At 38.5% G+C, this 144,179-nt stretch overlaps 5 protein-coding genes across 8 annotated transcripts in view; 1 reads left to right on the top strand and 4 right to left on the bottom strand.

Moving 5' to 3' along the window:
- The window catches only part of LOC103048622 (embryonic pepsinogen-like), an 11,438-nt gene extending 8,546 nt beyond the window's left edge, over positions 1–2,892 (top strand). Inside the window, exons 8-9 of the mRNA XM_007431060.3 lie at positions 489–587; positions 2,541–2,892. Coding sequence (XP_007431122.1) covers positions 489–587; positions 2,541–2,678 — 237 coding nt within the window. The 3' untranslated portion in view covers positions 2,679–2,892. The remainder of the gene's footprint in view (positions 1–488; positions 588–2,540) is intronic.
- A 5,372-nt stretch (positions 2,893–8,264) lies between these two features.
- On the bottom strand, positions 8,265–31,570 carry LOC103049097 (adhesion G protein-coupled receptor E3-like). The gene is made up of 17 exons (XM_088153939.1): positions 31,521–31,570; positions 26,898–26,933; positions 25,021–25,071; positions 23,164–23,217; positions 20,230–20,306; positions 19,095–19,175; positions 18,142–18,319; positions 17,462–17,578; positions 16,909–17,105; positions 16,273–16,431; positions 15,712–15,906; positions 14,756–14,991; positions 14,525–14,585; positions 13,885–13,976; positions 12,419–12,587; positions 10,457–10,546; positions 8,265–9,077 (listed from the first exon to the last, which is right to left on the bottom strand). The coding sequence occupies exons 1-17, from the start codon at positions 31,549–31,551 to the stop codon at positions 9,015–9,017; spliced, it is 1,887 nt and encodes a 628-aa protein (XP_088010065.1). The 5' UTR covers positions 31,552–31,570; the 3' UTR covers positions 8,265–9,014.
- Positions 31,571–44,925: 13,355 nt separating this feature from the next.
- Positions 44,926–74,804, bottom strand: LOC112541889 (adhesion G protein-coupled receptor E3-like). Of its 2 annotated transcripts, XM_088154079.1 has the most exons (18): positions 74,763–74,804; positions 70,525–70,560; positions 70,355–70,396; positions 67,138–67,194; positions 65,972–66,130; positions 64,859–64,935; positions 60,832–60,924; positions 59,092–59,269; positions 57,694–57,816; positions 57,255–57,451; positions 56,603–56,761; positions 55,698–55,892; positions 54,751–54,986; positions 54,520–54,580; positions 53,950–54,041; positions 53,616–53,784; positions 47,987–48,079; positions 44,926–46,989 (listed from the first exon to the last, which is right to left on the bottom strand). In XM_088154079.1, the coding sequence occupies exons 1-18, from the start codon at positions 74,791–74,793 to the stop codon at positions 46,927–46,929; spliced, it is 2,061 nt and encodes a 686-aa protein (XP_088010205.1). In that variant the 5' UTR covers positions 74,794–74,804; the 3' UTR covers positions 44,926–46,926. The 2 variants fall into 2 exon arrangements, with proteins under 2 accessions (XP_088010205.1, XP_088010206.1); XM_088154080.1 differs by lacking the exon at positions 56,603–56,761.
- Positions 74,805–80,540: 5,736 nt separating this feature from the next.
- Positions 80,541–106,329, bottom strand: LOC103061846 (adhesion G protein-coupled receptor E3-like). Of its 3 annotated transcripts, XM_088153859.1 has the most exons (22): positions 106,251–106,329; positions 105,245–105,280; positions 103,239–103,289; positions 102,003–102,053; positions 100,004–100,054; positions 98,813–98,863; positions 98,304–98,354; positions 97,795–97,845; positions 97,228–97,386; positions 96,104–96,177; positions 95,127–95,219; positions 92,989–93,166; positions 92,095–92,217; positions 91,656–91,852; positions 91,003–91,161; positions 90,101–90,295; positions 89,226–89,461; positions 88,996–89,056; positions 88,415–88,506; positions 85,971–86,139; positions 84,492–84,584; positions 80,541–83,511 (listed from the first exon to the last, which is right to left on the bottom strand). In XM_088153859.1, exons 1-22 carry the CDS (start codon positions 106,279–106,281, stop codon positions 83,449–83,451), a joined length of 2,265 nt encoding a protein of 754 aa, XP_088009985.1. In that variant the 5' UTR covers positions 106,282–106,329; the 3' UTR covers positions 80,541–83,448. The 3 variants fall into 3 exon arrangements, with proteins under 3 accessions (XP_088009985.1, XP_088009986.1, XP_088009987.1); XM_088153860.1 differs by lacking the exon at positions 98,304–98,354; XM_088153861.1 differs by lacking the exon at positions 98,813–98,863.
- A 14,746-nt stretch (positions 106,330–121,075) lies between these two features.
- KCNA10 (potassium voltage-gated channel subfamily A member 10) lies at positions 121,076–122,617 on the bottom strand. Its single transcript, XM_007438280.2, has one exon. The coding sequence runs from the start codon at positions 122,615–122,617 to the stop codon at positions 121,076–121,078; it is 1,542 nt and encodes a 513-aa protein (XP_007438342.2).
- Between the last annotated feature and the right edge of the window lie 21,562 nt (positions 122,618–144,179).

Genomic DNA, 144,179 nt, shown 5'->3' with positions numbered 1-144,179 from the left:
TAGCAAAATTCTGGTTTCATTATTATTTTCAGTCTGTTCTAGACATATCCCCAAGTACCGCTTAGTTTTGAGCATTATAGGGGATACAGGACCACTGCTATTGTTGGGCAAGTGTGGCAGCTGCATCAGGCACCTAATTTAGAAGTCATAAAATATCAGTTAGTTAATTATTTTACAACTGTAATTTTACTTCCAAGAAGAGGGAGAGGCACTTGAAGGAATTTCTTCCTCTTTGGTTAACTGCCAAAATAACGGGCACTATCTTGATTTGCAAGGTAGAGTTCACCTTAAGCATAAACTTTTTCAAGTGGCCCAGGAAAGTTATTTGAATTAAAAAAATAATTAGATAATGAGTTACTACTTAAGATTGCAATTTTACCTTCTTGAGATTTCATACGTGGAGCAAAAGTGCTGCATTTTGTGATTTTTTAATTTATTATCTGTTCTGATCAGAATAATTCAAGAACACTCTTCCTTATTTCCTGTAGTATACAATCAACTGCAACAATCTCTCCAATATGCCTGATGTTGTTTTTGTGATCCACGGAGTCCACTATCCACTGAAGCCATCAGCCTATACTCTGCAGGTATGTAATAGATATGGATTTGTACTCCGTGCATGGTTACAGGTTCAACTGGTTCTATGCAGATGAGAAGTGCATAACTTTTTCCAAAGACAAGGGCTGAAAATGGAAAGATGGAAGCAATCTTTTGGAAGAAATATTTTTAGTAATGCAGATCGGGTCATAATGGTTGGAGATGCTCTTTTGAAGAGCATCTCAAATTCAAGGATGGAGATGCTGTTTGGAGAAGCAACCATACCTGCACTCACATAGTATTACATCAGCACAGACTTGATTCTTGGATAAGGTTTTTGATTTTTAGTAATTTTCTCCTGTCAGATACATGCTTATCACCATCAAGACTTTTTGACCCAAAGGTTGACATATGATGTCAGGTGTTCCAAATGTTTGTTTAGCTGTTGCAGGAAAGGCAAAATGTGGAAGAAAATAATTACTGTTTTCCCTTCAGTTCCTCTTTGCGAGAAAATTGCAAAATCTCACTTTCTGCATTTTCTTTTTAAGACCACACTGTATTTTTGCAATAGCAATGAAAAAAAATGCCCACTCACTGTTCTAATTTTTACCACTTGAAGTCAGAGGATTATGCTAAAGAAAAGGGAAGGATGTATAATCTAGATACGTCATGATATATTTTATGTGGACAAAAATGAGACATAAAGCTATAGTCTGGGAAATGTTATTATTCCCTTATTCCAGATACTGCTGTGCCCAGCTATGCTAGACCAGCATTGTTATGTTCCCACAGCAAAATGAAAAGCACAAGAATAGCAGTAAAACAAAGGCCCAAATGTAACACTCTTGGAAGACCCTTCCTAGCATCCTGACCTCTCTGTAATAGACCCACCAAATATTGATGCTTGCTGATAATATACTAGGACATCTTATCCAATTCAACTTTCCAAATGTGTTGAGATTGTAATTCCAAGAATACTAAAATAGTATGGGCCCTAATTTTAACTATGCTGTCTGGGAATTCTAGGCATTGTCCCAACACATCTGAGTAACATAGGTTGAGGGCCCTGCCTATATTATCTATGCACAGAGGATACTGATCAGTGCATACTTTCTATGCAACCAGTGCACCAAAATGATAACATAGAACCATCCATCACCCTGTGCAACAATAGGCTTCCAAGGAGTCTTCTCCATTATAGCATCTCATGGATGAAGGGATATGTGGAACAGACAACCTACCTCCAAGCTTGAATCTCTTTAGAGTATTTATATATGTGCTTAGTGAATTAGTCCATTTTTCTGTTCACACAACACTTAAACTATAAACAAATGGAACACACTGGTTTGTGCAACATGCTAAGCTGCAAAGAATCAAATCAAAGTTACACTAACCAAGCTTATCCATTTGTTTGGATGCATCTGTAAAATTTTTAACTGACCTTTCAGCAGTGTTGCTCTCCTCAAAATGTATACTCTTGATGTTTCTTATGTTATTAATGACCTCCTGGATTAAAAGTAATATCAAAACAACAGTATTACAATGTCCACATAAATTCACTGGCAATTTTTTTCCTGTACTAGCAGAAAGAGTTTTAATACTATCCTGTCCCACTGTATATCCACTGGCATGGTTCAAAGATAGGATAATATTGCAGTTCAATGGTTTTCTCAATGGAGAAGTACACAAAACATTTGGCAAGTCTGGAATCTCCATGCAGCTTTTAAAGAGCTCTTTTACTTGAACAGTTGGATTTTTATTCCTTTGGATATCATTTTGTTAATTGTCTACATACCATACACCAGTGTTTACTTTATTATTTTATTTAGTTCATTCTTTCCTTTATATTTTTTCTAGGGAACACTTGCTTATCTTCTTGTGTTTGAATGTTGTCTGGTAAAATTGACTAAAATTAGTTCACTGAGCAATCCATGAACAGACTCAATCTTACGGCTGTTTCTTTATTTTTATTTTTTAATTTCTGTTTTCTTCCTTCCCTCTAGCTGGGATCAGGCTATTGCAGCAGCGGATTCCAACCAATGGGTGGGAATCTCTGGATCCTAGGAGATGTGTTCATAAGAGAATACTATAGCATTTTTGACAGAGGCAACAATCGAGTTGGGCTGGCAAAGGCAATCTAGAAAAATGCTACTCTTTACAACAGTGAATACTGTATCTGTTTAATCAACACATCCAGTTGTGCTTTAACTTCACAGCAATGTACTGAGCTATCTCTAGTTGTGTCCTTTTAAGCATAATAGCTGATATATTTCAAGATACCTTGCAAATGATAGCATTATTTGGGTATGTCTGACCACCACTGCATGCAAAAAATAAATAATATCTTGTTCCAAAGTTGTGTTGTTTGCATATATTCATGTCAGCTTGCATGAATTGTAATAGAAATATAGTAGATTCCTAGACTGGCAGAAGACAGTCTCCAGATAGAGATTATATCTTCATATTGGTCATAACTACCTCCCTACTGACTCTTTGAAAGGATTATATATGTTCCTTGTTAGATAGAAGAGACTGGTCTTTGAAATAAAAAATTTCCTTACTAAGTTCCCATACGCTGCTATGGCATTGCCAGATATTTAAAATATGTGGGACTCAGAATCATGAGGCACAGACCAGTAGAAAAGGTGCATATGCTTATTTATATCTATAAATGTTGAAATCAAACCTTTATTATGGCCTATGGGCCAGAAAGCACAACAATATAAATACATAGACCTGTAATCATTAATAAAACTTTAAAAAATGCAATAAAATGACATAAAATACATTATTATAGTAGCTGTAGTACAAATAGCAGTGGCAATCACCAAAACCTGAGCTAAACTTCAACCATAGGTAAGATGGATACAACAAATGATTGCACAGAATTGGGCAACCTGGCCAGATAAAAGCAGTGACACTGTGCTCTCTACCAGGATGGTTCTTTAAAATAGGATAAATATATCTATATATTTATAAATGCACATTTAAGGTTCTTCCTCACATCTGCAGAAATGTGTTTTCCTTCCACCCTTGAGTTGGGAGGAAAGTACGTTGGCCTAAAAAGTACTGCCCCCCACAGTCTACTTTACAGCACCTTAACAGCCGAGCTAGTGTCGCTGCTCACACATATTGTAACTTGTAACTTCAGGGCAGCAGCTGGCAGAATCTCTGATGTCCATCCCTGTCTCATCAGGGCCATTTATGGATAGGAAAATGAATTGCCAATCACTCTCCTGAAAGTGTGGCAAGCCAGAGTCGGGGAACTTCGAACATGGTCTGCAGTTCTTCCTCTGCAGTTAGCTAGAATATTAGCCGGGGTTGGTTTGTTTTTGGTAGTTCACAGCCAACCTTTAGTTCTTGCCTGTTTGTTTGTCATGGAAATAGCTGTTCCTCAGTCTCCTGAATGATTGAAAGGCTGATATTCCCATAGCAAAGTAGCCTGTATTTTTCAAAGCTGCTGCATTGGAAAATACGGGCTAAGCCACCCCATGGCTTCATTGCTTCTTCTTTGCTTTCATGTTGAATTGCCTGACTCAGCAGCCCCTTGATCTGGCTTCACTGCCACTCCTTTAGCCATCACCCAATTACTCCTTCAGCACAGTGGTCACCTGCTGGCCTCCTATCTATAATCTGGCACCAATCCACCTGGCCTCCTTGAACCATCCGGCTACTGTGCCTTATGGGACCAGCCCCTAAAGCAACTTAGCCAGGGCCCTGCTCTACCATTGAATCTCTGCTCCAGCTGGCCTTGGTGCTTTGCTAAAGGAGCTTCTTGGGAAGCCCTTTTTCAATGAGCATAACATTTTGTGTGGTGTTGGATATTCAGCACCCTAAATTGCAGTCCTTCAATCCTGAGCCAGAAGCTGAAAATAGGATAATTGGCATCTGATTAGTCTCATGGAGAGAATTAAAAAGAAAATAATAATAATAATAATAATAATAATAATAATAATAATAATAATAATAATAATGTGAGGTGTCCATCTCTCTGACAGCTGCAACAAAAATCGTCATGGAACACAAAGACCTAGAATGGGCCTTTTGGAGCCTAGCAGACCTTTGTCAGCTCCTCTTCCATGCAGCCCAGAAACTCATGAAAAATCCACAAAAAGTAGAAAACACTTTTTTTGTGTTAAAACACCTTAGACACCTTAGCCTGCCTCACTGGCAGGCTAGTAACAAGATGAAGGCTCCTTTATGAGGAATGTCCTTGGCAAATAATAAGTGGGGTATCTTCATGCCACAGCAAGCATCTTTTGAAGGATAAATCTTTTGAAAAACTATGTTTCATTGAAGACAAAGCCAATTCATTTCCTACTCAAATCTCTCAGAACAAAATAAACTTACATGACATACATCACGTGAAAGGAGTGATAGGTCAGTATATATATATGGCAACCTGGACCTGTAGAGATGGTTTTAGGTTGTGTAAAGCTCAGAAAGTTTGAAGTTCTCAGTTGATGCTATTGATGGAGGCTTTCTCCCATACACCTTTAATTGCCAGAACCTGGGGAGTAGGTTTGGTCCCTGACCTCTTTCAACATTGGGAGACAGCATTTGTGAGGTTCGCCCTGGGGCCTGGAATGCTCTATGTCAGTGTTGTCCAAGCTTGGCCACTTTAAGATGAGTGGACTTCAACTCCCAGAATTCCCCAGCCAGCATGGCTGGCTGGGGAATTCTGGGAGTTGAAGTCCACTCATCTTAAAGTAGCCAAGTTTGGACAACACTGCTCTATGTACTGTTCAGAAGCATTGGTTAGCCCTTATGAGAAACAAAATGCTGAACTAAGATGGCCGTCGACCTGATTCAACAGGGCTGTTCTTATGTTCTTAAGTGATTCAGGAGACTGGCAACTAAGTGCTAGGAGAGACTGAGGGAACTGACTAAGTTAAAGAAAAAGAAGCAAAAGTCAGAGAAAAGAGGGCAAGGAAGGAAAGAAGAAAGGAAAGGCACCTCTGGGAAAGGGGATTTGGGACAGGAAGGGGAGAGCAGTAACTGGGTCCTGTGGAAGAGGATAGCAATCTCCATCTCTGAATTAAGAAGAGAGGAGGAGGAGAGATTTGCCATACAGCCAACTTTTCTCTTTCCAGTTCTGCCTTACCATCAATTAGGACACCTAATTTGTACGGCAATTACTTTTTCCTGGGTAGCAGGGGATCATCTTTTGACATTAATTGCAGGAATTATTTACTTCCGGGCAAGGAGAGTAGATATGATTTTCACAGGAGAGATTGCACCAAGTGAAAGGAGAAGGTCACTTCTTCTTTCTCCATCTTCAACTCCCATGAACTCAATCTGCATAGAAACTAATTGGGGGATATGGGGAAGGAGGGACACTTTTATTGACATCAGTGGAAATTTAGAGCTCAGGAAAAATAGATCCAGAGCTATGGTCCCAGGCTTAGCAACAACATAATCCACCACCTAATTTGTTTTTTAAAAATATAGGCAGGAAACCATCAAGGCATGAGGTTGTGGGTCTATTTCATGTAAAGCAGGGTTCCTCAACCTCAGCAACTTTAAGATGAGTGGACTTCAACTCCCAGAGTTGCTGGCTGGGGAATTCTGGGAGTTGAAGTCCACCCATCTTAAAGTTGCTGAGGCTGAGGAACCCTGATGAAAAGTATCTCTTTATTGTGAAACAATATTTGTACAAAAAGAAGGAGGGAATGAAGTAAACAATAAATAAATAAAGCATCAGCTAGTGAAATTATTAGCTAAGTTCAACTAATTAATACATTTAAAATACTTTTTTTTATTACAGAACAAAACAAACATCCCTCCCTCCAAATAAAAAAGCAGAGTTAAAAAGAAAAATGAATCATGGACAAAAATCAAGAACAATCTTGAAAAAGAATAAAATGGTGAGTTCAAATCTCAGAACATCCTCTCAGAGTGTTTGAAATATTACGAGAGCCAGTACGATGTATTGCTTAAGGCATTGGGCCAGGAGCAGGGAGATCCAGGCCAAATACCATCTACAGCAATGAAACTCAATAGCTGACTTTTTCTCAGACCAATTTACCTCACAGCATTATTGTTTTGGAATAAAATAAATCCTCAGGGAAGCTGCATTCAGCTCCTGGAGAAATATTTAACTGGATTTTGATCAACAATTAAGTCTAAATAAAATGATCTGTCTTACTACTCCTTGCATTAAACAAATTTATCCTCATACTTAAAAAGAGAATAACCATGTTGAAATGCTCAGATTTACAGTATAAGATCTTGCAACAGGAGTTGATTACAAACCCAGTGTAAGTGCAGTACTTGCATATTGCAAGCGCGTATTGCAACCCAGTGCAATATGGCTGTTCCAAGGAAATGCAGATTTAGGGCTTTGGGGCTAGCTATGGGGCTGATGGGAACTGCTTAAAACAAAAATAACATTGTAGGAAGAATTTATTCTTGCAAGCCATGATAATGAAAGAAGTAGCTGAAGGGCATTGTTTTGATACACAATTTTACTCTCTCTCATAATGTGTGGGCATGCATGTGATAGTGCACTCTATCTTATTTACAAAGGATTAACTTGCTTTGTAAAGAGCACAGTGTTTCTTTTCCCCACCTTATCCCTTTGTTGAATGCCTGATTGCCTTCTAAGAGAGCACAGCAGTCCCCCACCCCATTTCCTTAGAAGCAATTAGCCATATGCCTGAAGCCATAAATTAGACCGGTACCAGGCAAAGAAGTTGCAACAAGAGAGGCCCTAAATTCCAAAGAAGTTAGGTATTTAAACTTAGATTCACCTCTTTAGGCCCACCTTTACTTTTCCCTGGGTCATCCCAAAATTCCCTTGTATGGATATGAGGGGATGTACTATCTGAAATATCTGAATATGCCTATAAAATCTTTGTTGCTTGCTTTGCAAGGTGTGGTTCTGGGCAACACTCCTTGAGCCATCCAGAAGGTTTCCTTGGCCAATAAAACCTCTGTTAAAAGCCTCAGCTCAAGTCTTCTTATTTGGCTTTACTGAAACTTGGGAAATAAAAGGTGCCATACATTGCTATGACTTAAATTCCATTTTTACTTATAAAGATGTATAAAGAACATCTTTTACTTATAAAGAAAGGGATCTTGATTGCATTTTTAAATCAACATCAACCTTTTATAAACTATTCATAAATATACAAATCCATCTGGATTGACATAGTCCTCAAGTTGTTTTTCCCTAATGAATTGCAATTTTTTCTGGCATGGTTGTAGAACCTTCCAATCTTTACCACAACGTAAATCTGTTAGGGATCAGTCTTGAGTCTTCAGGCTCAGAAGCTGAACAGCTTGACTCATCTGAGCCTCAGCCTCAACCACAGGAATTGGCTGAAGACAGAATAGTTGAGGAGATACAGTAAAGTGCAGGCTGAGTCAGCTGATACAGAATCTGAGCTAGGCAACTCTCAAACCCAGGAAGGCGCCACATGTTGAGAAGAGAAAAGCAAAGGAAACTAAGTCATCCGCTTGAAAGAAAGAAGTGTGACTCCGCAAATTAGTCATACTAATTAGTCTATACCAGTGTTTTTCAACCTTGAGAACTTTAAGATGTGTGGACGTCAACTCCCAGAATTCTCCAGCCAGCAAGGCCGGCTGAGGAATTCTGGGAGTTGACGTCCACACATCTTAAAGTTCCCAAGGTTGAAAAACACTGGTCTATACTGTATAAGTATGTTCTGTATAAAGGAAACTGCACTTTGACTGGCTCTTTGTGGCAATCAACATTACACACCCCCACCCACACACCCACCGCCTACCTCCTAGCCTAACTGTATGGCCTGTCTTGGATAACCTGGCTGAATTTTGGCCTGGAAACTGACCACTCTTGCATTGTTTCTAAACTGGTGTTTTGTCTCTCTGGACTATCTCAGTTGTGTTTTCCTTCTCAAAGCTGAAAAGTCTGTAGTTTGCAATGTGTTTATGCTACCACAGTTAAGGATTTATAATTGCAATAAATACCTGGAGTTTTGGCAGCACCAAAAATAATCTATTGATCTGTTTTATTTAAAGTACATTGTTACTATGGGGCGGAATGCTGCTGTCAAGATACTGTTATGCTGGCATCTCCTTTGCATTCCTCCAGCCTAGATTCAGCCTATCAGTACACACTATATTCCCTAAAAGAGCAATGTACAAAAAAAGAATGTTAGAAATGTACTATATCATGGCTGCATAAAACATTTTAAATATGTACCTTTGCAAAGTTGAAATATTCTGAATTTGAAACAACTGAATATTATCCTATCCTATCCTATCCTATCCTATCCTATCCTATCCTATCCTATCCTATCCTAGAGAACAGAAAGAAAATGGCAATGAAAATAGGGAATGAGCTGAAAGTAATGTTTCCAGTATGGGTCTGGATTTCAAGATGCATTAAAGGGCAGAGAGCCAACAAGAAAACAAAGGTTTAATACTGTATATTCAAATTTCCTTCAGTTTTGTTCAAACTGAACAGAAGAGTCCAAAAGAGAGTCAGTGAGCTATGCTGCTTGTCCCCATCCCATCTTCTGGTTTTCCACTGTAGTAGTACTTGGTACATCTGTCTGAAAAAAAGAAGAAAAAAACACCACAAGGTTTTCATTAGGTTATCAGCTAAATGTGGAAGCAACAGAACATAGAAAAACAAGGCTGGGCTTGGGTTTACGCAACAAACTGAAGTTAACAAAATGCAACTCCTATCTTTGCATATGTCCAAACAAATAAAGGGTTAAACCAATGTTTCTCAACCTTGGCAACTTGAAAATGTGTGGACTTCAACTCCCAGAATTCCCCAGCCAGCAAGGAGCCTTCTATAGCTTATTGTGATGGTCTGAATCACATAACACGTAGAGAAGGGCTGGGAACTAACCCTAGGAAAGGGAGCTTTGCTGTTGTTCACATATGTATTTTCCAGCAACAATCTCCACTCTTAACAACCTGATCAGATGCTTTTAGCATTTAAGTGAAGATCTACTGTTCATTTCAAAAAAGGACTTTGTAGAATCACACAGGCTTTCCATCTCCAAATATATGAATGAACAACCTACAGAACTCTCCATGAAATACCAGAGCTCTACAATATTTCAACCAAAGGCAGATAAATGAATAAACCTCAAGAGATTATTTTATAGAGAGACAGTGACCTAATTCAGCTCTTTTGTGCATTTCCTAGGCCTCTTGGTGAAAATAATGGTGAAACTAAATCTCAGCATTTGTATTTCTGGCACATTTATAGTAACATCAAAATAAACCAACCATTTTCCCCCTTCTGCCATCTTGGATACATGGTGTTTGCAGTGTGACAATAAAATCAGCTGGAAAAATCTAATCTCTGAAATCTGATACTTTATACATTTTTATCCTTGTAATATTGGGCTGTAGAAGCAGTTTACCCATTGTGATGGAAAAATAATAAAATAAAGCTGGAAACTCCCCCCTCCCCCTTCCTCTCCTGCAGCAAACTCTATACTCCCCCCTCCCCCTTGCCTCTTCTGCAATCTCTTTTCTCCACTTCCTTCTGCCATTCTTTGCTCATGCAAAACAGGACTGGCTCCAAGCTATTGCATGATTCAAGAATGAACATGTTCCGCTGCTAAAAATAGCCCTCTTAACACTATCATACTGAAACAATGGGAGGGCCATCACCTGTCTGCTTAAGGGTTTGCTGTGGTTCTTATCTCACAATAGAAAAACCAATTATCCCCCATTTAACACCTATCCAAATCTATCCTGGAATCAGATCCCTCAGATTTCCCACCTCTCAACCTCAAAAGTGTATAAATTCTATGCTTTTCTATTGTTCAGGATCCCTCTTTCTTGGAAAGCAGACACCCAATGATCATTGTAATAAACATGGTTCTTCTCCTCAGCTTTGTGCTGTCTTTGGCAAAAATTCCACAACACCATGCATTGCAAATTTAGTAAAAGCATGCATCTATCTTACCGGAGAATTGCTGATGTGAGAAGAGGTCACAGAAACAGGAGGTCTGATGTCTCTGATGCAACAGATCCAATGCCAGTATGCTTCTCTCACCTGAAGATCCAAAATACAAAGTCAGTAGGAAGAATGATCTCCTTTGCTGTTTCAGCTGCTCCTTTGCATCTACCTGAGGATATGTTTTAATGATGCAAAGTGGATTGAAATGTAATTAATACAGAAAAACAATACCTACATTTTCTTGAATATTTTAATAACTGCACTGATGATCATCAGATTCTTTTTTTCTGACTTTCTATTTAACAAATTCCATTTTCAGTCTACCCTATTCTGTCTATTTTTGATCCAAATCTTTGCAGGGAGCTGACCTTTTCATTATCTGAGTGTGCTTTCCCTATTGTCTCCATACTCAGTGGCTGTGTTTGCATGACAGTTGTGACCACGTCTCTTGTTATTTATACAAAAATGTTGTGGCAGATAACCAAAGTCCCAGTTACATCAGGAACAACCATCTTTGCCAATATCTTAGTCTCCTATTACTACAGGTAATCCTCGCTGAGCAATCACAATTGGTACCAGTAACTTGGTCTTTAAGTGAAGCAGTCGCTAAGTGAAACTGTGACTGTGCTTATGATCTTTCAGCTTTCCTTTGCTTTACAGGTCTGCAAAGGTCATAAATGTTAGGATTGTTCTTAAAGTTACTTTTTCATCACTGTTATAACTACAAATGGTCGCTAAAGGAGGTAATTGCTAAATGACTACATGTATGTGAAATACTCCAAAACAAGCAAACAAACTAAACCAGCTATGGTTTGGTTTGTTGGTTTGTTTGTTTCTGTGTATATTAGTAACCAAAATAATTAATCCACAGTGTTCCCATTGCAAATGAGCTGTTGAGATGCATTTTCTCTTTTACTTTCCTAGTCTGCCAAGCTTCTCTAAAGCAAAGTTAAAGATTATACACATTTTTTGCCACTTCTGAAACCTCCAGTAATGTCTGATTGTATAATGGTGGGCAGTCAGTTGAGAAGATACTGAAATAAAGGAAAGGGAATGTACTTTTTTGGACCACCTGTTTAGTGAACTTCCATCACTGGTCTGCCTGCAATCTCCACCAACCTTCACAGAGACTAGAGAATATCTGTACTGCTTGTAATGGCCAGCTAAATAGAGATGGATAATTGCACGTGAGTTATAGATGAATTCAGGAATAAAAACAAAATCTGCAGCCTGCAAAATCACTCTTGCAGCCCCCTGATATTTAGCAGCAGCCTCAAAAACCTGAATTGCAATATCCCACAAATTTTCAGTGAAAAATGAACGAAATTACTCTATAGGCATTACAAATAAGGCTTCAGATCCACAAGGGAAGCACACAGTTCCTCCATCCCATCCCACCCCATACCAATCAGTGGTACTGCTGCTAACGATAATGGCAAGGTTTTGTCCAAAGGGAAGCTCAGTTCACTTGCAGAGTGAATTTGAAGTAATATTTGTTAATACCACATCTTTATCTCTAGCATGAGAGAGAAACAGGGAGTGGGAGATGACCCTGATTATTTCTGTACTAGAAGCTCACAAAACCCTAAAGCCAGTCTGGAAAATTTGGAACATTAGGTTGTTTGTTTGTTTGTTAACCTACATTCCCAAAGTATTGTTTGGTCTTCTTCTCTACATCAGCAGTTCTCAACCAGGGGCCATGTGGATATTTCAAGGGAGCCACAGGTGAAGAACTTATAAAAGGAGGCCACCGCACATACTGAGGGGGCCACAGAAAAGCAAAGGGTATTATACTGCAAACACTGTCTTTATTACAAATAAAAGCATGTGTTCTCTTTGCAAGCCAAGTGTGTAAGTGGTAATCTTCTTCACTGGTAATGGGACCTGGACAGGGGGGCCACAGGTGAAAAACAAGGTTGGAAGGGAGCCGTGGGCAAAAAAAGGTTGAAAAACAATGCTGTACATCACCTTTTGGTTGAGTAAGCAGTGCACCAGGAAGATGAAGATTCCTTGCACACTGTTGGTGATGGTGAACAGATATGCCATAACGTCAGCCATAGGGCCATATTGAAAGAGGCCAAAACACCAAGTCACACCCAGGATGAACACATAGGCTATAGCCTTGAATATCAGTGACCTACAACAACGGCAAGAAATCAGCAGAGAAATGGCAGTGCTAAAAAGAGAGCATCTGAGTCAATCTGAGGTAATCCTTTCCCCTTCAACTGACTCTGTGGTGGAAGGAAACGAGAATTTTCATTTCACAGGGGAGGATGTAAATGAGGTATGTGGAGTAATGGGAAATGGCTAAAGCTGATTGTGACCATAATCAAAGGAAGGAGAGGAAGAATGTGAAACTAGTATAATAAGCTGTTAAATAGCAGCCTCTCTTCAACCGTTTGGAGTTTCCCCTTTATTGACATAGTTCTTCTAACATCTACTGCCAATTCCCAAGGCTAAAGTCACTAATGTGATATTCTGGTGACAAGATACATGATTTTAAGTCAATGGAAATTGAAATAGACTCCTACTTCATATTGCATCAATGCTTCAGTAAAGTCATTGTCTTCTGCATATGCCACAGCTTTGCAAAATGGAGGAACAGGCCAGATTCTACAGTCTTCAGCTCAGTAGTGAGAAAGATGCTGACCTCCATAATGAAAAGGACTCTTTTGTTACTGATCGTTTCTAATCAACCCCCCCCCCCCAATTTTGCAGACCACATGCATACAAAGACCTCAGCACTTTTCTCTACTGAAGGGGTCAAAAAATAAATTGGCAGTATCTAAATTGGCAATGTTAACTTCATAGCTTTAGAGCATGCGCGGAGTTCTCTATGGCCAAGCTTCAGTACTAACAGTATTTAGCAAAATTGCAAGAGGAAGCAACTAACCACAGACGAGCTAGCTCAGATAATAGGGAAAACTCCTCCTGAAGAGACTAAGTCTGAGGCCTGATAAGGAGGGAGGACACAGAACAAGGGTCTGCAGGGACTGACAAGGTATAAGAGTTAGGGGGAACTCCTTTAAATTAATGTAAGCAAACAAGGGTGGGGAATAGAGTTAATGTAAGCAAACAAGGGCGGGGAATAATGTATTCTGCTTAAGTTTCTTTGACTGGTTGTAAAACTCATCTTTATTATAATGGTACTAATATCTTCCTTTTAAAAATACTATAAAAGGCTGTGGTTTTGTCTCCAAGGGTGTGCCACCCTGCTCTCTCTTGGTGCCTGATTGATTTCAAGTTTTCTGGGTAGCCGTGAACCTTACACTACCACATGTCTTTCTACATTTGCTCACCAATGCCCTTCCTATATAACTACAAATTCCATATCTTCCGGTTTGTCATGAAAAAGAATTTTGCACAGAATTTTTTAACTTGCAATGATCATACTGAACTGAACTCCATGTTTCCTGCTTTGTGATAGATCTTACCTGGTATTTTTGACAGTAGATATCTCTGAATTGAGAGATGCCAGTTTTTTATGCAAATTCTTCAGAATAACACAGAAAAACACTAGGTTGACCTGGGGAGGGAGGAGGAACAAGTCTTCTGAGATAAATAGAGTCATAATAACAATAGCAAATAGATAATGTTCCAAGGCTACATAAGCTGAAGGAAAGAGAACAAAAGTTATTTATATCATATACATTGGTAGCTAATGGTTTTTAGAGAGTGGGTGTCTACCTCTATTTTAGTTACAGATTACAGAAAAAAATGTAATTTCTGCATCTTGATTCAAAAGGGGTTATTTTTTTCTCTCTCCAATTCATCCTTTCTCTCTCTCCGCAACACTTCCCCCTGCATAAAAGTGCAGCTCTTTTCCAAATGTTGGAATTGATGAATTCCCTCTGTATGGCAGAAAAAACAGATTTTTCTGCATTTTCTTAAACTGTGGTTTCTTATGAACATCTTCCAACACATTGTGAAGATAGAAAGATCAAGGAAGGATGCACCCATTTTAGCTACATTATATCAGGTTCTTATTTTCTCTTCTTTTTCATCTCAGAAAAACATGTTATGAAATTATTCCATTTTTCTACTGTTAAAGAATGAGAGACAATATTTGCTCACCACAATTATCACACAGACAGGTCCCATGAAGCTCCAGATAAAATCTGGGTTAAGCCAGCAGCTAAAGAGAAAGAAATATCACCAGGAGAACTTTAGACAAACATGCAAACACTTCAATGCAGAGTATAAAGTTGTGCTCCCTGAGTAATACTAGCAATGGTGTTCATGTAGCTTACATCTAGGTGGCACCAGACTAGGAGAAGCAGCTTTTAACCATATACTGACACTTACTGATAAAGTGTTCCAAAGGCTCCAGGATTAATTCCTGCAGAAATGGCTACGATCAGGACAGGAAGCCCATAACCACAAAGGTACATAGATATCTTCATATACTTGCTGGCCCCACTGTAATTTGCAACTTTCAGGTTTCTGACAATGAGGTAGAGATTGACAGCTTCCAAGAACATCCAGACAAAGCAGGCCAAGAAGAGATACTTCAGCATTCCAGCTATGACCGAACACAGAATCTGAATCAAAAATAAAATGCCATTTTATTTCCATATCAACATCTGATTCTTGAATTGCTGGCTTTGAATGAAAATTGAGAATGGGCTACAAAAAGCAGAGAAATGGAACAATTCATATCTTTCTAAGATTCATGCTTCCAACAACAGCTCTAATAGGAAAAATCTGTGCAGAGTAACCCCTCTTTCATTTTAGATATGGAAACATTATAAAAGCTAACTGCTGTGCAATCAAACCAGACTTGCTAGAAATCCCTAACTTTGCCTTTTGCTATTATCAGAAGTTGGGACAGGACTGATAATGGTCTTTTAGGTAGTATAAAGGATTTTGGCACTGATATGTCCTGTAGACCTCTACTGTTCCTTGAATGATCAGAATAGAGAGCTGCAGTAATTTACCTTCTTCTCAGATGTACCCATACAGTAATTATGACTCCCACAAATGTGCTGTTTAGACAACTCATTTCAGGTATAGATGTAAGGTAGAAAGAAATGTGCATTCCGTTCTTTTTAGCTAGGTGTATATCATGATCAAATCTAAGAAATTCTGTAGAATTTCCTCAAGAGAATTTGGGAAAGAATTGGGCTTGCAAAGAAAATTGAAAATTCAGTCAATCTAAAAGAAAATGAAGGCTTCAGTCTAAACTGAGTAGGAAGCATACTCAGATGTGGTTATCTCTCTGGTGAGCAGAATATCACACATTCTTCCATGTTCTGAAATACCTTGTTGTATGTTTTATCTATTCCAGCTATGAAGAGGAGGTCAGCAAAAAACAGGCAGAAGCTCAGTTGTAGGTGGATGAAGGTGCTGCTGTTGTGACTGGAGCGGCAGAAGAGAAATGTGGCAATACACAGGAAGAGACAGATGACTGAGATGGACAACCCAAGGTAGCTAATGGTGGTGAGGATTAGATCTCCCTGTAAACAGAAGACATCTGTCCTCAGCATCATATGAATTGCCTTTTGATGAAGAAGTTATCTTTACATTTCATCTAGACAATAGATCTGACTTATATATAAAAACTATCTATTAACTGACTGCTTTCATTGTGTTGTGATTGGAAATGAAGTGTTCAGTATCTTTAAATCTTGAGGGATACAAGCATTTCTTAGTTTACTTTTCTATGTTTGAGAGGAAGGGGCCATGAATAATTATGGAAAACTGCAGCATTTCAAGTAGAGAACTGCTACATTATCACAGATTCAATGATGAAAAATGTTATTTGGTGTGACAACAGCAGGACAAAACAATACAGTTCTGAAATGTTTTCAGATCATACATACTTGTTTATGAGTTGTGGCCATCAGCAGAGCAAAGTTGGACAGATACTGACAGCTGCATTCTGAATGAGTGGTGTTAGAAAAGAGCTGTTGGCAACCATGACGGGACAAGGCACCAGAGTTCCAGTGGACACAGAGAACTCTTTCCTGGGCAACTTTATTCTGCAAGAGAGAAGTAGGGTTGACAGGAGGCATGGAGAAAGTCTACATATTTTTGTTATCCTCTACTGCACAGATCCAGGGTTACTGAACATTAAGAAGTTAACCACTGTAATATAAGCAAAAGTATACATCATAGAACTTATAGGCCAGGAGACATTGTAGGAGGTGACTCATGTTAGTCTATGGTGGCAAAAAATCAAAATTCTGGAAGGACTTTTTTCCAACTAACAAATATTATTGAAAGGCATAAGCTTTCATAAGCTGCAGCTCACAGAAACATATGCTTTTTTATACAAGTCATTAGGGTGAAAAGGTGCTATCAGACTCCTGATTTATATTGCTTGGATAACAGGTCTGCTGAGGACATTTCTTCAGCTCTAAATTTTTCTTGGTATTCTGCTTTTTTTCTTACTATGCATTCATAAGATGGATAGAAAAAGAGGCTTGATGTTTTCCAGGGAGACTTCGTTTACATACCTTGAGGTGCTGAAAAGTGAGGTTGACTGGGATAGAAATGTTCCTTGGCTTGCTACTGGCGGAAGCGCTTACCAGCCTAGAATTCACATGAACATTCATCAGCATTTCATTCTCCAGTAAAGTTTCATTCTGCAGTACAGCTTCTTCTAGGAGTGATTCCAACCCACTGTATGATGTAAAAGCCACAGCAACTGGTTCTGCAACAGGCACATGGAAAATCAGGGAGAAAAAAACAGCCAAAGAAAGTATATATTGTTTTCCCAACTCTGGCAAAATCTTGATAATGAAAGGATCAGTGTAAATACATACATTTATTTCTTGCTAAAATAGATGCTACAAAGTACCCTCTATTCCCATCTTTCCCAATTTAGTGCTTTCTAGATGTGTTAGACTGCAACTTCCCTACAGTAATCCAAAGCAGCAGGATCAAAAGCTCTGCAAACTCAAAAATCCTGGGGTTGCAGCTGACAAGGAGGGAGCGATAAAGTAGACTGTAAAAGTAGTTTTGGATCTACTCTTTAGAAAAACCAAGCAAGATAAGAAAGAGAAATACTTGTGATCATGGCAGTCACTGCTCTGGGGTGAATGATGATTTGGTCTCCTTGAGCTTCTAACTTGAGCGTTTCATTCTTTGGAAAGGATTCTGGATGGATCACATATGTTTGGATCACTGGAATGACAAAGAAATGCTAAGTTATTGCATGGGTCTAATGAATGCTAGTCATTTTTGTTTTTTTATCAGAAACTCATCAGAACCACGTTAGAATAGAGTCAAACAAAATTCCTAATGATAGCACTTGCTTTGAGTAGATGCAGATGCTTTGAGTAGAGCTTTTACCAGCTGATGGTTTATTCATGAAAAAGGGCATTCTAATTAACTGAATTGATTGCAATGATACTGGTCTTATTTCTACATATAATTTTAATTCTATTGTATTTGTCTCCATTTTTTATTAGCTGTTTGATCAATTGTGACAGCTGCTTTGAATGTTTCATAGAAAGGTGGGAATCAAATGTAATTGATAAATAAAATACTGTAAATAAATTCAAAATATATCTGATCACTTATATCCAGGCTGGTACTAAAGAAGTCAGAATTATGAGTTGCCATATGCATCACAAGCTGACGAATGAAAGGAGGCTCAGGACAAGATATTTGACTTGTGCAACATACAGGCAAATGCCTTTCTTTTTTTCTTCAAAGAGAAAGAAGATCCTTTTTCTTTTCCTTACCCATGGAGTTTCGAACCACCGTTTGGGTTTTATTTCCTGAAGGTGCAAGAGCTGTTAATAGTGCAACTGAGCGTACTGTCTCCATAACCCAGGGCAGAACTGTGACAAAATCCTTCTTTAAGTTGATATCCCAGAGGGAACGATTGTCAAAAAGCTTTTCAAAGGAATCCACCAAGTCCTGCAGCATCACAAGAAGCAAATAGATGTCTAAACTATTCAAATCTCACTTAGTTTTTCCCAAGCATTTCATTAAGGAAGCTCTTATCAGGATATTGTAGAAGACACACAATACTTGTAACTTGGATCTTACACTATTATATGGCCATATGGCTGACTTCACATACTGTGCATAGCCAAAAGTTGGTTTTATGACCACAGCCATTGTGACTCATTTCAGAAATCAGTGTCCAAGCAATTTGACTCACAAAAGCTTATGCTATAGAGCATCTCTCAGTATTGAAGATTACGGAAGTCTCTTGTTTTTGATCAAAAGACTTACATGGTTCTCCAATGGAAATGAATCCATGGGTCATGGGTTCTTAATTATTTGTTAATTCTAATTAACAAAATTATATATAAAACTTTATTTTGCTTACCAAAATTAAAAAAAAATATTTACAAAATTTAAAAAACAGACAATGGGATCTAATGAAGTATGGAACTGATGTTTACCTTCACCCTATTTCCCAGAATTTAGTTTCCCTATCTCATTTCCACTAAACATTGAAAAAGTCCCCTTCCCTTCCCTCCACAATACAAATCACATATTGGAACACAGATACAAGCTGAGTTTGGAACTTCATTTGAAAAACGTATTTAATTCCTAGAATAATTGCCCAATTTTTCATCTACCCACTCGCCACTAAGGTACACAATAGGAAACCATACAGTCTTGCTTCTCAAGAAAGAGAAACTATGGTCAACTGTTGTCTGCAGTTCTCAATAAATCTTACATTCAAGGAGGTTTCAGTACCACCAAGATGTTTCAAGAATGTCAAGGTAGGATTCATCACTGAGCAGTATAAACTGTTTTCCTAAAAGAAAAATGAGAAAGGAATCATGTGTTCTTCTCAGAGCTCAGTTGGCAAGTGAAGAAAGAATCTCCCCATAGTTGTTCAGGACAGGATGGTTCACAAGAAACCATCTGGGCCACATATGCAGGCTCAATTCACCAGACTCTCACAGCCATATCAGTTTAATTTTTTTTCCTGGACATATTGATCCAGGGCTCTCTTTTAATTCAGAAACAATGTTCTGAACAAATCTATCAGGGACTGGCAAATCTTCGGGGAGGGAGGAGGGAGGGGGGTTATCGCACATTTCTTTTGAATGCTTTGGTCAGCAACAGGAACTGTAGGAATGATATCATGGGGGGGTTAGTGGCAGGGTTTTCAACACCTGTTTAAAACAAATTTTAAAGTGATTTAAAAAAAAATAATAGAGCTTCTTAGAAAATTAATTAACCTACAGTATTTGACTTTTTTTTTTTTAAAAAAGGATAATATTACTGCCATAATTTGCCATTGTGATCTGGAGAGGCTTCAAAGCCACATGTGAGGAGGAGTGTTGGAGGGCACATATATCCTAAAGGATGCCCATTCTTTGATTTCTCTGTACATAAATAAGTAGGAATAGGGATATAGCTAGACAACTCAGCAGCATGGCCTTGTGGTCAATGGTAGAGTCAGCATCAAAATGAGAAGGGGAAGGATTTGGGAGGTGGGGTCAGACAAGACTTCATGACAATGGGGAAACCAGCAATCCCATTGCACCGTAGAGCTGCAGCACCAAGAGAAAAGAACAGCTTTGTCATCATTCACATAACCCAAGTGAAACCAGCAATAAATTGACTCAGCTCCCCCCACTCCCAGCTGATAGTATGAGATCAAACAGGTCACAATTGATTGTGAACTGCTACAAAGACCACATACAGAAGTTCCTTGGGGTTAATAGCTTGTAATTGTTCAAATTAGTCCTTTAGCCAATATACGTTTCACATCAGCTACTCTCAGTGCTTCATTCTATAGTATTGGCAGTATAAACACCTTGATTTAAAAATTATACAAATTTAACATATAATACACTTACTGGTTTTATTTCATTTGAGCACTTAGTTGAATTGATCTTTTTTATCACTTTTTCTAATTGGGAGTTATGGGGAATTTCTGTGAAGGAAAATATAAAATTGTAAGTACAATGTGTATTGTCTAGTTAAAAAGTAAAAATACTCTGATGGATGACATCTCTCAAACTCAGGGGGGAAAAAAGAAAAATCCTGGCCCTTCCCTGGTGTATGAGACAACCCCCTCCTCCAAATTTCATGGTGCCCCATCCCTTGTGTAGACCCACTGGAGCAAAACAATAATTTTGTTACTGTTGAGAGACAAAATAATCTATTTAAGATTCTTTTGTGGGCTTCTTACAATTTGACCTTATGAGACTTTACTCAGAAATAATTCCTATTCCCTCTTTTAAAAAGACAACACTTGATCTAGGCAGTTATAACGAAATTTATAATCAACAATTAGACATTTCCAATCTTTCCATTTTACAATAAGTTCTGGAGAAGGTGATGGAACTTCATTTGCAGAGGGTTCTAGAAGAAACATATTTTCTGGACTCTTTTCAACCAGGGCTCAGGCTGGGCATGGGACAGAAACAACACTGATTGTCCTGGTAGATGACCTTTTTTGGGAACCTGGATGGAGTGTACCCCTCATGGTCCTCTTAGATCTTTCAGCAGCATTCAACACTCTTGACCATGTTATGCTTCTGGAGCACATGCGAGGGTGGTGTTGGAAATTATATCATCTCTTTGCACCTATGAGCTGTTTTGATCATTAGAGCAAATGTTGAGAGATAGATAAGGGCAACATGTTGTTTACAAGTTGTCCTTGGTCTATTTGGCACCAGGCCTACTGTTATTAAATGATTCTTTGTTTAAGAGACAACAGGGAACTACCTCTCCTTCTCTTTTTCTCTTCTGCTTCCCTCTTTTCAAGATAGCTACAGTAAATAAATGTGAGGCTTTTCTATCCTCATTTGTTTCTGTTTATGTTCAGGTCATGAGTATATCCTTTAACAAAGTATATCCTTTAACAAAGGCTCCTGCTGAATTCAAATTCCTATGGTTGAGGATTGGGGGAACTCTGCAGTGATTCCACTCCTTCCTTACTGGACAACTTCAGCTGCTGTTTGTGAGAAAAGCCCTTGAGACAGTGGTTGCTCCAATGTGGGGTACTATGGGGTTCAATCCCCCCCCCCGCTATTTAATATCACCATGAAACTTCTGGGAGAGATCATCTGTCAGTTTTGGATGAGATATCATCAATATGATGATGATACTTATCTATACATCACCACTCCAGGCTGAGCCAGGTACACTGTGGAAATCCTGACCTGGAGTCTGGAGGCTGTGAGTGTCTAGATGGGACAAAACAACTTCAGATTAAATCCCTGCAAATTGAGAGAGTTCTGTTTGTTGGTGATAGTTCTGGCTTTATCCTAATCCCAGTTTTAAGCCTTGATGGAGTTGCCTCCCCCATAAGCAGCAACTCTGCAATTTAGGGTCCTTTTGGACCTGCTGTTCCCGCTGAAGCAGCAAAGAAAAGCTGTGGCCAGGGGGCTTTGCCTCTCTCTGGCTGGTGTACCAATTTCAGACCTACCTAGATAGGGATGGTCTGACTACAGCAACTCATGCCCTTATCACCTCTCAGACTGTTGCCACACAATCTACAGTACTTGGGGTTGCCTTCAAAATGACCTGAAGTGCATCACCTCATCAGCTTACCTGAGTTAGAGTACTCATCCATGTTATATCTTTGTTACCATTGCTGCGTTGGGTATGATTTGATTCTGAGTCCGATTCAAAGTGCTGGTTGTCACCTTTACAACTCTACATAGCTTGGCTCCCAGATAACTACAGGACTGCCTCTCCTTTAAAGATACAGTCTGCCTGAAGCAGGAAGGAATTTTAGAGGATCCCCACTCCTACTTCTTTGTATGGGCCTAGGCTGCGGAACAACTTTTCTCGTAAGCTATAGAACCTCCTTGCCTTTCATAAATTGCTTAAGACCAGGCTGCTCTGCTGATCGTTTTTGTGAGCTGTTTTTTTTAGAGAGATTGTTAGATGCTTCTTGCTGCCATTTTATTATATGTATCTTTTGTAAACCACCTTGCACCATTTGGAAATAGGTAGTATATAAAACCATATAATAAACAAATAAACAAAAAAGTACTTGAAGTCATTCAGTGACATTGATCGGAAGGACGGTTGGAATAGAAAATGCACTTCTTTTGACAGTGCATAATTAACCTGAGGAATTCATTACCACAAAATCTGGTACTGGTCAGTAACTTGGATGGCTTTAAAAGGTGATTAGATAAATTCCCACAGGATAGGTTTATCATATTGGGTTTGAGTTTCATCTGCGGATTATGAAAACTACAGGGCATCTGGTTGGCTGATGTGAGAAACAAAATGCTGAATGAAATGGAGCTTGGCCTAATTCATTGGGGTACTCTTTGTATTAATTTGTAAGAAAAATATTTATGTGCAAAAACCAAGAAGCCAAATAATCCCATTTTATTTATTTTATTTCTGTGCTAGAGAGAATGTACTGTCCATGCAAAACTCAAGATGAAATGTCTCTTCCCCATCCCATTTTTAAAAAACCTTCTGTATCCTTTGATGTCTACAGTGGATGAAAACAGTAAGCCAATTAGCTGCTTTTAAATGTTAATAATTGCCAGAAGTTCTAACTTTTTATCTTTTGAGAAGAATGCCATCAGTGAAGCCTTGCAGCCCTTTGTTCTCAAACCCAAATTTATGCCATAGTCCTTTACTAGTCTGTATCTATTTTAAAATCCTTACCATCTACCCATAATAGAATGTTGTCATTGATCAAGACATTTGTAATGGCTGAAAATCACTATTCTATTTGTTTCATTCAGTTAAGCTCAAGAAGATGTAATTGAAAAGAGTTGAGGAATGAATACACTTACTCCCAGAAATAGTATTACCTGATCCTATCCTGTTCCATTCATCATCATTATGACAATTATTGTAATTTCTGCCTGGAAAAATAAACAGGACATTTTCAATGACCATATTCATTTTAAGCAAAATTAAACACAGGAATGTGCCTTCCTTTAACCACAGTTATTCAGCATAAAATAACTGAAGATTTTAGGAAGATATAGATGACTGGCAGGTGGGGTATGGTCTTGATTTATTATACACAGTAGTACCTAATGCATCTTGTTATAAAAAAGGCAAGATATGTTAGGAATATAACATACTTAAATTCTTTGCATTTTACCGTGGTTGGATTCTGTCTTAACATATGCCCAGTTTTCATTAAGAAATAGCCAGTGATATGGAGCAAAGGAAGCGGGTAAGTGTCATCAATGGAAGGGGACAGGCCCTAAATCAATTTATCAGCAAGCATTCAAGGGTGGCATTGGGTGGAAGAGGCAGTTGAGTCAGACAGCCAACTATGTCCAGAGTGAGGTAAGATATCAAAGGGCCAGACCCGCACTTGGTATATGTCAAGCTTTTGAGGTAGCCTAGACAAGAAGCACCAACCATGAGTATTGATACTACCTTTACTGTGAGGTTACATAACAGAATCTTGCAAGTCTGAAAGTACCTCTCCCCTCCTTTACTTTTACTCTCCCAAAAACTAGGGAGGGTCTCTTCTGAGACTCTTTCTTCACTCCCACACCTCCTTTGGACTCAGATTTTCTTTATCAGACCATTGCCTAGGCTGCAGCTCTTCCTCCTGTCTCCCAAGGTCACTCCCACATACCATTGTATCACTACCCCTGTCAGCCTTAGTCCCCCCTCCCGAGTTCCCAGGGAAATCAGAGTGTAGGCTATAAGAATGAAGTGCAGCTGTGTCCTTCCCCATTTCTGCTGAAAACAAGATCACATGAGATGAATTGCAACACAGCTATATCTGGAGACATGACTTCCTCCTGTCTTCCAGGGTCATTCTCACATACCATTACAGTATGGTAGCCAGTGTGCGATAATAATACCTCAATACATTGAATGCCTGGTAGATATACCTTAGCTATTTTTAAATATCTAGTAAATTGTTGCAATAGCAATACAAATTGTGATCCTATCTTGGTTTTGGCATGATTTAAGTATTTCAAGAATTGCTTAATACCAGGGCTAGAAGCTAGAGTGGGAAGCTGAAAACAAAAGAAGGCAGTGGCAAATATTTTCTGTCCTACGACCAAGAAAACTAGATGGATGTGTCTATGAAGTCACCAGAAACTGATATTCACTCAAAGGAAATGTTTCATGGTCTATGCCAAAAGAGGAATCTACTTTACTGGGGTTCAGAGATGAGAAGCTGAGTGTGGCCCATTGGCTGCCCACTCTTAGCTTAGCAAGTTTTTGAATCCAGTTTGTATTTTATGTGTCAGAGAGATAATAGGGGTGGCCATTATAGGATGGCTAAACTGATTTTAACCTTGGCTTTCCCCTCATTTTGAAGGGGGTACTCATTTCAGCAAGACCAGTGGTGTCCATGAGAGGGGCATGGGGGGGGGAGTGGGCAGAATGACAAAAGCCCTATTGCAATATAAGCCCCATCCTTTTTTTTATGCACTATGACACCACATGAATGTATAAAAGGGCTAGAACTTGCAATGTGACAGTGCAATGCTACTTTCATCATTTTGAAAATAGCAGCAAGATCCTGCAGGTGGCCATGGTGAACACTCAGCAGGCAATGCAGTATCACTGAATTAAATAATTCTGTCTGGACTACATTGGGTGCAACATGTAATGTGATTACATTTCACTTCACTTTATGCATTTGGAGATTACATGTGATAAGGAGGCAGACTTGGTGTAAAACTTACCCATCAGAAGTGAGACAAGCCGCATGAACCACCCTTCTGCAGCACATGTTTCTACAGAAGAAAGCAATTTCTGTCAATTTTAAGCCAAATCCAGCTGAGCAAGACTGCTAGAGCTTCCTTATGACATAAGGATATAAGCAACATTAGATAACTGCAAGTTATATGGACATTATGGAATATTTAGCAGAAAGGAAAAAGGAAAGGAAAACCAGAAAGGAAAAAGAAACCAAAAGGAATGGAAATGTGTCCAAAGACTTAAGTGATGCCTACACTATGAGACAGGTCTATGCAATTTTTGGCAACATTTTCAGAAGGGGTTTGCCACTGGCTCCTTCCTAGGGCTGAGAGAGAACCAGCTGGATGACTTTGGGCTAGTCATTCTCTCTCTCTCCCTCCCTCTCCATGCTCCATGTAGTCTCCGGAACTCAGATTGATTCAAAGGGACCAAAGAAAGAAAGGGGTGGGGGGAGGATTGGTACAGATGTTCTGAAAACGATCACCGCCTCATTTCTGCATTAGGAGTTTATCAAGTTCCTACTATTCTATTTCTCAATCTGATAAAGAGTGTCACAAACATAGAGCTTGTCACAGGTTTCATGTTGTTAATCTTGCTGATATATCTCTTCCCACAAAATGTAGCTAGATACAATCATACACCTAATAATTCTTTTTGTGATCTTTTCAGTGCAGTAGTTTCCTTACATGCATGTATTATATAGAACTGCCAGTGATAAAAAGGGAAGCTGGCAAGAGAGAAGCGTCTCTCAATTATCACAGTTGCCTGCTTTTTTTTTTGCAGAGCGGGAGGGGGATAGTAGCCACATCATCAATAGGTACAGAAAAACTACCACTCCCATCGGAAGCTTCGTCCCAATTGCTGAAGTAGCCCTAATTGGGCCAGTTGCAAAAAGATGTATTGACTCCCTCCAAGTTAGCTAGCAACTCCTCAGTGTTGCTAACAGAAGCTTTTTTTTCCACCTCAATGTCTCTGAGTTGAGGCACATGCATGGTGCATAGAAAAGTAAATAAAGCTGAAGATGGAACAGAAATGTGCGCCAAATGCAAATGTTCTGAATTAACTCAAGTTTTTTCCTACAAGCTGGAGATTAGAAGGATTGGAATGCAAGTGGGTTGAACCCACAGAAGGCTAAAAGCATGGCATGCAGGTTAATTTTGCAAATAGTTGAAAACTGAGATTGTCCATTTGTATTTAGTTTTAACTCTATAAATCCATAATGTATAATCTTCACTAGAGAATTAGATAAATACCAATATATTCCATAATTTGGACAGGGTTCTCCTACATTGAGTTCTAATTTTTATATCTGCCATAGATTTATTTTATCAGGAAAAATAACAATCTGTCAATAAAGATTCCATCATGACATGAACATAAGCAGGCATAATACTTGGCAGTCTTGGTGCAAAGATGCTGCCTAAAACTGGACATGCGAGGAAAGATGTATACAAAAAGCACCTATTTCTCTGCCAAAGAAAAAGAGCATTTATTATGAGTACCTACATTTTAAAATGTTTTTATTTCAGAAGAGTTATACTTGCCTATACTTATTGGAGATGACTCTCAGGTTGTGCACATGTGAGGCTACCACACAAAGGGAAAGTAACCTCACCTGAGCATCTATGCATACAAGGACACATTCAGTTTCCCTAATTTTTCCATCTTTCCCTCCTGACCTTTCTTCTGCACCACTTGTTTTGCACAGATCTGTAGGTCACACATGTAATTTCTATTGCACATGGAAACTGCAGCTCATTGCAAAGAATATATATATAAAAGCTGACATTCAAACTATAAGCTCAACCAGTGTTTAGCATCACCTCTTTATACTATTGCTGAGAAGATAAATAAGTTTTACCTTTCTTATCTGCACAGACCATTACCAATCCAAGACCTAAAATAAATGAAATACAATTATAATATTATAATATATATAATATATATTAAAGACAATTTACTAATATATATATATATATATATATATATATATATATATATAACAACATAATATAACTGTCTTTAAAGAGGCAATTAAGAGAGCCAGTATGGTCTAGTGGTTAAGGCTCCAGGCTAGAAACCAGGAGACTGTGAGTAATAGTCCCACCTTAGGCATGAAAGCCAGCTGAGTGACTTTCGGCCAGTCACTCTCTTTCAGCCCATGATGGCAGGCTCAGGTGACAAGCTGGTTGGTCAATTCCTGTCACAACCAATGGATCACCATTTGGTTGATCCAAAAGAAAAAAAGTGGACCCTGCACCTGCAGGAAAAACTCTAGGGAGAAAAAAAAAAGTCTTTAAAATACAAGATAGTCCCTCTCCTTTTTTAGCTGAAATAGATTTGAACTGTTAAATGTCAGTTGCTTTGGCATAAACTTGGGTTTGCAATTCCTCTTGTATCATGGCTTATTTAAAGCTTTTATTATTATTACAATATACCAATAAAACCTACCATCCATTGGAAACTGGAGTGCTAATATCTTAGGCTGAATGATTCATGGAGCAGATAATTGTGTCAAAATGAGGAGATTCTGATTGACCTGGATGATCTTAGGCCAGTCACTCTCTCAGCCCTAGGAAGGAGGCAATGGCAAACCACTTTTGAAATCTTGCCAGAAAACTGGAGGGACTGGTCCAGGCAGTCGCCAGGAGTCAGCACTGACTTGGAGAAAAATAAAAGAGACCAGATACAAGAGACTAGCTAGAAGACTTCCATCTTTAAAAAAGCTCTCTGTTTTCTCCATTACCCCTGCTGATGCCTGGGAAGTCTTGGTGTGAGTATGAGAGTATGTGTGTATGTGCATGCTTGTGTATTGTATATTGCACAAGCAAATAAATTTGCAATATTGCTTTGAGACAAGTACTTCTTGTGCCGTGTGTTTCTTTTGTCTGAGAGTAAAATGGACCCTTTCAAATTTAATATCTTTGTTGAAAAAGTCCTCTTTAAGACTTATTTCCTTATGAAAGATTATGAAAAATGTAAAGTACCAAGCCACTACAGGTTGATAACTTGTATTCCAACAACATTTAAACGTTTCCTGGCATAATAGCAGATGCCATACCAGATCATTTAAAAAACAACAATCTGTCACCAGCTCAACAGAACAGAAATAGATAAAATAATAGATGATTTTGGAAAATTACAAAAGAAGAAGGATAAATCTGCATGTTGGTTGGATTGATTATGAAAAGGCATTTGACTTATTGTCACACAATTGACTTTTAAAGTGCTTGGAAATGACAAGAGTAAGTGATAACTTCAAAAACAATTGTTAAAAAGATGATAAGCTTGTGGGAAAACACAGCTGATAATGAATGGTGAACAACTTGGCCAAATTAACATCAAAAGATGAACATTTCAGGAAGATCCTGTCTCACCATTACTATTCATAACACTGTTGATTCAATTATTAATAATGTTGAATAAAATGTGCCATGGATATCAGACATCAGATCAGCTAAGCTTTCCCACTTCCTCTATATGTATGACCTGAAACTATACAGTAAGTCACAATTAGAAATTGAATCACTACTTCATATAGTCTAAATTTATAGTAATTACATGGATTTTTGGCTATGTAAGTGTGTATCATTAGTGGTAAACAAAGGAAAATTGATTAAAAGTAATGGAACTGAAATGCCAGATAGAAACAAATTAAGAAGTTTTACACTTAATAGAGATAGTTATAAATATCTGGGCATTCTACAAACAAATAATATTCTGCTTGCATAATTACTAATGAGATTACTTCCCCTTTTATTAAAATGTAATCAAGGTTGTTCCTTATTGCCTTCAATTTTTAATTTGGGGTTGACGTCTCTGGCATGCCAAATAAATCAAACTTCTGAAATCAAGAGAATTTGTTTAGCTGAATTTGAATAGAAGATGTCATATGCAGACAGTATTTTTTTTTTTCCAAATAACTGCCAACCATTTTTACCAAAATCTGTAGAGGTTATACAATTAAAGGGTAAATATTTTGGGTATACAATAAACTGGGGTCAGTCATATATTATGCCAATTGGGAAGAAGGTTCCAAAGGTCATGGAAAAAAGATTAGATTTTCTATGTTGTCTAGAAGTTATTAAATATCTGGTGTGGTCATTGAGAACATTTAAAAATGTATCCCTGAAATGAAAAGGGATATTAAGACATGGATGAAAATAGCATTATGATTGGGGGGAAGAATTAATATTGTAAAACTGAATTGTGCATCTAAACATTTGAAGAGCAGTACCAATATTGATTCTTCTTAAATATTTTAAACAGATTGATACATTATGGTTACATTTTTTTAGGGATTAGTTGGAAATTGTTGAAATCAGACTGTTTGGGTCTAAGACAATTTAATGTCTTCAAAATCAATAAAACTGACCCTACTTAACCCCTACTCCACCCCACCCCACACACGAACACAACATTTTCCTAACAAATATTGTCTTCATTGGACTTTTCTAAGGAATCTCCCTGGTCTTCTATGACCTCAGAACTTCTTTCAGGAGTTTTTTGGCTGGATTTATGAAATACTGGACTAAAGCTTCTGATAATTATCATTTTGGCTTATGATACAACAGAAGTTGGGTAGAAATACTTGAGCTTTAATATAATTTTACTGTCTAGGATGTCTGGTAGGGCTGAGAGATGGACAGTTTAGGTCTTAGCATTGGAGACCCAAGGTGTGAATGCTCATTCCTCCATTCTCACCAATTGCAATGGGCTGTAGGGTCTTAAAGGAACAATGCCATCCAACTGATATATCTTGTCTCAGCAGAAATCTTTCCCATTATATGGGACCTTCCACCTGGAATATACAGTGGGGCAAAAAAGTATTTAGTCAGCCATCAATTGTGCATGTTCTCCCACTTAAAAAGATGAGAGAGGCCTGTAATTTTCATCATAGGTATACCTCAACTATGAGAGACAAAATGGGGGAAAAATCCAGAAAATCACATTGTCTGATTTTTAAAGAATTTATTTGCAAATCATGGTGGAAAATAAGTATTTGGTCAATATCAAAAGTTCATCTCCATACTTTGTTATATATCCTTTGTTGGCAATTACAGAGGTCAAACGTTTTCTGTAAGTCTTCACAAGGTTTTCACACACTGTTGCTGGTATTTTGGCCCATTCCTCCATGCAGATCTCCTCTAGAGCAGTGACGTTTTGGGGCTGTCGCTGGGCAACACGGACTTTCAACTCCCTCCAAAGCTTTTCCATGGGGTTGAGATCTGGAGACTGGCTAGGCCACTCCAGGACCTTGAAATGCTTCTTACAAAGCCACTCCTTCGTTGCCCGGGCAGTGTGTTTGGGATCATTGTCATGCTGAAAGACCCAGCCACGTTTCATCTTCAATGCCCTTGCGGATGGAAGGAGGTGTTCACTCAAAATCTCAAGCTACATGGCCCCATTCATTCTTTCCTTTACACGGATCAGTCGTCCTGGTCCCTTTGCAGAAAAACAGCCCCAAAGCATGATGTTTCCACCCCCATGCTTCACAGTAGGTATGGTGTTCTTTGGATGCAACTCAGCATTCTCTCTCCTCCAAACACGACGAGTTGAGTTTAGACCAAAACATTCTACTTTGGTTTCATCTGACCATATGACATTCTCCCAATCCTCTTCTGGATCATCCAAATGCTCTCTAGCAAACTTCAGACGGGCCTGGACATGTACTGGCTTAAGCAGGGGGACACATCTGGCACTGCAGGATTTGAGTCCCTGGCACCATAGTGTGTTACTGATGGTAGCCTTTCTAACTTTGGTCCCAGCTCTCTGCAGGTCATTCACTAGGTCCCCCCGTGTGGTTCTGGGATTTTTGCTCACCGTTCTTGTGATCATTTTGATCCCACGGGGTGAGATCTTGCGTGGAGCCCCAGATCAAGGGAGATTATCAGTGGTCTTGTATGTCTTCCATTTTCTAATTATTGCTCCCACAGTTGATTTCTTCACACCAAGCTGCTTGCCTATTGCAGATTCAGTCTTCCCAGCCTGGTGCAGGTCTACAATTTTGTTTCTGGTGTCCTTCAACAGCTCTTTGATCTTGGCCATAGTGGAGTTTGGAGTGTGACTGTTTGAGGTTGTGGACAGGTGTCTTTTATACTGATAACAAGGTCAAACAGGTGCCATTACTACAGGTAACGAGTGGAGGACAGAGGAGCCTCTTAAAGAAGTAGTTAAAGGTCTGTGAGAGCTAGACATCTTGCTTGTTTGTAGGTGACCAAATACTTATTTTCCACCATGATTTGCAAATAAATTCTTTAAAAATCAGACAATGTGATTTTCTGAATTTTTTCCCCCATTTTGTCTCTCATAGTTGAGGTATACCTATGATGAAAATTACAGGCCTCTCTCATCTTTTTAAGTGGGAGAACTTGCACAATTGGTGGCTGACTAAATACTTTTTTGCCCCACTGTATCTGCTCTACCACTGAGTTATTATCTCTTATCTACCTTGATTATCTTGAACCAGGAATTGTCTACTCACCCAGAAAGATGCAAGTGACAGTGTTCCTCATTGCCTTCTTGTGCGAGTGAGTGAATAAATGACTGTTTTTTGCCTGTCTTTCAGAGTTAAAGCATAAAGGAACTTAAAAGGGCTATTAATACCACAGTGCATTAGTACATACTTCCTAGAATCTGGGGGAGGGATATTGTTATTCACCAAAAAATGTTACTGTCTTTTGACCTCAGAAAGTTTATCAGCCTTGCTCATAAACCTATGAATTATTTTTATCATAATATCCAGTCTTTCTAGACTGTACAGTATAGTGGTAACAAACACTAGTCTTTCCTAGTATTTCTACCTAACGTTCTTTCTACTCAATCTATGTACATACTTCACATGAAAAAAAAAGTCTGTTTCAAGACATTTCTTTTGTTGCCTAAGTAGATCCTGCACTTCTTTCTTCTAAAAATGACCTCACATATATTAATTTACAAAGAGAGAGGAGGATTATATTCTACAAACTGAAGCATAGCCTCCAGCTTCATTGTTATTTTCAAGAGTGCCTCTGGACCACATAGGTGCCCTAACAAACAAATATGTCAAGGGAATGCAGTGTTTGGAAGCATAACCACCTATCTATCTGCCAAATGTCATGGATTGGCTGAACAATTATGATTTGGAGGATATGTCTGCTAGCAAAAGTCACTCTGGGAAATCCTGGATTGTTAGCTCCAAATGTGGGGGAACAACTAGGGAGGAATTCTATGCAGTGACAGTGGAAGCTCCTCCTTTCCTGTTAAAATGGCACAAAAACAGGCTGGTGCACAAGATTAAACCAAGTCTTATACATGCAAAGGCTGGCCATTTGGGAAAAGGAGACAGGGTACAAGAGAATACACACTGGCCAGCTGGGTGAGCTCTGCTCCCCATGGACACACTGCAAATGGGTGTGTTTTACTTCAGTGGGAGGCTTTTTACTCCATGACTTCTCAAGATGGAGCTGTTGGGATTAAGCTGTACATGAGATACCCCAACGTTCAGTGCAGTCTGAAGGTTGGATTTGGATGGTTTTTTATTAACAGAAACTTTTGGGGGAGTCTGAGAGTGATTAAAGCTAATGGGTTAATTTACTGATTACTCCTATAATTTAAAAAAATAGATGAAGGAGCTTTTCTTCATACAAAAAGAAAAAAAAAAGAATTTTCAAAAACTAGTTAGTGAAGGGTTTTCTTATCCAAAAGAGTATCTTATATTTAAGACTTGCTTCAGAGCTGAAATAAAGGTCTTTTCTTATCCAAAAAAATATTTTCTTTTCAACATCTCATTCAAGAAATTCAAGCCAAATAAACTGTGGCAAATCATTGAGACTAAATGCAAAAAGAGTGAACAATTAAGAACATCTTGGAATAACCCAGGGAGAAAAAAGTATAAGCATAAGGAAGATAAAGAAAATCAGATATCACAAAACAAAGAACTGGAAGAGCAAACAATTAACCCCACCCAATTAGAAGCAGATAGTAAATGTACTCAATTTGACAAACCTAACCTGAGTATCTGTGCAAAGAAGTATATGCACAGAAGTATTCTGTCTCCCTGAGTTCTCTTTCCACTGTCAGACTTGACTGTCTGACTAGAGGTAGACAGCTCTACCTGTTATGAACAGATTCCTGGTCAAAGCATGTGCAATTTCATGGGCCCTTTCTGTTCCCAGCCTTTGTAAGCTTTGTCCTTAAGACAATTTTCTGAACTGGCCTCTGCCTCTAATTTTAACAAAGGCCTTCACAGCTGTCCAGTCTGAGCCCTATAGGTAGACAACATGACAGAAACTGTAGTTCATTGCAAAAAATGAACTTAACTGACATGCAAAATATAGGGCAGCCAGTGTTTAGTATCATCTCTTTATACTATTTCTGAGAAGATAAATAAATTCTACCTTTTTTGTCTGCATAGACCATTGCCAATCTAATACCTAGAATAAATGAAATGGAATTATAATAGTATACTCAATACTATAATTGTCTTTAAAGTACAATATATTTCTTGCTGAAATAACTTCTCAAAAACCTAGATTGCTTTGTCATAAACCAGGGCTTGTAATTTGTCTGGTATCATGGCTGATTTGGAGCATTTGTTATCATCATTACAATAAATAAAAATCTACCACTTACATTGAAAATAGGGATTGTTGAAATCTTAGGCTAAATGATTCATGAAGCAGATTACCATTTCACAATTGGAAAACTAACTTGTATACTATGATCACTATATTAAAATGTCATACTGATTTCATATATGCATGGAAAAGTCTTTCTTACCCCAAAATTGAATGTGAATATAACCTGAATTTCATATAAAACATATTCTAAACTTGTATAACAACAACAACAATGGAAATATTTCACTGTGCTGAGAGAACATAATAAAGATAATAATAATAGTAATATAGTCAGAATATTTTGGTAGAACATAACACTATAACATCTGAAAATAGTGAATCAGATTTTAAAATATTAAGTTGTACTATCATATTACAGATTAAAATTAACAAAACAGAGGTGCAGTATGAGAGATTGACTTGGTCAGAGTGGCAATATAAAACATCTCTTTCTTCCTCCTTTTCTCCCTCTGGCTACAGTTTGTGGGCATCAATAAATAACTGATTTTATGTCTGTCAGATTTAAAGAATAAAAGAACTAAAAAGTGCTGTAAACATTACATTGAATTAATATACACTTCCTAAAATCAGGGGGAGATATATAAACACTCACTAAAAAAAACCCTGCTTTTTTATTCAGCATATGTTTGTTTGTTTGTTTGTTTATACACACACACACACACACATATATATATATGGTATAAATTTATCAAACAATAATAAATGCAATACAGCTGATGATGATACTATCTATCTATCTATCATAAATAAAACTTATAAAAAGATATTAATATACATGTAGTTCAGTCCTTTGACATATTATTAAACCTACACCATAAAGAAACATACTGTTCTACATTCTCATGTCTACAGTATATACAGATTTCAAAAACTAACAAAGGACCATGTCTTGAATCCAGACTTTTTGACATCTGGAGTATTGTTTTCTTTCGACCTATATGGAATTATTCTTTTAGCCAATCCCAGGATTCAACAGAGCCAAAGTTCTTCATGAAATGTCAAATTCCACATTTCTGGAGTATAGTTCAGCATCATCTTTACCTTTTTAACAATTAAATTTTCCCCCAAACTTGTGTTAACATATGTAATTACTTGAAACAAAAAACAAACCACAAAGGAACATGACCAAATCTTGTGAATTGAATGGCCCTCAACTCAAGAAAAAAAAAATCCAGTATCTATTTTTTAAAAAAACATTCCTTGGGAAGTTCTCATGAAACAACATTTCTGATGACTGAACTTCATCCCTAAATCATAGGGGTACTTGGTCTTAAGTCCCCGCTCAGAAATAAATGAGTCAAACTGCTCCATGTTATTCAAAGTTGTACGTATGTAGCAGTGATTCTCTAAGGTAAAGAAACACTGAGTTGTTCGTAATATTCCTACTTAATGCTTTTGAAATAGAGAAACTAGAGAGGGAATCTGCACTATGTACACTATGTATGTAATTTTAGTAGGTGTACTAAGCTTGTGTGTTACATGAGAAGATACCAGTGTGTTTCAGGATCGCACAGACTGACTACAAACAATGGCATGACAAATAGCAACAATAGTGCATAAGAATAGCTGCAAGAAATGCCATTTGTCTGCAAGCAAGAACTGGTGGGACCACAAAACAAAGTAATAGAAAATTAAGAAGCTAAAGTGCTCTGAGACTTTAGAATTCAAAAAGACAAGCACCCTACCACATAACGCCCCAGACTTAACAATTGTGGATAAGAAAGACAAAAAAGTCTGGATAGTGAACATTGCAATACTGGAGACAACAATCTCTCCAGCAAAACAGACAAAGTAATAGTCTGTGAAAATCACAAAATACAAGAACCTGCAAAGAAGTAGAATGACTGTGGCAAAAGAAAGCAAAGATAGTACCAACAGTAATAGGTGCCTTGGGTGCAATTCCAAAACATCTGGAGCACCATGTGAATACCATCGGCATTGACAAAAATCACCATCAGTCAATTGCAAAAGGCAGCTTTACTTGGAACAGCTTACATCCTGCAACAATACCTTTAACACTATCAAATAACAACATCTGCCTACCCCAGGTCCTTGGGAAGGCTTGATAGGTGGATAAAAATGCCAAATCCAGTCTAAACATCTTGCTGACTGTGCGACCAACCATAATAATAATAGAGGTTGGAAGTTCCTTATGGAACTCAGCATATGCCCTAGCCAGATTGTATGCCAATTACAAAGAACAATCTCTGTGTGGTAATAGCATCCACCATCAATATACAGTATTCAAGAAATACAACTGTACTGAATAATCCATAAAGCAAAATTGCTTCATATAGACATTTGCAGTCAAGGATAGAAGTTTCTTTAGAGTTGAGTTTGCTGGTCAAAGATAAGTTACCCCACATTGTCTAGGCATATTTCTTGGTTGGGGCTTAGGGGACGATGGCTTCCGCAGTGGAAATACTGCTGCGCCCCATAATAGGTTTTGTAGTATTTATACCTTTATGGTGTTATGGTTGAAATAAAAAGAGGATTTATTTTTAGGACATCTCCCTTTGCCCCTGTGGATGTGGCAGAGACCAGGTCCAGTTCCCCCATTTACATAATCCCAACATACCTAAGGAAACTATTACCTTCCCAGAACAAAGCCTTACCAGAAGGAAAGAAAAACTATAGTGGTACCTCAGGTCACGAACACTTCTGTTCACGACCAATTCGGGTCACGAACAGCACTGTTCGCAAAATTTTGCTTCCGTTTGCGAACGCCGGATCGGGTGACGAACAGGATCCGCGGCCATTTTCCCTCCCGTGACACATGGTCGTGGCTTCCTGTAGGGAGGGGGACTCTCCCTCCAAGCAATAACCGCCTCCCCACCCGCCTTCCTGTCCTCCACTCCAGAAGTCGTGTCGAGCAAGGTTAGCGTTCTCTCTCTTCGTACTGTATTTTGTTTCATATTTTTGTGGTTTAAAAAAAAAAATACATATGGCTCAGAACGGATTAACCGTATTTACATTGAACCTTATGGGAAAATTTGATTCGGGTTGCGACCAATTCAGGTTGCGACCAGAGTCGCAGAACAAATTAAGTTCGTGAACCGAGGTACCACTGTACTTGCTTTAACAAAGGCAGAATGAAATTGACTTGAGCTAACAGAGATCCAGTCCCTTATAACTAAGACAAACTTAATGAGGAAAAGGTCAGCAATGTAACCCTGTAAAGCTTTCCCTGAAGTGTGTTTTACTGGTTTTATTTTAATGTGTATGCATGTTAGATGGTTGCTTGCTTTAGAGTGAGATGTGTTTTGCAGCTGTGATTGGTGTGGATATTTGACGTTGTGTGTGTGTGTGTTGCACATACAGTACATTAGATGTGGGTGAGCTTTGTTTTGCTCTTTTTGTTGCATAAGTAATTTCTGCATTTTGCATGGGGCTGTACATGAGATACATATGTGCGTGTTTTGCCTGAAGTCTTGTGTCTATGTGTTTGTGTAAGTCCTCTGAGCATCACCATTTGCCTTCTGAGGAATGGGTGGGCAAAAGTATGCAGTCAGGCACCATTACTTCAGAAAAAAATGGTTTTGTTTTGTAACTCGGAAGCTCTCATCTGCATAGTAATTACTTGCTCAACTCTTGCCGAACTCTTGGGCAAGTTGTATTTCCTTTAGCCCTTCCAGTTTCTTTTCTAGGAAACGGGTTTGTGACTGGTCATGTCTACCATGGCAGCCATTTTATAGGATCATTCCATACTTTCCTCTGCTACAAAACTTCATACGCTTTTGTCATCTATCTGCAGATTTGAGAAGGAAATATAGCTTGAACACAGATCAGCTTCTATCACAGGAGGAAATGATCTGCAATTTAATGATGATGCTTTTATTTGGGGAGTGTGGTGAAGTACACCATGTCCCTCACTTTGGTTTTTATTGGCTCTTTAGCAAGTACATTAATTTTGAGATTTTCTAATGAAAGAACTACCGTCTGTATCTCTCCTTGCCTCTCTCTTTTCCAGATGTGTTCTTGACTCAGTGACAGAGGTGACTCTGAATTGTTATTCACTTTCATGTTTTGCTTGTCCCAGTAGCCCCTAAGACAACTGTAAATCTTTTGCACCTAGTTAAGTTTAATATAATTAACTCTGTGTGCCATTATCCTTGTATCCAGTGTCCAGGTTGTTACATAAGGTAGGTTTGGAGACTGTTATTCATGAAAAATGCACATTCCATCCAACTGTTGTTTTGCTTCCTACTTTTTTTTTGTCAGTTCTCTTCTGAGGAAGCAACCTAGAGAATTTGAAAGTGTCATTATTACTTTAAGAAACTCTAGTTTTTGTTGATGCTCCCTTTCATAATTATAGTAATTGTTCTTTACATTAGTAAACTGTATTGACTAAGATTATATTGGCCTCTAGTGGTCAGAGACAACATCTGCAGATGTATCCAATTGATGAAATGGTTAAGAATAAAAAAGGTTCTCATAGCAGACTTGTAAATTGAGGGAAAGCACACTACAAATCAAAAACTATCCAATGGTTTAACACATTCTACTAATTCTAAGAATCAAACATAATTATTTTTATACCAGAAACATCTATATAAGGTATTCACAGGTAGTCCTCAGCTTATGTCCATTCGTTCAGTGACTGTTCAGAGTTATGGTGGTGCTGAAAAAATGGACATACGACTGGTCCTCAAAGTTCCAGTTGTTACAGCATCCTTGCAGTCATGTGATCATAATCCAGGTGCCCGGGTTCCCAGCTCACGATTGTGACATCACAGCAAGCCATGGTCATGTGATTGCCATTTGCAAACTTCCCTACTGGCTTCCCACAAGCAAAGTCAATGGGGAAGCCAGTAGGGAAGGTTGCAAGTCACTTCAGTAAGTTGCTCCTGCCACTTTTTTCTCCCACCCACAGCACCTCCTTGCCTATATGTGGCCTCTACCAGCCCTCCCAAAGCCCCCCCGGAGCTACATGCAGCCTCTGTTGGCCTTCCCAAGGCCTCCCCCAGCCTCCCCACACCTGTGTGTGGCCCTCCCAAGGCATCCACTGGCCTCCCTCACCCCCCCCACAGCACCCCCACATTTCTTATCTGGGATTCCCACCTCTTCCCGCTTAATGACCCGCATATCCTGGGGTTACGATGTCAACCAGGACTGCTGGGATTGTTGACGCTAAGCAATGCAGTCACATGATGTTGCACTTTATGACTGCATCGCTTAGCGACAACAATCCCAGTCCCAATTGCCATCATAACCCAAGGGCTACCTGTAACCATGTAATTCCGACTTTCTCAGCACCGTATTTAAAAAATCACTTAGTTAACTTTGATACATTTGTATAGAAAGGAGCATCAGTTTAATTCTACAGGGGATGTGGTTGTAAAGTGCTAGTCCCATTACCACATCGCTTAGCAACAGGAATCCTGACAGTCCTGGTTGCCATCATAACCTTGGGACCACGCATGTTGTTAAGGGAGGATTTCACCTGATCGCGACATGGGAATAGGCAGGAATCCCGACAAGCAGACCAGTGGGTGAGAGCTATGGGCTGGGAGGTGTGTGCTGTAGACAGGTACTAGGCAGTGCGGGGCTTGCCACAGCACAGGGCTTGAGGCAGCATTCCTTGGCAGTGGCAGCCTTCAGCAGTCTCAGCCCACTGCTGCTTCCCCTGGTCTGCTACTTGAGACCCAGTGCAGGCTGAAGTGCCACCTCAAGTCTCGCACCACAGCAAGCCCTGCGCCAGTCAGCCTCAAGCCCCAGTGCTGCAGCAAGCTCCAGCAGAGGCAGCCAGCCTCAAACACCAGTGCCAGCCTCAAGCCTTGGCGCTGGCCTCAAGCCCCAGCAGCGCTGGCCAGCTGCAAACCCCAGCACCATGGCAAGCCCTACAGCATAGCAAGCCCTGTGTTGCCTCAAGCCTCACGCTTCCTAGGGCCTGCCCACAGCACCCACCACCCCAGCAGTAGTTCTCACCTGCCAGCCTCCTTGCCTTGGACTCCCGCCTCTACCCAGGCAAAGAAGAGAATGAAGGTTAGCTGGGGGTGGCAGCAGGGGGGCAGTGGCAGGGGGAGTGGTTGTAAATGCCTGAATTTTTATCATGTGACCGTGGGGTACAGCAACGGCCAGAACTTCGAGGACTAACCATAAGCCCATTTTTTCAGCATTGTCGTAACTTTGAACAGTCAATGAACAAAACAACATAATTCACAGACTACCTGTACCTTTTCATGAGACCAGAAAACTTAGAGTTAATCCCTATTGTGGAGTTAGAGGCCTTCAACACAACTTCCTACTTCTCTTGCTCTACTGTGTTTGAATCTGAGATTTAGTTTACAAGTTGCGTTAAATCATTTGACAAAACACAGTTGACCTAGTTCATATTACAACCCATAGATCATAGATTAAAGACTAGAAGAAATCTTGGAGGGCGGAGCTGGCGTCGCGGCGATATGGCGGGCGATCCTGGGCTCCCAGGATCGCAGCCGATATCTCCTCCCCCGGACGGTCCCGATGGACCTAAGCCGTCCCGTAGAGATGGCGATCGCAAAGGGCGCGTCCCGCGGATCTCAGGGACGCCGCAAGTCCCAGATTGATCCCGGGAGAAGCTCTTGAAGCCGGCGGAGGAGAGGCAGCCAAAATGGCTGCGAAAGCCGGGACAGCTCCAAAGGAAGAAGGAAGAGAGGGGTGTCAACTGGGTGAGATGGACTTTTACTATTCAACTATTCTTAGAGAACACCTTAAGTAACTTAAAGAGATTTTTAAAAGTGAAGAAAAGTGGATTAAGCGGCGAGATTGAGCCTTATAAAAAAGGGGGGGAAATTTTTTTTCTTTTCAACTTTCCCTTTTTAGTGGAACTGGCAAGATGTTTTTCTCTTAAAAATATATATTTTTAACTGGATTGGCTTTTTCTTTTTAATACTCAATAACTCTTTATCTTAAGCCTTTTTTTGACTAAGATTTCTTTATTGTTATAAGAAACTTATACTTTTTGATTTTGAAATGGGGAAAGTGGAGTTAAGAGAAAGTAAATGAAAGAAAGTTGCGCTGCCATCTAGAGGCTCGACATAGTGCTTTTTTTCTTCTATTGTGACGCATGCTCAAGGACCCTGGGCTTTCTAAAAAGATAGTGGGATGTGCATGTTTATACAGGTGCCATCCGTAACTATAAACAAGAAAGTGGAGTTGAAAGCGATTTTGAAAATATCAAGATGGAAAGTTTGAGCTAGTCACAAGAGCCCTGATTAGTGGCAGTAGCTCTTCTTTCTGCTAGAAGCTCTGCTTTGCTCTCCATTCCCCCCTCAGTTGGATTTTTTTTAAAGAGACTTAGTCTTTTCCCTCCTCTTCTTTTTTTTTTTTCTCCTCTTGCTTTTTTTTTTCTTATTTTTGGCAAGAACAAAGATAAAGAATCCTTTGACTCAATGAAGGTTTATCAAGATAATAAACTATACGAGAAACACAATGCAGAAAAAGATCTTTAAACTATTGAGGATGACTATAAAAAACTGGAAGAAGAGCTGCAGAAATTCCCGCAAAAAAAAGAAAAAAAGATATTAAAGCTAAAATGGACTTAATTAAACATAAAACGGGATCAATGGAAAAGGAAGAAATAGTACAAGAAATCAGAAACATTAAACAGAATTATTGTGAGGCTTATAAACTGAGAATTAAAAGGGTTAATCAACTGGTAAATGAAGAGGGACAGACTTGTTCTTGGCACTGAGGGTGAGAAAAAGATTATACAAGATTATAATGGAAAATCGTACTAAGAGAATGCACAAAAAGAAGAAGTAAAACAATATTGAAAGAAACTACTTCAGATGTTTAAAGAAAAAACGAGGGGAATACAACAATGATGGAACTGACAGAAGCTTCAAAAAGCAGAATGTTTGAAAGGACATTTATTATTGCTTTCTCTTATCCAATAATATAGAAAAAGGAATAAACAGCTAGATATTTTGGGATATTGAATGAAAAGGGTGAACTCAAAATTATGCAAGCGCTGGAATAAAGTATAAATCTGAGATATATAGTTAAAAATTGTATTTGTAAATGTTTCAAGAGATTAGACTAAAATTTATACATGGTTGAATATAGTAACATATAGATTTTAAACTAGAGACATTTTTGTTGAAACATGTAGTGAAGAATCTGGTTAGAACTGTAACCCGGTTAGAACTGTAACTGATATTGTAACTGATACTGGTTAGAACTGTAACTTTTAAGAATTGGAAAAATTAAAAAGTACTTATGCAGGAGGAAGTTATTGAAAATTATGGAATGTGCAGGGATGAGTTAAATTGAGATTTGAAATTAGAGTAAGAAGATAAGTAATTTTATATGACACAGAAAATATAGTAATGTAATGGATTAGGAAATTTTATAATAGAAATTTGATATTAATTATTATATATATACACATATAATCGATAGATGAAAATGTATTACTAATCCTATTGAAAGTTAAAATTTCTTGTAATAAATGATTCTATAGATTAGCTATGAATGATTAATAATTGTTAATTGATAAGTATACAAGTATATTTTGAATAGATGATATGAGAATTTAAGATTATGAAAGGGGCACCAACGAGTTGGTAACTGGTTGACACACGGTATAAAATGGAAGATGCTTTTTTTATGCCTTTCTATGTTTTTGTTTGTTCATGTATGTTTTGTGTTTGTTGTAAAAATAAAAAAATATTAAAAAAAAAAAAAGACTAGAAGAAATCTTTTTTAAAATTTGTGATTGGAACAGGTACTATAGCTGATCCAAACTGCAAAAGCGCTGTCTGGAAAGGGGATGTTGGTAAATTCTGCTAGTCGAAATCACTTCCTGCCACCAGAACAAAATACATATGACCAGGAAAGGCAAAAAATAAGGGAGAGAAGAGGCAAGAGAAGAACTAAGTTATACCACATTCAGGCCCCATTTACACTAGGAACAATGCAAGAAAAAAATAGAGTGGTTAGTGGTATTCAATGAATGCAAGACAACTCTAAAAAATACCTTTCACCTTGTCCAGGCTGGGAAATATTTGTATTTGGCATGAATTTAGCCTGCCCAAGATCAGTTTAGCCAGGCTTTGCACATTGGACGATTCAGCTACTTAGAGGCAAAATACTGAATTTATGCTGAATCCAAAGCTTCCCCATCCACAAAGGTGTTATGCTGGGTGAATTTGGAGCATCCATGGGAAGGAGGACAGGAAAGAAGCTACATATTTTGTTCCTTGCTGTTCTACTGTACTAACAAATCTTTCTGTCCAGCTCATGTATTTTTCTGCTTCCAAGTTGGATCTTCATTTTAAAACAACTCTAAATCAAAAGAGATTTCACCAAGCGGTGAGCACTGCCTATAAGTCATTTACTTTGTGAAAAATTGATCTCCTTAGATGAAAATATCTGAAACCCATTTAATTGGCAGCTTAACTCATATCATTCCAAAATCCCTTTTTGTCCAGAAAAGCAAGGACAAGTTAAAGGGATTCACTCACATACAATAGAAATGTAAATGAAGATCCTGGTTGCAGAATGATGAGGCATGATAAGAAATTGTGTTTTTCAGCTGCTGTAATAGCCTGCTGATGTCTGGAGATCACATGTTCCAATGGAGAATTCCCTAGATATCTGGTTTCTGAACGTTCCTGAGGTGGGATCTGTAGGTCCCAGGGATCTCTCTGGCTCAGGTTGCACTCGGGCTTGGTAAGCATCAGAGGTTATTAGAACATATGTGGCTGTGAGGTGAGTAGTTACAGCCATTATATGAATAGGGGGGTTGATACTAGGCGTGAAATAGATTAAAAGGGCTGGCGTGACATGGAGAACAATCCAAGGCACTCTGGACAGAACAGAATTACCTCATCAGAAACGTCAGCACTTGAATTGACTATGGTTTTTTTGAGAAAATTGTATGCCAGCAAAACTAATGTAGTTATGTATTAACTAGATGTATATGGCTGCCCAACTCAAACAATGTGATTCTGGGTGGCATACAACAACAAAAAAACAAACAATAAACAAACAAAAAAGGGGACTGGCTGTATTATATGTAATATTTCCCCTCTCATGGTCTTGTTTTATCTGTGTCCATTGTTTTAATTGGTTCTGTAGAATGTTTTAATTGCTGGTTTTATTGTATGCCACCCAGAGTTACTTTGTGTGAGATGGGTGGCCATATAAATTTGACAAATAAAATAAAATAAAATAAAACCATATCACATTAAAACATACAATATATAAATATATGATACAAAATATAAAAATATGATTAAGCACTATAACAAAATGACCAAAAGGGGACTCCACTCAGCTGGCCCCTGGGGAACACCCAGCTTAACAACTTTCCTAAGGGTTGGGGTCTGTTGAATATTGGGGAGAAATTAACACGATTCATATGAAACTCAAAAAGTACTTCTGGACACATTTTTTGAAAAATATATTCAAAAGGGTTTTAATCAACAATTAAGATTCTAACTGTATAAAATGTTCTGCCTTTCCATTTCTTGTACTTAACAATAAGCTGGGTCAGGTCTATGATTCTCATGGTGCCCATGAGCTCCTGTGCTGTCTCCAAGTCCTCCCCCAAGGATGGCAGATTGAAGTCCCCCTGAATCATAAGTCTGGGGAACTCCACCACCAGCCCAGAGACAGCCTTGAGCAGAGCAGGCAGGGAGCCTGCTGTGCAATAGCAGGAATCCAGTACAATAGCAGAATTCCCAACTGATCCTTCAAACCCAACTTTGCACAGGCTTCTCAGAACATGTAGCAAAGCTTCCTGGTCATCTCAGTGACTGACCAGATCTATAAATGTGAGGATATTCTGATAATAATCCTTTCCCTAAATTGTTTGGTATATCAAAACCAGAATCTCAAATCTCTCTCCCTAGCTAATTAGCAGCCAACTGGGATTTATATTAGCCTCAATCAATCCAAATTACTTTGGGCACCATGATCTTTCTATTTATTCCACAGCTGGCATTATAATTTGAGGCAGTTCTACAAAATGACTTGACAATAAAATCGAGTAATGTTTGCGGCTGATAAAGATAACCACAAATACCCAGTGAAGTATTTAAGTGTGACCAATATTTAAAATACCACAAATTCACATGGGTGATGCATTATGGTGTTAATGAGCTTGGGACCATAGCTTTTTTTTTTTTTTAGTTAACTGCTTGGAGTCCTTTTTGATTACAAAGTGATATACAAAGCAAATACACAAACACACAAATGTAAAAAAATCACCTTTTTTTATTGATCATTTATAAATGCCTTAAAAAGGAGAGGAATGAAGTAAATAATAAATATATTAAATATCAGCCAGTGAAAGTATTAATTAAGTTCAACTACTTAATACATTTTACATATTTATTCTTACTATAGAGCAAAACAAATATTAAAACAATTAGTTAAAAAAAGAAAATCAAGGACAAAACCCAGAGCAAAATTTTTAAATTTTACTTATGGAGAGTACAAATCACACAAAGAGGCACTTCATTTTTGACAATGCCTTAAGCAATGTAATGATCCTTGCAAAAACCAAGAAAATCATGGCATAAGAGTGTTCTGTGCATACCAATAACATGGGAAGGAGTCAAATCTTGAGGAAAATGTAGTCATCTTGATGGTTCAAGGAATGACACTGTGTTTACACTGTTTTCACAAGTGAAGTACCTCTTTGAATGATTTGCAGAACATAATTTATCTATTTATCTAGCTGAGAAGTAAAACCATTTTATTCAATATTCTATACACAATGATATTAATACACAAGAAGACAATCTATTAAAAAAAATACTGATAATATAGATGATATATGAAAAAGATCTAAATTCATCCTTCATTATAGAGTAATCAAAGCTCTTTGTTGTTAATTTTTTAGTCAAAGCAATTTCCCATACTTTTATATTCTACTAATTAGCTTAAATTCAATGCCAGGTAATGGATTTGGCAGTTAACAAATGGAGTTGAATCAGTTTATAATGATGCATCAACTTATATGCCTTAGGAAATATGGAAATAAACGGGATTCATTGTGAAAAATTATTGGATGATAGTACCAATTTTATCAAAAACTTCCTATGAAAATTAAAAGTAAAAAGTAATTTATAATGCATTTTAAGTAATGCAACATGTATTAACTTACTTACAACTCCACTGATACAATCTAGAAAAAAGATAACTTTTGCAGTGCAATTTTAGCAAAATGTAGTGATACCTATGGATGTTATTCAAGGTTAGTTCATGAAAACATGATAGATTACACAGGAAAGAAATTCTGTACTATAAATATTTCCAGTGAGATTTACTGAGGAATGTTTAACATGACTCATATGAAGCTAAGAAGATACTTGTGGACTTCCCCTTTGGAAAATATATTCAATAGGGTTTCAATCAACAATTAAGACTTTGATTGTATGAAATGTTGTCTTCACTTTTTTGTACTGAACGCATTTATTCGCATGTTTAAAAAGAGAATAATCAAGATGCATTTGAATGATCAAATGGGCAGAATAGGATGGAGGAGAGTGGCTTGGTAATGATACTTATGAAAAAGATCAATGTGATTTTGCAGTGTGAAATGGCTGCTGCATGAGACAAATGCAATTTTAAATTGCATCATGATTCTCAAATCACAGGAAGTAATCATTCCACTTTATTCTGCTTTGGTCAGACCCCACCTGAAACGCTGTGTCCAGTTTGGGGCACCACATTCAGGAATGATTCAAAATAAATGGAGCAGGGTCACAGAAGGGCAATGAGGATGATTATGAGTCAGGAACCAAAATCCTAAGAAGAGAGGTGGAAGGAACTGGGACTTTTTAGCAGTGAGAAGAGAAAACGGAGGGTTATTCTAGGACTCTTTAAATCCCTGCAAGGATTCCACAAAGAAGGAGGTGAAGACCTCTTCTCTCTTTTCCCAGAGCATGGAGAAAGGAATCATGCATCTATAAGTTACAGAAAGGCAAATTCCAGTGGAATGTTGTGAGAAAACTTCCTTCTTCTCATTAAGAGTAGTTGACCCAATTGCTTGGAAAGACGGTTGGCTCCCCACTGGATAGGTTCAAGTAGTCATATTCTAGCTAGTGGCAAGCAGGGGAGCTGCCCCCTGTATATTTTCTTTAACCACCACATTCCTGGTTAAGTGGGTTAGAACAGGGAGTGGGTTGAAAAAAAAGTGCCTTACTATATTCTGGAGCCAGTGGGGCTCCAGATATCAACAAGAAAAGAAAGAGTTAAAAAATGGCTGAATATATTCCAATTTTCTTCAGTTTTCTTCAAACTCAACAAAGAGTCCAAAGGAGAGACACTGTGCTAGGGTTCTTCTGCCCATCCCACCTTCTGGTTATCCACTGCATTAGCACTTGATGCATTTGCCTGGGGGGGGGGGGGGAGGGGAAGAAAGAAAACCCTCAAAGTTTGCTTTAGGCCATGAGCAAAATGTGGCAGCAGTACACAATAGTAAACAAAGACTGGGCTAAAGCTTACAGAGAAAATTAAAGTAAAGAAAACACAAATCCTATCTTTATATAACATAGTATACCCAAATAAAGACGGAGTATTAAGGTTGTGGGAACTCAGCCATAGAGGACGGGGGCCTTCTTGTTTTTAACATAATATTCTAGCAATGGTCTCCGCTTCTAACAACCTGCTTAGATGCTTTCAGCTTTTAAGTGAAATGACAGGATTTTGAGGGCAGACAGGAAAAAGATCAATTTTTACTTAAAAATTAGGACTTTGTAGAACTACGCAGGCTTTCATCTGCAAATATATGAATGCACCCCTTACAGGACTTTTCATGAAATACCAGCTCTCTAAAATATTTGGATCAAAGGCAGGAAATATTTTAGCTAATGGATTGGTTCAGTTCTTTCTTTTTTTCTATAGGTAGCCCTCATTTAGTGACTGCCTCCTTTTTGTGACTGTTTGAAAAAGTAACTTTGCAACTAATCCTTACATTTGCAACCTTTGCAGGTCTGTAAAGCAAAGAAGGGCTGAAGTAAGATCAAAAGCACAGTCGTGGTTTCCCTTAGTGACCTCTTTGCTTAAGGACTGAGTTGCTGTTACCAATTGTGATCGCTAAATGAGGACTGCCTGTATTTCTGAATTCTTCGGGCACAGCACCAAAAGTGGAAGAGAAGACCCAGAACTGGTATTTCAGGCATGTTTGTAGTCACTCCAAGATAACCCAGGTTTCTTCCATTGCCTGCTGTTTCTGGATAGATAGTGTTTGCATTGTGAGAATTGAATGGGTTGGAAAAATGAATCTACTGATGCCCCGGACATACATATGCTGCCCATATTGGGCTGCAGAGGCACGTTACCCATATCACGGCAAGTTTGATCAAATCTATCAGTTTCGCATCTGTCTTACCAAAGGATTACTGATGGAGGTCACAGTCATTTCAGAAACAGGAGGTTTGATGTCTTTGATACAGCAAATCCAACGCCAGTAAGCTTCTCTCACCTGAAGATCCAAAATACAAGGTCACTCAGAAGAATGATCTGCTATGCAATTGGACCTGCTTTGGGAATTGTTTTTAAGGATGAAAAGTGGGTTAACATTTAGCAGATGTTCTTATTCATTATTGAGTGTTTCAGTAAGTATACTGATCATCTTCAAATTTATTTTCCTTACTGCCTTTTTATAAAAACCTATTTTCAGTCTATCTTATTCTATCACTTTTTGGCTCAGTCTTTAGCCCTTCACCTCCTACTCATTATATGTACAAACTAGTAACCAAATTAATAAAATTAATCCACAGAGCTCTGGTTGGGATTAAGCTGCTGTGTATGGGTGCAGGGAGACATATTATACATTTTCTATTTCCTTTGCTCCTTTCCAAGCCTGAAAAATGTTCTAAAATAAATGTAAAGATCATCACAATTTTTGCTACTGAAACTCCAGTAATTTCTGATTGTATAATGGTGGGTAGTCAGTGGGGAAGATGCTAAACTAAAGAGGGGAAATGTTCATGTTAAAACCAACTTTATTTTGTTTAGTAAGCTTCCTTTCCTAGTTTATCTGCAATCTCTACCAGATTCCATAGACACTAGAGAATATTTGTACTACTTGTAATGATCAGCTAAATAGCATGTCAATTTACAACCACAACTGGGACCAGAATTTCCATCACTAAGCTAAAGTGAGGTGTCACATGACCGCATCGCTTAGCAACTGCAATTCTGGCACTCCCCGTTGCTGTTGTTAACTGAGAATTGAGGGTTGTTAAGCAAGTACCCACCCCAATCCAAGCTGTTCCAGGCATGGTCCCTCCCAGCCTCAATCCTGAGTAAAATAAGGGACTGCCTCCAATTCCCCCCACAGGCCTATCTCCCCTACATCTCTGCCCTTTTAGCCGTCCTCCACCTTGCCCTGTGGGGCAGCAAGCAGCCCCAGAACCGCATGGCTCTGGGGCTACTTGCCACACCCTGGGCTATCGCAGCCACCACAGGCCAGTCCCAGCCACAGTCGCCCTCGCGACTCTGCACTCCGAGACTCCTGCCACCCTGCGCTCTGCCACCCAGCTGACCTTCAGCGTCTTCTTGCTCCCGCTGCTGTTAAGGTGTGCCTGGCCTGGCTGCTGGGCCAGGCTGGGACTGGGCTTCATGCTGCAGAAAAGAACCAAAAAAAGCCAAAAGCAGCCCCTGAGCTGTGGCGTGCCAAAAAGCCCCTTTGCCTTTGGCTCTTTTGGCTGTTTTTTTGGGGGGGGGACAGTGAAGCCCCACCCTGCCCAGGAGCTCTTTACAAAGGAGCTGTTTTTGGCTTTTTTTTTTCCTTCGCAGTGTGAAGCCCTGCCCCAGCCCAGCCCAGCAGCCAGGCCGAACACACCTTGTCAGCAGCAGGAACGAGAATATGCTGAAAGTCAGCTGGGTCCGCGACTGCAGGGCAGCCAGTGGGCAAAAGGAGTGGATGTGGCCCTCCTCTCACCAGCTAGAGAGAGAGACCGGCTGAGAGAGGGAGTGTGGTAAGGAAAGGGGGATTTGGGGTGAATAAGCCCCTGTTGGCACTGAGACCAGGTAGCTGAAGTGCCACAGGGGCCCATACCCCCCCATTCCCCCTTGTGCTGAATGGCTTATGAGATGGCAGGCCCCTTAGGCTGGAGGCCAGGAGGGTGGGTGGAAGATCACCTTGGGCGATTCAGGTCGGGTAAGGGTATTCAAGCGGTGACAGGCATGGGATGTTATGATGGGAGCCAGAGGGCAGGCTGTTTCAGGGGAAGGCGCCCCCGATGTGTTATACCAGTGGTGTGTTCTGGCCCTCTGCACTCAAGCCCAAACCCTGGTCAGCAGACCTACAGAGGCCTGGGCTTTTGGCTGCTGCTGATCAATGCCAGGTCGGTTAACAATAAGGCCCCCCCTTATTCATGACCTTGCTGGGGAGGAGCAAGCTGACCTGGCATCCATTACCAAGACCTGGCTGACACCAGAAGGGGGTATCTCCCTTTCGGAAATGTGTCCAGCCAGATTTAAGGTTTGGCACCAGCCAAGTCCCCAGGGTAGGGGGTGTGGTAGTTGTCATCTGGGAATCTCTATTGGCTTTCAGGGGCTCTGCTCCACAAGTTGCTGGATGTGAGACCCTGTTCCTGAGGTTGGGCACACAAGATCAGTTGGGAGTGTTGCTTCTGTACCAGCCTCCCTGCTGTATAGCAACCTCCCTGCCTGAGCTGCTGGAGGCCATCTCAGGATTGGCACTGGAGTTCCCGAGGCTCATGGTCCTGGGGGACTTTAACCTGCTGTCCCTGGGGTTGGCTTTGGAAGTGGCTCAGGAGTTCATGGCCACCATGGCGGCTGTGGGCCTATCCCCAGTCATCCATGGCCTGACTCAGGACAGTCGTCACACTCTGGACATGGTTTTCTTGCCAGAGCAGTGGCAATGTAATCTGGTGGGGGATTTGGCATTGTCCCCTTTGTCATGATCAGACCACTCCCTGGTGGCCTTGAGATTCTCTTATGCTGCCCCCCACTGCAGGGAGGCAGGACCTATTTGAATGGTCCACCCCTGGAGACTGATGGACCTGCATGGGTTCCAAAGGGAGCTAGGGATTGTTCTTGAGGCCTTGCTGCGTGGTCCAGTGGAGGCCCTGGCTGCAGCCTGGAATAAGGAGGTGACTGGGGCCTTAGATAGGATCGTGCCTATGCATCTTCTCTTGGTCCATTGCCCCTGGCACTCCCCGTAGTTTACAGAGGAGTTAAGGGTGCTGAAAAGGGCCAGGAGATGTCTAGAACGCCACTGGTGGAAAACAAAGTTTTCCTGGTTGACTGAACACAGGTTAGACCCGCTATTAAGGCCTACCTTGTGGCGGTAAGGACGGCAAAATGCCATTATTTCTCTGCTCTTATTGCATCTGCATAATGTCACCTGGCAGCCCTGTTCAGGGTTACCCAGTCCCTCCTGGGTAAGGAGGGCTTGAAGGACCCACAGGGCAATGCAGAGGAATTTGCTGAACACCTGATGGATAAAATTGTTTGGATCTGTTCCAAGTTGGAGGCCAAGCATGATGCAGTCCAGTGGAGATGCCTGGGGAGCAGACTTACCTGGTTATCTGGGAATGGTTTGATCCTGTTGGACCTGAGCAAGTGGACAGGGTCCTCGGGGCTGTTAGTGTGGCTACCTGTACTTTAGATCCTTGTCCCTCCTGGTTGGTTAAAGCCACCAGGGAGGTGACATTGGGGTGGGTCCAGGCAGTGGTCAATTCATCCATGCAGGAGGGGGGTTCCCGAAGCCTTTTAAGGAGGCCTTGGTCCACCCGCTCCTCAAGAAACTGTTCCTAGATCCCACCGTTCTGGACAATTTTCATCCAGTTTCCCAACTTCCCTTTTAAGGAAAGCGGGTGGAAAAGGTGGTCGTGTGACAGTTTCAAAGGATCCTGGAGGAAATGGATTATCTGGACCCCTATCAGTCAGGTTTCAGGCCCGGTTATGGGACAGAAACATAATTGGTCGCACTTTTAGATGATCTCTGGCAAAAGCGGGATGGGGTAGTGTGCCCATCCTTGCTCTTCCTGACCTCTCGGCAGCTTTCAGTACTATTGATCGTGGTATCCTTTTGGGTCAGCTGTAGGAGTTGGGCCTGGGAGGTACAGTTCTATGCTGGTTCAGCTCCTTCCCAATCGGTGTTAATAGGGAGTGAGAGGTCCAACCCGCGGCCTCTACTTTGTCGGGTGTTCAGGGTTTGGTGCTCTTGCTGCTCCTATTTAACATCTACATGAAACCATGGGGTAGCTCATCCAGCACCATGGGATGAGGTATCATCAGTATGCTGATGATACTCAACTATATATCTCCATCCTAGGTGACTTAAGTGATTCTGTGGCTACCCTTTTGCTGTGCCTGGAGGCTGTAGGGGCCTGGATGGGGGACAACAGGCTTCAACTGAACCCTGGTAAGACAGAGTGGCTGTGGGTATGGGGAGCCTCAAGGTCTAGGAGCTTATCATCCTTGGTTCTGGATGGGGTTGCACTACCCCAGACAGACCCGGTGCATAATCTTAGACTCACCACTCCTGTTTGAAGAGCAGGTGGCAGTCATGGCTAGGAGGGCCTTTGCACAACTTTATGTTATGCATCAATTATGCCTCTTCCTGGATCGGGAGGCCCTCTGTGTGGTCATTCATGCCCTGGTCACCTCCCAGTTGGATTACTACAATATGCTCTACATGGGGCTACTCTTGAAGAGTATCCAGAAGCTATAGTTGGCACAAAATGCAGTGGTGTGGAGTTCTGAATGCCCCCAGGGGGCCACATATAACACCTCTGTTACATGAGCTGCATTGGTTGCCGGTTTGCTTCTGGGTCCAATTCAAAGTGTTGATTATTACCTTTAAAGCCCTTCATAGCACAGGACCAGGTTATCTGAGGAGCCGTCTTACCCTGGTTATATCAGTCTGCCCCACTCAGGGCAGAAGGGGCATGTTGCAGACCCCACCAGTCAAGGAATTTTGGCTGGCAGGATCTAGGAAGAGGGCCTTTTCTGCTGTGGCCCCCATCCTGTGGAATAACTTACCACCTGAAGTGTGGTCCATCCTGACTCTCATGGCCTTCCGGAAGAGTGTGAAATCTTGGTTATGCCAGATGGCCTGGGGGCCTGATGGAGGCTCGCATTGTTGGAATTGGCTGGTGGGATAATCGATTCTGCCCCCCCCCCATCGTCTTGAATTGCATATAGTCTTTTTATTTAGTATTATTTTTTTAGCTAATTTAATATAGATATTTATATTACTGTTTTTAATGTTTGATTTTAACTGTGAGCCACCCAAAGTCACCCTCTGGGGGAGATGGGTAGCATATAAATTTAATAAATAAATAAATAATAAATAAAAGGGCATAGATGGGGGATGAGATAGGTGGGTGGGGGAGAGTTGAAGCACCTCTATGGTTGTAATTGTGGGTGGGCTGCCAGGCACCCAAATTTTGATCACGAGACTGCAGGAACACTGCAACAACCATAATTTTGGGTACAAGTCATAAGTCCCTTTGTTCAGCACCATTGTAACTTGGAACAGTCGCTGAATAAATGGTTGTAAGTCGGGGACTACCTGTAGGAGTGTGTGTGTGTGTGTGTGTGTGTGTAGTTTACATGTTGCATTAAATCATTGAAAAGCCTGCAAAACCAATCTTGCAGCCTCTAAAGCCCCTTGATATTTAGCAGCAAATCTTCCATGAATTTTTCAGGTGAAAATGAATGAAATTACTCTATGGGCCTCAGATCCAAAAGGGAAGCAAACAGATCCTCCATCCCTCCCTGTATCAATCAGTGAATGATATTGCTGTTGCTTATTAAAGCCCCCCCACCTTGATTTTTTGTTTGTTTGTTTGTCTTATTTTGTTGTTGGCATAAGAGAGAAACTGGTGGAGAAGTACACAGATCATTTCTGTGCCAGAAACTCACAAAATCCTGAAGCCAGTCTTAAAAATTTGGACTATAAGAGTTCCTGTTGCAACCTAAATTCCCAGATCATCCTGTTGGCTCAAAGAGCAGAACTTTCTTTTTATATACATCACCTTTTGGTTGAGTAAGCAGTGTACCAGGAAGATGAAGATTCCTTGCACGCTGTTGGTGATGGTGAACAGGTATGCCATAACGTCCTGCAAAATGCCATGTTGAAAGAGGCCAAAACACCAAGTCACACCCAGGATGAACACATGGGCTATGGCCTTAAATATCAGTGACCTGCAACAACACCAAGAGGTTAACACAACTTGCCAATGCTCTTCCTATATCGTGTTAAATATATCATCTAGAATTTTTAAAAAAAATTTTGAAGAAGATTTTTTAAAATTACCAGCATCATACTGAACTGAACTCCTATATTTAATGCTGTGTGGTAGATCTTACCTGGTATTTCTGACTGAAGATATCTCTGAATTGAGAGAGGCCAGTTTTTCATGCAAATTCTTCAGAATAAGACAGAAAAACACTAGGTTGACCTTTGAGGGGGAGGAAACAAGTCTTCTCAGATAAATATTGTAACAACAACAACAAACAGATAATGTTCTAAGACTAGATAAGCTGAAGGAAAGAAAATGAAAGTTAGTTTTAGATCATATACATTGGTAGTTGATGGATTTAAGTGAGTAGATCTTTTAGTTACAGATGACAGCAAAAAATGAAATGTCTGCATCTTGATTCAAAATGTTTTTTCCCCCCTCTCTACTTCATTCTTTATTTCTCTCCCCCAACAGTTCTTCCTACACTATAAAATTCCAGCTGTTTGCAAAATATGGAAATTGATGAATTCCCTTTGTGTAGCAGAAAGAACTGATTTTTCTGCATTATTTTAAACTGATGTACGTATCCAATTTAGCGACATTGATATCAGGTTCTCATTTTCTCATCTCAGAAAAAAATGTTATAAAATTCTTTCATTTCTCTACTGTTAAAGAATCAGAGACAATATTTGCTCACCACAATTAGCGCACAGACAGGTCCCATGAAGCTCCAGATAAAATCTGGGTTAAGCCAGCAGCTAAAGAGAAAGAAATATCACCAGGAGAACTTTAGACAAACATTCAAACGCTTCAGTACAGGGTACAAAGTTGTGCTCCCTGAGCAGTACTAGCAATTATGTTCGTGTAGTTTATGTCTAGGTGGCACCAGACTGGGGGAAGTGGCTTTTAACCATATGCTGAGACTTACTGATATTGTGTCCCAAAGGCTCCAGGATTAATTCCTGCAGAAATGGCTACGATCAGGACAGGAAGCCCATAACCACAAAGGTACATAGATATCTTCATATACTTGCTGGCCCCACTGTAATTTGCAACTTTCAGGTTTCTGACAATGAGGTAGAGATTGACAGCTTCCAAGAACATCCAGACAAAGCAGGCCAAGAAGAGATACTTCAGCATTCCAGCTATGACCGAACACAGGATCTGAATCAAAAATAAAATGCCATTTTATTTCCATATCAACATCTGATTCTTGAATTGATGGCTTTGAATGAAAATCGAGAATGGGCTACAAAAAGCAGAGAAATAGAACAATTCATATCTCTCTGAGATTCAACAGCTCTAATAGGAAAAATCTGTGCAGAGTAACCCCTCTTTCATTTCAGATATGAAAACATTATAAAAGCTAACTGCTGTGCAATCAAACCAGACTTGCTAGAAATCCCTAACTTTGCCTTTTGCTATTATCAGAAGTTGGGACAGGACTGATAATGGTCTTTTAGGTAGTATCAAAGGTTTTGGCACTGATATGTCCGGTAGACCTCTACTGTTCCTTGAATGATCAGAATAGAGAGCTGCAGTAATTTACCTTCTCCTCAGATGTACGCATACAGTAATTATGACTCCCACAAATGTGCTGTTTAGACAACTCATTTCAGGTATAGATGAAAGGTAGAAAGAAATGTGCATTCCGTTCTTTTTAGCTAGGTGTATATCATGATCAAATCTAAGACATTCTGTAGAATTTCCTCAAGAGAATTTGGGAAGGAATTGGGCTTGCAAAGAAAACTGACTCAATTCAGTCAGTCTAAAGAAAAACGAAGGCTTCAGTCTAAACTGAGTAGGAAGCATACTCAGATGTGGTTATCTCTCTGGTGAGCAGAATATCACACATTCTTCCATGTTCTGAAATACCTTGTTGTATGTTTTATCTATTCCAGCTATGAAGAGGAGGTCAGCAAAAAACAGGCAGAAGCTCAGTTGTAGGTGGATGAAGGTGCTGCTGTTCTGACTGGAGCGGCAGAAGAGAAATGTGACAATACACAGGAAGAGACAGATGACTGAGATGGACAACCCAAGGTAGCTAATAATGGTGAGGATTAGATCTCCCTGTAAATAGAAGACAGCTGTTCTCAGCATCATATGAATTGCCTTTTGATTAAGAAGTTATCTTTACATTTCATCTAGACGATAGATCTGACTTATATATAAAAGCTATCTATCAACTGACTGCTTGCACTGTACCAATAGAAGAGGGTATATTAATTTAGGGTTGACCTGTGGAGTCCTTGGTCCTCTCTGAGTTTGGTTGTTTGATTGCAGATGCTTCCTTACCGAACTAGGTAACATCATCAGTGCTAGCACTGTGCTAGTGACTAAGTAGTGTGACTAGTTACTAGTGCTGTGCTAATGACTAGGTAACATCATTATCAAATAACAGTGATGATGTTACCTAGTTGGTTAATGAAATGTCTGCAATCAAGCAACCAAGCTCAGAGAGCACCAAGGACTCCACTGTTTTCATTGTGTTGGGATTGGAAATGAAGTGTTCAGTATCTTTAAATCTTGAGGGATACAAGCATTTCTTAGTTTACTTTCCTATGTTTGAGAAGAATGGGCCATGAACAATTATGGAAAACGCTGCAGTATTTCAAGTACAGGAATGTTTCTCGGTCTCAGCTTCAATGATGAAACGTTATTTGGTGTGACAACAGCAGGACAAAAGAGTGAACATTTGAGTAAGTAAGAAAAAATAACATTGATTTCAGGCATGTTATTTACTACACTGTGGTTCTGAGATGTTTTCAGATTTTACACACTTGTTTATGAGTTGTGGCCATCAGCAGAGCAAAGTTGGACAGATACTGACAGCTGCATTCTGAATGAGTGGTGTTAGAAAAGAGCTGTTGGCAACCATGACGGGACAAGGCACCAGAGTTCCAGCAGACACAGAGAACTTTTTCCTGGGCAAGTTTATTCTGCAAGAGAGAAGTAGGGTTGACAGGAGGTATGGAGAAAGTCTACATGTTTTCGTTATCCTCTACTGCACAGATCCAGGATTATTGAACATTAAGCAGCTAAGCACTGTAATGCAAGCAAAAGGAACATTGTATACATCATAGAACTTATAGGCCAGGAGACATTGTAGGAGGTGACTCATGTTAGTCTATGGTGGCAAAAAATCAAAAAGATTCTGGAAGGACTTTTTTCCAACTAACAAATATTATTGAAAGGATAAGCTTTCATGAGCTGCAGCTCACAGAAACATATTCCTTTTTATACAAGTTGTTAGTGTGAAAAGGTGCTATCAGACTCCTGATTTATATTGCTGGGATGACAATAAGAAGGTCTGCTGAGGACATTTCTTCAACTCTACATTTTTCTGGATATTCTGCTTTTTTTCTTACTATGCGTTCATAAGATGATAGAAAAAGAGGCTTGATGTTTTCCAGGTAGACTTCATGTACATACCTTGAGGTGCTGAAAAGTGAGGTTGACTGGGATAGAAATGTTCCTTGGCTTGCTACTGGCGGAAGCGCTTACCAGCCTAGAATTCACATGAACATTCATCAGCATTTCATTCTCCAGTAAAGTTTCATTCTGCAGTACAGCTTCTTCTAGGAGTGATTCCAGCCCACTGTATGATGTAAAAGCCACAGCAACTGGATCTGAAGAGGCAAAAGGAAGATCAGGGAGGAGAAAAAAAAAAGCTGGTGAAAGTATACAGTATATGGTTGCTTTCCAGATGTGTTGGATTGCAACTTCCCTACTCCAAACCAGTATGATCCAAGCCTCTGCAACTCAAAAATCTTGGGTTGCAGCTGACAGGGAGGGAGTAGTAAACCAGATTGTAAAAATAGATTTTGATCTACTCTTTCAATAAACCAAGCAAGATATGAAAGAGAAATACCTGTTATTTTTCTCGTGGCAATCAGTCCTCTGGGGTGAATGACCATTTGGTCTCCTTGAGCTTCTAACGTGAGGGTTTCATTGTTTGCAAAGGATTCTGGACTGATGAGATTTGTTTGGATCACTGGAATGACAAAGAAATGCTGAGTTCCTGGATGGGTCTAATGAATGCTAGTCATTTTTGTTTTTACCAGAAGGTCCTGTTAAACCAGAACCACATCTCATAATAGAGTGAAACAAAATTCTTAATAACAGCACTTTCTTTGAGTAAATGTTCTGTTCCTGAAAGCATTATTTTCCCAGCTCTACCAATAAAATGTGGTTTGTGGGATTTCATATACAGTACTTGTTCAATCAAACATTGATTCTGCTTTTCTGTCATAAAACAAAGCCAAACAAGAAATGATACTAACACTGAAGTAATGAAGAAAGAGTATTTAGTTTTTCTTTGTCAAGGCTTTCCACCGAAGTAACATCACACCTTTTCCTTAATAATAAATCACTTAACAAAAAGGTACATCTACCTGTGTTGATTACAACACTTGAATGCCCAGAATCGATCCATATACAAAAACTAGGATGGACCTGAAGTTCAGTTGCAACTTTGATCTGGTTATGAGCAGCTTAATTTGCAAACTGCTGTACCTCAAATAGTTGCATAAGTCTACAGATAAAGAATGAGACTATCATATCTCTGCTTTAATTTTATTTTTACATTACTGAATCCTCCATTATTTCTGTTCTGCTAGCTGATTGCTCAGTCCCTGGATAGAACGTGCTGTGTCATGGAAAAAGTATATGGGACTGCTTAACGAGCTTTTTTTTTTTTTTGGATCTTACCTGGCTATGATCCATGAGGTATTAATATCAAGGAATAATTTCTCCAAAGAGCATTAAATACCAAAAGAAGTGATCATCTGCCTTCCAACTTCTACTATTTTTCTGGGTCCCAGGCTGATACATATGTCATGGGAGTCTGAGCTTTTCCCATCCAATGGGTTTATTTGTGAAAAAGGGCATTCTCATTAACCATACTGATTGCAGTGATACTGATTTTAATTTTACTTCTGATTTTACTAGTATTCTTTTTGTTTTTATGTTTTGTAACTTATATCTTTAATCAGTGAAAACTACTTTGAATGTTTCATAGAAAGACGGGAGATCAATTTAATTAATAAATTAGATGAATAAATTGAAAATAGTCCTGATCGCTAATATCCAGGCTAAAGAAGTCAGAATTGTAACTTTCAATTTACAATGACATCACAACAGGAAGATATGCTAACAGGTTGATGAATGAAAGGAGACTCTGGGCAAGGAATTTCACTTATAAAACCTCAAGGCAGATGCCTTTCTCTTTTTCTTGAAAGAGAAAGAAGGCCCTCTTTCTTTTCCTTACCTATGGAGTTTTGAACCACAGTCTGGGGTTGCCTTTCTGGAGATGCAAGAGCTGTTGATAGTGCAACTGAACTTATATCCTCTATAACCAAGGGCAAATTTTTTAAAATTTGTTTCTTTTCTTCGATATCCCTTAGGGAATGGTTGTTAAAAATATTTTCAAAGGAATTCACCAAGCCCTGCAGTATTACAAGAAACAAATAGACCTCTAAAGCATGCAAATCTCACTGATTTATTTTATTTTATTTTATTTTATTATTTTTATGTTATTTAAAACATTTACATAACTTCCCATCTTGAACCAAACTCCGGGTGGCTCACAATCCAAAAATAAAACAATATCTATGTACAAAAAAATAAAATCATTAAAACCAGAAAGACCTGTTGCCACAGCTAAACTTTCCAATGCGAGCCAGAACACACTCCTCCCATGCCAATCTCACCCTATCCCAGCACTTGGGGGAAGAGTCAGGTCTTAAGTGCTTTTCAGAAGGTTACAAGGGCAGGGGTGCCATGGAAAAGGTATACTTCCTAGGTGGCAACATTTAAGGGAAGGGACTGGGAGTGTGCCCAGCCTATTCGATCGATGGGGCCATGTCTTTAGGGAGACATGGACCCACAAATAACTTGGTCCCATGCCATATAGGGCTTTAAAGGTTTTACCTAAGCATTTCATTAAGGAAGCTCTTCTCAGGCTGTTGTGGAAGACGCACAAAAAACTTCAACTTGGATCTTACACTGTTAGAGGGTCATATGGCTGAGTTCATGCACTGTTCATAGCCCAAAGGTAGTCTGAATGACTGCAGCCCCTGTGGCTCATTCCAAAAATCAAAGTTGAAATTAATCTTGGAACCCAGCCTGTGTTTATGTTTAGAGATATATATGTCTCACCTGTTCACTTTTTTAAGTGAAAAAATAACATAGTCATCACATCAGTTTCACAGCTGGTTTTAAAAAGGAAACTCCTAACTTCATTTTACACTGTTTCCCTGTATTTTTAATAACCCTCAGATATTGGAACACTGGCTCAAACTCTTCTCAATGTTTTAAATCTTTTTTGTGGATTCCTTATTATAGATATCAACTTTATGGATTTTTTTTGTCCTAATATTTCTTTTAATTCTAAAATAAAAATAGCTTTGTGACATCTTTAGGACTAAGAAAGTTATTAAGCACTTTATCAGAAGTGGATTTTGATCCATAAAGCCTTATGCTACAGAGCATCTCTTAATATTGAAGGTGACATAATTCTCTCTTGATGTCGATGCAAAAGACTAATTTGGCTCCCAAATGGAAATGTATTCATTGGTCTTGGATTCTTAATTATACAATTCTAGTTTCCAAACTCAGTACTTAACTTGATTTTTAAAGTTAAAATTAACTTAAAATTAAATAAAATTGTTTACAAAATTTAAATGACAAAGAATGGAATCAGTACCAACTTGAAATATTTCTTCATTTGCTCCTATGCTCTAGAATTTAGTTTCCTGATTTAATTTTCTCCATATATTGAAAAAAGAATCTCCTTTAGAGTTATTTTCCCTTTCCTTCCCTTATATTTATAATGGATTTCAAATATTGGAACATTGCTACAAATTATTATGAAACACCATTTGAGAAGCTTATTTAAATGTCCGATTTGTCATCCACCCACTTTTCATTAATGCCCAGAATAGGAAACCACACAGCTTCCTTTTCAGGAAACAGAACTATTGTTTCTCCAGTTCCCAATAAATCTCACTTTCAGGTAGGTTTCAGTAGGTGTATAATTCTCACAGAGAGATGTCAACAGCTTCAAGACAGGCCCCATCATCGAGCAATTGACACCGTTTTCCTAAAAGAGAAGAAAGGAATTGTGTCTTCTTCTCAAAGCTCAGTTGGCAAGTGGACAAAGAAGCCCCACCCCCTTTTTTAAAGTGGATAATCATGCTGCCATCTGAGGAGGCTTCATGGCCACAAGGAGGGTTCAGGGGCATGTATATCCCAAAGGATGCCGATTCCTGAGCCATTCCTAGAATGAATTCAAAGAGATCAGTGCTACTTAGTTCTATCTCCCCCTTCTATTCAGTCCTTGCAAAGCTGAAAATAGTAGCAAAGAAAAGGTCTGACTGAACTGACTTGTCAAACTCTGTTCATATTTAGAAGAATGCCATAGCCACCCAATTTTGCACATATTCTAATACAATGTATTAGTATGAAAAACAACATAACAGGGACCCCAGCAGCCCAGCCTGGTCTCCAAAGATGGTGTCAGCATTAGAATGAGAAGTAAAAAAAGGGGGAATTAAAAGAATACACAAGCAACATTTCCAGTATGACAAAGGCAAACAAGAGAAGCCACAGTCCACATATGAAATCCTTCCCCTACTCACACTTTCAGAATGATGTAAACAAGAGGTAGCACAACTTGTTTACAGATGGTTATCTGAACCATGATTTAATGGAGCCAATTTTTTTTCTTCACATACCAAACTAAACCATGAATTAACTACACAGGCTGCAAGCATACAACACATTAGGAAAGTTTGTGATTTGACAAACAACCTGTATTCCCTATCCTCCCAGAGGCTGTTCCTCTCCACAAAGCAATCTGTTTCAGATTCCCGCCCATCCCTTTTCTTCCAGTAAGTCTTCATTTAATCATATTTTCCTTCCCAACTCCCTCATCTCTAGTTCTAGGAAAACTCTTCAACAATCTGTTTTCAGTACTAAGGCAAATGCTGCAGTGTTTGAAGGAAACGTCATCTTCTGAGTATACCAAGAGTACCTTTTCCTCAGCTCAAAATAACTGCAGGTCCTACCTACTAACACAATTACAATTCATAAATTGTTCCCCAAGATATGCTTAACTTAGACAGCAAAAACAAGACCAGGAGCTGACTGTGGCTCAGATCATGAGCTTCTTACTGCAAAATTTAGGCTTAATTTGAAGAACGTAGGGAAAACCACTAGACCACTCAGGTATGACTTAGGTCATATTCCTTTGTGAGTACACAGTGAAGGTGATGAATAGATTTAGGGGATTAGATTTGGTAGACAGAGTGCCTGAAGAACTACGGACAGAGGTCTAACATTGTACAGGAGGCAGCAACTAAAACCATCCCAAAGAAAAAGAAATACAGGAAAGCAAAATGGCTGTCTGATAAGGCTTTACAAATAGCTGTGGAAAGAAGGAATGCGAAAAGCAAGGGTGAAAGGGAAAGATATAAGCAACTGAATGCAGATTTCCAGAGAATAGCAAGGAGAGATAAGAAGGCCTTCTTAAATGAACAATGCAAAGAAATCGAGGAAAACAATAAATGGGGAAGACTAGAGATCTCTTCAAGAAAATTGGAGATATCAGAGGAACGTTCAGTGCAAAGATGGGCATGATAAAGGACAAAAAAGGCAGGGACCTAACAGAAGCAGAAGAGATTAAGAAGAGGTGGCAAGAATACACAGAAGAGCTATGCAAGAAAGATCTTAATGTCCTTGATGTCCATGCTGGTGTGGTCACTGACCTTGAGCCGGACATCCTAGAGAGCAAAGTCAAGTGGGCCTTAGGAAGCATTACTAACAACAAAGCTAGCGGAGATGACAGTATTCCAGCTGAGATATTTAAAATACTAAAAGATGATGCTGTTAAAGTGCTGCACTCAATATGCCAACAAGTTTGGAAAACGGAACAGTGTCCACGGGATTGGAAAAGGTCAGTTTACGTTCCAACTCCAAAGAAGGGCAATGCCAAAGAATGCTCAACTACCACGCAATTGCACTCATTTCACATGCTAACAAGGTTATGCTCAAAATCCTACAAGCTAGGGTTCAGCAGTGTGTGAACCGAGAACTACCAGATGCAAAAGCTGGGGTTCGAAGAGGCAGAGGAACTAGAGATCAAATTGCCAGCATTTGCTGGATCATGAAGAAAGCACGAGAGTTCCAGAAAAACATCTACTTCTGCTTCATTGACTATGCAAAAGCCTTCGATTGTGTGGATCACAACAAACTGTGGCAAATTCTTAAAGAGATGGGGGTACCAGACCACCTTACTTGTCTCCTGAGAAATCTGTATGAGGGCCAAGAAGCAACAGTTAAAACCGGTCACGGAACAACTGATTGGTTCAAAATAGGGAAAGGAGTACGACAAGGCTATATACTGTCACCCTGCTTATTTAACTTCTATGCAGAGTACATCATGAGAAATGCCAGGCTGGAAGAATCACAAGCCGGAATTAAGATTGCAGGGAGGAACATCAACAACCCCAGATATGCAGATGATACCACCCTAATGGCAGAAACTGAAGAACAACTAAAGAGCCTCTTGAGGAGGGTGAAAGAGGAGAGTGCAAAAGCTGGCTTGAAACTCAGCATTAAAAAAACTAAGATCATGGCATCTGGACACATCAATTCCTGGCAAATAGAAGGGGTAGAAATGGAAGCAGTAACAGACTTCATTTATTTGGGCTCCAAGATCACCATAGATGGAGACTGCAGCCACGAAATTAAAAGACGCTTGCTCTTGGGAGGAAAGCTACGGTAAACCTAGACAGCATATTAAAAAGCAGAGACATCATCTTGCCGACAAAGATCCACATAATCAAAGCTATGGTTTTTCCAGTAGTAATGTATGGCTGTGAGAGCTGGACCATAAAGAAGGCTGAGCGCCGAAGAATTGATGCCTTTGAACTGTGGTGCTGGAGAAGACTCTTAAGACTTGGACTGCTTGGATCTCAAACCAGTCAATCTTAAAGGAAATCAACCCTGACTGCTGATTGGAAGGATTGATAATGAAGCTCAAGCTCAGATACTTTGGTCACCTACTGCAAAGAGAGGACTCTTTGGAATAGACCCTGATGCTGGGAAAGATTGAAGGCAAAAGGAGAAGGGGACGGCATAGGATGAGATGGTTAGATAGCATCACTGAAGCAATGAGCATGAAACTGAGCAAACTCAAGGAGGCAGTGAAGACAGGAAGGCCTGGCGCGATATGGTTCATGGGGTCACGAAGAGTCGGACATGACTTAACGAGTGAACAACAACCACCACAAACTTCACAAATAAATGAACTTGGATTCCTCTCCAGTTTCAGTTTCCCTTGTTTTCGTAACTCAGTTCACAAAAAAAATGTCCTTCTGCTTTTTAAAACAAACTTCCAGTATATGACAAAAAGGAGACTTTTTATAATGGAGATGTTGCAGGCAGAAAACCCATGCTCAGTCCTTGCCTTCTCCAGAAGGGGTCAGGAGAACAATCTGAAATCCTGGGGAATCACTGCAAGTCAACACTATTGGTCCAGTAGTCTAATTCAGTATAAAACAGTATCAGACATTTTTACTTTATCTATTAATTAAGGGAGTGAGTAATTTCTTCCCCTGTCACTATTCCTCCCTGCTTTTCATTGTTTCCAATTTCAATGATAGGAAAAGAATTGGTTATTAATTAAAACATCATGTATTGCAAAATTCAGATTAAAAATAAAAGCCTTTATATTATAAAATGCAATAATTGCCCTTAAAATCAACAACCCTCGGTTTCATGACTTCCTTCAGGAAAAAAAAGTGTTCTCTGAATTGCTGCAAAGATTAAATATGGAAATCCTTCAGGCTTAGATGCTTTCAAAATTTCAAATCATAGCAAATATCAAATTAATAACAAAGACCAAATATAATACAATACTCCAAACCAAGGTTTGCTTCAGCTACTTTCAGAGCTTCATTCTGAGTTCCCATCACCATAATCAAATGGATTCACACATTATACCAATTTAACCCATAGCACAACAGACTTACTGGTTTTGTTTCATTTTCACACATAGTTAAATTGACATTTTCTCTCACTGAATCTTTTTGGCAGTGAAAGGGCAACTCTGTGCAAGAAAACAGAAAATTGTTAAGTACAACACAAAACTGTCCACTTAAAAAGTATAAAATATATTAGTGGAAGGCTATACAAATAGGTAGATTGGGTTAAATAATGTTAGGAATTGAGCCAATCTAGGTTCAAGGTGGTTGAACTTTGGAGTTCATTATTCCTGAAAGTAGCGGATTGAGCATTTGCATTTGTAGTGCAAGCCCTAAAATAGAATTCACTCAATTATTTTTAAAAACTTCTCCTCTCCAAAAGCAGGAAAATGAAAAACATCTTTTCAGTGTGTATGAGACCCCTTTAGATAATTTTTATCAATGCACAACCCATTGCAAAACCCATCCCCATATTTCATGTGGCCCCAGCCATTCAGTTATCCACTGAAAACACTGAGACTTCAGTCAGTCATTACTAACTTGTTCATTTGATTTCATCTGTCTAAGTCCAATGAAGTCTGGATTGGGCATACTTTTTTTGAAATGTATTTTTTTTTAAATTTAAAGATATATTTCAGGGTTCATAAAAGAATAGTCATTTTGTTCATGTTGAGACACACAGCCCATTTCATGCTTATTTTCTAGTATTTGCATCTGCTTAAGATTCTTCTTTAGATTATTATAATGCAGGTTTATTTGGAATTAAATCCTATCCCCTCATAAGTTTGTTTTTAAAAACAGTCTTAATCACTGGGTTCAGGATCTAGAAAAGATAAAACAAGTGCTTCTTCACACAAGCAGGGCATAATTAACCTGTGGAATTTACTATCACAGAGAGTAAATTATACCCTATGAAGACTATTACCTTGGAAGGCTTTAAAGGAGATTGGATAAATTCATGGAGAATAGGTTTATCAAGGGCTATCAGAGGCATCTAGTTGGCCATTGTGAGAAACAAAATGCTGAACTAACCCATGATGGAATACTGTCAGTGATCAAGACATTAGTGAAGGCTGAAAATCACAGTTCTACTCTTTACACTCAATTACTGTAACCTCAAGAACATGCAGTTGAAATGAGATGAGGAATAATAATACTTACTCTCACAAATAGTGACATTTGATGTTGGCAAATGAACCATCCTGTATCCTTTTTCAAAGGGACAATCAGATGAAACATTAGAAGAAGCCTCTGATCCATTGTCTCTTCTCTCATTACTGCTATTACCATTATCACTATCATTGGTTAGCGTGTGAAGGTCTGAAAAAGAAATAAGATATTTTCATTGTGAAAAATTCAGGTCAGACAAAATTAAGCAACATAATATTATGCTCTCCTTCAACCAGAACCATTCAGCATAACAGGACTGAGGATTTTAGGAAAATATACAGATAATCAGGGGGAAAAATCTTGCATTATAAATGTTATTGATTTATTATAGAGGTTTAGTATTTAATTGGCTTGATTCTCTCTTAATATGCATCCACTTTTCATTAAGAAATAGCCAGCAATTATCATCTGCCAGTTGGGGAAGGAGGGGAAGTGACAAAATGGGGGTTGCAATGTCACAATGCAAGATTTGTCCCTTGCATCTTGGCATCAGATGTCACAACGCAGGTACAAAAGGGTGGCGCTTGCATCATGATGACACAACACATGTTACCTCATTCTGGCATAATTTAGTTAGGAGTGAACATCTAGTACATTAATGTAAGTGCCATAAAATTGTGATCCTACTATGATTTTGGATATGATTATGTTAATTAATGCCAAGACTGGAAAGTTAGAAAAAAAGGGGGGGGGAGGGAGTAAAGAAAAAAGTCAATGGCAATGGTAAACCAGTTCCATAGGGGGAAAAAAAGCACATGGAAGTCAAGCTTTATTCAGGGGAGACTTTACCTCTGAGTGTTGCTTGGCCAAAAGAGGAATCTAATGGCTTGACTTGGGTTCAGAGCTGGAAGCTAGTGGTGACCCATAGGCATCCAACTTGTGACTTAGCAAAATGTTTGAATTTGGATGGTATTTTACATGTGCAAAAGAAAGAAGGGAGGGCAATTTTACAAGGCACTATGCCAAATTTATCTTAGGCTTTGCCCACTTTTTGAAGGGAGTGATCATTTTTGTGGAGGCTCACCAGACAATGCAGTTCTCAACTGCTGAGTTAAATAATCCTGCCTATACTACTTTATGTGCACGATGTACTGTGGTTTTTCATCTCTTCAATTTATGCATTTTGGGATTATAGATACTAATGATATAAAATGTACCTGGGAATAGCCAGTGGAGTGCTGTGTCAGTCCATTTATCATCTTCTACAACTGCCCCTACAGAAAGGAGTAATTCTTAATAAACTGTGCAATCAAGCAAATCTTGTAGGTCCTTCCTTATACATATCTGGGTATTATCAGCATTAGAGATCTCCAGTTTACATAGAGATGGGGACAGAGGCAAAAGGAAATGTATGTTTTGTAAGAGTTATGTAGCAACTCCTCAGTGCTGCTGAGAGAGGTTTATTTTTCCACCTTAGTGTTTCCAAATTGGAGAGCATGCACGACACATAGAAATGTAAATAAAGCTGAAGATGGAACAGAAATGTTCAGAATTCTTCTGAAAACTAGAATTTAGAAGATTTGGAATGCAAGTGGGTTGAACCCATGAAAGAATAAAAGCATGGAAAAAGGGTTTATTTAGCAAGCTGAGAGTTTGCATTCCTATCCAAAAATAATATCTCACCTGAGTATTAGAATTGGGTGATGAAGTCAAGGCAACTGCATGCTTAGGAGATGTGATGAAGTTATCCTTGAGTTTATGATATCAAGGGTATAGGGAGGAATGAAGAAGAGTCACACTTGTCTAGGGATTTCAGAAGAGTGAGTCCTGATGAACTTACATGGAAACTAGATGAGATTCAATGTCTTAAAATCCTGAATGATATTTTTTTTTTCTGGGAAGTGTGGGAAATCCTGCAAAATGAGATACTGATGATGCAATTAGAAAAAAAATCCTACTAGAAGTTAAAAATAGGAAGCATGTAAAGAAACCAGTGTGCAGGTTTCTAAAATGTTGAAAAGAAAAAGGGATATACATAGAAAATGGAGGAGGGCTTTATAGCTTAAGATGAATGGAAGGCATTTGACAGAAACTGTAGGGATTGTGTCAGAAACACTCAGAATCATCTGAGGCTTGCAAAAAATACCCAAATAGTGAAAAATACTTTTCTGAGTACATCAGAAACAAAAGGAAAGACAAAGAGGTTATGGATCTGTTGCAAGGAGAAAGGGGTGAATTGATAACAGGGAAGGTAGAACATTTTAACTCATATTTTATGTCCATATTCTCTGAGAAGGGAAAGAAAGAAAGGGAAACAATGGCCATCATTGTTTCACTAATAAGAGGAAGGGACTGTGACTCATAATATGCAAACACAGATACAATACTAGGTAGCTAATTTGAATGAATCCAGGTTCATATTAATTCAATCTGAAGGTACTAAAGAAACCGGCAGAGGTGACTGCAGAACTGCTAACAATAGTCTTTGAAAACTCTTGGAGAACTGGTGAAATCCCAGAAGGCTGGGGAGAGTAAATATTTTCCCTGTGTTCAAAAATGGGAGGAAGGAAGACCCAGAAATTAGAGATCCATCAGCTTTATGTTTATACAGTACTGGGCAAGTATTTATACTGTGCCTTGTGCAGATTATTAAACAATACAGCATGTTTGTGAACAGTTGATAGAGATGCAACAATTAACATGGGTTTGTCACAAACTAGTCATGCCAGATAAACCTTATCTCCATTTTTGACAGAGTTATTAACTAAATACAGTGGAAGAAAGTCACTCACACTCTCTCATATATCTTCATTAATAAATGGGTAAATTATGGGCTAGATGATATAACTGTTAGATGGATTCATAATTGGCTGAATGACTACACCAAGGGTGTATTCATAAAGTCTCCACTTCAGCTTGGAGAATAATATTGAGTGAAGTGCCACAGGGCACTGTCCTGAACTCCTTGCTTTTCAACATTTTTATTAATGACCTAGATGTCAGTTTGTTCTAGTGGTTAAAGTACCAGGCTAGAAACCAGGAGACTGTGAGTTCTAGTCCCACCTTAGGCATCAAAGCCGGGTGGGTGACTTTGGGCCAGTCACTCTCTCTCAGCCCACAATGTCAGGCTTGGGTGACAAGCTGGTTGGTCAATTCCTGTCGCAACTGATGGATCAACATTCAGTTGATCCAAAAAAAAAAAAAAAGCAGACCCTGCACTTGCAGGAAAAATGCTTGGAAGAAGAAAAAAAAATGAGAGGGTTGAGTATATGATTATCATATTTGTAGATGACACAAAGCCATAATGAATAGCTAATGTTTTAGAAAGTAAAGAGAAGATTCAAACAGATCTAGACAGGCTTAAACAGTGGGCTGAAATGAATAGGAGCGATATTTAACAGGGAGAAATGTAAAGTATTTTGGAAGAAAAAATGAAAGGCACAAACATAGACCAGAAAACCTGGCTTGGCAGTAATACACGAGACAACACTGTTAAAAGGCAAATGCTATTTGGCAGTGTATTAACAGGAGTATAGAGTTGAGATCATAAGAAATAATTCTCACATTCTACTCTGCCTTGATCTGGCCCCACTTAGAATACTTGTCCAGTTCTGAGCAGTCTAAAAAAACAACAACAAAATTGGAGCTAATTCAGAGGAAAGCTAACAAATATGAGGAGACTAGAAACCAATCCCTATCAGGAATAGGTAACTGGAGCAAATCTGGAAAAGGACTACCAAGATGATGAGCAGTCTTCAGATATCAAAAGAGTCATGATATAGAAGAGGTGATGGACTTATTCTTCATTCTGTGGCTCAAAACCAATAGGTTGAAACTACAGGAAGCAGATTCAAGCTAGATATTAGGAAGAATTTCCTGACAATAAGCTCTGTCAACCAGAGGAATAGGATGACTTAAGAAGCCCTATGTCCCCCTCCACTGGAGCTCTTCAAAGAAAGGCTGGATAGACATCTGCACTGAGCAAAAGGTTAGATGAGATGATCTCTAAGGTCCCTTACAACTCTATCATTCAATGTCATATGAACTGAATGTTAGAATATTTCCACCACTATAGCCGTATCTCCACTTTTGAAGAAGTCTTCAAAACTTTTCTTCAAAACATTTCTTTTTTTATAGATGTATCTCACTACATTCATTGGAGATGGCTAATGAACCCAGGTGGGATGTGCATGCTGTTACTACACAAAGTATGTGTAATATCTCATCTGAATATCCATCCATACGTATATATAGTCATTCCCTAAATTCTCCTCTCTTTCCATCCTAATGTTTTTCTGTTCTAGCTCCACATACTAGCAAATACTTGGGACACACATCTAATTTCTATTATGTGCTGGAAACTATGTGCAATTTCATGGGCCGTTTCTATTCCCAGCCACATGCAAGCTCCCGAGGACGAATTTCTGAACTGACCTTTGCCTCCAGTATTAAGAAATGTCTTCATAGTGGTCCTGTCTGAGCAATATAGGTAGAAAACATGATAGAAAGAAAAAAGAAAAAAAAAGGTGACATTCAGAACACAGCTCAGCCAGTATTTAGTATCATCTCTTTATTCTATTCCCCAGAAGAAAAATAGGTTTTACCTTCTTCATATGCACAGACCATTGCCAATCCAAGACCTAAGATAAATAGAACATAAATGATGTTAAAATGTACTGTCATATAAATTCTTATTCATTTTTTGAATACATATTAGCAAGACAATAAATCCTGGAAATTAAGAAACAGTTTCTTAAACACAAAATCTTTACTTACAAAAATGCATTCATTTGTCATTTAAACACAAGATAGATTTCCCCCATTCTTTTCTTTTTTTCCTGAAATAGCCTTCCCGTAATAAATTATGATTGTTCAAGAGTGACATGAGTTTACACTTCCTCTTTTGTTACTGATTATTTGTAACATGTGTTATTACTACATTTGAGGGTTGAATGAAAAAGAATGTCTCCAATTCCAAATCTTTAGTTTAAATAGGATTATTTTAATAAATGAAACAGGAAAATAATCCTTGAAATGAGCTTTTTTTTTTTACATGCATTTACTTGTCCACATAATCACCAGTATTTCCTACTTACTTCTATCAAAAATGGACAAGCTTTTTAAAGCTGTCATGAAATCATTTTGTCTTTTCAACCAGGTCCTGACAGTTCCTTCCACCTCTTCATTTGAGCCAAACATAGGCCCACAAAGGTATTCCCTCAATTTTGGGAAAAGGTGGAAGTTGCATGGTGCCAAGTCTGGATTGTTCGGCAGATGAACTAAGATGGTGAGATCCAAGTTCACAATTGCCTCTTGGGTGGCTTGTGAGGTGGAGGTGTAGTGTTGTTATGTTGGAGCAAAATGTCCTTCTTTAAGGAACTTTGGGCTTCAAACAAACTTTTGAGTATTGCAATGTGGCGTTCTGAATTGATAGCAGTGCCTGATTCAAGAAAATCCATGTGAATAATACCATCTACATTCTCCCAAAAATATAACCCTGAGTTTTCATACTGAAACATGTCTTTTTTTTATTGTTTTCTCCTCAGGTGAAGTTTAGTGATGATATTTCATAGACTGATGCTTTCCTTTAGGGTCATAATGATAAGCCCATGTTTTGTTGGCTGGGAAGAGATTCCTCACCTTCATTCTCATAGTCTGACAATAATTGCTAGCAAAGTTCAGCTCTTGAAGCTTTCATCTCTGCCAATGGCATGCAAGAAACCCATCTTGTGCAAACCTTCTGATATTGAAGAAGTTCAGGAATATGACCCACACGTTCCTGTGAAATGCCAAACTTCAGCAATTTCCTTTTGAGTGAACTGTTGATTGGCTTTAATCAGGTCATCAACCTTTCTCTAATCAGTTCTCAACATGTTTAAACCGATGACTCATCTGGTGCTGCACAGGATTTCTCAACAACCATTCTTGAACACACAGCACTTCCTGGTTCACCATCTTAATATTTTTGGGTGAGGGACACACACAGCCATCACCATAAACAACCTGCATTTGGTAGTGAATTTCAGTAGGAGGGACTCCTTTGGTGGTCAGAAATTCAATCATGGCATGTTGCTTAAAATGTACTCACTGTTGGCTTTCATGAAGGAAAACAACACAACCTTTTCTCACAGCAACTTTTGGCCAACTGAAGTGAAAGAACAGATGCTAAAGAAAATACAGAGCTTCCAATGCATCAGTACTGCCACTTGTTGGTGACTTATAACAATGGAGGCATTACTTTTCATTCAATCCTCATAACCTCAATATATAAACACTTTCATTAGAAACAGGATTAATGGTCCTAACAAGATAAATGGTCCATTTGGAGCAGATTGCTAAGTCAAACTGAGGAGATTCTTAGTGAAAACTTCAATTTGTATGAGCAATGTGGTAAAATGTCATACCAATTTCATACATGCATGGGGACTGCTCCTTCCTTAAATGTTTCAAATAATAGGTGCAGAATGCTTTGACTGAATCCTTATTGTCTATTTTATTCATTCATTCATTCATTTTATTTTATTTCCTTATGATTCTCCTGGGATTTAGCAAAAGTACTCTTAACACATTGCTTGCTGAGGTCCAAATACAATTGTTGGCTGCATCTGTTTTACTCATTCCAAAGAAGAGTGAACAGTATCTTGAATTTTCATATGTTTATCAAAGTTTTAGAATTATTTCTAGCAGAAAAATGTATATTCTAAACTTAGATAATAGTACAACAATAACTGGGTCACCCATTATTCTGCATCTGATTTTCAAGGACTATCATATTACATATATCACCCGTGACAAACAAAACAAAGTATTACAATTTTACTTAGGAGTAGCATTCTTGGAGACTTTAAGAATAATCTGCATCTCCCTCCAGTCTCCCTCCACTCTTTGTTACTCCCTTTCTCTCTCCATCTTTCCTTCGATGCTCTCTGAAAAGAATAGATTTCCTAGGAGTCATTTAATTCTGCCATCAGAAGCCACACTATCATGGTCTATCAGCTCAAATTCTTTGCCTTTCTAAGAGCATCGTGTCTACTTCAGCAGCAATTCTCAAAAGTCTGAGGCAGAAAATCATTCTGCCATTTGTGCCTTTTAACTGGAGATATCAGAGATGGAGGCTGGGATTTTCTACCTGCGATCTCTCTCTTCTACCACTAAGCTATTGTTTCTCACCTTTCTTGGTTTGTTGACCAAGGAATTCCCTACTCACCCAGAATAAGGCAACTGAAAGTGCTCCTCATCTTCTGCTTGAATGAGTGAACAAATGACTTGTTTTATACCAATCACTCAGAGTTAAAGTGTAAGGGAACTACAAAGTTCTAAGAACACAACTTCTTGATAACATACACTTCCTAAAATATGGAAAAATCCAGAATTTTCTATTTTGGGTAGTAGTAACATGGTAAGGCAAGGCAAGGCAAGAAAACAAAAGAGAAAAATCCAGTGTGTTTCTAGAGATTTCCCGTTTAGCCTAATTGGATCTCTGCACCTCCCTTTTTAAAAAAAAATCTTAATTTAAAAAGAACCAGGGCCAGAGGTCTAAAATTCTATGAGGTGAAGCACAACCTCCAACACCATTTTTTCTTTCCAAAAATTCCTCTGAATCCACAGATTGCTTACTTTGCCCCTTACATATAAGTGTGTTTTAATGAAATAACAAATAGAAAATGACATGGTTGAAAGCTAACAAATCACTGAAATATTATACAGTTTCTGTACCAATAAGATATTATCATAGAAATTAGTTCATGCTTATATCTATCTTTTGTGTCATCATCAATTAATGCAAAAAAAATAATAATCCAGTTTTAATTTCTTGGGAAATTACCCTAGAACCATTCCGTTCATGTCACCTTGAACTGAATGTGTATCTTTGCATTGTGAATTAAACTATGTACAATAGTTTACTCTAAAGTCTGGAATGAAAGTTTGCCTGTTCGGTAGTTTTCCCAAGCAACCATCCAGTCTGCATAAATTTAACATCTGTTATGCTGCCTCAGTCTGAATCATTCTCAGCAGTCTTTTCCCAGTTGGTGTATCCCTTGGGAGAAAGTACATATGTTCACCACCACTACTTGCACTCTTTCTAGTGAACTCCTCACAAGCAAAGCAAAACACAGCATTTTCCTGTGCACTGTATTCCAATCCATTCCTCCTTGTGAACATCTGGCTTGTAGTCCTGCATAATTCTCCTAAGACTCACTTGGTTTCACTGGAGAAACCTCCCTGATCGTCTATGGCATCAGAACTTATTTCAGCAAGTTTTTTTGGCTGTATTTATGAAATACTGGTCTAAAGCTCCCCACTAGTGAGCATTTTTGCTAAGACAGCATGATAGGGCAGAAATGGGATAGAAATGCTTGAGCTTTCATGTAACCGAAACCTAGTCTAAGATTTTCCAGTAGGGTTTGGAGCTGGTCAGTCAAGACTTCTATCAAGCCCTCACCCCAGGAGAGCCAAGGTGTGAATTCTCTCTCCTCCCATTTCCTCCAACTGCAAGGCAGAACAGTCTTTCCAGAGCAATTAGCCTCATGGTGCAGAAAGTTAAAGGGGCAGTCCTGTCCACCTCATAACCACCACATCAAGTGGCACTGCCACTGCTCTCTGGGCCTGTAAAGGGAATAGTTTTCCCATGGGTTAGTCACTTCCTCTGTTGAAAATCTTCCTATAACACTGTATCAAATCATAAGTCTTCCTAGCAAAGTATTGTCTATTCTAACTAATAGCAACCTTCCAAGGTTTCAGCAGAAATCTGGGATCTTCCAGCTGGAATATATCTGCTCTACAACTGGGCTTTTATCTCTTATCTGTCTTAATTTTCTTCAACCAGGAATTGCCTACTTACCCAGAATGAAGCAAGTCAGAACGTTCCTCATTGTCTGCTTGTGTGAGCGAACAAATGACTGATTTTTTTGCTTGTCTCTCAGAGTTACAGCATAAAGGAACTAAAAAGTGCCATGAACCCTACAATGCATGAATACATACTTCCTGGAAGGGAAGGGGGGATGGATATTAAACTTCACCAAAAAAATGTTACTGTCTTATGGTCTTAAAGTCCCACTCATAAACCTATACATTATTTTTATCATCATATGCAGACTTTTCTATTTTGTGTAGTAGTAGCGAATACTAGTCTTTCCTACTATTTCTGCCCAAAGGTCTTTAAATAGAGATACTACACTCTGTATAATTTATTATTTCATGTAAATTGCTTTGCATGAAAAGAAACCAATGAATTTCAAGACATTTCTTTTGTAGCTTAAGAGGATCCCACACCTCCTTCTTTAAAAAAAAACTTAATTTAGAAAGAAATGGGAGGATTATATTCTACAAAGTGAAGCACAGCCTCCAACATCATTGTTATTTCCGAAAGTACCACCAGACTAGATAGATGTGTGAGGGAATGAAGATGGGGTGCTGTCTGCATTCCGGAAAAGCAGCTGCAGCCAGGCAGAAATGCTTCCCACCCCCACTTCACCAAGGATAGGCTCAGCTCTTTCCTTCTCCCAAAGGGCAGTAAAAGTTTACAGCCCTGGAAACTTGAGAGGAGATGGGCTCATTCATTCATTCATTCATTCATTCATTCATTCATTCATTCCCCACTCACAGTTTACTCACAAGCATACACATCAGCGTTCCAGGTGTCAGGCTAATTGAGCCACACCCTGGCATTTTTAGGAACATGCCAACATCCATAGGCAGCCTCACCCCACCCAGGCCCTTAGCCTACAAAGGTGTGGGTATGTAGGAGAGAAAAGGAACAACATGCAGACGAGGAAGCAGGAAGCAATGTCTGGAATGTACTATTATAGGCAAGCAAGAGAGCTATCCGTCAACTGCCAGGACCACAAGCTACAGTAAGCAGCCCATTGTGGTGGGAGCTTGGCTTAGAGCCTGGCCTGGAGCTTGGCAGCCACCAAAAGAGGAGCAACCACACTGAGGCAGCCTGTAATCCCAACAAGCGCAAGAACTTTTTGAGGGAGGCAAAGGTTGCATGCCACTTTTCAAACTTTAAGACTTTTATTTGTTATAAGGACTAACCATCAAAGACTTATTTATGTGGCTACATTCCCTCCAAAGCCTAGGAAGGTAGAGTTAACTCAGGACAACAGGAAAAGTGTGTGCTACATGTATTTTGTACAGTTATCTTCTATGCTGTGGTGTGTCCAGTCCTTGGAAAGCAAAGAACCCGCACAAGGTGTCCTAAAAAAAATGTTAAGGAGCTGCAACGTTTGGAAATATAGGGAGCTACCTATTTGCCAATCATCTTGGATTATTAGCTTCATAAGTATGGTATTGGTGATCATCCTGAAGTGTATGGGACCTTCCTCCTGGAATATATCTGCTCTACCACTGAACTGTTATCACTCATCTACCTTGATTTTCTCAATCCGGGAATTGTCTATTTGCCCAGAATGATGCAAGTGAGAGTGTTCCTCATTGCCTTCTTGTGTGAGTGAGTGAATAAATGACTGATTTTAACCCTGTGTCTCAGAGTTAAAGCATAAAGGAACTTAAAAGGGCTATGAATACCACAGGACATTAATACGTATTCCCTAGAACAGTGTTGTCCAAACTTGGCTATTTTAAGATGAGTGGACTTCAACTCCCAGAATTCCCCAGCCAGCATGGCTGGCTGGAGAATTCTAGGAGTTTAACTCCACTCATCTTAAAGTGGCAAAGTTTGGACAACACTGCCCTAGAATCAGGGGGAGGGATAGTAACATTCACCCAAAAAATACTGCTTTCTTATTCAGATTATATTATTATTTTTTATTAGTGAACCTATCAGACAATAATAAAAACAAGGCAACAGTGACAAAATAATCAAAAGAGCACACACACTTATTTCTAAAGTAAAACTTAAAAAAAAGTTCCATATGATTTTAATATACATGCAGTTCAGTCCTTTGACATATAAGTAAACCTATGCCTTATTGAAATGGAACATTTTTTTTTCTTTTCTACAGTATAAACATGTTTCAAAAATTGACAAAGAACCATGTCTTGAATCCACTCTTTGACATCTGGAGTGTTGTTTTCTTTCCACTTGTATAGAATGATTTTCTTAGCTAATCCCAGGGTTCAACAGAGCCAAAACTCTTCATAAAATGTCAAATTACACATCACATCACATTTACCTCTTTAACAATTTCCCCCCGCCCCCACAAATTGTATTAACATACTTAATCACTTGAGACCAAAAATAAACTATTAAGGTACTTGACCAAATCTTGTGAGTTAAACAGCCCTCACATTTCTTACAACTTGTTAAAAAAAAAAAAATCAAATATCCATTCTTTTTAAAATATTCCTTGGGAGTTGAATAAAAATGAAATAAAGTTTTTTGATGACTGAACTTCATTCTTAGATCATAAGAAGTATATTTGGTCTTAAAGTTCTGCTCATAAATATATGAGTTATACTGATCCATCTTATCTGGAATTTTAAATTCTATGTAGTGGTGACCCTAAGTAAAAAAACAAAACAAAACCCTGAGTTATTTCTCATCTTCCTACTTAACGTTCTTTGCACTATGTACACTACATATGTAAATTTAGTAGGTGTACTACTTGTGTTTTACATGAAGAGGACAATAGTATATTTCAAGAGAGTTTTTTTGCAGTCTAACAGGATCCCTGAATCTCCTTCTTCTTTACAAGAATCTTAATTTTAAAAGAAAAAGGAGGAAAATATTTTACAAAATGAAGCATAGCCTTCAGCATTGTTGACCCCACAAGAGCACTAACAATATTCTCAGAATAAATGTCAAGGGGATGCAGTAACTGAAAATATGCCCAGCTACCTTTCTGCCAAACTTCTGGGAGTGGCTGGAAAATCATAGTTGGGGGCAGGGGAGGGGGGAATCATCCTGCTAACAAAAATCACTCTGTGAAACCTGAGAGAGTAGACAAGCAAATAAATCCAAGGAAGAGGTATATAAATTATTAGTTCTCTTTATACATGGAGAAAATATGTTGCTTTGTATGAGAAATTTATGATGCAAAGACTGTGATGCCATGAAGAAGTTTACGTGGACCTGTTAGATTTAAACTATTCAAACTATAGGTTTATTAAGTGGACCTGTTAGGAATAAAGTGTTGCTTATCCTTTGAAACAAAAATAATATAGTCTTCAAGGAAGACCTTCAGAAGTTAGAGCAGTTTCTTTATAGGTTTTATGCATACTAGTTGATCTTGCATTCTTATGCAAGAAGCTGGATCTTGATGGATCATATGAAACTAACAAGTTTTGTGTTGGAAAGGACACTTTATCAAAATACTCTGCTGTACAGGTAGTTCTTGCTTAACAACCACAATAGGGACCAGAAAATTGGTCATTAAGCGGTGCAGTCATTAAGCGAGTCACCACATGACCAGACCCAATTTTATGACCATTTTTATGACTGTCATAAGCGAATCACTGCTGTTGTTAAGCAAATCATGTGGTCATTAAGTGATTCACGTGGTCATTAAGCAAATCCAGCTTCCCCAATGGGCATTTTGTAAATCATGATTACATGACAGCAGAACACTGCAACTGGTTGTAAATGCAAACTGGTTGCCAAGTGCCCAAATTGTGATCACGTGACTGCAGGGGTGGTGCAACAGTTTGCAATAGTCATAAGTGCAAGTACAGGTTGTAAAGCACTTTTTCCGAGGCTGTTGTAACTTTGGACCATAGTTAAATGAACGGTTGTTAAGCGAGGACTAACTGTATAAAGGAAACATTCTTATGCAGTAACAAAGTATTGAGAGCAGCAGTTGCGTTTGAACCTGAAGAGAGAGAAAACTTGAGCTACTCATTGATATAGATTCTTTTGGAATTATTTCCTACCACAGAGTACATAAAATTATATGGCATTCATGTATTTCCAAACCTTCACAAATCTAATTATCCTATGCCTTCAGGAAGTAAGAATTTATCCAAATGGCAAGATGCAGCTACTGGGTAACCAAAGTATCCAGCATTTTCTTGTTTTCCTAAATATGTAGATACTATAGTCATGTTTTCTCTAAAGGCATTTTCAGCAAGATAAGATGATGATGATGATGATGATGATGATGATGATGATGATGATGATGATGATGATGATGATAAGAAAGACAAAAAAGTCTGGATAGTGGACATTGCAATACCCAGAGACAGCAGAAGAGAAGAGAAAGAACTGGAGAAAATCACAAAATATAAAGACGTGCAAATAGAAGTAGAATGACTATGGCAAAAGAAAGCAAAGATAGTACCAATAGTAATAAGTGCCTTGGGTGCAATCCTAAAACATCTGGAGTACCCCTTGAACACCATCAGCATTGACAAAATCACCATCAGTCAGTTGCAAAAGGCAGCTTTACTTGGAACAGCTTATATCCTGCAATGATATCTTTAACACCATCAAACAACATCTGCCTATCCCAGGTCCTTGGGAAGGGCTCAGTAGTGGAAAAATTGCCAAATCTAGTCTAAACATCTGGCTGACTGTGCGACCAACCACCACCACCACCACCATCATCATCATGGTCATCAAAGAGGTTGGAAGCCCCTTAAGGAACTCAGCAGCAGGATATGCTGTAGCTAGAGTGCATGCCAAATATAAAGATATCAAAAACAGTCTCTGTGTGTTAATGGCATCCACCATCAATATATTTAAGAAATACAGCCGTACTGAATAATCCATCAATTACTGAATGATCAAGGAAAGAAGTTTCCTTAGAGTTGAGTTTGCTGGTCAAAGACAAGTTACTTCTCATTATTTAGGCATATTTCTTGATTTGGGCTTAGAGGACAATGGCTCCTGTGGTGGAAATACTCCTGCAGCCCCATTTAATAATATTTGGTTTTGTGGTATTTATGCCTTTATGGCATGAGCAACAGAATGCCTGCTGTGCAGGGGAGCGGGGGGAAAGGAGAGATGTGCCTGGCATGTTATACGTAGTTCTTTAAAATAACTATGGTGCTGACATGATGACAGGTATACAGGGATGCTCAGAAAAAAAGAAAAGGGCAAGCCTAGGGATGGAAAGCAAAAAGTGGGAGGGAGGACTCCGAAGTCTGAACGGGAGGATTTGCAGAGGAAGCTAAGGACATGTTTTACCTACAGTACAATGTGTTTTGCTGGCTATAAGAATAAAAATCTGGTTGCTTGCTTTAGATTGATATGTGTCTTGCTTCTGTAATTGTGTGAACATTTGACTGGGGGCTGGGGGGGAGGGTTGCCTTTTGTCTATTTGTTTTCCCCTTTTTGTTGTATGAGAAATGTTGTATGAGCAATTTGTGTGGAGGAAGGTACATGTGACATGGGCCTTGTTTGCGTAAAGGCTTGTGTGTCTGAGTATTTGTCTAAGTTCTCTGAGCACCACCATCTGCCTTCTGAGGAAGGGCTGGTCAAATATATATAAGGGAGCTTTTGTGGCCAGACACCATTTCTTCCGAAAACAGGCTTCCAAAAAGTGGTTTTGTTTAGTAACTCAACTGAGATTTGACTTCCTCTTTTTGATTTCCCACCCTTGCAGACATAGTGGCCCTTCCTCAACTTCATGGCCGACAGCTCACAAAATGTTGCTGCTTTTACTCAGGCCTGGCATGTTACGAAACATATATCACTCCAAAGTTGTTTCTAGTCCAAAGTAGGTTTATTGCTTAAAAGGAAGGAAAAGCTACTCATATACAGTAGAAATACAAATGAAAGTCCTTTCCATTCAAAATAGATGCTAGTTACAGAATGATGACACGTGAAAAGGAGTTGTGATTTTCAGCTGCTCTAATGGCCTGCTGATGCCTGGTGATTGCATCTTCTAATGAAGAACTTCTTGGACATCTGGTCCTTGTAGGTCCCTGGAGTGGGATCTGTGGGACCTTGGGGTCTCTGGTTCAGGTTGCACCCCAGCTTGGCTAAGCATCAGAGGATTTTAGAAGGTAAGGGGCTGTGAGGTAAACCCTTACAGAATAGGACAATCAACACTAGGCATGAGAGTTGGAATGAGATACAAAATAATACAAGGCATTCCGGAAGGAATAAAATTACCATCATCAGCCACATCATACTGTATCCTAGGTATGTTTTTTGAGTAACACAGATCAATAAGGTGGCTTTGATTATGACAAAAGCAGGCAACAAGGGTTGATGCACTTGAACTGGCTACAGTTTTCTGAGAAAATTCTGTCAGCAAAACTTATGAGGAAAATTTCTTTAACTCTACCTAAAGGTAAAGTGAACCCTGTGACTTGTATGTAAAAGGAATCCCAAAACCCAAATTCATGTGAGTGATGCATTATGGTAGTGTTTCTGAACCTCATCAACTTTAAGCTGTGTGGACTTCCCCATGCTGTCTGGGGAATTCTGAGAGTTGAAGTCCACACAGCTTAAAGTTGATGAGGTTCAGAAACACTGCATTATGGTGTGGATGAACTTGGACTATAGCCCTGAAGCTTTTGTTTTTTTTTTAGTTAACCACTAAAAGTCTTTGCTGATTACAGTGTTATACAAAGCACATACAGAAATGTAAAAGTAAATCTCTTTTTCTTATTGTACATTTATAATAGCCCTGAAATGGAGAAGAATAAAGTCAATAATAAATATATTAATGTCAGCCAGTGAAATTATTAAGTTCAACTAACTAATGCATTTTTAAACATTCTTATTATAGAGCAAAATAAATATTCAATATGATTAGTTAAAAAAAAGAATATCAAGGATAAAAACCTAGAACCAAATTTTTAAAAGAATAAGTATGGGGAGTAGAAAGCCCTTTTAACAGTGTCCTAAACAAAATGTTCTTCTTGAAGAACCAGCTTAATCATGGTAGAAGTATGTTCTCTGAGTAATTTGGGAAGGAGTCAAATCTTCAGGAAGATGAAGTCATCTTGATGGTTTGAAGAATGACACTTAGCATAAAGTTTTTCACAAATGAAGTGCTCCTTTGAATAGAACATTATCTATCAATCGATCAATCAATCGATCTAACATCTATCTATGAAATAAAAACATTTTATTCAATATTTCTATCCAGAATTCATACACAGGAAGTTAATCTACTGGGGAAAATATTGTAATATAGATGATAATGGAAAAGATATTTGAATTCATCCTTTAATATAGAGTTGTTTAAAGTTGTTTGTTGTTAATTTTTCAGCCAGAGTAATTTCCCATGCTTTTAAATCCTACTAATTCACTAAAATCTGATGCTGCAGTTAACAAACCTGGCAGCTAACAAAAACAGTTGAATCCGTTTACAGCGATGCATGAATTTAGCAAATATGGAAATAAACCAACAGCAAAATTCATTATGAAAAATTATTGGGTGATAGTCACAATTTCTTCAAAAACTTTCTACAAAAAGAACTAATATATAATGTAGTATGTACCAACTTTCTTCCAACCCCACCATCTAGAAAAAGAATAATTCTTATAGCACAATTTTAGCAAACTGTAATGATACCTATAGGTTTTATTTAAGGTCACTTTATGAAAACATACAAACTATATTGGAAAGGAATCCTGTGCCACAAATAGTTCCAGTGACATTTGTTCAGGAATTATTCACTTAATTGGTATGAAGCTAACATGATTCTTGTGAACTTCCCTTTTGAAAAATATATCCACAGGATTTCAATCAAGAATTACAATTCTTAATTGTATAAAATTCCTTATATTGATCAAATGTATTCTCATCCTTAAAAAGAGAATAATCAAGATGCATTTGAATGATCAGGTGGGCAAAATAGAAAGGGGGATACTGGCTTGGTTATGATACTTGTGAAAAGGATCTTGCAACAGGAGTTAGAAACTCAATGTGATTTTGCAGTGTGAAATGGCTGCTGCATGAGACAAATACAATTTTAAATTGCATCATGATTCTCAAATCACAGGAAGTAATCATTCCACTTTATTCTGCTTTGGTCAGATCCCACCTGAAACGCTGTGTCCAGTTTGGGACACCACATTCAGGAATGATTCAAAATAAATGGAGCAGGGTCACAGAAGGGCAATGAGGATTATTATGAGTCAGGAATCAAAATCTTAAGAAGAGAGGTGGAAGGAACTGGGACTTTTTAGCAGTGAGAAGAGAAAATGGAGGGTTACTTTAGGACTCTTAAATCCCTGCAAGGATTCTACAAAGAAGGAGGTGAAGACCTGTTCTCTCTTTTCCCAGAACGTGAAGAAAGGAATCATGAATCTAAGTTACAGAAAGGTAAATTCCAGTGGAATGTTATGAGGTTCTTCTCATTAAGAGTAGTTGACCCAATTGCTTGGAAAGACGGTTGGCTCCCCACTGGATAGGTTCAAGTAGACATATTCTACCTAGTGGCAAGCAGGGGAGCTGCCCCCTGTATATTTTCTTTAACTACCACATTCCTGGTTAAGTGGGTTAGAAAAGGGAATGGGTTGAAAAAAAAGTACCCTACTATATTCTGGAGCCAATGAGGCTCCAGATATCAACAAGAAAAGAAAGAGTTAAAAAATGGCTGAATATATTCTAATTTTCTTCAGTTTTGTTCAAACTCAACAAAGAGTCCAAAGGAGAGACACTGTGCTAGGGTTCTTCTCCCTGTCCCACCTTCTGGTTATCCACTGCATCAGCACTTGGTACATTTGCCTGGGGGGAAAAGAAAAAAGAAAAACCCTCAAAGTTTGCTTTAGGCCGTAAGCAAAATGTACACAATAGTAAACAAAGACTGGGCTAAAGCTTAAAGAGAAAACTAAATTAAAGAAAACATAAATCCCATCTTTACATAATATAGTATACCCAAATAAAGAAGGAGTATTAAGGTTGTGGGAACTCAGCCATAGAGGACGGGGGCCTTCCTGTTTTTAACATAATATTCTAGCAATGGTCTCTACTTCTAACAACCTGCTTAGATGCTTTCAGCTTTTAAGTGAAATGACAGGATTTTGAGGGCAGACAGGAAAAAGATCAATTTTTACTTAAAAATTAGGACTTTGTAGAACTACGCAGGCTTTCATCTGCAAATATATGAATGCACCTCTTACAGGACTTTCATGAAATACCAGCTCTCTAAAATATTTGGATCAAAGGCAGGAAACATTTTAGCTAATGGATTGGCTCAGTTCTTTCTTTTTTTCTATAGGTAGCCCTCATTTAGCGACTGCCTGCTTTTTGTGACTGTTTGAAAAAGTAACTTTGCAACTAATCCTTACATTTGCAACCTTTGCAGGTCTGTAAAGCAAAGAAGGGCTGAAGTAAGATCAAAAGCACAGTCGTGGTTTCCCTTAGTGACCTCTTTGCTTAAGGACTGAGTTGCTGTTACCAATTGTGATCGCTAAATGAGGACTGCCTGTATTTCCAAATTCTTCTGGCGCAGCACTAAAAGAGGAAGAGAAGACCCAGAACTGGTATTTCAGGCATGTTTGTAGTCACTCCAAGATAACCCAGGTTTCTTCCATTGCCTGCTGTTTCTGGATAGATAGTGTTTGCATTGTGAGAATTGAATGGGTTGGAAAAATGAATCTACTGATGCCCCGGACATACATATGCTGCCCATATTGGGCTGCAGAAGCACGTTACCCATATCACGGCAAGTTTGATCAAATCTATCAGTTTCGCATCTGTCTTACCAAAGGATTACTGATGTAGGTCACGGTCATTTCAGAAACAGGAGGTTTGATGTCTTTGATACAGCAAATCCAATGCCAGTAAGCTTCTCTCACCTGAAGATCCAAAATACAAGGTCACTCAGAAGAATGATCTGCTATGCAATTGGACCTGCTTTGGGAATTGTTTTTAAGGATGAAAAGTGGGTTAACATTTAGCAGATGTTCTTATTCATTATTGAGTGTTTCAGTAAGTATACTGATCATCTTCAAATTTATTTTCCTTACTGCCTTTTTATAAAAACCTATTTTCAGTCTATCTTATTCTATCACTTTTTGGCTCAGTCTTTAGCCCTTCACCTCCTACTCATTATATGTACAAACTAGTAACCAAATTAATAAAATTAATCCATAGAGCTCTGGTTGGGATTAAGCTGCTGTGTATGGGTGCAGGGAGACATATACATTTTCTATTTCCTTTGCTCCTTTCCAAGCCTGAAAAATGTTCTAAAATAAATGGAAAGATCATCACAGTTTTTGCTACTGATAACTCCAGTAATTTCTGATTGTATAATGGTGGGTAGTCAGTGGGGAAGATGCTAAACTAAAGAGGGGAAATGTTCATATTAAAACCAACTTTATTTTGTTTAGTAAGCTTCCTTTCCTAGTTTATCTGCAATCTCTACCAGATTCCATAGACACTAGGGAATATTTGTACTACCTGTAATGATCAGCTAAATCGCATGTCAACTTACAACCACAACTGGGACCGGAATTTCCATCACTAAGCTAAAGTGAGGTGTCACATGACTGCATCGCTTAGCAACTGCAATTCTGGCACTCCCCGTTGTTGTTGTTAACTGAGAATTGAGGGTTGTTAAGCAAGTACCCACCCCAATCCAAGTTGGGAAGATGCTAAACTAAAGAGGGGAAGTGTTCAAATTAAAAACACTTAACTTAGTGGTAAACTTCCCTTCCTAGTTTGTCTGCAATCTCCACTAGACTCCACAGACATTAGAGAATATTTGTACTACCTGTAATGATCAGCTAAATAGCATGTGAGTTATAGCTGAATATAGAAATTTTAAATATATATATATCGGCAGCCTGAAAAATCAGCCTTGCAGCCTCTAAAAACCCTGATATTTAGCAGCAAATGCCATTAAAAAACTGATTTGTATTTTTCCACAAATTTTCAGGTAAAAATGAATGAAATTACTCTATGGGCATTATCAAACATGGCTTCAAATCCACAACAGAAGCAAACAGATCCTCCATTTGTCCCCATAACAATCAATCAAAGGCATTGCTGTTGCTTCTAATTTTTTTTTTTTTGCAATAAGAGAGAAGCTGGTGGAGGATGGCATGAACCAATCTACCAGGAACTCACAAAATCCTAAAGCCCGTCTTTAAAATTTGGACTATAAGAGTTCCTGTCATAACCTAAATTCCCAAATCATGCTATTTGCTCAAAGTACAGAACTCTGTTCTTCTATACATCACCTTTTGGTTGAGTAAGCAGTGCACCAGGAAGATGAAGACTCCTTGCACACTACTGGTGATGGTGAACAGGTATGCCATAAACTCATCCAAAAGGCCATATTGAAAGAGGCCAAAACACCAAGTCACACCCAGGATGAACACATGGGCTATGGCCTTGAATATCAGTGACCTACAACAAAAGCACGAGGTTAACACAAATGCTCGCCAATGCTCTTCTTATATTGTCATAAATATCATATCATCTAGAATACTATAAAAAGGGGGGGGGGCGGAGCAAGATGGCCACCGAGTGACAGCTTTTTAGTGAGCTCCTAATCTTCTTATTTTATTTACCTTTTACATGTAGTTTTACTCAATATCTGATGGAATGAAATTATGAAGGCCAAACTCAGGGAGGGAAACATGCTCTTTCGTCTCCTGAGGGGCGAGGAAGAGATAAGAGGATGAGGCTGGCACCTCCCTGAGGAATTCACTCTGTTTTGACTGGCTGACTTTGGGAACTGAGGTTTCAGTCTGGGAAGATTCTTGCTAGAGGTTGTAGCTAATAAACATTGTTGAACTGAATCTGCATGGTCTCCTGGAGTTCCTTGGGCTAGGCCTGACAATATCAATTAGTGATCTTAGTAATTTTAGTTTATTTTATTAGGATTAGTAATTTTAGGGTTTTAGATTTAGGATTAGATAGGATTAGGATTTTAGATTTTGGACTCTGGAACCCATCAGCTTCAGACATCTGCCGACAAAGTGAGAGTAGGATTTACAACCCTGAATACCATCCAAGGATGCAAAATCAGAAAACAAAAACAAAAAAGAACTTGAAAGAAACTTAAAAAAGAAAGTTTAAAAGGAGGCACAAATTGGAGACACAGCCGAGAAGAAATCCTAAACAAAACAAGGCTGCAATGACTTTGAGGCAATCAAAGATAAAGGATTTATTCCAGCCAATGGACACTGCAAGTAAGTCTCCTTTCCTTTTTTCTTCTCCCCTTGTAATTTCCATTAATAATTCTTATTCCTCATTGGACTGGGATGTGGATGATTGTCTTTCCGTTGAAAATGAGGCTTTAACAGGAGATAGAGGGGAGGACACAGTTAATATTAAGAGCAACATTAAAGGAGACTTGGACTTGGTTGCCAAGAACTGTCTTTTAACAACCCAAACAGTCATCACTGTATATGATCAGCTCTCGGAAGCCAATAAACAGATATACAAACTAAAAACTCTAATAGGAAATTATATCTCTAAATTAGATAAGAAAGCAAATAGCAACTTCCATGCTTCAAAAATTACCCCTAATCCAGAGACAGCACGAGCGGCATGGGGGTTCTCAGAAGGAGAAGACATGGAGGAGAGGCTAGTTTTGCAGAGAGATAGGATTTTACTCCAAGTTGCCGATACACCTTTAAATAGGGGCAGGTGGCATAACAGACAAGTAATACTAAACTCTCTCTCCCAACTCTTACATTGTAGGGTATATTCTAATTAATTAATAGAGATTTATTGGCTCCCCAGTAGGCACAGATGTAAAAGAATATTGTTAACTTTTGGACAGATTATTCTCCCATCAGTGCTTTTTAGGCTTGAAGATTCTTTAAGGAAATATCATAACTGGCCAATACACTTGTTTTATAACACCCAAACTCAGTCTCTGCTAAAGCCCGGGTGGAGAGTCAAGTCAGTGAGGAAGGATGACATGAACCTTGAAAACTCTAAATGTAACTGTTCATTATCAGTAAAGCAAAGAACTCCTCTATTAACAAGGACAGAAGAAGATAAGGATAATGAAAAAGAGATCCCAGATTCACTTAATGGAAAGATACAGTTTTTGGATGATGAGGAAGTATTAATTCATCAGTTTGCCACCCTTCTTCCAAGAGAAGAACTGATTTTAAATAAAATTGAAATAGTAAGATCAATGTTGAAATCAGTAACTAACGTGACAGAAACTCTTAACACCCTGCTCCTCCCTAGCTGCTCCTCTGTGGAAATGTTACTAAGTCTGGTTTCTGAAAGCACAAAATCTCCAATAAAAAAAAAAGACAAGGCATGCCAGTCCAAAGCAAAAACATACAAAGGAAAAGGACACTCAGCAGGTTATTACAGCACAAGTTCTAATTAACCATTCAGAGGATAAAACTGTAGCTGGTGACTTAATATCACTGGCACTGGAGAACCAGATATAGCAATCTCAAGAGTCGCTTTATCCCATTGAACTTAATGTGGATCCTAATTCTGATTCCACTCAGCAAGGGATGCTCCATCTATATCTTGTCATTCTATATCAATACAAGTTAACACCATCAAGGGAAATTCTGAATTGGAGCGATTTCCTGAAAACAGCCACCAACTTGATGTTATAAAAAGAATTTTGAAGAAGATTTTTTAAATTGCCAGCATCATACTAAACTGAACTCCAAATTTCCTGCTGTGTGGTAGATCTTACCTGGTATTTCTGACTGAAGATATCTCTGAATTGAGAGAGGCCAGTTTTTCATGCAAATTCTTCAGAATAAGACAGAATAACACTAGGTTGACCTTTGGGGGGGGGAGGAAACCAGTCTTCTCAGACAGATATTGTAACAACAACAACAAACAGGTAACGTTCTAAGACTAGATGAGCTGAAGGAAAGAAAATGAAAGTTAGTTTTAGATCATATACATTGGTCGTTGATGGATTTAAGTGAGTAGATCTTTTAGTTACAGATGACAGCAAAAAATGAAATGTCTGCATCTTGATTCAAAATGTTTTTTTCCCCCTCTCTACTTCATTCTTTCTTTCTCTCCCCCAACAGTTCTTCCTACACTATAAAATTCCAGCTGTTTGCAAAATATGGAAATTGATGAATTCCCTTTGTGTAGCAGAAAGAACTGATTTTCCTGCATTATTTTAAACTGATGTACGCATCCAATTTAGCGACATTGATATCAGGTTCTCATTTTCTCTTCTTTCTCATCTCAGAAAAAAATGTTATAAAATTCTTTCATTTCTCTACTGTTAAAGAATCAGAGACAATATTTCCTCACCACAATTAGCACACAGACAGGTCCCATGAAGCTCCAGATAAAATCTGGGTTAAGCCAGCAACTAAAGAGAAAGAAATATCACCAGGAGAACTTTAGACAAACATTCAAATGCTTCAGTACAGGGTACAAAGTTGTGCTCCCTGAGCAATACTAGCAATTGTGTTCGTGTAGTTATGTCTAGGTGGCACCAGACTGGGGGAAGTGGGTTTTAACCATATGCTGAGACTTACTAATATTGTGTCCCAAAGGCTCCAGGATTAATTCCTGCAGAAATGGCTACAATCAGGACAGGAAGCCCATAACCACAAAGGTACATAGATATCTTCATATACTTGCTGGCCCCACTGTAATTTGCAACTTTCAGGTTTCTGACAATGAGGTAGAGATTGACAGCTTCCAAGAACATCCAGACAAAGCAGGCCAAGAAGAGATACTTCAGCATTCCAGCTATGACCGAACACAGGATCTGAATCAAAAATAAAATGCCATTTTATTTCCATATCAACATCTGATTCTTGAATTGCTGGCTGTGAATGAAAATCAAGTATGGGCTACAAAAAGCAGAGAAATGGAACAATTCATATCTTTCTGAGATTCATGCTTCCACCAACAACTCTAATAGGAAAAATCTGTGCAGAGTAACCCCTCTTTCATTTCAGATATGAAAACATTATAAAAGCTAACTGCTGTGCAATCAAACCAGACTTGCTAGAAATCCCTAACTTTGCCTTTTGCTATTATCAGAAGTTGGGACAGGACTGATAAAGGTCTTTTAGGTAGTATAAAGGATTTTGGCACTGATATGTCCTGTAGACCTCTACTGTTCCTTGAATGATCAGAATAGAGAGCTGCAGTAATTTACCTTCTTCTCAGATGTACCCATACAGTAATTATGACTCCCACAAATGTGCTGCTTAGACAACTCATTTCAGGTATAGATGTAAGGTAGTAGGAAATGTGCATTCCCTTCTTTTTAGCTAGGTGTAAATCATGATCAGATCTAAGAAAGGCTTCAGTCTAAACTAGGTAGGAAGCATGCTCAGATGTGCTTATCTCTCCAGTGAGCAGAGTACAGTATCACACATTCTTCCATGTTCTGAAATACCTTGTTGTCTGTTTTATCTATTCCAGCTATGAAGAGGAGGTCAGCAAAAAACAGGCAGAGGCTCAGTTGTAGGTGGATGAAGGTGCTGCTGTTGTGACTGGAGCGGCAAAAGAGAAATGTGGCAATACACAGGAAGAGACAGATGACTGAGATGGACAACCCAAGGTAGCTAATGATGGACAGGATTAGATCTCCCTGTGAAAAGAAGACAGCTGTTCTCAGCATCATATGAACTACCTTTTAATAAGGAAGTTATCTTTACACTTCACCTAGACAATAGATCTGACTTATATATAAAAGCTGACTGCTTGCACTGTGCCAATAGAAGAGGATATATTAGCTTAGGGTTGACCTGTGGAGTCCTTGGTCCTCTCTGAGTTTGGTTGTTTGATTGCAGATGCTTCATTACCCAACTGGGTAACATCATCAGTGCTAGCACTGTGCTAGTGACTAAGTAGTGTGACTAGTTACTAGTGCTGTGCTAATGACTAGTCACAGCGCTAATGACTAGGTAACATCATTATCAAATAGTACTGATGATGTTACCTAGTTGGTTAATGAAATGTCTGCAATCAAACAACCAAGCTCAGAGAGCACCAAGGACTCCACTGCTTTCATTGTGTTGCGATTGGAAATGAAGTGTTCAGGATCTTTAAATCTTGAGGGATACAAGCATTTCTTAGCTTACTTCTCTATGTATGAGAGGAAGGGGCCATGAATAATTATGGAAAACTCTGCAGCATTTCAAGTAGAGAACTGCTACATTATCATAGCTTCAATGATGAAACATGTTATTTGGTGTGGCAACAGCATGACAAAACAGTGAATATTTGAGTAGGTAAGAAAAAAGAACATGTTGTTTACTACAATACAGTTCTGAAATGTTTTCAGATCATACATACTTGTTTATGAGTTGTGGCCATCAGCAGAGCAAAGTTGGACAGATGCCGACAGCTGCATACTGAATGAGTGGTGTTAGAAAAGAGCTGTTGGCAACCATGACGGGACAAGGCACCAGAGTTCCAGTGGACACAGAGAACTCTTTCCTGGGCAACTTTATTCTGCAAGAGAGAAGTAGGATTGACAGGAGGTACGGAGAAAGTCTACATATTTTTGTTATCCTCTACTGCACAGATCCAGGGTTACTGAACATTAAGAAGTTAACCACTGTAATGAAAGCAAAAGGAACACTGTATACATCATAGAACTTATAGGCCAGGAGACATTGTAGGAGGTGACTCATGTTAGTCTATGGTGGCAAAAAAATCAAAAGGATTCTGGAAGGACTTTTTTCCAACTAACAAATATTATTGAAAGGATAAGCTTTCATGAGCTGCAGCTCACAGAAACATATGTTTTTTATACAAGTCATTAGGGTGAAAAGGTGCTATCAGACTCCTGATTTATATTGCTGGGATGACAATAAGAAGATCTGCTGAGGACATTTCTTCAACTCTACAGTTTTCTGGATATTCTGCTTTTTTTCTTACTATGCGTTCATAAGATGGATAGAAAAAGAGGCTTGATGTTTTCCAGGTAGACTTCATGTACATACCTTGAGGTGCTGAAAAGTGAGGTTGACTGGGATAGAAATGTTCCTTGGCTTGCTACTGGCGGAAGCGCTTACCAGCCTAGAATTCACATGAACATTCATCAGCATTTCATTCTCCAGTAAAATTTCATTCTGCAGTACAGCTTCTTCTAGGAGTGATTCCAGCCCACTGTATGATGTAAAAGCCACAGCAACTGGATCTGAAGAGGCAAAAGGAAGATCAGGGAGGAGAAAAAAAAAAGCTGGTGAAAGTATACAGTATATGGTTGCTTTCCAGATGTGTTGGATTGCAACTTCCCTACTCCAAACCAGTGTGATCCAAGCCTCTGCAACTCAAAAATCTTGGGTTGCAACTGACAGGGAGGGAGTAGTAAACCAGATTGTAAAAATAGATTTTGATCTACTCTTTCAAAAAACCAAGCAAGATATGAAAGAGAAATACCTGTTATTTTTCTCGTGGCAATCAATCCTCTGGGGTGAATGACCATTTGGTCTCCTTGAGCTTCTAACATGAAGGTTTCATTGTTTGCAAAGGATTCTGGACTGATGAGATTTGTTTGGATCACTGGAATGACAAAGAAATGCTGAGTTCCTGGATGGGTCTAATGAATGCTAGTCATTTTTGTTTTTGTTTTTACCAGAAGGTCCTGTTAAACCAGAACCACATCTCATAATAGAGTGAAACAAAATTCTTAAAAACAGCACTTTCTTTGAGTAAATGTTCTGTTCCTGAAAGCATTATTTTCCCAGCTCTACCAATAAAATGTGGTTTGTGGGATTTCATATGATCCATGAGGTATTAATATCAAGGAATAATTTCTCCAAAGAGCATTAAATACCAAAAGAAGTGATCATCTGCCTTCCAACTTCTACTATTTTTCTGGGTCCCAGGCTGATACATATGTCATGGGAATCTGAGCTTTTCCCATCCAATGGGTTTATTTGTGAAAAAGGGCGTTCTCATTAACCATATTGATTGCAGTGATACTGATTTTAATTTTACTTCTGATTTTACTAGTATTCTTTTTGTTTTTATGTTTTGTAACTTATATCTTTAATCAGTGAAAACTACTTTGAATGTTTCATAGAAAGACGGGAGATCAATTTAATTAATAAATTAGATGAATAAATTGAAAATAGTCCTGATCGCTAATATCCAGGCTAAAGAAGTCAGAATTGTAACTTTCAATTTACAATGACATCACAACAGGAAGACATGCTAACAGGCTGATGAATGAAAGGAGGCTCCGGCAAGGAATTTCACTTATAAAACCTCAAGGCAGATGCCTTTCTTTTTTTCTTGAAAGAGAAAGAAGGCCCTCTTTCTTTTCCTTACCTATGGAGTTTTGAACCACAGTCCGGGGTTGCCTTTCTGGAGATGCAAGAGCTGTTGATAGTGCAACTGAGCTTATTCCCTCAATAACCAAGGGCAAAAATGTGACAAAAGTCTTCTTTGTGTTGATATCCCAGAGGGAATGGTTGTGAAAAACATTTTTGAAGAAATCCACTGAGTCCTGCAGTATCATGAGAAGCAAATAGACCTCTGATCCATGGAAATCTCACTTAGTTTTACTCAAGCATTTCATTAAAGAAGCTCTTTTCAAGATATTGTTGACGACACACAAAAGACTTCAGCTTCGATCTTACACTATTATAGGGCCATATGGCTGAGTTCATTCACTGTTCATAGCCCAAAGGTAGTTTGAATGACTGCAGCCACTGTGGCTCATTCCAAAAATCAAAGTTGAAATGAATCTTGGAACCCAGCCTGTGTTTATGTTTATGGATATAAATATCTCACCTGTTCATTTTTTTTAAGTGAAAAAATAACATAATCATCACATCAGTTTCATAGTTTCACATGCTTAAACAGACTGTGTACTGGTTTGGGTAGAACTAAAGACCATATGGAAAAATGGGGGTTTCTCCCTGAGGACAAGGATATTTACTACAGCAATGTAGTGCTATTCAAACAACTATCCATCTTTTACACTGTCCCTTGGGACCGACTTGCACACAGAATGACTTGCTGGTCGGAAATACCTTTGCCATCAATGTCTGGAGGTTGAGTCATGGCAAATGGACTTCAGACTGAAGAAGCTGCTTGGACAAGTAGCGAAACGTCTCTACCAAAAAGAAAAGTCCAGTTGCCATGACTCAACCTCCAGACAGTTCCACCTGGATGACTGAGAATCTTCATAAACTTTGCCATCAATGTGGCCCGGTATTGGGCAAGAATTATATACATTTATATCTTTATTAAAGTTTTCAAATTTTTAAATTTAGATTAATAATTTCCCCTTTCTAGTTCCTGCATTTCTGACACGAGATGAGACAAGACGAGTTTCACGGTTGGTTTTAAAAAGGAAACTCTTAGCTTCACTTTACATTCTTTCCCTGTATTTTTAATATTCCTCACATATTGGAACACTGGCTCAAACTCTTCTCAAATTTTTAAAATCTTTTTTGTGGATTTCTTATTATAGATATCAACTATGGATTTTTATTTATCCTAATATTTCTTTTAATTCTAAAACAAAAATAGCCTTGTGACATCTTTAGGACTAATAAAGTTATTAAGCACTTTATCAGAAGTGGATTTTGATCCATAAAGCCTTATGCTACAGAGCATCTCTTAATATTGAAGATGACATAAGTCTCTGTTGGTGTTGATGCAAATGACTACATGGTTCCCCAATGGAAATGTATTCACTGGCCTTGGATTATTAATTATTCAATTCTAGTTACAAAACTCGCTATTAAACCTGATTTAAAAAGACAAAGAATGGAATGAGTACCAATTTGAAATATTCCTTCATTTGCTCCTATGCTCCAGAATTTTTTTTTTAGATTTTTTATACCATCTTTATTATTTTTATAAATAACTCAAGGTGGCGAACATACCTAATACTCCTTCCTCCTCCTATTTTCCCCATAACAACAACCCTGTGAGGTGAATTGGGCTGAGAGAGAGTGACTGGCCCAAAGTCACCCAGCTGGCTTTTGTGCCTAAGGCAGGACTAGAACTCACAGTCTCCTGCTTTCTAGACTGGTTCCTTAACCACTAGACCCTTAGTTTCCTTTTTAAATTATGTTTTTTTATTGTATTAATTATTATTTATTCATTATATAATATATATACATATTATATTACTTATTATTTATTAATTAACAAGTAATTAAATTATTAAATAATGTATAATTATTTAATTATTTTTCCTTATTTAATTTTCTCCATATATTGAAAAAAAAAATCTCCTTTAGAGTTATTTTCCCTTTCCTTCCCTTATATTTATAATGGATTTCAAATATTGAAACATTGCTACAAATTATTATGAAACACCATTTGAGAAGCTTATTTAAATATCCAATTTGTCATCCACCCACTTTTCATTAATGCCCAGAATAGGAAACCACACGGCTTCCTTCTCAGGAAACAGAACTATTGTCTCTCCAGTTCCCAATAAATCTCACTTTCAGGTAGGTTTCAGTAGGTGTATAATTCTCACAGAGAGATGTCAACAGCTTCAAGACAGGCCCCATCATCGAGCAATTGACACCGTTTTCCTAAAAGAGAAGAAAGGAATTGTGTCTTCTTCTCAAAGCTCAGTTGGCAAGTGGACAAAGAAGCCCCCCCCCCCTTCTTTAAAGTGGATAATCATGCTGCCATCTGAGGAGGCTTCATGGCCACAAGGAGGGTTCAGGGGCATGTATATCCCAAAGGATGCCAATTCCTGAGCCATTCTTAGAATGAATTCAAAGAGATCAGTGCTACTGAGTTCTATCTCCCCCTTCTATTCAGTCCTTGCAACACTGAAAACAATGGTGAAGAGAAGGTCTAACTGAATTCACTTGTCCAGCACAATTACCATCCATCAATTGTTTCCCAGAAACAATTTAGCTAAGGGATTTTGACATTTTTAGTACACGTTTAGCCCATAATCTGAAAACTCCACAAATAAATTAGCTCTTTTTTCCTCTCCAGTTTCAGTTTCTCTTGTTTTCATAATCCAGTTCACAAATTATTTTCTTCTGCTTTTTGAAATAAACTTCCCAACAGATGACAAAAACAGATTTACTTTTTTACAAGTCACTTTCCATAGCACATAAATTTCATGCCGAGCTCCCACATTTCAGTCCTTACCCTCTCCTGGAAGAGTTAGGAAAACTATCTAATAAGCCTTTATATCACAAAATGCAATAATTGCCCTTAAAATGAAAAATTCACAGTTTCATTGCTTCTTTCAGAAAAAAAAACAGTATTCTTTCTAGATGCTTTCAGAATTTCAAATCACAGCAAATAGCAAATTAATAACAAAGACCAAATACAATACAATTACAATACTCCAAATTTTCCTTCAGCTACTTTCAGTGCTTCATTGAGTGTTCCAAGCACTATAAACAAATTGATTTACAAATTATACTAATTTAACCCATATTGGTTTCCTTACTGGTTTCCTTTCATTTTCACAAATTAAACTGACATTTTCCTTCCCTAAATCTTGCTGGCAGTGAAAGGCCATTTCTGTGAAAGGAAACAGAAAATTGTAAGTACAATGCAAAACTGTCCATTTAAAAAGTATAAAACATATTGTTGGATGGCAGATAATGCTATGCAGATAGGCAACCTGAGTTAAATAATAACAATAATTGAGCCAGGGTTCAAGGATGTTGAATTTGGGATTCATTATTTCTCAAATTAGTGAATTAACCGTAACCCTTGGCATTTGTAATGCAAACCCTAAAATAGACTGTACTCATTTTTTTTTTAAATCTCTACTCCAGACCTAGGAAACTGAAAAACACTTTGACCTCTTTTTATCAATGCACAACACAGTGCAAACCTTACCCCATCCCCATATTTCATGTGCCCCTGGACATCACAATGTTATCCACTGAAAACAATGAGAATTCAATTACTCATTATTAACCTGTATATTTGATTTCATGAAAGCATGATGAAGTTTCAACTGAGCCTATTGTTTTAAAATGGAATTATAAATATGTATTTCAGGATTCAGAGAGGAAAAGTTATTTTATAGTTGCCGAGACATACACATGGCTATATACTGTAAAATTGATTCTCCAGTAACTGTGTCTATGTAAGTTTCTTCTTTGGGCTTACTACAGTGCAGTGCTGTTTAGTTAGAAGTAAATGTTACCCTCTCATATGTTTGTTTCAAAAATATCCTTAATAGTTGAAAAAAGGAATCATCCAATGAAGAAAGAAAGATTGAAAGATTTAGAAAAAATCTTCACAGATTTCACAGGGCATAATTAAACTGTGCATGGAAGTAGCCATCATAGGGTCCACAGGAGAAGACTCTGTGATGGCTACTACCTTGGAAGGCTTTAAAGGAGATGGAGAAATTCATGCAGAATAGGCTTGTCAAGGCTATCAGAGGCATTTAGTTGGCTATTGTGAGAAACAAAATGCTGAACTAACCCATAATGGAATACTGTCAGCGACCAAGACATTAGTGATGGCTGAAAATCACAGTTCTACTCTTTACATTCTATTACTGTAACCTCAAGAACATGCAGTTGAAATGAGATGAGGAATAATAATACTTACTCTCACAAATAGTGACATTTGATGTTGGCAAATGAACCATCCTGTATCCTTTCTCAAAGGGATAATCAGATGAAACATTAGAAGAAGCCTGTGATCCATTGTCTCTTCTCTCATTACTGCTATTACCATTATCACTATCATTGATTGGCATGTGAAGGTCTGAAAAAGAAATAAGTATTTTCATTGAGAAAAAATAAGTTCTTAAGTTCATTTCATAATTCAGAAGAAATTATGTAAGAATGGTAAGAAGGAAATGGAAAGAAACTGTGCTTTGTCAAAGGACTTACGTGATGGCTGAATTCTGGCTAAGATTGCCATTCTTTTAAGTTCATTTCATAATTCAGCACTTAAGATTCTTGTTTAGGCTTATTATAATGCAGGTTTATTTCGAATTAAATCCTATCCCCTCATAAGTTTGTTTTTAAAAGCAATCTTAATCACTGGGTTCAGAAATCATCCAATGAAGCTAATTGAAAAAAGATCTGGAAAAGATAAAGCAATGCTTCACACAGGCAGGGCATAATCAACCTGTGGAATATACTATCACAGAGGAGGGCCAAAACATACCTTGAAATGTCCCACCAATTTCTTCCTTAGATGACGTCTGATCTTCATGATCTACTCCCATAGAAAGAAAGAATTCCTATTAATCTGAGTCGAATCATTCAAAATCATCGATCCTTCCTTATACATATATATAATGTTGTGCAATAGTAGTGATCTGCACTTTACATAGCCATAGGAGAAAGAGGTAAGAAAGAAATGGAAAGAAACTGTGCTTTGTCAAAGGACTTACGTGATGGCTGAATTCTGGCTAAGATTGCCATTCTTTTAAGTTCATTTCATAATTCAGCACTTAAGATTCTTGTTTAGGCTTATTATAATGCAGGTTTATTTCGAATTAAATCCTATCCCCTCATAAGTTTGTTTTTAAAAACAGTCTTAATCACTGGGTTCAGAAATCATCCAATGAAGCTAATTGAAAGAAGATCTAGAAAAGATAAAGCAATGCTTCACACAGGCAGGGCATAATTAACCTGTGGAATATACTATCACAGAGGAGGGCCAAAACATACCTTGAAATGTCCCACCAATTTCTTCCTTAGGTGACGTCTGATCTTCATGATCTACTCCCATAGAAAGAAAGAATTCCTATTAATCTGAGTCAAATCATTCAAAATCATCGATCCTTCCTTATACATATATATAATGTTGTGCAATAGTAGTGATCTGCACTTTACATAGCCATAGGAGAAAGAGGTAAGAAGGAAATGGAAAGAAACTGTGCTTTGTCAAAGGACTTACGTGATGGCTGAATTCTGGCTAAGATTGCCATTCTTTTAAGTTCATTTCATAATTCAGCACTTAAGATTCTTGTTTAGGCTTATTATAATGCAGGTTTATTTCGAATTAAATCCTATCCCCTCATAAGTTTGTTTTTAAAAGCAATCTTAATCACTGGGTTCAGAAATCATCCAATGAAGCTAATTGAAAAAAGATCTGGAAAAGATAAAGCAATGCTTCACACAGGCAGGGCATAATCAACCTGTGGAATATACTATCACAGAGGAGGGCCAAAACATACCTTGAAATGTCCCACCAATTTCTTCCTTAGGTGACGTCTGATCTTCATGATCTACTCCCATAGAAAGAAAGAATTCCTATTAATCTGAGTCGAATCATTCAAAATCATTGATCCTTCCTTATACATATATATAATGTTGTGCAATAGTAGTGATCTGCACTTTATATAGCCATAGGAGAAAGAGGTAAGAAGGAAATGGAAAGAAACTGTGCTTTGTCAAAGGACTTAAGTGATGCCTGAATTCTGCCAGAGATTGGTATGGATGTTCTCAAGATTCTCTTCATCAGAATTTCTCTGGGCACCTTAAACATTAGGAATTTGTCAGATTTCTGTTTTATTTGGAATGGAGCATCAAACATATCAAGCTTGCCACAGATTTTAGTTTCTCAACCTCACAGATACTTCTCTCTCCACTCAATGCCTTTATAGCGCCTTGATAAAACAGTCTTGCTGGAGCCGTGTACATAATGATTCGTTTTTGTGATCTGATTCATACTGTAGGTGCATGTATTAAATAAAATTGCAAACGATAAACAAGGATGCTGGAGAGCAAGGAAACTTCTCTTAATTCTCACAGCTGCCTTTTTTGCTTTTTTAAGGTAGGGAGGAGGGGGATAGCAACCACCAAAAGAATAAGTCCAGAAGCAGAACCAATACCAGTAGGAAGCCCTGTCTAAATTAAAGAAATAGCCCCCACCTGGGCAGTTGCAAAAACACTTGTAATCTACTTTCACATCCCACAGCAATTCTTCAGTAGTGCTGGAAAACACGCCTACAGACCTTATCAAAACAATTGGAGAGGATCCAAACTATTGATTACAGTGGGTCAACAGAACTGCTGTGTGGCAAAGAGCTTTGATGTAAGATTAATATGAGTATTTATAGGCTACACGCATACCGCAAACATGACATATGCAATAATATAATGAGGCAATGACAAGACCAGACCATTGCTTCAGAATTAAAGTAAGATGCATTGTTTGTACGTTGTTAAGGAGCATGTGTGGTAAGGATGTAAAGATTATTCAGTGCCCTTGCTTTGAGGTATCTAGTCCCTTAGGAAAAGGGCTTTCTTCCCTAGATCAAGGAATGAGGCCCCAGAACCTTTAGTCATGTCTCATTATGTGATTTAGTGCAATATGGTTCAATATTACCATTTCTTGCATGAATTAGAAAACAAGCAAAACATACCTTGATGTCTCCATTCGTATGGTTTATACTTCGGTATCAGATCTTGAAACTCTGCTCCCATAGAAAGATATAATTGCCATTAATCTGAGTCAAATTATTCAAAAATTTTTATCCTTCCTTATACATATACATAATGTTGTATAACATTAGTGATCTGCACTTTACATAGCCATGGGGGACAGAGGTCAGAAGGAAATGGAAAGAAACTGTGCTTTGCCAAAGGGCTTAAGTGACCCCTGAATTCTGCCTGAGACTGGTATGGAAGTTCTCAAGATTCTCTCCATCAGAATTTCTCTGGGCAACTTAAACATTAGGAATTTGTCAGATTTCTGTTTCGTTTCTGAATTTGGAATGGAACATCAAACATGTCAAGCTTGCCCCAGATTTTAGTTTCTCAACCTCACTGATATTTCTCTCTGCACACAATGTGTTTATAGTGCCTTGATAAAAGCAGTCTTGCTGCAGTCATACACATAATGCCTCTTTTTTCTGAACTGCTGTAGAAGCATGCATTAAATAAAATGGCAAACGATAAACAAGGATGCTGGAGAGCAAGGAAACTTCTCTTAATTCTCAGTGCTGCCTTTTTTGTTTTTTGAGGCGGGGGGAGAGGGATAGCAACCACCAAAAGAATAAGCTTCAGAAGCTGAACCACAACCATTAGGAAGCCCTGTCTAAATTAAAGAAATAGCCCCCACCTGGGCAGTTGCAAAAACACTTGTAATCTACTTTCACATCCCACAGCAATTCTTCAGTAGTGCTGGAAAACACACCCACAGACCTTACCAAAACTACTACTACTACTACTACTACTACTACTACTACTATTATTATTATTATTATTATTATTATTATTATTATTATTAAACTTGTATGCCACCCATCTCCCCCAACGGGTGACTCTGGGTGGCTCACAATAACAAAAAAAGGAAAAAACACCAGTCCCTCCAACAATGGCTAAAATCCATAAGCAATTAAAATAGAAACATGCATTAAAAATGTCCTAAAAACCCCCTATAAATTTTTGCCCTAAAACCTTCAAGATGCTGGGGAGGGGGGGCAAACCCATCACCCCACCAGCCATCTCCACAGATGCGAGCCCCCATCTGGCCCCCAGGCCTTCTGGCAGAGCCAGGATTTAACCCTTTTTCTGAAGGCCATGAGGGAGGGGGCACACTGGACCTCGGGAGGCAAGATGTTCCATAGGGCAGGAGCCACAGCAGAAAAGGCTCTCTGCCTAGACCCCACCAATTGAAATTCCTTGACTGGTAGGGTCTGCAACCTGCCCCTTCTGCTGGACCGAGTGGGGCGGGCTGAAATAACCAGGGCGAGGCGGTTCCTCAGATAACCTGGTCCCATGCCATGAAGGGCTTTAAAGGTGATGACCAACACCTTGAACTGGACCCAGAAACAAACTGGCAACCAATGCAGCTCACGCAACAGCGGTGTTATATGTGCCCTCCAAGGGCATTGAGAACTGTCCGCGCCACCATATTCTGCACCAGCTGTAGCTTCCAGATACTCTTCAAGGGTAGCCCCATGTAGAGCGTGTTACAGTAGTCCAACCCGGAGATGACCAGGGCATGAGTGACCATGGACAATTGGAGAGGATCCAAACTATTGATTACAGTGTGTCAACAGAACTGCTGTGTGGCAAAGAGCTTTGATGTAAGATTAATATGAGTATTTATAGGCTACACGCATACCGCAAACATGACATATGCAATAATATAATGAGGCAATGACAAGACCAGACCATTGCTTCGGAATTAAGGTAAGATGCATTGTTTGTACGTTGTTATGGAGCGTGTGTCGTAAGGACGTAAAGATTATTCAATGCCCTTGCTTTGAGGTATCTAGTCCCTTAGGAAAAGGGCTTTCTTCCCTAGATCAAGGAATGAGGCCCCAGAACCTTTAATCATGTCTCATTATGTGATTTAGTGCAATATGGTTCAATATTACCATTTCTTGCATGAATTAGAAAACAAGCAAAACATACTTTCTTGTGGCCTGTAGGGTTGTCTATAATGCCATCTTGAATCTTCATAATCTGCTCCCATAGAAAGACATAATTGCCATTAATCTGAGTCAAATTATTCAACATTTTTTATCCTTCCTTATACATACATACATACATACATACATACATACATACATACATATATAAAATGTTGTATAACATTAGTGATCTGCACTTCACATAGCCATGGGGGACAGAGGTCAGAAGGAAATGGAAAGAAACTGTGCTTTGCCAAAGGACTTAAGTGACCCCTGAATTCTGCCTGAGACTGGTATGGAAGTTCTCAAGATTCTCTCCATCAGAATTTTTCTGGGCACCTTAAACATTAGGAATTTGTCAGATTTCTGTTTCGTTTCTGAATTTGGAATGGAACATCAAACATGTTAAGCTTGCCACAGATTTTAGTTTCTCAACCTCACAGATACTTCTCTCTCCACTCAATGCCTTTATAGTGCCTTGATAAAAGCAGTCTTGCTGCAGTTATACACATAAGGACTCCTTTTTCTGATCTGATTCATGCTGTAGATGCATGCATTAAATAAAATTGCAAACGATAAACAAGGATGCTGGAGAGCAAGGAAACTTCTCTTAATTCTCAGTGCTGCCTTTTTTGTTTTTTGAGGCGGGGGGGAGAGGGATAGCAACCACCAAAAGAATAAGCTCCAAAAGCAGAACCACTACCATTAGGAAGCCCTGTGTAAATTAAAGAAATAGCCCCCACCTGGGCAGTTGCAAAAACACTTGTAATCTACTTTCACATCCCACAGCAATTCTTCAGTAGTGCTGGAAAACACACCCACAGACCTTACCAAAACAATTGGAGAGGATCCAAACTATTGATTATAGTGTGTCAACAGAACTGCTGTGTGGCAAAGAGCTTTGATGTAAGATTAATATGAGTATTTATAGGCTACATGCATACCGCAAACATGACATATGCAATAATATAATGAGGCAATGACAAGACCAGACCATTGCTTCAGAATTAAAGTAAGATGCATTGTTTGTACGTTGTTAAGGAGCATGTGTGGTAAGGATGTAAAGATTATTCAGTGCCCTTGCTTTGAGGTATCTAGTCCCTTAGGAAAAGGGCTTTCTTCCCTAGATCAAGGAATGAGGCCCCAGAACCTTTAGTCATGTCTCATTATGTGATTTAGTGCAATATGGTTCAATATTACCATTTCTTGCATGAAATAGAAAACAAGCAAAACATACCTTGATGTCTCCATTCGTATGGTTTATACTTCGGTATCAGATCTTGAAGCTCTGCTCCCATAGAAAGACATAATTGCCATTAATCTGAGTCAAATTATTCAAAATGTTTTATCCTTCCTTATACATATACATAATGTTGTATAACATTAGTGATCTGCACTTTACATAGCCATGGGGGACAGAGGTCAGAAGGAAATGGAAAGAAACTGTGCTTTGCCAAAGGGCTTAAGTGACCCCTGAATTCTGCCTGAGACTGGTATGGAAGTTCTCAAGATTCTCTCCATCAGAATTTCTCTGGGCAACTTAAACATTAGGAATGTGTCAGATTTCTGTTTTATTTGGAACGGAGTATTAAACATGTCAAGCTTGCCACAACTTTTAATTTCTCAACCTCACAGATACTTCTCTCTCCATACAATGCATTTATAGTGCCTTGATAAAAGCACATAATAATTCTTTTTTGTGATCTGATTCATGCTGTAGTTGCATGTATTAAATGAAATTTCAAACAATAAGCAAGGATGCTGGAAAGCAAGGAAACTTCTCTTAATTCTCAGTGCTGCCTTTTCTGCTTTTTTGAGGAGGGGGAGAGGGATAGCAACCAACAAAAGAATAAGTTCCAGGAGCAGTGGATGTATTGATAATACATACCATGCTACTAAATTTCTCAGATTGAACTGAGTATGGTATGTCATCCTTATCTGCAATTCAAGATGCTGGTTTTAACCTATAAAGCCCTACATGCCATAGAACCAGGCTACCTGCAGGACCCCTTTCTCCCATTTTCCTGTTTACCCCCCTCCCCCAGATTTAGCAGAGAGGGCATGCTACAGGTCTCCTCTATTAAATAATGTCATCTTGTTGGACCCAGGAGTTATACCTTCTGTATGACAGCATGACTGTGTAACAGCGACCCCTCAGAGATCCAGATGGCCCTGATCATGTTAGCTTTTTGTAAGGCTCTGAAGACCTGATTCTTTCCCCAGGCATTTGGGCAAAGAGGTTAGACAAGCACTGCTGTTGATGTGATTATATGATTGGGACATATGGTTTACCTGAGGTGTCATGGGTTATTGTTTGCAATTGTTGGATAAATCTTTATAAGCCACCCAGAGTCACTGTTGTGAAATGGGCCACTATTTAAATTATATAAATAAATAAATAAATTTTAAAATGGGAGAAAGGAAGACCCAGGGAATTAAAGATCTCTGAGCTTGATATCTATACTAGGTGTCAGCCCTTAGAGATAGTTCAGACAAGAAGCATCAACCGTACACTACTTTTATTATAAGGTTACAGTAACAGAATCTTGCAACTCTGAAACTACATATCTTCCACTTCACCTTTACAGTCAATCTCTGGATAGACAACTGCCCAAAATGCTTTAGCAGATCTTGCACAAAGCAAGATGAGATAATCTCTGAGGTCCCTTACAACCCTACTATTCTGTACCATATGAACTAAATGTTAGAAAATTTGCATCACTGTAGCCGTATCTCTCTCAAAAGGTGTCTTCAGATATTTCCCTTTTTGTAGATGTACTTGGCTATATTTGTTGGAGATGGTTAATGAATTGCAGGTTGAATTAATTAAGTTATACTACATAACTATAGTGGGGCTCTAAGCTGCCACTATATGTACAAATATACATTCAGTTTCTCTGAGTTCTTCTTTGTTTCCATCCTTACTTTTTTCTGCTCCATCTGTTTCTGGATCACACATCTATCTTCTATTAAATGCTGGATGCCGTGTTCAACCTCCTAGCCCATTTCTCTTCCTAGCCAAATGTAAGATCTTATCCCGAGGACAAATATCTGAAGTGGCCTTTACCTCCAATTTTGACAAAGCTGCCCAGTTTGAGTCTTATAGGTAGACACCATGATGGAAACTGAAGTTCATTGCAAAAAAGACAAAGATGAGTTGACTTTCAAAACACAGGTAGCACCCCTTAACTCTATTTAATAGCACCCCTTTATTCTATTCCCCAGAAGATACGTAAGTTCTACCTTGTCCATCTGCATAGAGTATTGCCAATCCAATACCTAGAAGAAATGAAATATAAGCTTACATTATATAGGATGTCTTTAAAATACATTGTATTTTAAAATCTTAGGCAAAATGATTCATGGAGCAGATTATTGTGTCAGAATGAGGAGACTCTGACTGTACACCACAATTCATATCAGCACTTCAATAAAATATACTGATTTCTTATATGCATGGAAGAAGAGAAAATAGAGAAATCTAAAATTTCTCCTTTAAAAATTAGAGGGTTTCAAATAGCAGGCACAAGAGGCTGTGACAAAATCCTCCTGTTTTCCATGATTCATTATATTTCAAGGGAACTTGCAAAATGTTCTTCAGATACTAATTGCTGAGATCTGAATGAACTGATTGGCTGCATCTGTTTTTCTCATTCCAAAGTTGAGTGTGGACAGAACCTGAATTTTCATATAAGAATTTAGAATCAATTCTAGCAGGAACAAAAAGTTATTCTAAACTTGAGTAATAATACAAGAATAACTGGGTCACCCATTATTCTGTATCTCATTTTCAGGTATAAAGCTGGACTATAATATTACATATCTCAACTGTGACAAACAAAACAAAGTATTACAATTTTACTTAGCAGTAGCATTCTTGGAGATTTTAAGGATAATCTGCGTCTCCCTCCAGTCTCCCTACACTTTTTGTTGCTCCCTTTCTCTCTCCATCCTTCCTTCGATGCTGTCTGAAAAGAATAGATTTCCTAGGAGTCATTTAATTCTGCCATCAGAAGCCACACTATCATGGTCTATCAGCTCAAATTCTTTGCCTTTCTAAGAGCATCGTGTCTACTTCAGCAGCAATTCTCAAAAATCTGAGGCAGAAAATCATTCTGCCATTTGTGCCTTTTAACTGGAGATATCAGAGATGGAGGCTGGGATTTTCTACCTGCGATATCTCTCTTCTACCATTAAGCTATTGTTTCTCACCTTTCTTGGTTTGTTGACCAAGGAATTCCCTACTCACCCAGAATAAGGCAACTGAAAGTGCTCCTCATCTTCTGCTTGAATGAGTGAACAAATGACTTCTTTTATGCCGATCACCCAGATTTAAAGCACAAGGGAACTACAAAGTGCTAAGGACACAACATTTTGATAATGTACACTTCCTAAAATGGAGGGAGGAGGAGTACTATTCACCAAAAGAAGTTGCTTTCTTTCTTATTCAGCATAATAAGTGCTGAAGTCCTGTTAGTCCTATTCAGCATAATAAGAAAATGCTGATGTCTGTGGACAGGACTTCATTGAAAGAGCCTTATATGAAATCATATAGCTCCAATTAATTCAGAATTGTCTATGCTGTGTATGAGTGACACTCAAAGATTTTTTTAAAAAAGAAAAACACCAGTGTGTTTCTAAAGATTTCCCTTGTGGCCTAACAGGATATCTTAAAAAAACAAGAACATTTCATTTCATTTCATTTCATTTCTTATGGTCTCTGACCAGTACAACCAGCAATTCTATAAAAGTATACACATTGAGTCTTAAAAATAATAAACCATCTAAAATAAAATAGATTTGAAATTACAAGTTCCAATCAGTATTAAAATACATTTAAATCACAATCTAAATGAGCTCCTTAATCAAAATTAAATATAATCTTATTAATTTATATTATAATGACTAGTATTTTGTTGAATATAAGCATATATAAGAGTAAAAGTAAATATAATATGTAAAATATAATATATATGCAACTTAAAATTATTGCAAAGGTTACGTTACTGCAATTTTCCAATCATAATCTGACGGATCTTCATTGCAGCTGTGCAGAACCTGGCTACCTGCTCTGTAACAATTGGCTGTTCATCTATAAGTAACATTTGCATATAATCTGTATCTTTACACCCAGGATATTTGTTGGTCAAGAGTAAAAGAACAGAAAACACAGATAAATAAATGGCTTCCGATCTTCCTTTCAGCAGTTATACGTACAATTCTAATCAAACCTCTCTCTCTAAGATTACATCATCATTCCCTTTTTCTATAACCCATTCTTTCTAGTCATCAAAACCAGAAGTCACAAAATCATTTTCCTTTTTATGCAAAAAGTCCATAAGGGGTTTCCAGTCATTGATGAATGTCAATAATGACCTTTCTCTAATCAAAGAAGTCAGTTTGGCCATCTCAGCAAGTTCTGTCAATTTCACCAACCATTCCTCCATGGTGGGTAATGCCAAATCTTTCCACCTTTGTGCACTCACTGCAGTAATTATATATTAAAATAAACTTCCAAGGCTTTTTTCTAACTGTTTATCCATCAGTCCTAAAAGGAAAAATTCTGGCTTCAACTGAGTATTAATCTTTAAAACCCTCTGTATCAATGTGTGTATTTGAATCCAAAAATGTTTAACTTTTTTACATGTCCCCCAAGCATGATAGAATGTCCCTTCATGTTGATCACATTTCCAACATACATTTGGAATGTCTTTACACATTCTAGATTATTTCTCTGGCATCATGTACCAATGATACATAATTTTATAAAAATTCTCCTTAAGATCATAACATAATGTAAATTTCAACCCTTTTGACTACATATTTTCCCACTGATACATCTGTATATTATAACCAAAATTCTTAGCCTACTTTATCATACATTCTTTAACCTGTTCTTCCTCTGTTTCAACTTCAACAAAAGTTTGTACATTTTAGCAATTACATGTTCATCATAGGTACACAATTGCACTTCAAATTCTGTCTTACTTTGCTCCATACCATAAGTCTTTTTATCCGTTTTAAATCTTTCTGATAACTGTAAATGGGAAAACCATTGACAACTACATCCTTCTGCCACTAGTTGCTCTCTTGATTTAATTTTATGTTCCCCTTGGTGGTTCTCCAATAATTCCTAGTCCTTTAACCATTTGTCTTTGCCTGTTGCTTCTCTTCTATAAAATGCTTCTTGTGCTGAGATCCACAGAGGTGTTTTCATGCACAGCCTAGGTTTATACAGTATCTATTCCATATTCTCAATATGGCACGTTTAATAAAATGTTTTTTAAAATCCACATTCTTTAACTTTATTGTATCATAAATATCCATGCCATCCAAATCTCAGGTCATACTCTTGTAACTCTAAAAGTCTTTTGTTTCTCAGCAACACCCATTATTTCATCCAAACCAAACAACAAGCTGCAAAATACAATTTCAAATCTGGTAAATCTAATCTTCCTCTTTCCTTTGCATCTTATAACACTTTGTATTTAACTCATGGTTTTTTCCCTTGCCATATAAATCTAGATACATCTTTTTGTCATTGCTTGAATGGTACATCAGTTGTCAAAACAGGTATTGTCTGAAACAAAAACATTCTAGACAAAGCATTCATTTTTATCACAGAAATTCTCCTCAACAGTGAGAATTTTAATCTCCCATCTTAACACATCCTTCTTAATTTCATTCCATGTCTTAACATAATTGATCTGAAATAACATACAATTCATATTTGTCATATTAATACCCAAGTATTTTACTTTTTTCTCAATCTTAAAAGCAGTTTTCTCCATCAATTCTATCTGATCTAATTTTATTTTTTTTGTTAACATCTTTGTCTTCTGATTATTAATCTTAAACCCTGCTAGCCTACCAAAGTCCTTTAATTTTCCCATTAAAGTTTCTACTCCCTCTAACAATCCTCCAAAACTACCACCAGGTCATCAGCAAATGCTCTTAACTTATATGTTTCTTTTAAAATATTTAGTCCCACAATTCTCTCATATTGTCTTATGTTTCTATTCAGTACTAAAATGAACAAGAGTGGAGACAGCGGGCATCATTGTCTTATCCCTGTTTCACTCTCACAAGGTTTTGTTAACAAAAATCAAGTAGAGGAACTTTTGCTTTGCAAAACAGTTACTTTGACAGAAATGTGTAACACTCTAGCCAGGAATTTGTGTTAGAAATTTTCCTTTTTTCCCACCGTGTGGTGCTAAGTCAAATCTATTGTCGTTTATTTCTCTGTACAATTGTATATACTTTTAACAGATATTCCATACTTCATGTTCATGGGGGTTTTTTTGTTAGCATGGTTTTATTAGCGTGTTTTGTTTTGTTTGGTTAGCAACTTTAGATCATATCTTTCCTTGTAATCTTTTGGTGCTTTGTGACATTCTGTACCAGGAGCTTTTTATTTGGAACACAGCATTTTCCTTTCTAATAAGTTGCTGTCCATGATTTGAACAGCTCTGCATTTTAGCTCTTTCACCATTGAAAGCTAGTACTTATTCTTTAAAACTAAATGAGTGTTGTATTTTTTTTAATTAATTTTTTTAAAAAATATATTATTTTTTTTTTTTTTTTATTTTGCTTACCTCTTCTGGTGTTGGGCTATGTATTGGGAATGGAGAGGAAAGGCTGAATACTCCAATGACACAACTCTATGCCATGTGGAAGGATGTAACATGATAGTTCTTCCCCTGCCTTTTTTTTTTTTTTTGCTTTTTAATTGCAAAAAAGGTGGCACGAGTAGTGGCACGGGTATGGGATCCTTTCTCTCTCACTTCTGGGGTTAGGGAATGAACCCCATATGAGGGGTATCCAGAAGATATGTAGTGACAGCAGATACTACCAAGCCACTAAACAAAAGCAGGAGTGAGACAGGGAGTGAAGTCCAGGGGTCTTCTGGGAAAGGAGGCTTGGCATTTCCAGCCGTCTACTCTATAGGTTTCAGCCATTCTACTATACAAGGTTTCACAAATATACTTAGCATGTGCTTTTAAGGAAGTAAGAATTTATTAGATTTATCAGCTGTCCAAACTGTAAGATGCAGCTTCTGAGCAACCAACGTATGGTTTCACTTTCCTACATATTTTCATTTCCTACATATATGTTACTCATCCCATTTCCTATATATATGTTACTCATCTCATTTCGGTGAGTCATTTTCAGCATGCTTTCCTTTAAAAATACAACTCTCCACGATAAGAAGCCCTGTAGAAAAGTCAGCCAGAGTGTATGCAGAAGACAAAAATACAGTTCAAGAAATACAGTTCTATATGCAGCTATGCAGAAATATAACTGTACTGAATAATCCATAGAGCATAATTTGCTACTTAGAGACCCTTGCAGGCAAGGAAAGAAGATTCTTAAGTGTTGGGTTTATAAGACAATAACAAGTTCTGTCCAAATTATCCCTCAGTTTAGGCATATTCCTCGGCTTGGGCTTATGGGGGGATTGCTCCAGCAGTGACAAATACTACTTCAGCTGCAGTTAATAATGTCTGCTTTTATGCTATTTATCCTTGGATGAGGTGGGGGAAAGGTTTGCATGACATGCCACATGTGGTTCATTAAAATAACTGTGTTTAATGAACACAATTATATACATAAAGGATCCAAATGTAGATGTATGCAAGAACAACCACCACCTTTAAAATAAAAAAAAAATTCCTTGTTTCTAGGCCTTTTGCAACAATATAGGCAGTTGTCAGTTAAAACTCAGCATAATTGTTATCAATCATTATTGCCCTAAGCTGGATTGTTTTCCCTATGCCCTTTTTAAAAGTCCATAGGGGCATTATTTGACCATTTTACCATTTATCTGAGGCAGAAGAGTTTCAACCCCTGTTCTACTTCGTTTTGAAGCAGTGATTTTCTATATGCTATAGAAACTATCTGAGGACAGGAGAGGCATTGACTCAGTTGAATGGCTGTTTCTTCCTTTGCACAACACCAAGTGAACTACTGAAATAAACCTGTAACAAACTGAAACTGTCTGCCCAAAGCAGACAGATGCCTCCTAGTGACATAACATGGAAAAGTGGAATTGGCACAGAAAAGCACACCCCTAGGTTGCTTTGACAGCAAATGGGGGATTAATAAAGGGTGATGTCATCTATTTCTGCCTTCCAGAAATGTGTACCTGTCAGTTCTGGTGACAAGGCAACCATACTGTAGTCTTAAAATTCTCAGTGAACTCACCATCTCTAAAGGGTGAAAGATCCTCAGTACTTCTCTCTACATTATAAGTCATCTGTCCTGAATATTTCAGAAGGAAGAATAGCTGCACACAGGTATTTCTTGACCCTATAATTAGAGGAAAATATTTTCTGCAATTGATTGATGTTTTGGAGGAAGGGAAATATATAATGGCCCTCAATCATCAGTTAATTCCCCTTAGTTTGGTTTCTCTTGGCCCTTTATCAAATAAATTAATTTTGAGATTTTCTAATATGAGAGCTACCATATTTCTCTCAATTTGTTCTCCCTGTTTTACAAATATGTTGATAAATCAGTGGAAAAGATGGATCAGAATCATTGCTGGGTTTTTTTTTTTTCTTCATTGTGCTAGTAGCTCCTGGGTTAACTGGAAATCTATTTTTATTTATTTATTTATTTATTTATTTATCAAATTTATCACTCCCATCTTGTTGAAATGACTCTGGGCAGTTTACAGCAAAGATAAAATTCATTAAAATACAATATAAAACAATCCTAATAATAAATAAATAAATTTTGCACCTAACTTTGTCCGCCATTATGTTTCTTTTCTATCTGCAGATTGTTACATAAACTACCTTTCTTTATGACTGAAAAATGCACATTTTATTGTTCTGCTCTCTAGCTTAGACAGATAGATCGACTTTGTTATAGTTATAGACCATTGTAAAAAATTAAAAACATGCAATGTAACAGAAAGCTCTGTGTCCTTTTCATAATTTCTACCCTGAAGAAATCTGGGAAATTTGAAAGTTTGATCATTACTTTGTGAAATTCTAGTTGTAGCTGTTTCTCCTTTTTCTAATTATAGTAAGAGACCAGCAGGGTTACCTGGAAGTGTTTATTTTTCCATCAATAAATGGTACAGCATTTATTAACGTTACCTTGGCCTCTAATGGTCAGAAACCACATCTGCAGATGTATTTAATTGAAGAAATAGTTGGGATTAGAAAAAGGATCTCATAGCTGACTTATAAAGTGAGAAAAAGAGTCTTGCAAATGAGAAACATTCAAAAAGGCTTTAACAGATTATCACTTGAATATAGAAATTAGGCATTATAATATTAAAGTATAAGCAATACTTTGGTGGCCATTTTTCTCAATTCTTGGAAACTAAGTTAAATACTGTATTCTTTCCATAGGTTATATTTGGAAAACACACATTTGAATTCGTCTTACAAATCTTGTGCTTAAATTATGCTGGCCTAGTTCTACACATTCAGTAATGAATAGATTACCCCAGTTCAGACAACAGACTCCAAAGGAATGCTCTTATATTGTCCTACTGCTTGTGTAGACATACCATAAAATTCTGTCAAATCCTCAGGATGACAAAGGGACTTTCCTGATGAGATCACTGGGTGCTTATGAAGTGTATTCCTCTAATGCAGTGTTGTCCAAACTTGGCCACTTTAAAATGAGTGGACGTCAACTCCCAGAATTCCCCTAGGGAATTCTGGGAGTTGAAGTCCACTCATCTTAAAGTGGCCAAGTTTGGACAACACTGCTCTAATGGAAGAGCTATTAAGGATAGTCTGCTGCTTGGAAGGTTGCCCAGTTCAGAACAAGTTTAAAGATTAAAACAACCACAAGAATAAAGCACAGGAACTTTGAAGCTGCCTATCAACATTTAGCATCTGGATAGCAGATTGTATCAGGCTCATGGCTAACTGGTCATAGGGCTCATCCTCACATCCTAGTAACCATGGTATGAATAATCGTTTTTGAAGATAGGTTCTCATGATGCAGCCTTCCTCTCAACCTCAGCTCAGTGTGGAGGCACCTTTGTCCTTAAAGTACTGTAGTGTTTTTCCTTTTCTCCCGACACAATCTAGCACAGGTCAACAATGATGTGGTTGATGATGTGTTCAGGGCTTGCATTTCCTGTCTACCACTTCGGGCTGCTGTGGGTACACTTCCTTTGCTCCAGTCACTGGGCACTGCCCTTTGGGCACTGGCTTGGGCTACAGGAGAGTCTGGACACCTGACTTCTGCAGAGATATCTGTCCACCTAATGTGGACTGACATTTTGAGAAATACTTGTCAGTTCTTACACAGCCTCATTACATACACAGGTTTAGTGCTCTTTTTAAAAGAGTACTACACCTGTTTTAAACTTGGGTTTATTGCTTTTTTTTTTTTTTGAGTCTGCCAGAGAGTGGAGGTGAAACAAAGATGAAGTTTAACTTCAAACTCCAAACTGACTGGCATAATTCTGGACATCTGACTTCACTAGATCAAACAGAGAACATTTCTATTTAATTTCTAGTGATTATTTCCATATTTCCTTTAATATATGTATTGTGTCCATTTTTTATGAAAACTTCCAAGTGATATCTTAATTATGTATGTAGTTAATAAAATGGAAAGCTGGAAGTCTGACAGCTATCAAGTATGATAATCCTAAATTTGATGGATTAGACAGCAAATTCAAGAATTATTTATATTTTTATATTTGTTTATATGGTTATCATTAATAGTTTATATTCCTGGTATTTAGGCCATCGCTAGGATCATCCCTGACTGATGGATGTCCATCATCCACTTCAATGCTCCCATTGAGAGAAAGGGGAAGATATTCTTTGTTCATTCCTCCTTCCCTGAGCCACTGTTAACCTAGCACCATCTCTGCTGTCTTTCAGAGGTCCTCCAAAGGGGAGGGGTGATCAGGTATTGTAGGGGAAGAGGGGAAAGCTCTTCCTCTCCCCATTCAGTCACCAGAACTGCTCCGCTGAATTGGAAGTCCTCTGTGGAAGGATAGTCCTCAATCTCTGCCAGTATTTTATTATTGCTATTCTGCTACACAGCCAAGGCATTGTACAACAAATAAAGTACTTAAATATCAATAAAACCATGGCATCATAAGCCCATTCACTACAGCAGTAGTTATCCATAGCTTTATGGATCCACATTATCTCCATAGCTGAAGTTGTAGAGAAAGATCAGGTGTAGCAGAGGAATTAGCCTCAGCAGCCACAGCACCAGTAAAGGGAAAATTAAGAAGTGAAATATGAACAACATTTAGCATCCTGCCAATATTCCATACCTGGTTGTCCTCTCTTACTTTCTCCACTGCAGTCCCCAGTTCTGATTGAAGTCAGCCTATATGTAGCCCAGGAAACTGCCATATTTCTGACCCAAGTCTTGAGGCCCAGCCAACCACCAAGCAAAAGTAGACATCCTTCCTTGCCTGAAAAAGAAATTATAAGGATAGCAACTAGGTGGACGATGCTTAATAGCCTGATCCATGTGAGCATTGATCCATCTGATTTGATTTTCAAAACTTTCCTTTAGACCAGGGTTTCTCAACCAGGTTTCCACAGAACCCTAGGGTTCCATGAGAGGTCACTACGGGTTCCCTGGGAGATCATGATTTATTTAAAAAATTATTTCAAATTCAGGCAGCGCCCTCTTGCAGTAATGAATAGAGACTGAACAAAAATCTGGTTTTCTGAGCTCTCTGGTAGTGCGCTGTAGGACTGTGTTTATTTGATTGGATCCATTCTTAATTTATGACACAAAGTAGGGTAGGGTTGATAACAGGTGAGTATTGAAGAAAGAGAGGAATATATTGCAGGAAGGGGAGAGAGAAGTGCATTTTTCAAGAAATGAATGGACTCATCCAACTTAGTCTGTGATGTCAGTCTCTGCCTCCTGCATCTTTTCCCTGTGGTTTTCCTGTAGTTATTTTGTCCCATTATTTTTTTTAAAATGTCCATGTTTATTCAATCGTGTCTGCGGATCCAATGTGGTGATTTTTGAAAAGAGGTGTGAGAGAGAAGAGGAGGATTCTAGAATGGACAATACCGATAAGTTTAATGAGGATAATGATAGTGAAGAATTTAAATCTTCTCAGGCATTTCCCTGCACTGGTAAATCAATGGACTCAATCCAAATTGTCCTATTCTGTGGTGCCTCAGCTGTGGACAACCTACAAATGCACCTAACTACAAATCACAGCCATATGACAAGTAAAAGTTCTGATTATTTTAAATGGCTATTGGAATCACAGAACAAACAGAGTAAAGCTTTTGTTAATAACATGACAGTCAGTAAAAAAGCCAAAGAAGCAAGTTATTTAGTAGCAAAACGTATTACACAGCAAAGGAAAAGTCATGCTTTGGGTGAGAAAGTAATCATGCCAGCATGTAAAATAATAGTGGGAAAAATGCTAGGACCGGATGTAGTACAAGAAATTGAAAAGGTTCCATTGTCAAACAGTACAATAAGTCGGTGTATTGATGGCATGTCACATGATGCTGAAGAGGTTTTGTGTGATAAACTGAAGAACAGCAGCTTATCTATCCAAACTGATGAGTCAACAGATTTCACCAATAAATGTCATGTTATATCATTTATAAGATTTGTAAATGATGGTGAAATTCAAGAAACTTTTTCTTGTAAAGATCTACATGAAATTTGCAAAGGCCAAGATGAATTTAATGTTTTGTCTTCATATTTGGAAACAAAAATTCTTCCTTGGAGGAACTGCGTTGCCATCTGTACTGATGGTGCTCCATCAATGGTTGGCTTCATGAGAGGTTTCATTTCTCTTGTAAGAAAAGAAAATCCTGATGTTGTCACAACACACTGCTATCGTCACAGAGAAGTGTTGGTATCAAAAACTCTTGGAGATGAAATGAAAAAAGTTCTGGATGATGCTAAAAAAATAGTTAACTTTATTAAACAGACTCGTTCACACAAAAACATTTTTTAAAAAAACTGAAAATCTGGACAAAGAGCACATAAGTCTCCTGTTACTCACAGAAATACGGTGGCTCAGCAGAGGGAGAGTTCTCAACAGGGTGTTTGAGATAAAGGCAGAATTGCAAGGATATTTTTGAGAAAATAGTATTCCACATTCCACTTTGAGAGTGAGGAAGGATACCAGAAAGTCTCAAATCTAACTGAAAACCACCCAGTAGTATTGCAGAACAAAACTGATCAGTACTTTCCCTCTTTTTCAACATAAACATATGACTGAGTGAGGGATCCTTTCTCTGCATCTTCTGCTCAGCCTGAGAACTTCATTTTGAAGAAAGAGGAAGAACTTTGTGAGCTGCAGTCTGATCATACACTCAAGATGAGATTCACTGATCTACTCATGGACAAGTTCTGGATTTCTGTGAAAGAAGAGTATCCTGCCATTCATATGAAGGCATTGAACATTTTGCTGCCATTTTCAACTTCTTACATGTGTGAGCAAGTTTTTTCTTATTTAACAAGCATCAAAAGCAAAGACAGAAATTGTCTTATTTCAGTTGAAGATGAATTCTGTGTGTGCTTATCTCACGTTTAGCCCAGAATTGAGTATTTGTGCAGCAAAAAACAAGGACAGGTTTCACATTAAAGGGGTAAGTTTCATTCTTTATTTTTAGTTTAAGAACACTGTTAATGCATAAGTACAGGCCTACACATGAAACAAATATAATAATTTTGTAACTTCTGGCCTATATTTGAGCCTGAATGTGCAGGGGTTCCCTGAGGCTTGAAAAATACTTCAAGGGTTCCTCCAGGATCAAAAGGTTGAGAAAGGCTGCCCTAGACTAAGGCTGCGGCCACCATCACTACTGCCGTCTGGAAAGCATGCCAACAAGCCCAGAGCTGAAAGATTATATGAGACCTCAGTTTAAGTCCATCCCTCTTTGGGGGGATGTGTTTACTTGCCTCTCCATCATCCTACTACATTTCTTTGCTTCAAGAAGTAATTAATGATCCTCTTGATGATACTCTGTATGTGAAATTCAGTGCTGTTAGTTTGTTCATGGTGATTGTCCAAAGTGATTCCCTGGTTATACAATTACATTGTTACTTTTGGGAAAAAAAACTGTTCTGCATTTTTGTAATTTAGAGGTCAGGTTTGCAATGTTTTCACTAAGTTTATTTTTCTATTCTTCTGCATTGGTAGGTTATGGATTAGAAATGTGATTAGAAAATCTCAGAAAATCAGAAGAACAAATGGCTACATTGCCATCATTTGCAGATATATCTGCCTTGCAGATTCACTTAGGAAGTGTCTGGGTGAAAGAAGCATCCTGTGGCAGATGGATAGGTGGATTTATGTTGATAACAAATACTTCCATTGACCTATTGAGAGGAAGTTTTTATAGCTAAGACATTTCTTTGGACTAATGTAACAAAGTTGGAAGTGTGGATGTCTCTATCCTAAGTGTGTGGTTTTTTTCACAGCTGTTCATGGGATTTGATCAGGCTTTGTCTGCTTCTACAATTTTATAATCAGCAGAGCAGCTTAAACTTAAACATACCACAATAGTAAAGGGGACACTATATTTGCCATTCCCTACTTTTTAAAATATTTGTTCAGTTTTTGGTGCTAGACTGACCTTTGTGTATTTACTTTCAGTATAAATTTGACATCGAGCCAGGCATTGATTTTATTGTTGTTGTTTTTTAAGTCAGTTATAGATTTTTGTAATTTAGAGATGAGGTAAATAGCTTGAATGGAAAACATAGCATTGCATATTTCTGAACAAAATTGAAATGTAGAATTATTGCTATTGTTATTGCAACCGGACATATTGAGAAAAAGGTCTGTCTACCTATATCTATCTATCTATCTATCTATCTATCTATCTATCTATCTATCCATCATCTACCTATGAATAATGCCAGGCTGCTAACCATTGAAATCTAATTTCTAAATACACATCTGTTATCTAATTAACTCTCTCATAATTGTTTGAGCATCTTGCATGGGAAGGATTCCCAGAAGACTGAAATAAAAAAGAGATCATATAAAAAGGAGATTCCTTATAGTTGTAATCAGCAGTGAAAAGAGACACCGCAGAAGCAAACCACAATCTACAGTCCAGTTCAGTCTTTCCTAGGAGACAGTTTTAGTACCCATGGCTATCTACTTTGGGGGGCCTAGAGGTGTTTGTTTCAGGTTTTTGCTATTTTTCAGTGCACATCTGGATTAGAAATATGTTCACTCTGATTTCTTTAAAGAGAAATATATTTTTCTATTATCTCCATCTTAATTCTTCTCATAGGGACAGCTCAGATGGCTACTGGGCATGTAACGATCATCTGAAAATCCATCACCCTAACAGGCTGGCTATTTACCATCTTTTGATCAACTGCAGCCACCATCGTTACCAAATTTATTAATTTTTGCACTGTACAGAAGGAGACAATGTGTTGTTTATAAAAGCATTTACAGTGGTGTACATATAGCCCAGTCTTACCATTATCACAGTTCTCTGTAGGCTGGGAAGAATCAGCATACCCAGAACTTTAAAGAAACTACCAAACACTCTGTGGTTATTTGAACTGGGTATAAGAATAGACAGCATTAAAGCACAGTAAGTATTCGCTGAACTCAAGTAAATGATAATGGCACAACCAAAGAGATGGGTTAAGGGCGAAAAAAAGAAGTGTGGAAACTTCTTCAAAGAGAAAATATGTATCTTTCTGAAGTGTTCTTTCATCCTGCAAGGGCTTTTCATGCAGCCTCTTCTGAACTTATTTTATTTCTGACTATCACAGAAGATTAGTTCCATGCTAATTCTATGATGGCTTCATCTGACTTCAGTGAACATGATACTCACTGTCAAGAAGTGGGGAATGTAGTCCTCTATTTCAAGGATGAATGCGCATGACTAAAACATACTTTTTAAAAAGTTTTTGTTAATATTAATTCTGTTTATCCACATGCAAATATTCAATGCTTTTAATTGTTCAAAGAGTTCACATTTATAGAACATACATGTATTTTCCTCCTGAGAGGAGGGAAAATGTGAAATGAAATGTAAAGCAGCAAGTATGTCTACTACATGAAGGAAGAGGGAGGGTCTCTAAGTGACTGACAGCATGACTGTATACATGTCTACTCAAAAGTAAATCTCACAGAATAAATTGAGATTTAATTTCATAGATAACCTGAGAAGGAATGGTCAGGTGACTCAAGTAATTGAGCGGAAACAGGGGAAGGAGTAGAGACAATGGAAGGACTGAGAAAAGCAGGCTAGAATGAGTGAGGTATTAGACAAACTGGGGACAGAAAGATACTTAGACACATCAGAGAAGAAAACTCCTTTCTGAGAGCACAATGCACAAGAAAATTAGATCTAAAAAAGAAAGAATTACTAAGATCCGGTTAGATCTAGTTGTATTGTTTAGACTATATAATTATATTCATAATCAGTGCTCATATAGCTAAATTTGATACTATTATAAGTTTCCCTCTGTTTCTCTGACTTACAAGGCCATCCTCCTCTACATGTCTATTCAGAAGCAAAACTCAGTGAGCTTGTAGTCAAGCTTGTACCTGGGCTATATACATAGGATTGCAGCTAGAGACTAAGTTTCTGCAGTTTTCCTCTATCTGGTTTTCCAACAGGGAGGCGATCAAAAAACTCAAGATGGTGACCTCACCAATGTGATCAAAGCCCCACCCCAATTTTACTTGCATTGAAAAATATGTTACATATTGGGCTGGATTCAGACTCAATCGTGCTTTGAACAGCTCATTAAAATCACTAAGATGATGATTAACCAGTCTCACTGATTTTAGTGAGAATACTTTAATAATATATAAGGTTGAATCCATCCTATGATCTCAATTATTTTATTAGTTATTATGCTTCTATTTTGTTTTGCAGGCTTTATAATTGCTTTATAAATTGATACTGCAATATTTAAAACTTCCCCGAGCAATTCATATCTCTACATGCATATGGTTGGTGATATAGCTACTAATTTCTTAAAACAAAATAATAACATAGAAAGTACATACACTTTCAGTTAATTGGCAGCTTTGTCACTGAATGAAATAATTTAGTAAGTGATTTCCTTACATTGCAGGGAAGGAAGAGTCACTATTGCAGAATGACTCCAAATTTCTTACTGGAGCATCTTTATGCAGTTGTAATTATATAACACAAATTATGTTTACAGCTTAGTCCTTTTTTAGCCAAACTACAAGCATTAACACAAGTAGTCCATTTTTGTCAAGTACAACTGCATAGCATTTTTCAGTTAGATGATTTAGTAGCAAGATTCCATTCTGAAACGTATAATTAATAAAGCAAGGAATAGTGCATGCTGTATGCAGAATGCTTCCTCTTAATATTAAGGACATGTTGTGCTACTGCTTCTGCAGTAAGACAACATTTTACCAGTTATTTGTTAATGTAATGTTGTAATATTAAATTGTAGCTGAATGTAAGATGCCTTGCTTATTCCCCGGTGCTGCTGCTGCTATTTTTTTTTTTTTTAATTTTATTTTTGTGCCAAGAGTATGATAAAGATTCCTTCATTCATACTAAAGACATTTGCACGTATTGGTTGGATCAATAGCACTGAAAGACAAACAGGAAGCGTGGCAGGAAACAGTTCATTGAAAAGGTACTTGCTGTTTCGGGCAGTTGCAGCTATCATCTCAACTTTGGCACTGTAGTAACTCCTCCAAACCTTTCCATCGGCTCCCTCTGGACTAGCAGTTATTAAAAGAAGGGTTCTCCTGAATGTGTGATATTCAGGCAGCATTACAAGGCAGCGTGCTTTTGAAAAGAAATGACACACAAATCACAAATTTGTATATTACGAAACTACTGATATCAAAGCAAACAAGGAAAACGTTAAACAGTTTTAGAATGGTAGATTACAAAAAAGAATCAGAATATTAGGGACCAGAAACAGGAAACCTATTGATTTAAAAATGTCACAAGAAATCAGAAAGCAAAACTAAATGTCTTGAAGACGAAAACTATGCTATTTAAAAAGAGAGACGGGAGAAGAGTTACACAGTGTGGGCATGATATATCAGTCAGTCCATCAGTCAGTCAGTGAGTCAGTCAGTGCCCCTTAGATCTCTCAAGGTGTGAGTACTCAATACTTTTTTTTCTTTTCTTGAGAATAGTTTTCATCTGTGATGTTCAGGGAATCTGTACTCCCATTCCCTGTGGCCACACTGGTTAGTATTTTTTCTATCTCCCTAGGCAGTACCTGTCTTTCTTCATTTTCTGTCTCCCTGTGGTAAAAATAATTAAAATTGGACACAATGACGGGCACAGGGAGTGCGATGGTGAGCACTCCTGCTATAGCACACAGAGTCCCCACTATCTTTCCCCCCAGGGTGGTAGGGCACATATCTCCATAGCCAACAGTCGTCATGGTGACCACAGCCCACCAGAAGCCATCAGGTATGCTGGAGAAATGTGACTCTGGTTCATCCACTTCTGCAAAATAGATGGCACTAGAAAACAGTATGACTCCAATGAAAAGAAAGAAGATGAGCAAACCAAGTTCCCTCATGCTGGCCTTGAGGGTCTGTCCTAAGATTTGTAACCCCTTCGAGTGCCGAGAAAGCTTGAAGATACGGAACACCCTGACCAGGCGGATAATCCTGAGGATGGCTAAAGACATATTCTGCTGGCCATTCAGTTCATTGTGTTGAATCAACTCAGTAATAAGGGTCACAAAATATGGAATGATGGATACAATATCAATGATATTCATAATATTTTTAAAGAATTCAGTTTTGCTGGGGCAAACAATGAATCTAACAAGTAATTCAAAAGAGAACCAAATGATGCAAACGGTTTCTATCACAAAGAAAGGATCTGTGAAAGTGTTAGATGGTACAACAGCTTTGGTTAGATTATTAGTTTCATGCTTTAGCTCCTTCTCATCTCTGAATTCAGGTAAGGTCTCTACACAGAAAATAATAATAGAGATGACAATAACCAAAACTGAGACCAGAGCCACACCCCTGGCTGCACTTGAGCTTTCAGGGTACTCAAAGAGCAACCAGAACTGTCTGTGAAAGTCATTGGATGGCAAAAGAGTGATAGGGTCCTTAATATAGCCTTCATCTTCTCTGAATTGATCCATCGCTTCTTCACCCAGTTCATAGAAAGTGATCTCATCAGCAAAGACATCTATAGGGACATTAGCTGGTCTCCGAATTTTACCCCCAGACTGATAATAGTACAGTATTCCATCAAAACTGGGCCTATTCCTGTCAAAGAAGTACTCATTCCTCATGGAATCAAAATAACGCATTCTTTTCTCAGGATCTCCAAGTAGGGTATCTGGAAACTGATGAAGTGTCTTGAGCTGTGTCTCAAATTTCAGTCCAGCAATGTTAATTATTACTCTCTGGTCACCCTCATCCATGCCCCCATTCTCTGCCCCCAGGTGGTCACAGAACTCGGCAGACAACTTGGAGAATATGGTCTCATTGTTGGTGTTCTCACTATTGATGAGTACTCTCCAGTTAGACAGAAGACTGGCACAGCTGGGACGCCCTTTGTGCAATTGCTCAGCAGCACAGAGGTCATTTGAAAAACAAGGATCTTCCATTATCTCATCAGTGTTGTCAAAACTAACTAGTGCCACCTCCATCTCCTTCCAAGTGGACACATCCATCACATGGGAGCAATCAGATGAACAGCATAAATCCCCAGGTTAGATACCAGTAGCTTGGGTCTTTCCCATGCTATCTGCAAATGGAGAGGGAGAGAAAGAGAGGATTTATGTGTATGCTTTGTTTCCTTGCTAAGAATGAAATAAATCTGGGTGAAGGATAATTCTTCTTTAAACAAACAGAATTATTTTTCTAAAGGAGGATTATAGTAGGTATTTGGAATGCATATTTTGTTATAGCAACAGTTCTTCCAGCATAATTTACAATGCCCAAGGTTATAAGACTTTACAAGGGCAGTACCTTGGATGGATCCCAGAAATCCAAGGAGTGTAATCTCTTCACTGACCCATGGGAACACTAGACACTTCTTTCAAATGACATCTTCAAAGCGAGGTTGCTAGAGTAAAGAGCTTTTCATTTTGTATTTTTAATTCTGCCTGGCAGATATTTTTTAGTACCTAAATTCAAAGGGTATCAAGGCACAGGCTGGGGTGAGCAACAGAAACCCTCCATTATAACTTTAGAGTTCAGACTTTGCACATGCATGCATCTTTTTATTTTAAGTAAGCAGGAGATGGATTGCTTGCTTATGGGAAACACTTATCTTGACCACAAGCGGAAACAGGAGTTTTGTATATTTCCACATGATCAGTTTTGAGAAGTATGTTTGTGGAGGTTCTCCCTTGGTCATCACAGGCTAAAGAAATGCTGCAGTTTGCAGATGCTACAAACTGATGAAGTTTGTGGACCTTGGTTCTTAATATCAATACATATTGCATTGTAACACAAATAATTTCCAAATAACACTCACAGGTCTACAGTAAAAATAACAGATTTGATAACTCAGTGACACCAATATTTAACAAGCTTCTCAATTCTGGAAACCTTGCGGTATTAAATGAATTTAAATACTTTTGAGAAAGAACTCAAGTAGTCTACTTAGTGCTAGTACAAAGAAGAATGGGCAATTTTGGAGCAGAAATCAATTGGAAGAATTATTCTACCCTAGGAAATTTTCATTCAGATGTTGACATATGTAGATCTCCAAATGTTTTTTTAATTAAATTTTGAATTTAAGATACTGTAAGTATTTAAAGCTCTGTAGGGCTTCTGACTTTGAAAAACAACCTTGCATCAGCATCATTTTGTAACTGTTTTAATGCTTCAAAAACTAAAGTTTGGGTGTTTGCTTCTGTCCAGATGTTTTGCGCTATGCTTTCTATAACATTTCACCACACTGGATGGGGCTGATGGGAACTGTGATTCTGTGCTGAACATAAAGCAAAACTATTCCTAGTTAATATTTCAGCACTACTTTTAACACAATAGCAGTTTCAGTTTATTGGGCTGTACAGAGTCCCAGCATTTTTCTTGCATTTTTCTCCCAGGAAATGTATGTTCTCCTCCACATTACATATTCAGTTATGCTGTGATTACAAAGTAAAATATGATTATTCTTCAATCAATGATTTCAAGTACATTCATCTTCTTTCTCTGGAATGTCTTATATCTTGTCTCTACAACTATTTGTTTAACACCTCATGGAAAGATTTTAGGAGGCTTACAACTCATGACAATCATAAATAAAACCAGCTATAAATAGCATCCTATCAACTTCCCTAAAACCAACCTATCTGAGGTGGTTTCCCCCACTCAAATAGCACTCTTTGGTCTGAAAGCTGTTTCAAAAAAGCACCACATTAACAAAAAAGGGTCACCCTATCTTCAGACTGAGGAGCCACCAAGAAGATCCACTTCCAGACTCCCATTTCCTGAATACCTTGAAGACAGCTGCAGCAAAGAATCCATAGCATGCATCCTCAGCAATGCATGAACCGGATGGGCAGAATCTATTTGGACAGACCACCCCAGAGGTAACAAGGTAAGGCCACACCACACCTATCCTTTGGAACAATGCACCCCACACCTGAGGTCTGTATGGCCCCACCAATGCTGGTCTTTAAGAGAGCCTTAAAGACCTGGCTGTTCCTACAGGCATTACTGTACACTAGATGAGCGAACCTGCTATTTTTTATGCAATTAGTCCGTCCCCACCCACCCAGAACAGTCTTTTCTGTTGTTAGTTGTATTGTTATCAACTATTTTTAATCCTTTGTAAGCTACCCAGAGTTCTTGAGAAGTAGGTGGCCTTAGAAATTGAAATGGGGTGTGTGTGTGTGTGCGCATGCGCACGCACGGGGTGTATAGTCCCTGAAGTTTTCTTTGCAAGGTTTTTTGGAAGTGGCTTGCCGTCACTTCCTTCCTAAGGCTGAGAGAGAGTGGCTGGCTCAAGATCTCCCAGCTGGCTTTGTGCCTAAGGGGGAAGTAGAACTCACCATCTTCCAGTTTCTAGCCTGACCCCTTAACCACAACACACATATCTACAATTATAAATAAATAAGTATTGTGGAATATTATGCCATGTATTCTTTTGTGGGGAAGGGAAGTAACAGTAAATTATTTTTTGTGCAAACACCTTACTGTGGAGCTCCTCCAACCGGTTCATAGCACATATTGAGGCACCTTTATTAGGAAACAGAAAGAGGGAGCTGATATGGCAATAACTGTGCCTTGTAGTACAAGACACTGGATTGGATTACCTACACTTAAAACCAACTGGACATATATCATGACCTAGTCTAGATCCAGCCCATTAAACTGGATTTCTCAGCCTTCTGATTATTCTAATTCAAAGTTTTTATTATTCAAAATACGTTTGATTTCTGTAACAATCTAAACATAGTGGTGATGGGATTCTAAGTTTTAGCCTTAAATAGTTTTCCAAAAAGATGGAGATGAATACAGCACTATTCTTGTAAATAGATATTGGTCGGCTTTTAGTTATTGGAATTAGTAAAAAGAAACAAACACAAATTTAAATATTTATTATAACTGTAACCACAATCTATTTTTATTAATTACCCGACCAAAATGCAACAGGGTAAACCTGAAATACTTGTATTGTTGAGAACAATATATTTAGGTATTCTAAAATGAGGATAGCGTTTGCATTTCTTTTTTCATTCTTAAAAATTCTGTCACCAGTGATGGCCCTTGAATACATAGAGAATAGCTTGCCGTCATTAAAAGAATATTTCTTTTCCTGTCTAGGATAACAATAAACACAAATGTCCTGGATCTCTCTCTCTGGCTATCCACCTGGGGTAGTTTGAGAGAAAGAGCCTGTGTTGAGCTCTAGCGAGCAAGCACTCAAATGAGGATACAGATTATCTGACTAACTTAAGATGGCTCATTCACACAAGACCAGAGATAGCAACAAATAAAAATAAGCTTTTATGTACAATTCTGAAAAATCAAAGCTAGGGAAATACTGTCTGAGCCTTGGAAGAAGAAGCAGTCAGTCCATGGTAGATGAGATAGATCCATACAAGTAGTCTCATTTAGCAACCATTTGCAGTTACAACAGTGATGAAAAAGTACCTTTATGACCAATCCTCACATTTAGGACCTTCGTAGGTCTGTAAAGCAAAGAAAAGCTGAAGTAAGATAATAAGCACAGTTGTGGTTTCACTTAGTGACCACTTCACTTAACAACTGAGTTGTCAGTCCCAACTGTGGTCACTAAACAAGGACTACCTGTAGTCTGGTCCAGTGCAAGACAGCCTTCTTTTTTTTATAATGATATCAGCTACCTCCATATTTTTTTTTTAATGAAGGGGCAAAATTCCATCTGGCAGCAGAATGTTCAGATAATCACAACACATAAACTCAGCAGATGGGTGTCAAGGTCTCAAATCAATTAAGATCGCTTTGTAAGAATCCTGTTTCATCTTGTGGAGCCACAGAACAATGTGAAGGAATTCAGTTTGATTCAATATTCAGATGAGTGCTAATGAATGAAGCCACTGATAGCAAGCCATGAATTTCGGGGGGGGGGGGGGAATCACAAGCAAAATAGTATATAGTGTTATACCACATCTTTCTGCAAGATCCCTTGCCATATTTTTTGATTTTGAGAAGAAAGGAAGGCAGAAAAGAAAAGAAAAGAAAAGAAAAGAAAAGAAAAGAAAAGAAAAGAAAACTTTTCACGGCAGAAGGAAATAGTTTTCCCCCTGCTCTGTCCCTTTCTATTGTGGGAATTCCCCTCTATTATTGTCCACAGAAAATATAAAGCAATTGAGTCATTGGTCATTGCAAAACATAACCAAATGTCTGGTTTGTGTACTACATAAATTATACTAAGCAGATTGGAGGAACTAGGATCTAGTAATCTGCTATCACAAACATTATTTGAGTAATATCCCTTCATATCTTCTATTCAAGATGATAATTATCCACAACTCTTTAAAAACAAATTGAGCTTAAAAGTCCAGGTTAGAATTCTTTCCAGAGATGTTTGGATGCTCCCAGATGCTAGAAGTACCTATCAAAAGGCACTGTGCAGCTATTCTATGTTTTCCTTCTATAACAGGTTTCCTCGGGAATGAAAAATGAAGGAGAAAGTGGTGAAGAAAGATGGTAGGGTTATTTTGTCCAGATCCCATGTAAAATTCCATGAATAAGGCATGGTCATTGCACAACAAAGACATCCTTTGCTTTTTAAACCACGGGTCAATGATACAAGGAGATTGGATTTTAAGCCAGGCCCGCATGGAAATGAGGAAAATAAATCCATACCTTCATTGCCAGGTGTTGCTGCAGAGGCTGCTTGTATTCCCACCTCCCTCATAAAATGGTGGGAGTTAAGAAACTTTTAAATTTCTGAAAGTTCAGCAACTGGTTATTCATCTGAGCCTCCACTTCACCTTCTCCACTAACCAAAAGCATTAGGTTTAGAGGTACGTAAAATTAGGAAAAGAGCATTCCTGTTCCCTCTGCCTTGGCAGAACGGGTGCAGGAGAAGTGCCACTGGAGTTCAATCTCTTGCTCACTTGGCTTCTTCCCACTGCAAGACATGCCCTGACAACCTCTCTTCTCTGCCATGTCCTTATGATAGTACTTTCGTCTCCTCACCAGCCCCTATTTAAAGTAGCGTTTTCTGCCTTCTCCTAACACAATTTTTGCCAGGGATACAATCTGGCCCATTTCACCAACAATTTGGTTGATGGCGCAGTCAGTGTCTGAGATCTGCCCAGCTCCTTTGGCCACTGGAGGCTGCTGTGGGCAGGCCCTTCCAATCTGGACACTGCCATCCAGAGCCATTTTGTCTTGGGCTGCTAGAGACATGTGGCTTCTGCAGAGACAGTTGCCCACCTACTGCCTGACTTGGCACTTTCTGAAGTGCTTCTTGGTATTACACAAGCACCTTATAACCTCCAATTACCCCTCTTTTGAAAGAGTGCTAGACCTCTCTTTAAAATAAAGGTTTAGGGATCTTCTGAAAAAGTGCTAATCCCATGGTGCACAAAAGATTGATTTAAACTGAAAGGGGGGGGTTGCCTTTGCAGCCGCGCTAGAAAGACACCATTAGCTCGAAGCAAGAGGGAAACGTACGCAGGAGACCTTGAGGCTATTCAGGAAAGGGTCTACAGCTAACTGCCTTGTGTACCTTGAGGGTATGCTAAACCTTTCAAACTGCCTTGTGTACCTGGAGGGTATTCAGGAAAGGGTCTACAGCTAAACCGGTTCAAACTGCCTTGTGTGTTGCAATCTCTTGCCCCTATAAGACTATAAAAACTAAGTCTGCATTTCCGTTGGTGTGGCATACCCTGGCATACCTGCTGCCTATGCTTTGGGTTGCTGACCACCCAGCTTCCTTTTACTCAGCCGAATAAAGAGCTGTTTCTTTCTAAGAGCCTCCTCCTGAATTCTTGGCACTGGATTTCTCTGGGATTCAGGGTTGCAAACCTTACAAAACCATGAAAGAGACCTGGGTTCTGCCCGTTGTGTGTTGCTGGTTCTGTCACCGTTGGGTTCATTATAGGATTTCTGCTGCTTCTGCTGACCACTGGTTTCATTTTTATTCTTTAACTGATTTTACAGTTTTTATCATTTCTGAGACTTGCGCAAGAACACCACAAATCTCACCCTAGCTGGACGACGTTTCTAGGCTGAACCTCCTGCTGCTTCAGTTTCTGCAGCTGCTTGTGCAGGACACCATGTTCACTTATGTCCTTGTTTGGGGGGGGGGCAGGGGGTACAGTGCTATTTTGCATTGTGGTTTTGACAGCATTAGGTACCATAGCTATTATCGTTACTATGCACAGGCCAATCGGTGCCTGATGCCAAAGCCATGCTGTCTATGGCCATCCCTTGGCTACTCCTGGGTGTTAGACTTCTCAAACACTTGTTGCTAGCAGCATAGTTCTCTACCACTTCATCTCACCCTCTTAGTTCATACCTGTGACCTGCCAGCCGGCTTCTTTTGAACATGAGTTTAGCATTCTTTCAGAACAACACTATACCTACACTCAGATAACCAGATAAGCCCAGATAACCAGTATAAGGGATGGAGGAGACCTTCCAAGGAGAACTGAAAGATTTCCCTCCCATTTCACCTTGCGCAATCCCTTCCATGCCTATGACCTGTTAATCAGACAACTGGACAGGTGGCCAAACCTGCCTTACTAAGTGCCCAGCTAAATTGACCCATCCCTGCCTCACCCCAAATTAGTTAGAGCAATTAGTGGTTGTTTTCCTGCTGGTAGGTGATGCTTGGTGGGATGGAAATGGTGCCGTGGGAATCTGCCAATTCCTTTGTTACTTGCCACGGATAAGTAAGGACAACAGGTTCACCAACCTCATTACTAGGGACTGGCAATGGGGGCGGCACAATTTTAGTTAGCCAGCTCAAGATCTGACAGTAGCTGGGATGGAGAATTTTTCTCTCTTAGACCCATGTGGAAGATTTTCTTAAGGACTAAGGAAAAAAAGGGAGGAAAAGGGAAAACAGAAGGAAAAAAAAAAGTGGGGATGGGGGAGAGGCTTATTCCCTTATGGAGAGTTTTCCCTTAGTTAAGTGATGGCGAACCTATGACACACATGTCAAAGGTGACACGCCACAACATTTCGGGTGACACAATAGCATTCAATAACACCCGACAACTATTCTCCCTGTTTGAGTTACCAAAGAAACTGAGTTTCTTTTACTTGTATTTCATTTTTGTAATTATTTGACATTTTGTTATATAATACATAGCACCACACATGATTGGACTTTATTTTTAAAAAATATGTACATATGAATATGTAAAGAATTGTTTCTCTTTTGTCTGGAGGGGGGAGAGTGACACACCAGCAGAGTCAGGTTAGGCATTTTCTGAATTTTTGACACACCAAGCCCAAAGTTCCTTGCGGTGAGCTCCCCCTCCTTAGTCACCAAAGTGTGGCAGAAAGGATAGGGCTTGTCGGCTGACATTCAGAAGCCCCACCCTTCTTGATCAGGGGTTCTAGTTTTTTTTAATGAACAGATTCTGTGGCCTGAAAAAGTATGAAAACTTCAGAATAAATCAAAAGGAATTTTATTTTTTAAAAAAATCAAACAATCTCTGCAATATATTTAACCCCTAAATTTTCCATGACCACCAAAGGTCTCTGCATTTGTCTGTTACCAAAAATAACAAAACCAGCCTACATCTGCCCTAGAAAAGTTCTTCTGACCAAGGTATATGGAGAACAAGCAGACATGGCAATTTACCACCTTGCTCCTTAACCTTGTATCCAAAGTGGGCTTGAAATACTGAAGAAGAGATGACATAAAATGGCATCCAGAACATTTTCCCTTTTCTTCTTCCACAAGAGAAAGCAACAGGAAGTTTTTAGCTCATTTCCTGACTGGATTTAGGAAGAGAAACCTGAAAGCCCAAGCAATGTACTGGGTATCTCAAACCTATCCTTGGCTGTTTTCTCACTACTGATTTTAGGCATTCCCACCCCTTGTTGTGTTGGCATGAAAAAACGCCATCATAAAATTAACTTCTGCTTTGTCAATCCCTAACTCTGTTATGACTTACAACCATACGACATTGTCCAGATTTCCAGGTGTGCCATTCATTACAGATATACTAACTGTCTTTTGCTTCCAGCTTCTGGCATCCCCCGCTTGGTGCATCACCAGCCAGCAGACAAATATGCATAAATCAGGGCATTTTTGAAACATTTCACACTTTTGTATTTGCTGGCTTCTCTGAGTTGGTTGTCTATCCCTCTTCCCACATCCCATTTATGTGTCTCACAACTTAAAAATAATGTGACATGATGAAGAAACATATGGGAAGATCCATCTGAGTCATAAACATGTATCTATTATAATATTTAAATTAAATGAGCAGGACCAAACATATTGTAACTCAGACAAGTATAATTAGATATATAGAAGGAGATACCAGGGCAGAAACAGAGAAGGGTAAGCCATGGTTAAATGTTGTAGAATTGGGGAGCTGTAGCCAATGCTTTAACACAGAAACTATCCTGGGTTCTAGGAAGTATTTCTACTACCTAAATTCAAGACCCAGGTTGGGCTGAGCAGCAGAAACCCTCCATTATTAGTTCATATGAGTTTAGATTTCTCCACTCATGTGAACCTTTTTTATTTAAGCAACCAGAGGGTGGATTCCTTGCTGATGGGGAAACACAGCTGCCTGGAATCTAAACCACAGGCAGAAACAGCAGTTTTGCATATTTCCACATTATCAGTTTTGAGAAGTATATTTATGGAGGAGGTTCTGCTTTGATTACCATAGACTAAAGAAGCAGCAAATGCTACAAGCTGATGCAGTTTGCAGGAACTGGTCCTTAATGTAAATATATACAGCATTTTTAACATAAACAGTTTCAATAGGTCTATAGTTAAAAAAAATGATCAGGGCCAAACAGATTGTAACTTAGACACATATAATTAGATTACAGAGAGAGATGGCAGTCTGGAGAAAACAGACTAGGCCTTAGCTAAATCATGTGGAGCTGGGCAGCTGAAACAGACCAGGCACTGGCCGACTGTGCTTTAATGCAGAAGCGATCCTGAGTCCTAGAAGCTGGCTTCTTGAGATGCCCTTGCAAGGGCTCCTCAGCTTTTTTGCAGTTCACTACAGTAAAGCCAACACCGCTGCTGAGTCTTCAGCCATGGGGAGAAGAGCTAAGAGTGGGATTTCTTTTACAAATTCAATTTTTAAAAAATCGGTTGTGAATAAACAAAAGTAGTTTTACTACTCACATAAAAAAATCAACAACCCCTGTTGATTACAGTCAAAGCAATGCTGTAAGGAGGAGAGTCTCTTGTTTTCTCCCTCTCAACTCTTGCTTACTTACAAGTAGATTTCCTCTCTCGATGCCCAGAGGGAAAAGATTCCCTGATTTTGCTTCTGATTGTGCCTTTCCCACCTTTTCTTCCTACCTATTGCCCTGACCCCGGCTGAGCCTAGATCTTTTCTATTTCACTCTTTTCTCTCCTCCCCTCACTCCATATGTAGGTCTTGCACACACAGCTCTACACTTTTATAGTTGTCCTAACTCCCGAGTTTTGTTTTCTGCCTCTCCGTTCCTTGGGACAAATAGGCCCCTGTGTGTATAGCGCTCTTTTTTTGTGAGAACGCAGAAATGTGCTCACAGAAAGTGGTTTACATGTATGTAAACAGGGAGAAAATTTCAAAGCCTAGACAGGAATTGTTTGATTGGCTGGTTGGCTGGCTGGTTTTTATTAGCCACATCCAATTCCAAAGATGGTGCCTGAAGCTAAATTGCTTGGAACTGTGCCCAGATCACTATTTCAATTAGTTGGCAGCTTCTACATTGGCCGGAGTAACAATTTCCAGAATTCCTGTCTTCCATGGCCAAAGAGAGGTTCAGTCCTAAAACACTTGAAGGCTACCATACTCAGATAAGTTACTCTTCCCTACTTCCTAAGTGTTTTTTTTTTTTAAACAGCTCTACCTGTATACAATTCTCCTAAATCCAATCTTGCCTTTGGAATGTCTTTTCCCCTTTTTCCTTCAGACCAGTTGTAGGTTTGTGTGCAAAGCTTTGCCTGGATACTCTAACATTACCAGTATTTGTACCAATCTCAAATCAGTAACTGAGTTTCAGCAGCAAACTACACAGTGTGTAACCTGATTCACCTTTTACTTCAATCTGAATTTTTCTTGCAAAAACGACATGCCCATTCAACATCAAAGGCAGACACTTGTGCAAGGATGATTAAAAACATTTGACCTTTTAAGAACTGATGAACATGTTAGTCTGCTTGTACAGCCAGAACAGCATAAAAGAACTTCATGGCAAATGAAATTCTGACCAACATTTTCAGCACTTCTGAGAACTGTCTCAGTGTAAAACCTAAACACTGTTTTGCTGCAAAAGAGCGACAGCCAGACCTGTTTGATGGCTCTCTGCTTTGCATACTTTTTTCATATTTACTGCTTTATAAATAAAATACAGATTAGAAAATAACATGGCACACAGAATGCAAGCCACAAGGTAAAAATTTTTGGATATCAGCCATCCAGTGTGCATTAATCAGCCATGGATTAACCATGCAGTCTATAATTTAATAAGGAGAAAGATCCGAGAACCGAAATAAAAGGCAGAATTTCCACATATAAAAGGCTACTAAAAAAACAGCAGCCATTAAACCAGGCAGCAGTTAAGTGGAACTAAATATAGTTTTTACAATAAGATGTGGATTAGCCCAAGGAAAGCCTTCTTTTGCTGCAAATATCTGATGGGCTAGTCAAAGATTTTTATCTATGATGCTGTGACATGAAGCGATATTAGTATAAGCTCCCTTGCACAGGTTCTGCTTCAGGTTCATCTCTAACAGTTGGAATCGCCTTAGTGTATTCTACCATTAAAAGGAAAAACTAAATTTATTTTGGAGTAGCTGCAGCTGCTACGCAAAGATTGTGATGCCCAGCTTAATGAGGCTGTGGGCACAACTATTTCTTTTGCTTCTGTTTTTGCACAAGCAGTGATTTTTGTTTCAACATTCAGATTTCATTGGATGATTTCCTACTGTGGTAAGGTGATCACAGTAGGTCTGGCTAGAGACTTTCAGATCAGCATTTTTTTTCTTCTGTGATTCAATTTGATGAAAAGGCATTTCATTTGTAAATTTCTTTAAAAGGAGAAAGGGATCTTGGTGACACACTCTCATGAATAGTGCGTGCTTGCTGTTACGGATGGCCCTGGGGTGCGTATGAGGTCCTGTTTTTCATTGTACAATCACCTCCCCAACCATCTCCAGTTGCCCAGGCTTAATTAAATCACACAAGATTTCATCATCATCATCATCATCATCATCATCATCATCATCATCATCATCATCATCACCATCATCAAGGAGATTCTGCAGTTTGGGTTTTTTTCACTCTACCACCTCCAATAACTCAAAAACACCCCCAAAAAAAAAAATTCTCAAGAAATCCTGAAGCACCCTGAGAAGAAGGTATTGAAACAAAATTCTCACTCACAAGGGAAGACAACATTAGAGAACATGCAAAGCCTGGCATTAGTTGATGCAGTCAACTGTAACAATGCAGTCAATGACTGAAGCAAGGTGCCATGTAATTTCCCACAATGCCTATCCGCAGTGATGCTTTTGGGATACTGAAGTTTCCCAATGCTATTCAAATAGCCAGTTTTTTTAAGGAAGTAGCCAGGATGGGTGTCAACAGCAGGTGTGCTCCAGCAGTCACCCAGGAACACCAGGTGCTAAGCCAGCTCTGACTCTGACATTATCCCCTGACAGGAGGATGGCCAGGAACATGCTTCACCATGAAGCAGCTGCCTTAGGATGCATCATCAAGGAAACAGATAAAGATGAGAATAAGGGTCTGAATAGCACAGCAGGTGCCAGCTTTGTGGGGATATTTGAACCTCTCTATAACCAGCAAAATATATTGGGCCAGCAGTCTGAGTAAAGGGGAACATATCAGATCCACTGGAGCCCATTCTCACCCTGAATTCTGTCTTCCAGCCTTGGCAGCAGGATCGGAACTTTACTACCTGATTCTTACCATCTATTGCCTTCTCTGTCATGGCACTTGCCCTATGGAACTGCTTCCCCCCAGGGATATGGATGGCTTTTTGGGAGGGCCTGAAGACCTGGCTTTTCCCCCAGGCTTTGAGATCAGGACATTAAGTCATGAGAGTTCTGGTGATATATGTATGATCTGAGAGTATCATGTGATATGTGTATGATCTGAGATTTTAATGGAGGGGCTTTTCTTGTCAGAAGATGGCAATACTGCTAAATTTAGTTTATAGCAACATTTACTATACTTTCCATACATTGCCATCCTTACAAACTATCCTTTCTTCCACCAACTTCATATACCATTCCATACATTGCCTTTTGTTCTTTAAACTTCTCATCTCTCTCTTGTTCAGGACCTCATTAACTCCACTGAACCACAAATTTCTTAGTATTCCACTTTCTCAACTCCTTCCTGTTATATGACCAACCACTTCAACAGACTTCTTTCATACTGGACAGCCACCTTTACATTCAATCCACATTCATTCACCAAACATTAATTCTTGACCCTATCTCTTCTTTTTTTACCACACCTTTTTAAGTGACCTATTCCCACTGCATTCAAATTACTTTTATCTTTTGCCTGGTACATTCAACTTTCACTTCAGTTTAATTCCCCACTACCTTCTACTAGAGATCAAATCGCCAACATTTGCTGGATCATGGAGAAAGCACGAGAGTTCCAGAAAAATATCTACTTCTGCTTCATTGACTATGCAAAAGCCTTTGATTGTGTGGATCACAATAAACTGTGGCAAATTCTTAAAGAGATGGGAGTACCAGACCACCTTACCTGTCTCCTGAGAAATCTGTATGCGGGCCAAGAAGCAACAGTTAGAACCGGTCATGGAACAACCGATTGGTTCAAAATAGGGAAAGGTGTACGACAAGGCTGTATACTGTCACCCTGCTTATTTAACCTATATGCAGAGTACTTCATGAGAAATGCCAGGCTGGAAGAATCACAAGCCGGAATTAAGATTGCAGGGAGAATCATCAACAACCTCAGATATGCAGACGATACCACCCTAATGGCAGAAGTGAAGAAGAACTAAAGAGCCTCTTGATGAGGGTGAAAGAGGAGAGTGCAGAGGGTGAAAGAGGAGAGTGCAAAAGCTGGCTTGAAACTCAACATTAAAAAACTAAGATCATGGCATCTGGACCCATCAATTCCTGGCAAATAGAAGGGGTAGAAATGGAAGCAGTAACAGACTTCATTTATTTGGGCTCCAAGATCACCGCAGACAGAGACTGCAGCCATGAAATTAAAAGACGCTTGCTCCTTGGGAGGAAAGGTATGGCAAGCCTAGATAGCATATTAAAAAGCAGAGACGTCACCTTGCCGACAAAGATCCGCATAGTCAAAGCTATGGTTTTTCCAGTAGTAATGTATGGCTGTGAGAGCTGGACCATAAAGAAGGCTGAGCGCCGAAGAATTGATGCCTTTGAACTGTGGTGCTGGAGAAGACTCTTAAGAGTCCCCTGGACTGCTAGGAGGTCAAATCAGTCAATCTTAAAGGAAATCAACCCTGATTGCTCATTGGAAGGATCGATAATGAAGCTCAAGCTCAGATACTTTGGTCACCTAATGCGAAGAGAGATCTCTTTGGAGAAGACCCTGATGCTGGGAAAGATTGAAGGCAAAAGGAGAAGAGGACGGCAGAGGATGAGATGGTTAGATAGCATCACTGAAGCAATGAGCATGAAACTGAGCAAACTCAGGGAGGCAGTGAAGGACAGGAAGGCCTGGCGCAATATGGTTCATGGGGTCATGAAGAGTCGGACACGACTTAACGACTAAACAACAACAACCTTCTACCAGCATTTTCAGATCTTAAAATTTCTCCAACGATATTCCCATCTCTACTAAATGTTCAACCAAGGCACACAAATTCATCTATTTGTTGTAATTTTCCACCATTAATATTTTTGCCTGGAAATACCAGGTCTATAGGCTAGAGGAGGAGGAGGAGGAGGAGGAGGAGGAGGAGGAGGAGGAGGAGGAGGAGGAGGAGGAGGAGGAGGAGGAAGCAATAGTGAACCACTTCCATAACTCTACCATGAAAATTGAATGGCTGAAGTAAATAGGACTTGAACTTGACTCAAGAACTCCTTATTTTTCATTGGAAACAAGACACAATGCAAGTCCAGTGATAACAGTAAATGAACCATAAAGAATATTTGCACAGAAGCTGCTAACTGAAGCTTTCAGTTCTCACCAAAAACAAACAAACAACTGAATAAAACCTCCTTTTGGTTGAACACAACACCTGGTATAGTTTTCTTGGCAAAAGTATGGAGAAACTTGGAATCAAAGTTTCCCTCAAATATAAAATCAAATCAAATCGTGCCTTTTTTGAGTTTTGAATTTCCAATTTGAACTGAATTGGGGCTGACTTGTATGGTCCAATCATATACGCTTCTTATAAAAGGAAGATAAAAGTTGATTAAAGTGACATTCATAGAGGAGAAACTTGAAAAATTATTTATCCATTCTATCCACCTCCTGACCAAAACATATCTTTAGTCTCTTCTCAATACAAACATAATTAACTTTATGCTTCCAAAGTTGAATTGTTATGTTTTACCTACCCTCTCACGGAAGGAGCAAAGTAGCTCTTTCAGAGGTAACACAAAGTCAGGTAAGACAAATCTCAATTCCCAGGAAAATGATAGCAGTCCGGGAGCTGATGTTGATTTTATAGAATTATCTGATCTCTTGGAAACTGGTTTATCTTGTTTTGCATGCACTGCATTTATTCCTGTCTGAAAGAGCAGCCTTTGAGATACACCTTGAAGTCCACATGTCTTCAAGTTGCCAAGGTTGAGAAACACTGATTTACATAGACGGTCCAGGGTATTGGGAGTAAGAAAGGTGTAATTAAGATTAATAAAACTCCAAGTTTGATTTACATTTTGGAGTCCTATTTATGTTTATTCCATCACACTATTGCACATGAACTTATAGGAAATTGAATTAATTTATCTGGCAAGATTTTCATTACACAGATGAAAATAGCTTATCATTTGGCATTTATCCCAGCTTTGGCCACTAGTTTACATATGGACATTCAGAATTCAGCTCCTCTTGGGCTCAGTTTCAAAATTGTTATTTAACTCCATTGAAATCCTGACAACTCTGTCTGGAAAATATTGTGTTGTAGATATCATCTTGGCTATTTTACTAATCCAAAACTTATTTTATTAGTATACTCCTAGGTTTAAAACAGTAACTTTTTTTCTGGGTAAATCAATGTTATTAGTTTGGATCAACTCAGTTCTAAGGAAACCATTTTGCAAATCTTTGCAGAATTAAAAAATAAGTTTAATTTAGTGCTTTTTGCCAGTTTTTTCTACTCAAGCATTTCTTATTCCATCTATTTGGTTCAGGTGCTATTGCTGCTTCAAAAGTTTAAAAGGATTGGAAATTTTGAAGAAATTAATTGTAGCTACTAGAGAGTAACCCTTTTTTGCAGAAAAATCATATTAATGTATGTGACCTCCAAATTAAGGAGATTGAATATCGTATTTTGGTAAAGCAGTGATGAGTTGCTTTAAATAACATGATGTTAGTTTCCTACAAATCTAAATTGAGGTAGATTGGGCAGGGGGAGCTTTGGTTCTACTGTATTTTAATGAATTGTTATTCCTTTCCTGATGGAGATACAACTGAGGAGTTGGAACATTAACTCATATAGTTTGGTCTTGTCCTATTCTGGGCTAACATCAGTAAGATTGCTGATATGTTTTTTAGTCAACTACTATGTGTTAACAATTTTTTTCTTGGATATATTCCCAGTATTGGAATTGATCAGATATTAAAAGCTATTGATTTGTCAAAAATGAGGAACTATCTAAAAAAATTGTTGTAAATCACTAAAAAGACAAACCAGCACTTCATTTGCAGCAACAGATTGTTGATATCTGTGGTTTGTCAGCATTTGAATTAGGCTTTTTTTTTTTTCGCTATAAAGAGTTTAAAAAGTCAACTTTTGGGCAATATGGTCACATTTTATGGCATTTTTGTATATAGCAATTTCCCAGGCCTTTTTCTCTTCTTCCCCCTTTTTTACGATGATTATTAATTGTGAGGTCACATATTTAAAACTGTTTTTCTTTTGTTCAGTAATTTGGTATGAAATAATAAAATAAATAATTTTAGCCCTGCTCCCTTTGGAACGTTGCAGCCCTGTTAAATGCAGCCCAATGTTTGTCCAGAACTGTTTTAGAAACTCTGACTGATGGAAGCAGGGAGAGGAGGTGGCCAATTTCTTCACCAGTTTCTCCTTCCATGATACCCTCCGTCATTGTTCCTGTAGATCCCTCTACATTCCACGCTAGTATTTCAAAGATTCCTAACTAGGATGCAAGATAATGCAGGAAATGTCCTATGAATGGTACTCAGGGTAAAGGCATTATCCACAGTATCATCCCTAAGAAAATTGTTTCCCAAATTTGGATGACTTAGTATGTTGTCTAGTTCTCTTTTGTGTGTAACAGCCAAGCTAAGCCTTTGGACTGACGTGATCCTAACTTACTTGTAACTGATAAACAGTAAGACACTCCACCATCCAGTAGAGCACACCAAAGACAATAAAATGGCACTTGGAGACTTCAAAGCTGATTTTCGCGTTCTTAAAAGAAACACTGGGATACAAGCATTCATCTTCACAATAGTGGAATATTTTAATTAGATTGTTTATGCTAGATCAGTTTGTGCCACGGGATAATAAAACTACCTGTTTCCTTATTTTCTTCATCAGGCATTGGTTACAAATTACTAAAAAATCTGTAAAGTAATCAACAAGAAGAAAAAAAAGCTATTTAAATTTCTAGGCCTGATGGATTATCCTAAATTGGATATGGAGTTTTGATATCTACAAGTGTAGGCATTGTCAGATAAGCAATCTAGAAACGTTAAACTTAGAAGATTAAAAGCATCCATTGTTAAAATTCAGTTTAAAATAATTGTATTATTCCAGGAGGGATTATTTTACTAATCCTATTGTGTCCCGTATGTTACAGTCTATTACATTTCTGCTATCTCAAAATAAGCTCCTTCTTTAAAAAAAGAAATGCAATAAAAATATTCTGCAACTCACCTTAAATATAGTTCAGCTGTTCATCTGAGAGGCAGTAAAATGCCTGAGGGGAACACCAGGAGATTTCCAATTGTTCCAGATGTGACAGGTTTCTACTTGTTTTCTCTGTTACAATGATCAGCATTAGAAAGAGTTCGCTTTGGCTAAGAATCAGTTTCAGAAATCCAATACACAGGTGAAATCTTATCCTCTTGTTGTCATTGGCTTTAAAAGAAAGCATTCTCAAAACGTAGTCACCCTCAAACAGAGACTGGGTGTTCTTGGGTGCTTAAGTGACAGGCAATTCGGTCCCCGAAGTACTTAAATCGGCATAATTGTACTGAAGTTAATGCCCTGGAAGTCAAACAAGCTAAAACCATATAAATGCAATAAGACACCAATCACTTCTGGATTCTACCCAGTTTGGAAAAGAAGTAACACAAGTGAAAGCTAGATAGGGCAGCATTCCCTAAACTAGCAGTCTCTTCATATGTGAGATCTACCATTCCCTAAATTCACATAGGAGCTCCGAGTTCTGACATTTGCAGTTTGGTGAAGGCTGAGGTGGAGCAATGATTTATCCTTTAAGATACTTAGGTATCTTTTTTGGTCTGTTCTGAAATAAAATAAATGATTGACTGAGAGATGTTGGGATTAGGTTATGCTGAGATTAGAAACATGGGGAAGATTAGGGCTTCCAAATCTGAGCTGGAAAAATCCAAATGGTAGCAAAGAGATGCAGAAGATGTTTTTTGCTGCCACCTAAGAGTGCTCCAAAAATTTGGCACGCACTCCTTACAGAAGTAAGGGAAATCAAGTCTTAGGCCATTGGCATACCTTTAGAGCATCACCTAGTCACACTGAACTAATATAAAGCCTCTGTTATTTTGGCACAACAATGGCTGGATAACTCTAGAGGACACTAAAAGTTACTTGTGGGTATGCTACAGGCATTTGTTGTATTATTATTATTATTATTAGTAGTAGTAGTAGTAGTAGTAGTAGTAGATGATTTTTTTTATCCTGCCTGACTTGGAACTCCTCTTGCAGCTTACAACACAACTGCAACTTTTAAAAAACATGCTTAAGAAGATTCACTCTGAAGGCACCTGTGTTTCCAGTAAGCTGTGGTGCCACGCACAGTGAGATGTAAGGTAATCAACAAGTCTATAGCACTTTAAATGCTCATAGTTTCATTATGGTGTGAGTTTTATTGATGCATCTGAACCATAACAGTATCTTCTTTTTGCTGACCCAGGCTGACCTGCTTATCCTTTTCAAAATAGTTAGATGTGTGCACTTCAATGGTCCTAAGGCCTAATTCCCCCTTATCATTTCGCATCCCAACACAGGCATCATAAGAAACCTCAGGGATGTCATGTGTGTCGTGTCATTGTGCAAATGATGCAAATAATGTAATTTGAATAATTTGCATGATGGTGTCATGACACACATGATGTTACTTGCCCTTTGTCCACTCCCCCGTTAAAAATACCCAGGTCAAGCATATTTGTAACATTGAGAAATATATTTTCCCAGAGTAGATCACTCAATTCTGTTCTCTTCAAAACATCTCAGATTGAAAGAGAGCCAACAGAAAATTACTCCAAATTGTCTTGGCTTTAAGAACATTTGATCACTGCCAATGGGAGGAGAAAGTGACATCACAAGCATTACTTACACAATTGTCATCATGATCCTGTTCCAGAAGCCTCTTATTACTTATAGTAACCCTCTTTTATTAGCCATTTATTACTTATATTAGCCTCTTATTACTTATATTATTGTCTCTTCAGGTTTGTGTTCACATCACCACAATGAAATCTTGAAGGAATCCTGTTTTGTTTAATTTGCCAAATGCAATCATGCCTTATTATTTGTTTATGACTGTATAACGTAACACTAGTAAAAGGAGAAAAGTCATTATGAGGCCATCAAGAAATGGATTCCTTATCTTCTTAATTTACTATTGTCTATTATTGATTAAGGATGTCTTATTAAGAATATAAACAGAATATAAAGATGATTTGTAGCAGTGATAAAAAGAACTCAAGTGGGGTTGAAGTAATGTGCCTATCATAATGGAGAGTATAAAGTGCTGATAGAAAGGATCAGTATCCTTTGCACAGGTGCTTAAGACATCTGCTAACTAAGCCCTGTGTTTATCTACAGCAGTGTTTGCCTCCTAAAATATCATAATACTACTCAACATCAGAAAGGAGGAGGAGGAGGAGATCTCCATGAAAACAAGAAATTTTTTTAAAAAGCCTTCAGATGGAAATAAAAGCTTTGTATGATGAAGTTCTCCCTACTTACTATCTGTGACCACATCCTGCCTACCATCTGGTGACCAGAACAGCTGTAGATTCTAGTAAGAGGTGGATGCCAGTAGGCTTGCATTGTGCTTCTCAACTAGAGTGTAACCTCAGGAATCAAGTCTGTAGTAGGAAGGAATTCAGAACTCCGTTCCTGGGTCATGAACAGGAGGCAGCTATGTTGCCATGTTTTGGCTGAAATAATATCCTTTTTCACCGGACTATGTTTAAAAAATGAAGTCAGTCAGATTTCCTTCATTGTTTTAATGCATCCCATTAGGGTAGGAGGGTGATTTCGCATCCTTAGTTTCTGCAGAAGCAGGACCAAAAAAGAGTGGCAACTGATGGCCAAAGCCTATGAGAGATACCACACTTCAATTCTGTAAAACCCAAATGAGATGAACACTATTCAAAATTAATTTCCAAGGGCAGCAATACAAGGGCCCTAAACTGCATACAATCCCCAGGCATGGAACTGTGGTGCTGAAATTTGGCAGTAAATCACTGAAAATCAATCACACATTTCCCATCATTTTCCAGTGGAAAATGAAATATGGAAGGTGAATTAAGTCATAGAGCATCAAAACAAAAAAACAAAACAAACAAAAAAGGGAAAGAAGAAGCCTTTTGAAACTTGAGAAATTAGCCTTATCCATTTGTGTGATATTATGATGATGTACCTGCCTTCCAAAAATAATCTTGTTTGAATAATTTCATGGGGGGGGGGAAATATGCTCTCATAGTTTCTTGCTCTCAAGGATGAAGGATGGGGAAATCAGGAGGGGGTTGTTGTTTTTTAATGGAGTAACCACAAATGATGATGTGAGCTTATAGTTTAGTATGGCCTTCTCCAAATATTTATCCCCATATTGGAAGGGCAGTGGAACCGGAAAGCCAGGCTAACAGAAAATGCTGTTGGTTTGGTTCTTGACATTTATATCATTCCTTTTCTCCTTTGATTCTTCTCCATCCTGTGAGAGAAAGAAACAAGAGCTTTATTGGCCCCAAGTTATTTTAGTGAGCTTCCATGGCTGAGGGAAGACTTTAATCAGGGTGTTCCTGGTCCTTGCCTGATACCTTAGCTGCTACAACCTGCTTATTAATAACTTTGGCAGAATAATTTGCAAAGGTGCATTATATTTTACTATGGCTAAAACCAGACCATCTTTTTGGAGAATTCTTTTCTTCCAAATAGTTTTAAAGATTTCACTCCACAGGCTGCCAAGCACAATGGAGATTTGCTTTATCACCACCACAGAAACCTCTTCATTAAAGATCATAAGAACATTTAATCTTAAGACAAATGAAATACATTTATTCTAAATTCATGTACAGAGAGAGACAGAGACAAATGGTCTGGGGTAGAAGTGACCTGAAAAAGAAGTTTGCTTTTGCCCATCTAGCATGCAAAAAATGGAAAGGCACATCAATCAAACTGTATTATGTTTGCTGGTATCATGCTATCAGCAGCAGAAACAAGTATCAGTTTGACCACGGGTTGGGGTTAACAATGCAAACTGATCGTGGCTGAAGAGCGGTCAGGATAGGTCAACCCCTTTCGTTGGCAGGAGGATAGACTTTCAGTCTTCATTTAGCTAAGTGTTTTCTTCTGCCCTGGTAGAATTAGAAGGAGTTAACTGGAGTGTGGGCGCAATCTCAGAACCAGCTTTGAAACCCTTGAACCTGTGAAGAATGCAAAGAAATCAAGAAAGGTCAGAAGCTACACCCATAACTTGATCACATTTTAATATTGTTGTATATTTTTCTACTTCAGCTGCTTTGAAAATAAAAAGAACAAGGGGTAATTTTTTTTTTCTAAAATGAAGCAAGACATACACAAGGTTATCACTGAAATGCCCTGGCATTCAAGGCTGTTCTTTCATGAAATTAATATATGTCTTCCAGTTTGTGTCTGCAGCTGATTCAAAAGAAGGAGGAGCATTTTAAACAAAAATTGTGCTCTCTAATTTGTGGCCAATGTGGATTTCAAGGGTTCTGGTTTGCACTCAATGACTACATACATATTCTTTTTCTAAGTGTGTACAGGTAGTCCTCGTTTAGTTACCACAATTGGGACCAGCAGCTCTGTCATTGAGCAAAGTGGTTGGTAAGTGGGAAATCACATGATTGCAACTGCTTTCCTTTTCCCCACTCCCCTGCCTTTTGGAATGCTCACCCTGGTGCTGGGATAATTAGCAAGAAGGGAATTAACATTTGTATTTACATTCATTGGAGAAGA

The sequence above is a fragment of the Python bivittatus genome, unplaced genomic scaffold, assembly GCF_059951505.1.
Source record: "Python bivittatus isolate LINGU-HERP-01145 unplaced genomic scaffold, Pbiv_v1 ctg000700_np1212, whole genome shotgun sequence".
Classification (NCBI taxonomy): Eukaryota; Metazoa; Chordata; class Lepidosauria; order Squamata; family Pythonidae; genus Python; species Python bivittatus.
The sequence above is the reverse complement of the archived record's forward strand: the minus strand, read 5'-3'. Positions and strand labels throughout refer to the sequence as shown.

Bases quoted from the DNA above. Each gene is read 5' to 3' on its own strand.
- LOC103049097 (XM_088153939.1), bottom strand. From the start codon at position 31,551: ATGAGGAACACTGTCACTTGCATCTTTCTGG. The intron at 19,176-20,229 runs GTAAGTGTATTA...TTTTTCTTTTAG, and splicing joins GCTCAAATGAAATAAAACCA to GAAAACAGTTTATACTGCTC. The intron at 14,586-14,755 runs GTAAGTGTCAGT...CTTTCTCTTTAG, and splicing joins GCCTTTGGAACACTTTATCA to CTGCTGGCTTAACCCAGATT.
- LOC112541889 (XM_088154079.1), bottom strand. From the start codon at position 74,793: ATGAGGAACGTTCTGACTTGCTTCATTCTGG. The intron at 66,131-67,137 runs GTACATTTTATA...TTTCTTTTTCAG, and splicing joins ACTCCACTGGCTATTCCCAG to ACCTTCACACGCTAACCAAT. The intron at 59,270-60,831 runs GTGAGATTTATT...GTAATACTGCAG, and splicing joins CTACTGAAACCTACCTGAAA to GGCTTGGTGAATTCCTTTGA.
- LOC103061846 (XM_088153859.1), bottom strand. From the start codon at position 106,281: ATGAGGAGCACTTTCAGTTGCCTTATTCTGG. The intron at 96,178-97,227 runs GTAAGTATTATT...TTCCTTTCACAG, and splicing joins AAATGTCACTATTTGTGAGA to AAATGGCCTTTCACTGCCAG. The intron at 89,462-90,100 runs GTATTTCAGAAC...TTTTTGATTCAG, and splicing joins TAGATAAAACAGACAACAAG to ATCCTGTGTTCGGTCATAGC.
- KCNA10 (XM_007438280.2), bottom strand. From the start codon at position 122,617: ATGGATGTGTCCACTTGGAAGGAGATGGAGGTGGCACTAGTTAGTTTT.